Source organism: Nycticebus coucang, chromosome 20 (genome assembly GCF_027406575.1).
Source record: "Nycticebus coucang isolate mNycCou1 chromosome 20, mNycCou1.pri, whole genome shotgun sequence".
Taxonomy (NCBI): domain Eukaryota; kingdom Metazoa; phylum Chordata; class Mammalia; order Primates; family Lorisidae; genus Nycticebus; species Nycticebus coucang.
This window is the reverse complement of record NC_069799.1, coordinates 51,961,590-52,105,768: the sequence shown is the minus strand read 5'-3', so window position 1 is coordinate 52,105,768 and position 144,179 is coordinate 51,961,590. Positions and strand designations below refer to the sequence as shown.

The 144,179-nt window shown below is 38.3% G+C and overlaps 3 protein-coding genes across 7 annotated transcripts; all 3 read left to right on the top strand.

Moving 5' to 3' along the window:
- Positions 1–32,344: 32,344 nt before the first annotated feature.
- Positions 32,345–36,336, top strand: COMMD3 (COMM domain containing 3). Of its 2 annotated transcripts, none has more exons than XM_053572333.1 (8): positions 32,345–32,624; positions 34,028–34,085; positions 34,186–34,249; positions 34,339–34,373; positions 34,730–34,790; positions 34,879–34,935; positions 35,028–35,087; positions 35,979–36,336. In XM_053572333.1, exons 1-8 carry the CDS (start codon positions 32,486–32,488, stop codon positions 36,036–36,038), a joined length of 534 nt encoding a protein of 177 aa, XP_053428308.1. In that variant the 5' UTR covers positions 32,345–32,485; the 3' UTR covers positions 36,039–36,336. The 2 variants fall into 2 exon arrangements, with proteins under 2 accessions (XP_053428308.1, XP_053428306.1); XM_053572331.1 differs by having other exon boundaries at positions 33,974–34,085.
- Positions 36,337–37,111: 775 nt separating this feature from the next.
- Positions 37,112–47,487, top strand: BMI1 (BMI1 proto-oncogene, polycomb ring finger). 2 transcript variants are annotated; one of them, XM_053572330.1, is made up of 11 exons: positions 37,224–37,732; positions 42,439–42,569; positions 42,906–43,002; positions 43,550–43,605; positions 43,700–43,750; positions 43,912–44,020; positions 44,099–44,144; positions 44,542–44,640; positions 45,055–45,135; positions 45,226–45,364; positions 45,447–47,487. In XM_053572330.1, the coding sequence occupies exons 2-11, from the start codon at positions 42,458–42,460 to the stop codon at positions 45,452–45,454; spliced, it is 798 nt and encodes a 265-aa protein (XP_053428305.1). In that variant the 5' UTR covers positions 37,224–37,732; positions 42,439–42,457; the 3' UTR covers positions 45,455–47,487. The 2 variants fall into 2 exon arrangements, with proteins under 2 accessions (XP_053428304.1, XP_053428305.1); XM_053572329.1 differs by having other exon boundaries at positions 37,112–37,732; positions 45,226–47,487.
- A 13,930-nt stretch (positions 47,488–61,417) lies between these two features.
- Positions 61,418–127,579, top strand: SPAG6 (sperm associated antigen 6). Of its 3 annotated transcripts, XM_053572326.1 has the most exons (11): positions 61,418–61,559; positions 61,651–61,746; positions 78,585–78,751; positions 82,978–83,161; positions 100,556–100,761; positions 101,610–101,783; positions 103,192–103,344; positions 105,822–106,013; positions 114,023–114,139; positions 118,616–118,761; positions 126,611–127,579. In XM_053572326.1, exons 1-11 carry the CDS (start codon positions 61,535–61,537, stop codon positions 126,678–126,680), a joined length of 1,530 nt encoding a protein of 509 aa, XP_053428301.1. In that variant the 5' UTR covers positions 61,418–61,534; the 3' UTR covers positions 126,681–127,579. The 3 variants fall into 3 exon arrangements, with proteins under 3 accessions (XP_053428301.1, XP_053428302.1, XP_053428303.1); XM_053572327.1 differs by lacking the exons at positions 114,023–114,139; positions 118,616–118,761; positions 126,611–127,579 and adding an exon at positions 107,995–108,426 and having other exon boundaries at positions 61,441–61,559; XM_053572328.1 differs by lacking the exons at positions 61,418–61,559; positions 78,585–78,751 and having other exon boundaries at positions 61,655–61,746.
- Positions 127,580–144,179: the final 16,600 nt, after the last annotated feature.

Below are 144,179 nucleotides of genomic sequence, written 5' to 3'. Positions count from 1 at the left end.
CCCTAATTTTCCTTTCACTTCCTCTTGCTCTTTAAGTTCTCGTGCCTGTGGACTAAGGGTTACAGGACCAGAAGGGTGAGAAGGTTGAAGAGCAAAAAAGGGATGAAAGAAAGGAGGACCGAGTGATAAGAAAAAAAGAAAGATAAAGAAAGGAGAGGGGGTGGGTATAAGGAATATTGACAAAAAGAAGAGAGGCACAGAAAGAGGGAGACAGGGCAATATAGGTGTACAGCAGGGTACTTTGACACAACCTTAAAAAATCCCACCTTCTGGGGGTGCCCAGTTGGGTGGTTCCCTTGAGGTCAGCAGCTCTTTGCTAACCTGATCAGACACAGTACCCCACCTCCACCAAGTAGAGAGGAAAGACAAAAATGCTATAAATCAAACCAAAACAAGCAAACAGAAAACTTCACGGGGATAAAATTTGGTGAAAAACCAAATGATAGCGGTAGAAACACTAGCAAAAATGAAGTTGTAGTTATTAAAAAAGGCAGCAATGGGAAATTATAATTAAACTAGAAAAATTGAGAAAGAAAAAGGGATCTGTATGGAAAAGATTGAAATTAAAAAACAAAAGAACATCAACAACGTCAAAATAAACAAAAAAAAAACAAACAAAGAAAAAATACACAACCAAAAACAAAGCAGTTTGTATATGTTATTGAATATTGTCTGGGCAACACGTGGTCTTCTGGGGTATGAGATGTTAATCACAGTTCTGATATGACTGGAGGCTGCTGATTTCTCAAACCCCAGCAGGTAGACACCCTAAATCTCTCTTCAGCCCACTGAAAAGGCACTTTGAACTTGTAAACTTGCTGAGCAGAAGCTTTCCCAGCTTTCTCGCTGGAATCACTGCTGAAGTGGCTATCCCCTTACCCAGTGTGCCAAAACCGGTCTCACTCTGCCCCTGAGGGTTAGGGCTATAAGGCGGCTCAGACCCCACCCTTAGGCTACTTGGTTGCTGGGTTACCAGCTCCCACCCGTTTCTAGCTCTGCAACCCCGAGTGCGGAGCTTGCCCGGGCAGATCACTGACAATGGTTCCGTGTGACCCACCGCCAAACACTATTAGCTCCGTCTGGCTCAGCGGCTCAGACTGGGGCCCTAGACAACGGCCAAAGTTCTCCGCACTCCCGCTCAGGCCCTCCCCAAGGCAGTTCAACTCAGTGCCAAGTCCAAGGACACCAAAATAGTTCAAGGTAAGGCCTTTCTGGTTTGCAGTCTCGCTGCTACTGAACTTACAGTTGTGGGCGGGTTTAGACGGATTGAACACACGCGACCACTTGCCGGTTTTCCACTGTTTTAGTCCTCCTCTTGGGGTCCAGAAGTCTCTCACTGACTCCCTGTAGCCTCATAGGAGTGATGATAGGCAGATCCCACCAGCCAGAGATGCCTGGAGTCCTATCTCCCCAGACTCACGGTGCCCAGATGCAAGGAAGCTGTTACTCGGCCGCCATCTTGCTCTGCCTCCCAACTTTTGGCCTTTTAAAGGGAGGGGAAAGACATGTTTGCAAGAGGGACTTTACCTAACAATTGCAATCAGTGTAACCTGGCTTATTGTACCCTCAATGAATCCCCAAAAATAAAAAAATTAAAAAATAAAGGGAGGAGAATAATTTAAAAGAGCAAATATAGTCTTTCGTGGTTCATCTCCGAAAGAGGTGATTTTTTTTCCTCTGATCTCCATGCTTTCCAAGGTAGCTGCCCCAGGGATTTTAATTCACAGGTTTTAGGGAAGCTTACTGCCTTCCCCGTCTTCTCCCCAGCCTCCATTGTTGTTTTCTACATTTCGTGTGATCCCATCAAGGAAAGCACCCGGCTCCAGCTCCAGTGGACACCGTGTCTCCTCAACACAGAGTAGAGAATACACTACATCATCCTACAGGCTGCTGGTGTAAACTGCTATTCCCTGGCACCTACATACTAGGGCAGCCATCCAAATGTGCGTGGGCGGCAAGCCATGCCAACAGATGGGCACAGGCATGACAGCCAAGGGACTATGTATGTGCATCAAATATAGGTGTTCAGAACATGAATTCCAACTGAGAAGATCAAAATGACTCTCTCAAGCTTATGCCTAAGAGCTTGTCAATTCATGCCTTGCTTGATACAGATGGACTGGAATTCAAGAGAATTGACTGATTTTGACAAAATCTTAAATTTAGTATTCATAAAAATATAAAGGTAACATAGACATTTACAGTAAATGATTTGGTGGCATTTTCTGAGCAGGAAATGTTTCACCTTTTCCATAAAGTATCATGATTTTTAAAGCTCTCCTTAAAGAAATATACAATTGCACCTCTTAATAGAATTAGCTCATTAGTTTTTCATTTGTTATTAAACTTCTTCAGTGCATTCAACTCTATTATTTCAATGTCACCTATAATTCCAAAGGAAATTTGTCCTAAGAGATCAATTAAATTGAATTTCCTAACTTAATCTGTTAATGCCTGAGATCTGTTTTGTATTCTTTTTAATCTAGGAAAGATAAGCCAGAGGGGTGATTGATTAGTGTTTTAAATTTTTCTTTCTAACAGTAATTTCAAAACCTCATATCCTAAAATCATATGGTTTGAATCCTAAACAGAAAGAAGGGCAGTCAGGAATGAGATTTAGACTCCCTTAAAATCACTAGTATGAACAGAGGAGGGAATATATGGCTTATTTTATTATTTTATTTAACATCTCATATTACTTAATAGTACTGCTTGTATGCCCTATGTGATATGATGTTATACTTACACTATTTCTTTGCACCCTTTTTTCCTAATTAGTAAAATTAAAGAATTGGAGTAGGCTACCTCTGAGATTCTCTCCAGCTACAAATTCTGTATTTTTTATTTTTTAAACAGACTCTCACTCTGTAGGCCTGGGTAAAGTGCCATGGTGTCATAGCTCACAGCAACCTGAAACTCAGGCTCAAGTAATCCCTTATCTCAGCCTCCTGAGTAGCCGGGACTACAGGTGACCACAACACCTGACTATTTTTAAAGACTGGGTGTCGCTCTTTCTCAGGCTAGTCTCCAACTCCTGAGCTCAAGCAATCCACCCACCTTGGCCTCCCAGAGTGTTAGGGTTATAGGCACAAGTCACCATGCTCAGTCCAAATTCTGTATTTCTTTTTTTATTCTTTTTTGAGACAGAGCCTCAAGCTGTCACCCTGGGTAGAGTGCCGTGGCATCACAGTTCACAGCAACCTCCAACTCCTGGGCTCAAGCGATTCTACTGCCTCCGCCTCCCAAGTAGCTGGGACTACAGGCACCCATCACAATAGCACAGCTATTTTTTGGTTGCAGCCATCATTGTTGTTTGGCGGGCCCAGGCTGGATTCAAACCCACCAGCTCAGGTGTATGTAGCTGGCGCCTTAGCCACTTGATCCACAGGCACCGAGCCCAAATTCTGTATTTCTAATGTCAACAAATGAAATGACACTCTCCTTTCAAAATGGGATCAAAATCCTGAGTGGAATTCTCCCTGTGGCTATTATAACCTCAAAAGAAAAAATTATGTTTTTTTCTTGAGCTTGACCCATATTGTTACGTATAGTTTTAGAATGTTCATTTTTATTTCATTGCTGTAGTATTTCATTTGTTTATCTGTTCTGCTGTGGATGGGCATTTAGCTAGTTTCCAGATTTGGGCTATTACAAACAGCATTCCTATAAACATTCTAGTACATGTCTTTTAATGCACCTATGTATACATTTCTTTGGTATATGTTCCACAGAATAGATTTCCTGAGCCATAGAGTATGCATATAGCTCAGCTCCAGCAAATACCGCCAATTTTCCCAAGTACCCTGTTTCCCCGAAAATAAGACGTCCCCTGAAAATAAGACCTAGCGCATCTTTGGGAGCACACCTTAAAAATAAGACACTGTCTTATTTTCGTGGAAACAGGGTAATTGTAACATGTCCATACATTTGTGAAAGCTGTTGTTCTGCTTCCCTGCCAACACTTGGTGTGTTTTTTTTTTTTTTTTTTTAGCTCTTTTTCTTCTGGTTTCCCAATATGAGTTTTTTGTTTTTGTTTACAAATTTTTTTTATTATTGAGGTAAAAGTCAGATAATATAAAATTAACCTTTTAGAACTGAAAAATTCAGTATCAGTTAGGACATTCACAATGTTGTAAAATCACCACCTCTAGCTAGCTCCAAAACATTTCATCACCTCAAACAAAGCTCAGTTCCGGTGAGGTAATTACTCATTTCCTGCCTCTGACCCAACTGTTCCTTGGCAACCACCAATCTGCATTCATCTCTGTGGTTTACCTATCGTGAATACTTCATATAAATAAAATCATACAACATGTGGCCTTTTGCATGTGACATCTTTCTCTTAGCATGACATTTTAGAGGTTCATTCATGCTGTAGCACATGTCAGTAGTTCATTCTTTCCATAGCTGAAGAGTATTTCTCTGTGTGTATATGCTACATTTGGTTTATCCATGAATCCTTTGATGGACATTTGGGCTATTTCCATCTTTTCCTATATGAATAGTGGTGCTACGAATATGTGTGTGCGTGTATTTGGTTGGGTACTTCTTTTCAGCTCTTTCAGGTATGTATTTAGGAGAGGAATGCTTGAGTATTGGAGTAATTCCATATTTAACTTATTGAGGAATTGCCATACTGTTTTCCACAGTGGCTGAACCATTTTACCTTCTCACCAGCGGTGTACCAGAGTTCCAATTTCTCTACATCCTTGGCAAAACATAACACTTGTTATTTTCAAATTGTTTTTGTTTGCTAACTTGCTTTGTAAATAGCTAGCGCCATCCTAGTGGGAATGAACTGATATCTCATTATAGTTTTGATTTGCATTTCTCTAATAACTAATGATGTTGAGCATCTTTCCATGTTCTCATTGACCATTTGTGTATCTTCTTTACAGAAATGTCTGTTCAAGTCCTTTGTCATCTTTTAAATTGGATTATTTGCCTTTTTGTTGTTGAGTTGTAAGAGTTCTGATATTTTGAATATATCAGATATATAATTATTTGGCCTGGAGTAGTGGCATATGCATGTAATCCTAGCACTCTGGCAAGCCAAGGTGGGTGGATTACTTGAGCTCAGGAGTTGGAGGCCAGCCTGAGCAAGAGCTAGACCTTGTCCCTACTCAAAAATTAGCCAGGCATTATGGCAGCTCCTGTAGCTAATTGGGAGGCTAAGGCAAGAGGATTGCTTGAGCCAAAGAGTTTCAAGTTGCCAGGGGCTACGATGACTCCATGACACTCTATCCAGGGCCACAGAGGGAGACTCTGTTTAAAAAAAAAATTATATATATATATATATATATATATATATATATATGATTATTTGTAAACATCATCTCCCATTCCCATAGGGAGTCTTTTCCCTTTCTTGATAATGTCCTTGACATTTGCACATAAGTTTTTAATTTTGATGAAGTCCAATTTATCTATTTTGCTGTTGTGGTGTGGTTGCTTATCCTTTGGGTGTCATAGCTAAGAACCCATTGCCAAATCCAAGGTCACAAAGATTTACCCCTGTTTTCTTTTAAAAGCTTTTGTTTTGTTTTGTTTTGTAGCCCTGGGTAGTGACATAGCTCACAGCAACCTCAAACTTGGGCTCAAGAGATCCTTTTGCCTCAATTTTTCTATTTTTAGTAGAGTCTGGACAGAGGTTCTCAAACTTTTTAAACAGGGGCCAGTTCACTGTCCCTCAGACCGTTAGAGGGCTGGACTATAGTTTAAAAAAAACTATGAACAAATTCCTATGCACACTGCACATATCTTATTTTGAAGTAAAAAAACAAAATGGGAACAAATACAATCACATTGCCTCATGTGGCCCGCGGGCCGTAGTTTGAGGACCCTGGGGGTGGGGGGGCGGTCTTGGTTTTGCTCAGGCTGGTCTCAAACTCCTGAGGTCAAGCAATCCACTCTCCTCGGCCTCCCAGAGTGCTAGGATTACAGGCATGAGCCACTATGCCTGGCCTTTCTTTTAAATTTATGATTTCAGCTTTTATATTTAGATAGTTGAACCCTTTTTTAGTTAATTTTTGTGCATGACATGAAGTAGGTGTCTAATTTCATTATTTACATGCATATATCCAGCACCATCTCCCCATTGATTGGTCTTGGCACCCTTGTCAAAAATCGGTTGGTGGTGAGTATACAGGATTATTTCTGGACACTCCCTTCTTTTACAATGTATGTTTATCTTGTGTCAGTACCACATAGTTTTTATTACTGCAGCTTTATAGTAAGTTTTGAAATTGGGACGTATGAATCCAAAAACCTTTGTTCTTCCTCAGGGTTTTTTGGCTATTGAGGGTCCTTTGCAATCCATTTGATTTTGAGACAAGGACTTTCCATTTCTGCAAAAATTGTTATTAGAATGTTGGTTCAATTCCCTTGCCCATCTTTTAAATTGGATGATTGGGATAGCATTGAATCTGTAGATCAGTTGGGGTAGTATTGCCATCTTAACAAGACAAAGTTTTCTCTTCCATGAACAGAAAATGTCTTCTCATTTATTTTGATCTTTAAGTTTTTTTCAGTAATGTTTTATAGTTTTTAGTGTACAAGTTTTTTCACCACCTTGTTTAAATTTATTCCTAGACATTTTATTCTTTTGGATTCTACTAAAAATGGAATTTTTAGTATCCTTATAGGATATATAGAATCCTTTAGTATTCCTTAATATCCTTATTGGTTTGTTTGTTGTTGGTATGTAGAAAAACAACTGGATTTTTGTGTGTGTGTGTCTGTTGATCTTGTACTTTGCAACTTTGCTGAATTTTTTTATTAATGCTAGTAGTGAATTTTTTTTTTTTTTTGAGAGGAGAGTCTTACTATATCACCCTTGGTAGCATGCCATGGCATCATAGCTCACAGCAACCTCAAACTCTTGGGCTTAAGTGATTCACTTGCTTCAGCCTCCCAAGTAGCTTGGACTCCTGGCGCTGGCCACAACGCTTGACTATTTTTTGGTTGCAGTTGTCGTTGTTTAGCAGGCCCAGGCTGGGCTCGAATTCGCCAGCCTTGGTATATGTGGCTGGCACCCTACTCACTGAGCTACGGGCACTAAGCCTTTTTTTTTGGGGGGGGGCGTTTTTTTGGCCGGGGCTGTGTTTGAACTCACCACCTCCGGCACATGGGGCCAGTGCCCTACTCCTTTGAGCCACAGGTGCCGCCCCCAATTTTTATTTATTTATTTATTTATTTATTTTTGCAGTTTTCGGCCAAGGCTGGGTTTGAACCCGCCATGTCTGGCATATGGGGCTGGTGCCCTACTCTGTTGAGCCACAGGCCCCACCCAAGCCTTTTTTTTTTTTTTGAAACACAGTCTCAAGTTTTCGCCCTGAGTACAGAGTGCCCTGGGTAGAGTGCTGTAACGTCATAGCTCCAGCAACCTCCAATTCTTGGGCTCAAGTAATTCTCTCGCCTCAATTTTTTCTTTTCTTTCTTTTTTTTTTTTTTCTTTTGGTAGAACTGAGGTCTCACTTTTGCTCAGGCTGGTCTCAAAATTGTGAGCTCAGGCAATCCACCCGCCTCTGCCTCCCAGAGTGCTAGGATTACACAGGTGTGAGCCACCTCACCCAACCTGAAATATTTTTTTGAATCTTTGGTCTTTTAGAGTCTTTAAGAATTTCTACATATAGGATCATATCTTCTGCAAATATAGTTTTACTTCTTCCTTTCCAATCTGGATACCCGTTATTTCTTACCTAATTGCTCTGGTTAGAACTTATAATACACTGTCAAACAGTAGTAATTGAAATAAGCATCTTTGTCTTGTTACTAATCTTAGGGGAAAGTTGTCAGTCTTTCACCATTGAGTATGATGTTAGCATGGATTTTCCATGAATGCCTTTAATCACATTGAAGAATTCCCTTTTATTCTTAATTTTCTGAGAGTTTTCATCATGAAATGGTGTTGGATTCTGTCAAATGTCTTCCTTGGATTGATGGAGGTGACCATGTGATTTTTTTCTTCATCCTGTAATATGGTGTATTACATTGATTGATTTTTATTATGTTGAACCACCCTTGCATTCTTGATTTAAACCCCATTTCATCGTAGTGTTTTATTTTTTTGATACGCTGTTTGATTTGATTTGGTAGTATTTTATTGAAGATTTTGGGGTCTATATTCATAAGTAATAATGGTCTATAGTTTTCTTTCTTTCTTTTTTTTTTGTGGTATCTTTGGTGTTTGTATCAGAATAACCCTGGCCTCATGGAATGGGTTAGTGTTTCCTCCTCCTCTTCTATTTTTCAGAATAGTTTGGGAAGGATTAGTTTTTGTTTAGATGTTTGTTAGAATCAATATGATTTTAATTTGCATTTCCATATTCTGTAATGAAGTTGAGCCTCTCAGGTTTCTCAAGTTTGTTGGCCACTTTTACATTATCATTTGCAAAAGTCTGTCCAAGTTTTTTTTTTTTTTTTCTCAGTTTTGGCTGGGACCGGGTTTGAACCCACCACTTCCGGTATATGGGGTTGGCGCCATATTCCTTGAGCCCCAGGCGCCCTACTCCTTGAGCCACAGGCCCCGCCCTATCCAAGTTTTTGTTCATTTGCCTATTTGCATTCTATCTTTTTCTTGATTTGCAGAAGTTTTTACATATTCTGGGTGAGTTCTTTGTCAGATGTATGTAGGATTATATCTTCTCATTTTTATTCTCTTAAAGATGTCTTTTGATGAATAAAGTTCTTAATTTTAATACAGTATTATTATATAATTTTTTCTTTTGTGGATAGCCCTATTTGTGTTGTTTGTGGATAGCCCTATTTGTGTTGTATGTGCCATCTTTGCCTACTCTAATGTGTTTCCTCTAAAAAAGCACTATAGTTTTACTTTTGAAATGCAATCTACCTGGAACTTATTTTAGTGAAGATGTATTTTTTTGCATATAGTTATCCAGATGACCCAGCACCAATATTTTCTTCATTGCCCCACAGAGTGATCTTTCCCATAAAGCAGGTAATAATATATACATGGGTCTGTTTCTGGCTTCTTTGTTCTGTATGGCAGGTGGTCTAGCTACGCATGAATAGCATAATGTCCTAATTACTATAGTTTTATATTTATACTGTAAGTCGTAGTATCTGACAATAAAAGTCCTCCAACCTTGTTTGTCAAGGTGGTGCTGGATATTCTTCACCTTTCTATATTAATTCCATATTAATGGAATTCCATATTAATTCCACATTTCCATATTAATTTTAGAATCAGCTTCTCAATTTCTACAAAAGATAAAAAGAAATCCACTGGGATTTTGATTTGGAGTGTGCTGTTGCATAGGGCTTTGGAAACTAACTAATTAACTAACTAACTAAATAAATAAATAAATAAAGGCTACTTCTAGAATTGGGAGGCAAGAAGCATTATTTATTCAATAAATATTTCTTTGGTGTCTGATTTTTGCCCTGTCCTCTATGAGGTGTGGTAGTCTAAAGGGATACAGTGATAAACAAGAAACTCACTTGAGGACTCAAGGAGAAGTTTGATTTATTCTGACTTTGACACTGAGAATTTCCATAGACTTGATGCAGTCTATGGGTTGCTTTTTAATCATGACAGTTTTATAATGTGTGAGATTAGACACCTGCTGAGGTGTTTTATGATCATTTGTAAATGTCTTCCTGATGAGAGGGAGTGCTTTCCAAATCCTCATGAGGTTTCACTTAGAAATAAAAGCTTAGTGATTATTGAGTTCTTAAGATGTGCAACCGAGCACTTCACAGATTATTTTATTTAATACCATGACAACCTTACCCCACAAGGAAATAAATATTATTATCTGCAGTTTTACAGATTAGGAACCTAAGGCTTAAACAGATTGAGTATTTTGGCTTAGATTACACAACAAATAGTTATGGATCTGGAATTTGAACCCAAATCTTCCTGATTCTAAAGCCAGTGCTCTTAACCACTGCAAATCATAATATAAATAACACATCTCTTATCTCTATGATTTAATTACATGCAAAGCATCTGCATGTCTGTCATCTTAACAAAAGGACCATGATATGGAGTCTTAGAAAAAGATAGACCCTAATAACACTTTAGCTCTAGAATTACACTGAGACTTAAAAAAACATGGAAACAAAAGATACACACATTAGAGTTTGTTGGTGTTTCTGCTGTACTCCATAGAGGATGGTGGTGGTGAGATAAAATATGCAAAGTCTAGATGGGACTTCACCATTATATAGCACTGTTAGCTACGTTGTCATTAAGAAACAGCATGAAAGGCATGAGGAATTCAAAAACTAGGGGGCGAGGTTGATGCTTCTAAAGGTATCAGCAGCTTAAGGAAGGAGAATGGCTAGGCTCCGTGCCTGTAGCTCAGTGGCTAGGGCGCCAGCCACATACACCGGAGCTGGCAGTTCGAACCCAACCTGGGCCTGCCAAACAATGACAATTACAACAAAAAATAGCCAGGTGTTCTGGTGGATGCCTGTAGTCCCAGCTACTAGAGAGGCCGAGACAAGAGAATCCGTTAAGCCCAAGAGTTGGAGGTTGCTATGAGCTGTGACGTTACAGCACTCTACCAAGGGCAACATAGTGAGACTATGTCTCAAAAAAAAAAAAAAAAAAAAAAAGAGAGAGAGAATGGCCAGACTCAAAATCTCAAGCAGCTGGAAATGGTTCTAATGGTTATACATATTTCTATAGTTGAATGTGCCTGTGTATTAATAGTTATATATAATAACTATATATATACATAATCTCTGTGTTTTTTCTTTCCTTAAGCTGTTTTTATTACCCTCAAGGTATTAAGACAAGTACAAAATAAGCTTGTAATTAAGATACTGTATCAGTCAAAAAAAAATGCTCTAAGCTTATGTCAAGGAACTAAAACCCAGGTATTTTCATGATTATTCTTAAAGAATGTCCTATCTATTGTGCAGCAGGGCTGATAGACCCTCCAAATCAGTGCTGAGATTGTTGAAAATTAAACAACTTAAATCCTGTGGGTTGTCTAATCTCAGTATTAGTTGAAGAACAAGCCTCCCCAGGTTCTTCATGTTCAAGTGAGGGCACTGAATGGGAAAATGCAGACCCCTGAGGATTAGAGTATTCATGTACGGGAAAACTGGAAAAGTTTGGAATATAGGAGGCCTCCCACCCTCCTTGAGGGTCCCCTGCCAACTGGAGTTAAGACTTTTCTTGTCTTGCTCAAGGACTCAGTAAAGATGGAATGAGAATTATTTTCTTTGTGCCATACCTCCTCCATCCTTTGTTATGTCTGTCTATATAGCTCTAGAATACATCAAGCTATCACCTGGTTATAGTTATACATATTTATATAGTTCCATGTGCCTGTGTATTAATAGTTATATATAATAACTATATAAACATAATCTCTATGTGTGCATATTTTAGCATTCCCTGTGGGAAACAGGCTCTAAAAATAAAATCAAAGAAGAGAGATACCATCAGAAGAATTGTATTGTAGGATTCACATCTAAAGAATTATAGGATTATGTTAATTCTTCGTGATAAACTTTGGAAATAAACTGTGAAGACATTAAACCAAAGACAATGGGACATAATTTGGGGGTCAGGCTGAATTTATTAGGTGTGTTGACTCAAGCAGCTGGAGATGGTTCTAATGGTTTTCCCAGTTGGGTGACTGAAACCTGTCTAAACAAAATTGAGATACAAAAATTCCTTGAGGCCTATGCACAGTGACTCATGCCTGTAATCCTAGCACTTTGGGAGGCCAATGTGGGAAGACTGCTTGATGCCAGGAGTTTGAGAGTAGTGTGAGCAAGGGCGAGACCTTGTCTCTACAAAATAAGAAAAATGAATCGGGCATTATGGCAGTAACTTGTAGCGACCTGTGAGGCTGAGGCAGTAGGATCCCTTAAGCCCAGGAGTTTGAGGTTGCAGCAAGCCATGCTGACCCTACTGGACCTACTGGACTCTAGCATGGGCAACAGAGTGATACCCTATCTCAAAAACAAAGCAAAACAAAAATCCCTTGATATAATCTCAAGAAAGAACTCCAAATAGTAGAATGGTAAAAATGGTACAGTGGATTGATCATGTATAGGCTGCAACTCATCTGTGTCCCCTGGGTGCAGAAGACACTCACTCCCTGGTGAGGGGGATGCCAGCACTGAAAACAAATGAATGAACATTGTCCTGGCTATTCTACATAGCCTAGGGATGTGTTAGGTGCATAAGCTCCTGATTTCATTCTCCAATGGACTCACAAAGGGAACGCCAAGGTCCCAGGGTAGTAGTATCACCAGGGCAAGGTGTGGATAGCAATAAGGTGGGATTGGTAAGCTGACTGAGCCCTCCAAGGATCTTTGTTAGAGGCTATTTGAGTACTTGGTCCCTAGAATGAAAATAGGTGGTCAGCCCATTAAGAGTGTACTTGATCTAAATAACCCAAAACTAAATCGGTGAACAGAAACTTGCGCTGAGCTTGATGATAAATATTCAGGGCCACTTGCTTGATTCCTGAGCCTTAGTTGTTGCCATGACCCAGAGTTCCTTCCCTGAAAAGGAGGGTAGGCGCCGTGGGAGAAGGACCCTGCAACAACACAAGTATGTGCTCTGTGCATCTTCCTTCTGGGCATTCCCAAGGACACCTGCTGTCATTGATCAGGATAAGTGCAGCCTGTACAGGCAAATTCCTAGCTGTTTAGGGAGGACTGTTGAAAACTGACTCTAAACCCTAATTTCTGAATGAAATGTGTTTTAGATGACAGAACAGAATCATTCTCTTACTTCCTTTAGTCTTAGCTCCCATGTTACCATTCCAAAAAGGCCTTCCCTGACCATTGTATTTATAAGTGCAAACACCTCCCCATCCAGAACTCTCCATCCTCCTTCCTAGATTCGTTTTTTATACTATAGAATATGTTGCCTTCTGATGTAGCATATGATTTCTTTATTGATTTCATTTATTGTCTGTTTCCCTTCTTTTGGAACGTAAGTCCCACATGGGCAGAAATTTTTATCTGTCTTGTTCATTCCTATATCCCAAGTAGCTAGGACAATGCCTTACATGTGGTTGGCCCTTAAAAAATATTTATTGAATAAATAAAAGAAAGATTTAATCTGAGTTTTCCTTGCTCATGCCCAATGGGGCACTAAGCCCATACTGTATTAGTTCCTTGTGGCCTAAAAGCATAAAGGGATAGAAAAATTTAGGCACTGAAAAAAAACTCCATACATAACTCTTTGCTGTAGCAAGAGCTATTACAGCAGGAGGAACATTCAGAGTCCTTGGAGCACTTTCTCTGTCCTCCTGTGTACCAACAAGTTATACAAAGGCAATATTCCATCCCTGAGGGAACACAGAGGTTAAGAATCATCATAACAAACTTCAAGATGCAGGAATAATGGTTCTTTTCACATGGCTGTTTAAGTCACCTGTATAGTCAGTGAAGCTGACGGATGTCTTGAAAAAGATAAAATGTCATGAAAATTTAATTCACTTTCAGGAGAAGCAGCAAGAGAGTGAGCCTGCACCCATGAGATTCAGTTGTTACATATATGTTACTCAGATAAGGTAGCTGGCCTTATAGAATGGTGGGGTGCTCTGTTGAAGACTAAATGATACATGCGTTTGGTAGATTGGTATACTGGCTTATACGATGCAGCAACTATTCTTAGCTAACAACCCACAGCTAGAATAGATGGATTTGGGAACCAAGAGGTGGAAGTGAGAGTGGACATTTTCACTACTACTCCTGATGATTCACTGCAAAATGTTTACTTTCTATCCCAGCCACACTGGGCTCTGGCATAGAGGTCTAAGTACCCAGAGGAGGAAGGCTTTCACTAGAGGTCAAACATTGGTTTTGCACAATTATAAGCTGAAAACGTCTCATGGCCAATCCAGGCTTCTCATGCTGCTGGGTAACAGTTCAGAAAGTTATTACATTATTTTCTGTAGTGAATACTCACAACTACTAAGGGAAAGTAAGGTTGAAACTAAATAAAGGGGAAGGAAAGGGTATGCACTAGTTCTTGAGTGATGAAAATTATAGAAACCCCTATATAATGAAGAACCATTTGAGAGCTCACATCTTTCAGGGCTGACAGTTTGAGTTGTCCCTCTGGGTTAAGAATCCCAGTAGTGCTAGGTGAAGACAAAGAATACAGAACATATAATAGGAGGAGAAAAATCATAACATCTACCTGGTCTGGTGATTCACAATATAAATAAGGATTATTTTCTCCTTTCCTGAGTCAGGTAACAACCATACATTTTAACTAATTTCCCTTTTCTTCTCAATTCTCTTTTCCCCACTATTTAATATAGCCTCTTATATTAATCTGGGAATTAATTTTAAAGCTTGGTCCACAGATAACTGAAGGGATTGAGATGGGATGATGATGATGAAACTAGAAGAGAAATTCACATCATACTGAGATCTTGACTTGGGACTCAATGCAATTATGGATGAGACTTTGGATTGACCCATTTGGGGAAGGATGTGAACACATTTTCCATTGTACTGGAGCTTACTTTTCATGCCAGTTAGAATCTTATTTCCTTCTAAGAGTCTTTTTCTGTCTCTCTCTCCAAACCTCCTCCTCCTTTTTCTTTCTTCTATTTTTTATTTCTTCCTTTCATTTTTGGAAATTTGAGTATGAGAAGAAGATTGCATGCTGATACTGAGCAATTGAAGTGTTTCATGAAATACAGAACTGGAAAGACACTTGTAATTTTTTTTTTTTTTTTTTGCCACTTACTATCTGAACTCTTTTTCTATATTTGGAGAACCTTTCTCATTGTGAGGCAGGGCCTACTACTTACTTAGCTGAAAATATAAAACACTTTTTTTTTTTCAGATTCCACATACCTATCTGAGAGCTGTCAAATCAGATGCATCTCCCAAATGAAAGTTTTGGAAACTAGCAACACAAAGACACAAGGTCATGGTGTTCTGTGACAGATACCAACTATGGCACTTCCCTAAAGCAGGAAGGGCATTAGTGCTAGTGGTACACTCCTGTACCCAGAGTCAATGTCAGTGGTAGGGTTGGTGTCAGTGTTGTTTTCTGGCTAGTTATCCCCAAAGCAGCAGTATACTAGAGCCAGCTGAATCAACTTGTAGCTGACTGTTAAATTTTCAGAAACGTTTGAACTAGTTTTTAAAGGTAATACTATTAAATTAAAAGTACATTATATAAACTTACAATTAAATAAATTAAAACTTTTTTTTTATCTTCACCTATACACGTGTTCATCAGGCTTTCACTTCTTGCCTTCAGAAAATTAAAAAGGCTTAAACTTTAACAACAATAACAATGTTTAAGATAGGGACCAGAATCAAAAATCTTGCAAAGAACCAACGAAGACAAATACATTCAGAAAAGAAATCAGATGATTGCTGCAACAAAGTATTAAGCAATAATAATAATAGTAATGCAAAGAAAGTAACATTCACATAAATTAAAACTATTAAACTTCATTATTTCCTATTTTACTGTTATCTACGAATGTGACATATTATTGTTCCTTTATGGTGCTTCTCTTCCCAAATCCATGTTCAGTGGCATCACATTGGGAGCTTGAGATTGGCTATGGTGGGAGTATTTACACCACAGAAATTGAAAAACACCACAAATCAGGGCTTTATTTATTATTCTTTGGATTGTCTGGAGTTTAAGTGATGAAGAAATCTTAATAATCTCAAACCTAAATGTGTGTCATGTCTACAACCATTATGCATAAATAACACAAAAATTAAGAAAACACAGGCTGGGCATTGTGGCTCATACCTATAATCCCAGCACTTAGGAGGCCAAGGTGGGTGGATTGCCTGAGCTCATGGGTTCGAGACCAACCTGAGAAAGAGCGAGACCCTGTCTCTAAAAAATAGCCGGGCACTGTGGCAGGTGCCTATAGTTCCAGCTACCTGGGAGGCTGAGGCAAAGAATCACTTGAACCCAAGAGTTTGAGGTAGCTATGAGCTAAGATGCCATGGGTGACCAAGTGAAACTCTGTCTCAAAAAACGAAACACATTTTTCCTCGAGAGCTAGTGTCACTGCCTGAAAGCCTCATTCTTGGCTCTTTTCAGAGATTCTAAAAGCAATATATTATCCTTTAAAAAAATCTTTTTCTCTTGATTAACCTATAAAAATTTAAAAATTTTTTCTGAATAAATCAGTAGAGTATGTTTCTAAGGACTGAGAAAACTGGTAGATGTACTACTTCATTTGTAGTAGGACAGGTATCTTTTCAGTTGTATGTGATGAAATTAGTCTTAGGACAAAATTCTGTCTTTCATTCAAAAGCTTAGCTTGTAACAAGTAACAAGCACAGTCAATCAGTGGTCTAATTCTTGTTTAAACATTTTGATCTTGCAACTTGGCACCCGTAGCACAGTGGTTATGGTGCTGGCCACATGCACCGAGGCTGGCGGGTTTGAACCTGGCCGGAGCAAGCTAAATAATAACGACAACTACAACAAAAAAATAGCCGGGTGTTGTGGTGGGTACCTATAGTCCCAGCTACTTGGGAGGCTGAGGCAAAAGAATCACTTAAGCCCAAGAGTTTGAGGTTGCTGTGACCTGTGACGCCACAGCACTCTACCGAGGGTAACATAGTGAAACTGTCTCAAAAAAAAAAAAAAAACACTTTTTTTGATCTTGCTATATATCTTGACTGCAACATCTCTTCCACATATTATGACACAACCTAGTATTGTGAAATTAAGTTTATATTTTAATGTGGGACTGATGTGTACTTTTGAAGAATTAAGCTACTGATTTTAAAAGCAACAAGCTTTTTGCATTTTTGGGCAAAAATCTGCAAAAGACTATGGCAATAAGAGACTGCCCTCTTAGCCTTAGTTTCCCCTTTTGTGAAAAAGGCATAATATTGGGAGGTTGTGAGGATGCATATCTTAAGGCATTGCTCATAGTAACTAGTACATAGTCTATAATATTATTTATCCCATGAAACAAATCAAACTCTTTAATACCAGTTTTATGGTATTTCCTCTATTATTCAAAGTATCCTCTTTTGATAAAGTTATGATTTGTTGTTTTTAAAATAATTCACATTTAATTTTCTCAAAATATATATACATATTTTGAAATATATATATTTTTTATTTTGAAATATATTTTTTATTAAATCATAGCTGTGTACATTAATGTAATCATGGGGTACAATGTGCTGGTTTTATATACAATTTGAAATATTTTCATCAAACTGGTTAACATAGCCTTTATGGCATTTTCTTAGTTATTGTGTTAAGACATTTATATTCTACATGCAGTAAGTTTCACATGTACCCTTGTAAGATGCACCGTAGGTGTGGTCCCACCAATTACCCTCCCTTCCCCCATCACACCCCCTATTTTATTTCTAAAAATAGAAATATATTTTTAATGCTATGTTTACTGTGTCATTTCCTTGGAGGATATTGATTTTCAAAATTATTCAGAGAGAAATGTAAATGCAGCCATTATTTGCATTTGTGGCCCTACAATGAGCATATGATTTGGATAATAAGAGTTCTCTTCTGTCAACAGACTGGTTCTCAACTTATACTGACTAGAATTTTTAAATTACTTCAAAAATTCTGTAATCTTCTATCATGATACTTTCTCTTCCTTTGAGGCTCTGGTGACTGACAGTCACACAAAAAAATCATAATTCTCAGATCCCAGAATTGCCATAAGTAACAATAAAAATATAGGTTGCCCAGTTAAATTTGAATTTAAGATAAACAATTTTTCATATAAGTATGTCAAATGTAATATTTAGGACATTCTTATCTTAAAAATCATTTCTTTTTCTTTGGAAATTCTAATTCAACTAGGCAGTCTATTTTCTATGGCAATTCTACATAATTCTTTTTTCCTTCTATGGCACCCTGGCCTCATTAATTCAGGAATCTCTTTTATTGTCATCCTTCTAATACAATTTTTGCTAGCAGTTCCCACAGCAACTCAATATTCAATATATCCCAACTTGAAGCAAAACCTTGACCTTTTTAATGGCTACCTTTCTATACCATTCTTCCCATCTCTCCAAAGAGAAGCTCAGGGTCATTCCTGAGTGCTCCTATCCATCTCTCCATCTTTACCCATTTCCCGTTGCTAAGTCTTGTCAACTCCCTCTTTAAAGTGACTTCCAAGTGCTCACTTTCCTCATTTTTGGTTCCTCCACCTCTACCATGACCCTTACCTGCTGAATAGTCTTCTTAACTCCATTCTGCTTCTTTGATCCTGTCTGAACTCTACTCATCTTCCTGAAACACAAGTGTTTCACTGTACTGTGCTGCTTAAGAACTTACAATTATCAGCTATTGTCTATTGTATTAAGTACTACCCTAGTGTAAAATTTTTTGCTCTTTGAATAACACTGTTAAAGAAATAGACAAGTGGCAATTCTCTCAAGAAAAAAATAGGTGACCTGAGTTGTACTATCTTCACTTTAAAAATAAATTCAAAAATTCACAGCCCTTAGAACAAAGAAAACTGCAGGCCCAGATGACTTCCTCAGTGAATTCTACTAAATATTTCTGGAAGAAATAGTACCAATTCTACAAAAACTCTTCCAAAAAATAAAAGAGAAGGAAGGTCAGCATTACCCCAATACCAAACAATGAAAAAGAGATGAGAAGAAAAGAAAACTACAGACCAGAATGACTCTTGAACACACATACACACACACACTCACTTACACACACATATACACACACACCCTCTCAACAGAATGTTAGCAAATCACATCCAGCAATATAAAAAAAAAGATAAAACATCAAAATTAAGTGAGCTTTATCCTGGGAATGTAAGTTAGTTTCAAAATTTAAAAATTAATCAATGCAATTCACCATATCAACATGTATCATCTCAATAGAAAGGGTCTGATAAAATTCAACATTTATTTATAATTTAAAAAAACCTCCCAGCATACCAAGAACATAAGAAATGTTCCTATGTTGTTCAATCTAAGAAAAGGCATCCTTTAAAAACCTACAAGTAATATCATACTTAATGATGAAAGACCAAATTGTTTTCCTGAAGATGAGGAACAAAGCAAGAATGTTCACTTTCAGCATTCCTATTCAGCATTGTACTGGAGATCCTAGCCAGTGTAATAAGGCATGAAAAGTAAATAAAAGACACAGATTAGAAAGGAAAAATGTAAAACTATCTCTATTTACAGAAGACAAAATTGTCTGCACAGAAATTTCCAACAAGGCTGTAAAGGAGTTTAAACAAGGTTGTAGGATATAAGGTCAAAATAAAAAATCACCTGTACTTTTTACACAAAGAAGAAATTTAAATTAAAAATTCCAAAGTATCATTTTAAATAGCACCAACAAGCATAAAATATTAGATATAAATCTAACAATGGTGCAAGGCTTGTGTGGAGTCCAAAGGTTCTTCTGTGGATTCTGGTGGGGTTGCCACACTGCCTGCCTGCTGGAAAATTAAGCTCCCCAAATTCCAGACAACATGGAAGATTGGCTTCTGGGTGTCTACCACTCTGCCACCGATAGGAATGATTTTTGGAGAAACTTGCACCTCAATTTGGGACTCCTTGGCTAGGAACTTGAGTGGCATTGACCACATGGCACCTCACCCATGGAGGGTAGCCGAAGTAGACAGATGGAATCCTATACTACACCCCAACCTTCCAAAGACAGACCCTACAATGTGTGATTACTAAAAGATATGCCTTAATGGCACCTTCCTCTTCCCTGCCTGGTTTACTTTTGTTCTTGAGTCCATGTAGAACTTCATTCTGTGGTCAGCAGTCAGCCTTTAGTTAAAGTGTTGCCTCTATTCTGTAAAGCTCTGTACGTAGTTCCTAAGTTTCTTCTAGGGGTGATCTTTGCTCTTGTCCTGAGGAATAACAATGGTGTTTTAACAAATATTTAAAATAAAAACTGCACAAAGAAAAACAAAGCAAAATCTAAAAATGTAAGTATGAGATATGCATACTCAACTATAAAACATTGATGACAGAAACTAAAGAAGACATAAATAAAAATAGAAGTATACCAGAATACATAAAAGATTTTTAAAACCCAATAATAAGGAAAAAATAACCCCATAAAAAGGGGCAGAATTAAATGAAATTTGCATAGTTGACCAACTCCCTACATGGACCACCTCCTTAAGTTGAACTAATTTGCATAGACCAGACATGTATCACTTGCAATAGGTGCAGTAGGCCTAGTTCTGTGTGTTGATCACCTCCGTATGTTGACCAGTTTGCTACAGTCCTTTGGGTGGTCAACTTACAGAGGTTCTACTGCATTTGAATAGACACTTCACTAATAAAGATATATGGATGGCAAGGAGGTACATGAAAAGATGTTCAACATATTAGTCATGAGGCATATGCAAATTAAAACCATGATAACATATCATTATATACCTATTAAAATGTCTAAAATAAAAATAACCCATAATACCTCTTATAGAAGAGGATGTAAAGCAACTGAAACTTACACACAATGCTGGTGGGAATGCAGTATGATACAGCTACTGTGGAAAACACTTTGGCAACTTCTTGTAAAATTAAACTATGTCATATAACCCAGCAATCCCACACCTTGGAATTTATTCAAGAGAAATAAAGACATACATTTACCCAAAATCAGCATACAATCTTTATAGAGGCTTTATTCATAATTTACCCCCACCCCCAAAAACCTGGAAACAATTCACGTGTCTATCAACTGAGGAATGGAACAACAAACTGTGGGTGTATTCGTACAATGGAGTACTATTTAAAATTAAGAAGAACTGCTGATAACACCAATCAGAGTGAGTATTGAAAATGCTATGCTTGGTAAAAGAAACCAGAAACAAAATACTCCACACTGCTTAATTCCATTTGTATGATGTTCTGGAAGAGGCAAAACTATGGTGACACAAAGTGGATCAGTAGGTTTCCTGAGACTGGGGGTAGCAAGCATGATGACTGCAAAGAGGAACAGGAAAATTCATTGGGATTATAGCAAAATTCTGTATATGGAGTGGAGTGTGATTACACAACTGCATACATTTGCCAAAACTCATTGAACTCTTCAATATTTTGGAATTGTAGAGTTTAAACCTCTACTTTCCAAATTATGTGTCCTCCATTCCATGGTAAATGAGAGATTTACTGGTTTTAAATTTGCTCCATCTTCTCAATGTCTTACCAAGCATGTGCTTCTTTGTAGAATATGTCTCAAGGAGAGTCAAAAGGACCACAAGTTATGGGTCACTCTGACTAGAGTCTGAGATAGCAACTCTCTGAAATCAGACAAGGGATGTCCCAGAGGAGATATGAAGGCATCTTGTATTGCCCCCTGAGACTTTCTAAAGAGCTGTTTACCAAAGGAAATTATTTAAGAAAAACTAAGGTAAGAACTGGTGAAAAAAGACAGAATGCAATGGCCCAGTAGGCCTATTTAGAGAGAGGTGTTTATAGGTAGGCTGACCATAATGGACATTGATGAAATCCTGGGGCATGAGGCATAATATTGTCATCAAGACCTTTGAGGATATTATGTGACTACCATTATTATAAGAACTCTGTAAGATTCACTTTAGAGTCCCTGAAAGTGAAAAAGTGCCCAGCAGCCCAGAAGGTTTTTATTTTAATTTTCTAAATAGTGGTTTATTTGCTTGGGGTCTTCAGTTCGTTACATCACATGCACAACAGCTATCAATTTATTTATTTATTTATTTTTACCAAGTGCACAGAACTTTATTATTATTTTTTACATATATATGTGTTTATTTGGTTTCCAGTTTTTGCCTTCACAAAATTAAGAAGGCTTAAAATTTAATAACAATAACAATGTTTAAGATAAGGACTAGAAACAAAAACCTCATAAAGAATGAATGAAGATAAATACATTCAGAAAAGAAATCAGACAATTGCTACAATGAAATATTAAGCAATAATAATGATAATAATGCAAAAAAGGTAACATTCCCATTGTCAAACAAGAGTATGTCTATTATAGAATGCTTTGACTCTGAGGTTCAGTATGGAGTCATCAGTTATTAATGACAATTAATGACATAGTGGGGAATGGGGGATGGAGAGAGCAGACAGAGAAAGAGGAAGGGGGTGAGGAAAAGAAAAAGAAAGAAAATAGTGACTAATTCTCACATAAATTGGATTTAATTTTGACCAAAGCACATTCCTTAAACATTAGTTTTTAATTCAACTTGTTAATATGTTGTTTAGGATATTGGATCCTCATTTATAAGTGAAATATGTTTGTAATTTCCCTTTATAATAACATATTTTTTTTTTCTTTTCTTTTCTTTTTTTTTTTTTGTAGAGACAGAATCTCACTTTTATGGCCCTCAGTAGAGTGCCGTGGCATCACACAGCTCACAGTAACATCTAACTCCTGGGCTTAAGCGATTCTCTTGCCTCAGCCTCCCAAGTAGCTGGGACTACAGGCGCCCGCCACAACGCCCAGCTATTTTTTGGTTGCAGTTCAGCCAGGGCCGGGTTTGAACCCGCCACCCTTGGTATATGGGGCCGGCGCCTTACTGACTGAGCCACAGGCGCCGCCCATTTTTTCTAATTTTAGTATCAGGTATATCCAGATGAAGTAGAATGATTTTGAAATATTTCTTCTTTTTCTATTGTCTATAAGATTGGGCATAATCTGTTTTTTGAAATTATCTTTTATTTTTATTTATAAATATTAGTTGTCTATTTTTTGAGACTTGGGGAAAAATAAGAAGAACAGCTGTCAATTTAAATGGAAAAAAAACCTACACCAGTAAAATAATTTACAATTATAGAATTACATTATTTGGTTAGGACTGCAGGCATGGAGCATATGTCTTAGCTCTGAATGCTTTTTAAGAGTCCTATGAAAGAGCTGCCATTATTATTTCCATTGTACACTTGGGGAAAATGAGACTTAGGGAAAATAAATCTTTAGTCCAAGGTCATAGAACTGGCAGCAGGTATGATAGGAGTGAGAAGCCGGTTTTCTCTACCGCATGCACTATATGACTTTTCTTCATTCAACAAATATTCTCGATTATCTATTATGTATCAGTTACTTGTCTACCACAAGGACTCTTTATAACAGCAAAGTAAAAAAGTAAAGTAACAAACTATGTTATCTTTATATAACCCATAATATAAATACTATGAACTTTAGCATACTTCAAGAAGGCTTTGTAACTAATTTATATAACTTTATAAAAATCCTTAGTTATTAAAATGAAAATAAACTTGTTAAGCAAAGTCATGGCAATCTCTTCCTTAAAAAAATAGAATACATTGCCCTCCAATGATTTTTTTGGTATTTCTTTTTAATAAGTCTTGTTATAAATGAGTATGCTATTGGAAAAATCAATATACCTCCTGAAACTAAAGATCAACTCTGGTATTTAAACATGCCACTTAAACTCCTATATTTTCCAAAATAATTATTGAAATATCTTAAAGAAAAAAGAATATTTTGGGTCAGTGCCTGTGGCTCAAAGGAGTAGGGTGCGGCCCCATATACAGGAGATGGCGGGTTCAAACCCGGACCCAGCCAAAAACTCCAAAAGAAAAAAATAAAAAGGAATTTTTTTTTTTTTTTCAAAGAATGGGGCAGGCAGGTTGGGTGGGGTGGTTCATGCCTGTAATCCTAGCACTCTGGGAGGCTGAGGCAGGTGGATTGCCTGAGTTCAGGAGTTCGAGACCAGACTGAGCAACAGCAAGACCCCACCTCTAAAAAAAAAGTAGTGGAGCATTGTGGTGGGCATTTGTAGTCACAGCTACTCGGGAGGCTGAGGAAGGAGGATTGCTTGAGCCCAAGAGACTGAGGTTGCTGTGAACTATGATGCCACAACACTCTACCTAGAGAGACAAAGTGAGACTCTGTCTCAATAAAAACAAAACAACCAAAGTATGGGGTGATATTATTGCAATATACAAAGAAGTATTTAGCTACTCTTCTTTTGCTATATCTAGCCGAAATGTGAGAATCGCTTGAGTCCAGGAGTTTGAGAAGAGCCTGGGCAACATAGCAAGACCTTCCCTCTTTTAAAAAAAGGTAAAAGAAAATTTATTGTGTGTAGCATATAACTATGTGTGAGATTCTGATGGCATTTCTATGTAAAGTTATATTTTTAAAACCATCTTAGGAATCGTACTGAATATGTTCAAATCTAATCAAATCTTTATACTTTTCTAAAACTGTAATAAAATAAAAGCTAAGAGAAAAGGCATATAAACAATTGGACTGTCTTTATACTATTTATGGAAATGGACATATGCTTTCGGCTTAGCTAAAGATTTAAGTGTGTTTCTTTATGACATATTCTTCCCCATCCCCCATTACATGGCAGGATGTTTGCTTGTAAAATGACTACTCTCCTATATTCACTCTTGATTTTAATATAACAGACTATTATTATGACTCAATTGAACATTAGTCATTGGATGTGATGGCTCACTCCTGTAATCCTAGCACTCTGGGAGGCCAAGGCAGGAGATCACTTGAACTCAGAAGTTCAAGACCAGCCTGAGAAAGAATGAGACCCTATCTCTACAAAAAAATTAGCCGGGTGTTGTGGTGGGTGAATGTAGTCACAGCTACTCGAGAGGCTGAGGCAGGAGGATTGCTTAAACCCAGGAGTCTGCGATAGCTGTGACCTCGGCTGAAGCTGTGGCACTCAAACCTGGGCAACAGAGTGAGACTCTGTTTAAAAAAAAACAACAAACCAACCCCGCCCCAGAACATTAGTCATCATAGAATGTCACAGTTTCTATAAACAGATCAATATTAATCATAGCATCATAGCAACTTTCAGAAACAGAATAAAAGCAAAATGAAATTAAAATTAATTTTAAAGTATTAGTTTAAAAATGCTCTTAGGGGGCAGCGCCTGTGGCTTAGTCGGTAGGGCGCCGGTCCCATATTCAAGCCCGGCCCCGGCCAAACTGCAACCAAAAAATAAATAAATAAATAAATAAATAAATAAATAAATAAAAATGCTCTTAGATGTCTAAAAACACTTTGATCATTGGTTAAAATATCTCACAGATATTTGTATTTTATATTTTATTGAAGTCCATCTTGTTATGAAAATATTTAAGGCAACCTTCAAAACTACATTAAAAATGTATATGTAAGAATACTTTCCTTTTATTAAAACTGATGCATGCAATATAAATATTTGCCAATATTTCCAGTATATACTGTTGGAAGAGTTCTTTGTATGAACTCTTTGTAACAAGAGTTCTTTGTAACAAAAATGCATATTTTTTATAAAAATTTATAAAATATGCATGTCTTTATTGATACCCTGATCTTTAAAGCTATTCTTCATTTAAATCCACAAAGATTTTAATTAAATTATTTTAGCATATGTGCTGCCGAAGTGAACACAATTAAATTATTTTAGCAAAAATAAAATTTTTTTTAGATCTCTGTTGACTACTCAATCTATATATCATAGTTAGCCCCCATTTAAAATTTTCTGTCACTCTCAAATTTTAAGAAAAGCATCTGAAATTCAGAGTTTTCTTAGCCTTCACTTGTCCACATATTTCTGTCTACATCATTATTTTTGCCAAATTTTCCTCATTTTTTGACCTATGATTTATAGATTACTACAGGTCAAATACAAGTTACTAATTATCTTATTAGTTTTGATTTAGAATACTATTGCTCTAAATGATGCAGGTCTATTTTCTTTAGCATTAAAAAAAGAAAAAAGACAGAAAGAAAAGAAAGTTGAGTAATTATCTAGATACTAGTAACTCAGTTCCAAGTGTCTAATTACATGGACCAAATTGACTGTACAAATACAATTTTCCCTTTCACCTGTTGCTAGCCATTATTTTCTTGGCATTTTATTACACTAAAAAGATTTTATAAAACTTCCCCATTCCTTTTTCACAAAATACAGATTAAAATGTATACACAAAGAAATCTTAGTTTGAAAATGACATGTGAAAGAGAACAACAGTATGTTTTAATCTTAATAAAATAATCAAACAAAAGCTGAGAGAAAAAGCTAAATCTATGGGGAGAAACACAGTGGAAAATTTTTATCCATTTTTTAGGTGCTTGTTTTCTCAAAATTCTGTAAATTACTTTAAGATTTATCATGGTGTAAAAATAGGTTTATACATACGATTCAAAGTATTTTTGGAATAGCTTTATCTGTGTAAGAAATGTAATTGAGAAAATTGAACATAATGATTCAGCTAAGGTTTTTTTAAAAAAGTATTTTTAAACTGAATTATCTGTAAAATTGCTTCAAGTCCATATTTCATTTTGACAAGGGGATAAAGTATGTATGCTGTTGAAAATAACATTTTTACAACAATCATAATTAAAGTGTTAAATTCTTAACCAGTATTGTTTTAAATATTTTATATATTTTGCCATATTAAGCACTTTTATCTAGGCCTTTCTTTTCCATGAAAGAAAGTAAGTTCTTTTAAGATAATTTTGTTTTAAATGTTTACCTTAAATGACTTAAAAGTACACTTAATTATATAGTCTTCTTGAGTATTTATAATGTATTTAATGCAAACCATCCCTTCTTGTATATATAAAATTTGCATTCTAAAATGCTCTATTTAATAAGTTAAAATTTTCAGTTTATAAGCAAGTACAGATTACTGCTGAGTTTTAATATATAAAATACTTCTTTTATCTTTTGTTTCCATTTTTTCTTTGTAAAATTATATACAGATAAAATAAATATAGGTATTAGTACATTATTTAACTTTCAAATCTTAACATGTAAAAAGCATGGTCTCCTACAAACTTTAAAAATTTTTTGGCTTTTGACAATATTCCATAGCATAGGCTCATTTTTTTCAATTTTTTGCTGGAATTCATTGATCTGGCCAAAACTCCAATTCTGAGGTTTAAGAAAATACAGTGTTAGAATAGAGATTCTAAATCCACAACCAAAAAAAAACGGGAATCTGTTAGATACTCTAAAAGTAGGACATCTTGACACTGATTAGATTCTGGACATGACGGATGATCATGTAGTGTATTTCAAGCATTACTAACAGAGCTCCGTTGAGTTCAATGTAGCTAAAAGAATCCTGCTGTAATGGATTGTGTCAGAGAAAATAAACAGTAAATAAACTTTTGTGGTACTTCTCATTGAGGGAAAACTCAGCCCACCTTCTTCACTTCCTACCTCTTCTTTTTTCCCCTACTCTTTCTCTCTCTCCCTTCCTTCCACCTTTCCTCTCTTCTCTTCTTAAAAATATACAAACACTCTGGGAGGCAGAGGCGGGTGGATTGCCTGAGGTCAGGAGTTCCAGAACAGCCTGAGCAAGAGTGAGTCCCCCGTCCCTAAAAATAGCCAGGTGTTGTGGTGGGCATGTGAAGTACCAGCTACTTGGGAGGCTGAAGCAAGAGAATCGCTTGAGCCCAAGAGTTTGAGGTTGCTGTGAGCTGTGATGCCAGACCACTCGATTAAGGGTGACATAGTGTGACTCTGTCTCAATAAATAAATAAATACACAAACAATTTAAAGGACCGTGTGCACATGTGTGGAAGAATTAGCTACATTAACAAAAGCAAACTTGTTTCTAGATATGCTTCATTTTTATTCTCTCATAGCTAAGCTGATATGGCTGATACCAGATCAATTATGTAGGAAACCAGTGATGATCTTTATAATAAAAAAGTACAGAAAAACAAAGCAAAAAAAAAAAATTGACCAGTCATTGAAGGGGTTACTGTGCTTATTATCTAAATTGTATATTTAACAGAATTTATTTGATTGGCCAACTCCTAATTTTCATATAACTAGGGAAATGTAAGTTATGTGATTTAAGAGGTAAACTTGCTTTTGATAATCTATACAAAAGATAAGTGAGTCACTTACTGAATTTAAAGGCAAATTGTTCTTTTTTGTCTGTGTAGTGAAATCCTAAAACACATAGTTCAACCTGTTCTTTTCTCATTAAATGTTACATGAAATATGATTGTTTTATTTCATCTCTTCTTAATTTTCTTAACTTTAGATTAAAATTTGCCTTTATCTTTTGTCAGGGAACATGTTTCTTTTCTTTTTTTTTTTTTTCTGAGACAGAGTCTCACTGTGTCGCCCTTGGTAGAGTGATGTGACCTCACAGTTCACAGCAACCTCAAACTCTTGGGCTTAAGCGATTCTCTTGTCTCAACCTCCCAAGTAACTGGGACTACAGGCACCTGCCACAACACCCGGCTGTTTTTTGTTGCAGTTGTCATTGTTGTTTAGCTGGCCCAGGCCAGGTTCGAACTGCCACCCTCCGTGCATGTGACTAGCGCCATAACCACTGTGCTGCGGGCACCGAGCCTATTTTCATTTCTTTTTTATAAATCAATTCCTCATTTCTTCTTAAATAAGGATTTCACAATGTTGGTCTGTAGGACTCAGATATTTCCATGTAAATTAATTGTTTTGCTTAAAAATAAGGGATCAAACTTCCTAAAGGACATTTCAGTATGTTACAGTGAAATCCTAATTGGTATACACGATTTGTCTAACATGCATGAAACCTTTTAAAAACTGTAAGATAGACTGTTAGATATAAAAATTTGACATTAAAAATTGTAACTTGATTCTTAGTATGTTCCTTTAATTTTACAGAGTTATCTTATTCTGAATCAAGTGTCTAAGAAAACCATGGCATGGTACCATTGACAATAGCTCTCAAGTTTTATTTCAGAAATTCCAGAGTATTTTCCTTGCCAAAATCTTGACTATAGAATTTCCTGTTTGCAGTTTAACAAAATTATAGTTTTCAAACTTCAGGAAATGCTTTGGGATTTATCATTATAAAAAATTCAATGTTTTAGTAGCATGACAATTTGATCCTTTAAAACTCAGATGTAAAATATTTAATTTTTCTTATTGTCATATTTTAAAGTTTTGTATTTCCAGATACTATATCATAAATGAAAAACTTTAAACAGTACTAAATAATGAAAATATTAAATAGAAACTGTACTATTTACTATCTATGTTTTCAATGTTTCAATATTCAGAAAAATCCAAAATACCTGTGCAAAACAATAAGAATGAATTTTGTAAGAATTTTAGAGAACATTGTATCATTGATTTTCATTCGTGTGGTTAGTTTTTTTAATTTAATTAACATTTCAATTTCCCTCACATATTAAGGTACTAACTCCATTGAAATTAATTTGATTTTTATTTTAAAATCTACACATACCAATTAGGCTATGCGAGAAAAAAGATATTTGCCTGTATTAATAATTGCAGCAATGACCACTTACAAATTATCACCATTTGGATATGTTTAATTTGAAAATAAAAGCTTTATCGTTCCCTCTGAATACTCAATATGGTGTTCGACAGCACAGGTGATCTAAGATGCAATTGGAGATCACTGAAGTCTGTGATTATAAATGTATAAAAACTTGATCATTCAAATTCCAAGTCCCCATCTATGCCTTACCAAATTAAGATATTTAACAAACTAAAAGAATGTAGATAGGTTTTATAAACCTCACTGAAATGGTTTTTGACCTATACTCTCAAATATCATATAACTCAGTTAAATCCTCTTCCCAACTGTCTATTGGTGGTTAAAATAGCTTAAAAACAGAAAATACTATTTTCAATAATAAGTATCTTAAAGTTTGAAGATAACCATTTAAAAAACAGTATTAGAGACTGAAAGAGGATGGTTTCCTGGATATGGGTAGTTTTTAAGTGTTTTTAACTTTTTTCTCTAGAAAATGAGCAGGTATTTCATTTTCAGCAGTTTCACACTTTCAGGACATGCTCATAATTCACACTAGAACATGAGTAAGTCAGTTAAACTTTCTGGGTGTCTCATTGACATTAAACTATTAAGATTTTTTTTTTACTCTCCATGGATGTTCCACAAACTTTTCAATCTAAAGGCATACCATCCTTCAGAGTTCTTAGCATGAAAATAAAAGTACTTATACAATCTAAAAATGGTAGGATTTTAATTCAAAAATCCAACAAATGTAACAATGAGGCCTGTGGGAAAAGCTGGCCACATAGATCCCAGCCATTTTAATTGTAATCATGATCCAGGGGTCAACATAAAGTTGTTTTCTAAACAACTTAATTAAACAGTCCAAAGGATACAATGTATTTTGAAACTCTAAAACATTGTTCAAAACAATAGTTCTTCAAATGATTTCTAGATTCTCAAAAAGAAAAAAATTATCAGCATTGCCTACCTTCTAAACTATCTTTGCAGTTTAGTAGGCAAGATATTATTAATATGGAGGTGTTAGGATTATCTATTTGGTTATTTTCAACTGCAACATAATTGCTATTTTAAATGTTTCTTTGAGGCCAAATTTATTCAGTAGAATAAATTTATTCAATAGAATTGGCTTAGAAGCTGCAGAATTCTTAAAGGTTTTGTGAAAGTTCCCATGCTGTTTTCATTGATTAAGGGAACTTTTTAAATAGCAGTTTCACACTTTCAGGACATGTTCATACATAGTTTTTCTAATATAAAATGATTGATTTACCAAAGAGTCTAAGTAATCATGCCTTTTAACGATCATCATACTTCTATATATTTCAATGGCTTGTCAAAGGTATATGTTCAACATTTAAACGAATACTCTATCCTGTGCCTCCTTCAAAGAGAGTTGAAATAAATGTACCTAAGCAGGAAAATTTCACTTTTCTATCATCAGAAAACATTATGGTTAAAATTTTTGTGGAAGCTGAAAATGTACCCATCACTTAGGCCTAACACATGGCATGTTGAGGTAGAAGAAAACAAACATTCTGTAAGAGAAGGTATTTACATGTGGCAAGAGAGTAACATGGCAGCTATTATGGAAATAATCTTTGTGGATTTCCTAATTTTTATGCTCACAAACTCACAACTACTTGTTTTCCTCTTTTTAAAGAACATTTGAAAACCTATGTTCATGCAGTATTTTTTGCCACTAAATTGAATATAATTGGAGTTATCAACTCAAATTCTATTAGAACATTAATCAATGTTATGTTAGGTCATAAAGTATGTGTCATAGACGTAATGAGTTTGGGTGTTGTTAAAATTGAAGTTACACAACTCTGCTCTGTAAAATACTCCCTACGTAAATCTTGAAAATTTTGGAATGCTATTTTACTACTGATAAGAAACAAATTAGAAAGAAAGGGGAGATGAAAAGAAAAGATGAATATGATTAATAGGTATTTGTTTCAGAAGGACCGTAGGGAGACTTTTAAATCCTTCACTGGTACTGCCTTTCAAGGCTTTCAAAGGAGTGCTGAGTAGAGTTATTCAAACTGTTACTGATGCCAAATTAGTCCATTTGCATCCTGTTGTGAAATGAGATAGTCTTTATATATATTGGCACAAGGTTAAAATATTGGCTGAATTCATTTTTTGTTCAAATAGGCACCTAAATTAACCCAAAGAAAAGAATGTTTCACATCTAACTTTGCAAATAATCGCTCCTGAAGACTAAAACACCTTTCTTGTCTTATGCATTTTTTTTACTTTTCACGTTCTTTTGATCAATAATGCCTAGTCTACTTTGTTTCACGTTTTATTTTTTAAAGAATTACTCTTATTTTCTAAATAGAGGGGAAGTTAAACTTTACAGTATTTGAATCTCTAAAGTTATGGACATCCGAAACAGTGATTCACTTTTAATAAAAAGCTTGCCATTACTACCTATACTAAGATAACCATAAAAATAATGTATTTATTAAGATCCTACTGAGTAATCAAAACTGGACCCATGCGTGTGGTGAGTATAGTAGCACAAAACTTGTATCACAGCTTGCTTTTGAAAGGTATTTATTTGCAGCGGCGAGTAAAATTTTAATAATCCTGTCAAATACGTTCATGAATAATTTATTAATCCCCCAATTGTTGGAAGTACAGAACGCGCACACAGGCGCTAACACACACACCCTACTCAGGAAGAAATCTATTGCTGTATTCCAGAAACGACAAAGAAAAAATAAAAACAAGCAAGAATTATATAATTAGATGTCTTACAGTCTCATTCATAAAAGGGCAGTGGTGTGAGGCTAAGCTGGTGAGTTAAAACACACACACACACACACACACACACACACAAAAACAAACAAAAACCAGTTGCCTTAGATCGGAGCTTCCCGCAGTATTTCGAGCAGACCCAGGAGCGAGGAGGGCACAGTTTGCGAGGAGGTGGGGGCCGGGATCTGGCCGCCGAGCACCTCCTCCCCCGGGTCTTGCAGGGAACCGAGCTGGTGGCTGTCTTAGGTGGGCGCGGAGCAGAGGAGAAAGCTCCCAGCACGACCACAAAGCGCTCAGGGCCGCCCCTCTCGCTCGGGCTCCGCAGCTCCAGCTGCCAGCGAGGAAGAAGGAAAGGCCAGAAGGGAGCGAAGGCTGGGAACCCGGGGGCGCGGCGGGGGCGGGGAGGCCGGCGAGGAGGTCCGCAGTCCGTCACGCCGCCCGTCCCGCCGCCCCGAGCCGCGGGCGCGCGCAGCTGCATCAACCGAGCGCGCGGCGCGTGTCACGTGGTGCGCGTGTCGAAGGTCACGGCGCGCTCACAATGGAGCTCTCGGAGTATGTGCAGAAAGGCTTCCAGATGCTGGCAGATCCTGGCTCCTTCGACTCCAACGCCTTCACGCTTCTCCTCCGGGCGGCTTTCCAGAGCCTGCTGGACGCCCAGGCGGACGAGGCCGTGTTAGGTAAGCCGCTCGGCTCTGAGCTCAATCGGCCGGGGTGGAGGGGCGCTCGGAGAAGAGGAGCCAGACTGAGCAAGAGGGAGAAAGCCCCGGGAAGAGGAAGTCTCCGGGCTTTGCCCTTCGCTCCGGACGGAGTGTGGGAAGAGACGTGGCTCTGCCAGGACCCAGTGCAGCCCCTGAGCATTGTTCTGTCCCCACTTGGCACCTACATATAACCAGCTACACGTTCCTGGCCTGCTTTCCCTCTCAGTCTTTGTTCCTTTGTAAAGCCTGTCTGTGTTCAAGTCTTGTTTGTGGCCTAAACAGCTAAGGTTTTTAGCCTTCTCTGAGGCTGTGGCTGTTTTGACACTTGGACTTCATCAGGGGAGCTCCTTGCAGTTCAAACTTGAGGGCCAGGCTGGCAAAGATTTAAAGGAGTCTATTTCCGAAGTAATTACTAGGACATTTTCCAACTTAGAGAATACATTAGAGAATACCTATAATCACTACAGCACTCGAGTTCAGTATGTTTTACACACCTTCTACGTCTAAAGCCTTAAAATATGATGCACAATACTTTGTTATGCGCCAGTTACCAAGGAGGCGAGTCCCTTTTAAATGGTGCTGTGATTGCGGAGTGCAGTGTTAGTATGGACTGAAGGCATATTTTAAGACAGGTCGCTTTTAGATAATTTTCTTAAATATAAATATGCCAACAATTCAAATTTTTGTGGTCTTTTTAGCTTCATGAACTAAACACTTGTGCAAAAAGTATGAAAGTGGAAGTTCTTCAAACGAAAATAGTAACAACCACCTGGGTTAATCTCAAAAAAAAAAGGATGGCTGTCAGAACCTCAAAATACTAATATAATTGTGAAATTTATATTTTATATTCCGCATTCACATCCTCCCTTCCATCCCCTGATGTATTAATGTCCACGGAACCAGTTGCCCTAAATTCATCGTTTTTAGGGTGAAAGTTCATCCATTCAAAAAATTTACACCAAGTAAAATTTTTATCTTCTTGTTTTTCCTTTGAAAGTCCTCCATCCAGTGTTAGAATGGCTATTGTACTGTTTTGTTTTTTTTTTTCCCTTTAGGGCTATAATTTTTCTTAAGTAGTAAAAATAAGAAGACAAGATAAAAGAAGTTAATTGAAAGCAAATAACAGAACTATTGATGTGTTCTCTTTATTGTTTTGCAATTGACCTTATAGCTCATATCATTTACTTATAGTTGACAGGCCTTATAGTTGAATTATTTTGGTTATCTTGTTAGAAGGTTTTTTTTAATCCAAATTAAAATACCTTTTTGGGAACATGACTATAAAGAATTTGTTATCACAGGCATTATTGACAATTAATTCGTTTTAGATCACCCAGACTTGAAACATATCGACCCAGTGGTTTTAAAACATTGTCATACAGCAGCTGCAACTTACATACTGGAGGCGGGAAAGCACCGTGTAGACAAATCAACTCTGAGGTACAGGATTTATTTAAATACCCATTTATTTTCAAATACTACCTTGTGATTTCAATTTCAGGGTTAAAAATGGAAAACTAAATTTTGTTTTGTTTTCTAGCACTTATCTAGAAGACTGTAAATTTGACCAAGAGCGGATAGAACTGTTTTGCACAGAATATCAGGTTATTTACTTTCAATTTTAAATTAACAGTTAATAATTTTTTTCTCTGTTTGCAAAGATTTGTTTTCCTTCTTTCTTTTTCTTCCCCAGAATAATAAGAATTCCCTAGAAATCCTACTGGGAAGGTAAGTACTGTGTAAGGTGTCAAGCTGAGGCACTTTTTACTTGCAGGTATGAATGAAGAGTGCTGGTATGAAACAAAACAGGGCAAAAAACCCAGGGATCTAGATCCACAGAAAAAGGGCCAAAGGGCAAGTTAAATGATTGAAGTTAAGCTAATATTTTTAAAGATAAAGTTTATTGAGATCATTTTAAAAATGCTTTTAGCATTCAGAATTTGAAAATAAAGTTTAACAATGTTTTAAATTCAGAATGGATTGAAATGGGGGTGAGGGTGAAAAGCAAACACAATTCTTAGTAAATATAAATACTGAAGTTTTTCTGTAGCTATTATGTACAAAATTATCATTGTATCTTTCAGTATAGGCAGATCTCTCCCTCATATAACTGATGTTTCCTGGAGGTTGGAATATCAGATAAAGGTAAAGTTTAACAAACTTCTCAAGCGGGATTTAGAGAACTCAAAAAAATAGTTAAAGGCTGATGTATGTATGTGTTATGTTGTTTTAGACCAATCAACTTCATAAGATGTACAGACCTGCATATTTGGTGACCTTAAACGTGGAGGTATTTATAGATAAGCCCCTGTTAAAAAACTAAATGTATAATGACATTTGAAGTTTCCTTGATTTAAATAAACAGCACTTTTTCTTTCCTAGAATGCAGATTCCCAAACCTACCCAAAGATTAGTTTTAGTTGCAACATGGAACAATTACAGGTACAGTATTTGGACCTGTAAATATGCCTATCTTTTCATAAATGTTAATTAGAATTATGCTCTTGGAAAGTCCAAAAGACAATATAATTATTTCTGTCAGCAGATAATAAAGGGTGTTTAAGGATTTAATGGGAAGGGGGCTTCAAAAGTACTGTGTTAACATAGACTTCACTTTTGAGAATTGCTGTACACTTGCTGTTCCCTCATATTTTAAATAAACTTTTAAAAGTGTAGTGTTTAGTGTACATTTCTTCTAATCATGATGAGTTTGATCCAATAAGGCAAAATTAAGAGCATGGCTTTGAAAATGTCTTTGCTTTTAGAAATTGAATTAAACTTTAAAAGTTAGATTTTCAAACAGCAGTTTTAAATGGCTTTTTATAAATGGAGATTTATAATATTCTAAAACCTTATATTGCCAATGTAAGACTGAGTAAATTCAAAACTACATTGATTAATGGATATGACAATGAATTAATTTCTTACCACTTTTAAAAAATGAACATTACTGGAAATTTAGATGAAGTTGAATTTTTCAAAATTCATCTCCTACAGAGTCATTTTAATGTACTATTAATCAAACTTTGAACTTTCACAAAATGTGTATACAGCATAACCTTTGTTAGATAACTTCGTAAGTTTAACTTAGTTATCCCTTGCCTGTAAAGAGGATTCCGTTAGAAATCATGTTTCCATCTGAGGGCTAATAGCCAATCTAAAGATGAGCTATTTTAGAGGAAAAGTTTCTTTAGACTGATAGTTTGTCAAAGACTGAAATCCTATTGAATTTCAAAGTTGTTTAGAAAGTAGCTTTTTGGTCTTTGAATTTTTCTTGAATTTGGATTCTTCTTCGTTTTATCCTAAAAACGTGGCATTGTATACGTCTTTTAGGACTTGGTGGGGAAACTTAAAGATGCTTCGAAAAGCCTGGAAAGAGCAACTCAGTTGTAACTGGGGAAAGTAACGATCCACCGGAGAGTGTAGAGGAAAACCAGAAACGCCTTGCCTTCAGCGAACCATCATTTCTGACGGCTGGATGTCCTCCTTTCCAGCAGAAAGGATTTTTCCTTTTAAATTTATGCCATTCATCAGTTCTGACACTTTTTTACACGTGTAAAGGTTAAGAGGGAAATGCTGCCTATTTGAGTCCTCTTTTGTACCTGTGCATTATCCTATGTTGATCTTTTTCAACTATGAAAGGAAGTAGACAGTGTTACACCGTGAATAAATAAGGAGTTGTTTCCACAGAGACAGTGGTGATATTTTGTTTGGATTTGAGTTGTGTGTTAATTATTACTTTGTGTGAAGACTTAGATCGCCTTTTCTCTGGATGAAAGTTAAACACGGAGAGAAAGGATGCGATGTCCGGGGTTTGTGAAGATCCCAGTTTCAGGACTCGGGGAGCGGGCACTGACGCCCCGCGGCGGAAACCCGCTCGGCCCGTTACCTGCGCGGGAGGGTTCGCCCGCACCCGACCCTCGGCCGCTGGCCCGGGCGCGGAGCCCCTGCCCCGAGCGAGCCGCTGCCCGCGCGCGCCCCTCCTCGGCCGCCCGCGGGCTGGGAAGGGGCCGGCGCGGCCGCGGGAAGACAGGGGCGGGCGTTGTTGTTTCCGCGAGCCCAACTCGGGTGCAGGTTCCGCGTCGCCGCGCTAAGTCTGGGCCGCGGCCCGTGGGGCCGGGGTGTGAGCGGCGGGCGGAGGAGGCGGCGGCAGAAAGAAAGAAATAACGGGGGGGTGGGGGGTGGGCTGCGCGGCGTGCGGGGCCGGAGTGATGCCCACGCCGAGAGCAGGGTGGCGCGTGTGGCGCTGTGGAGAAATGTTTCCGCGGCCCCGCCACCGCCGCGGCGCAGAGCGAGGGGGAGGGGGTCGGGGCGCGCGGAGCCGAGGGGAGGGGGCGGCCAAGGGCCCGACTACACCGACACTAATTCCCAGGCCGCCCTTAAGGAATGAGGGGAGCACGTGACCTGATGGGGGGGCAGCGGGGGGAGGGGGCGGGCGGACTCCGAGCCATTTTGGAGCCGGTGTCAGTTTCCACTCTGCCTTCAGCGGTGCATTTTTTTCCACCCTCCCCTCCCCCCCTCCGTCCTTCCTCCCCTCCCCCCGCCTCTCCGCACGCACACACACGGCGCCCCCCACCAGCCCCGCTGCCCCCCCTCCACGGCAACTATGAAATAATCGTAGTATTAAAGGCAGAGATCCGGGCGAGACAATGGGGATGTTGGCGAGGGAGCCCCGATCCGGATTAGAAACACCTCCCAGCCCCGCAGAATAATACCGATCGCGCCCCCTCCGCGCGCTCCCTCCCCCGAGCGCGGAGCGGGAGGAGGCGGCGGCGGCCGAGGAGGAGGAGGAGGAGGCGTTGGAGGCCGAGGCGGAGGCGGAGGAGGAGGCCGAGGCGTTGGAGGAGGCCGAGGCGCAGGCGGAGGAGGAGGCCGAGGCGCAGGCGGAGGAGGAGGCCGGCGGGGCGGCAGCATGAGCTGAGCGGCGGCCGTGGCTCTCTCGCTGCGCTCGTTGCCCATTGACAGCGGCGTCTGCAGCTCGCTTCAAGATGGCCGCTTGGCTCACATTCATTTTCTGCTGAACGACTTTTAACTTTCATTGTCTTTTCCGCCCGCTTCGATCGCCTCTCACCAGCTGCTTTTTCCGGGTACGTAGGAGGCGAAGCGCCTCCGGGACGGGGCCGGGGGCCGGCGGGGGCCGCGCGGGGCTCCGGCCGGCCGCGGGTGGAAGGGGAGCGGCCCCCCCCGCGCCCGGCCCGCGCCGCCGGGAGGGCGCTGACAGCGTGGGCGCTCAGCCCCGCGCCGCCCCGCGCCCGCCGCCCGCGCCCGCGCCCGCGCGCCCCCGTCGCCCGCCGGCTCCCGCGGCGCCAGGACCGACCCGCAGCCCGCGCCGCGCAGCCGCCGCCAGCCGGGCTCGGCGCCGCTCCAGCCGCCGCCGCCCGCTCGGCTCGGACGCGCCGCGCGCGGCCCCACGTTTTAGTTCCTTTCTCCCCCGAGCGCCCCTCTGCACCCTCGCGACGCACATGGCCCGCGAGGGGAACGCTTGTGTTCCCAGCCTCTGCGGCTCTCCGGGTCGCAGCGCCCTTTGTTGAGAGGTAGATTTTGATGAAACCGGGATGGGTTCCTGAAATCGGGAGCTGCTTGGGTCAAGTGGCTTCCCTCCTCTCCCGAAGAAAGGGCTTTTGAGGGGTTTAAACTTCCAGAGAACGCCCCCATTTTATAGGGACAGGTTACTTGGGGGGCAGCGATCCCGCCTGCGTGGGTGTTAGGCTGGAGAGAGCCCCTGCGAAAATGTTATTAACTTAAGTTGGAGGGACACTTGTGTGAAATTGGATGGCTTGTAAGATGGCGGTTCTCAGTTGCTTCTAAGGTCTCCTGCATTTGTGTTGAAAATGGTAAAGTTTTCAAGGTGGTATTTGTTGGGAGTCTTGGTTCAGTGGTCTAGACACTACTTGGGAAGTGCTCCCTGGAAACTGGGCATTTCAAATTTGGAGCTTTTTTTAGAGTGAAGGTGATGACTGGACGTTAGTCTTGCTGGAGGTTTCCTTTCTCTCTACTTTTCCCCCCTCTTTTCTTTTTTCCCTCTCGGAGACTACAACTTTTCTCTCAATCTCTACTATGGGATGCGCTCGGAATCATGACTCAAGTCTACGTTTTATAGATTTTGCTAAATGTCAACATAGGTCATTTGGCAAAAGGATGCTTTGGGAAGATGGCACTAAAAAGTTGATTGCTTGTGTTTACGCAGTCATTTAGGCTTGACAGCAATACAGCATGATCCTTTCCCAGAGATTTACAGTTAATAATTGGAAGTAAACAAGTAGAGAGACTTTGATCATTCTCAATTGCAATAAAAGGATTTAGTGGGCTTAGTGGTCACGGTTCAATATTTGAAAGACAAGCATGTATTAAACCCTTCCCTTAAAATAGGCAAAATTCCGAGCATATTTACCCAAATGCAAGTGTAGGTTGCTGGTATGTAGAATATTATGGGTAGTTCAACCTATATTTCATAGGCACCTTAACCCCCAAATTCTGGAAACACATTATAAACTACACTAAAGACTTGGTACTTAAAGATGCAAATTGTTGACAGAACATACAAAGTTATGATGCTGTGTTAACGTTTGAGTTTTTAGTAGACTGATCAGAAATCCCTCTGAAGTTAATTTTATGAGCAAAATTATACGTTTTTTATACTGTAGTTCATTCGCACACATCTGCAATGTGCAATCAGAGGTGTTTGAGATAACCTACTTTTGTAAATTATACAACTAGTAACATTATTTTTAAAGCTATATAAAAGTCGCTGTGTATGCATGTGTGTACAGACACACACAAGCTATTGTGAGAAAATTAAGCATTTAATTTTATCTGTTAAATCCATTAATACTACGTTCTTGGATGTACGTTAAGTGCCCAAATAGGCAAAATTCTTCCCAGGAGTCAAGTTAACCTCAACTTTACCCATACTTGTATTGAGCTGTGAGCCTGAACTGGGGTTATAGAGTTCATTTGCATTTCTTAGATTGCAGTAGGCGAGCTGATTGTTAACATAAGCACTTGCTTCTGTTTTCCTTCATTTTGACATTACTGGTGTTAGGCCTCCAACTAAAAACTGACAGCCCCCAACTGAATATGTTTTCATGGGAAGTTTTAACTGTTGTTTTTTTGTTTTGTTTTTTTTAACCATTGTTATGTTTGGGTTATTTTTGCTTGTTTAACCTGAAGTTTCTCTGTTGGAACCTATAAGATTTTCATTTCTAAGTTGCAAGAAGACATTGTTTCTCAAATCTTACCAAGCATGTCAAACATTTTAGAAGTCTTCATTAGGTTACTAGTGCTTTTCAATGGCATCAAAAGATCAAGAACTGATTTTTTATACATTATAAAGTGATACATATTAGCATTATAAATGGTAGCAGGACTGTGGCCAAATTCTTCTGAACTGAGGTAGAGGAGTTGTCTGAATTAAGGCTTAAGATGAATTCGGAAGAGTTTTGGTCAAGTACATGTGACTTAAATGTTCAGAGCCAATCAGTCCATTACCCTTCACTGAGGTTGGATTGTTCTTGTTAATATCTGTGTTCATGTGGTGTTGGTATTCTGTAAGGTAGAGGAGAATAAGGCAGCTGTTTTTATGGGAGCCCCTTCATTAACTTTGTGATCAGTTGCTTTAATTTAATATACTTTCATAGGCCAACAGAAATATCATCTTGGGAATTATCTTTCTTAGAAAGATCCTGTGATTTCACAAGGAGAACTGTCTAAGCATCAAGAAGGCTGGTTTTTGTTCACCAAGTATAATTAGATTTAAATAGTACTACTCTTTGGGGACAGTACTCTACCTCTATGACCCCACTTAGGTTTATGTCAACAATTGTTGACAGTATTCTTTTAAACAAGTAATCCAAAGATAACTGAGGAGTCTACACAGAAGTTTTCTGGTTGGGGTTACTGGTTGCCACTGTGGCCATGTTCATAATAGAGGCTTTTTTTTTAACATCATTTTTTAAAACTCAGCTCTTAATTTCAGCCATTGAGGTATGTTGATTGGTATTTCTCTCTTATGCATTAAAATTCCTTAAGAATTAAAACCTCAGATGCATCTTACTGCAGGTTTCACAAGTTCCTAGATTCCATTCAAGGCAGCTTTGAGAATGTACTTCAGTCAGGTCTAGAAGCTTAGTCTTATTTCAGGTTCTGAAATGAATGAAGGGTGGGGGGGGATAAGAAGTGTATTTTTCAAGAATACTTCACGAAGTAATTGATTTCCCTGATCGTCGGCTGATGTATTGTTGCTGACAGTTCCCTACCGTGATATGGTATCTATTGGGAATATCATTTCACCGTGTGGAGGTTTGTATAGGAGTTAGGCTAAGAAAATGACATTTGTTTTTCTCTCCTATAGTTGTTCAGGGTTGACAAGGTGTTGATTTAGCGTTGGGAATGGGCTGGTCACATGGTTCCTACATATTGTCACTAACGTACAATTGAAGTAGTTTTGCTTGCCTCCAGCATAGTTTGTTCAAATAAAACAGTGCTTTGCCCTCCTCCTCTTGTGAAACAGATTTCAGTTCTCAGCCTTCCCAAAACTTGTATCGCTCATCTAATCTACAGGAGAGCGTCATACTAGAGAAGGAAGCTTTAAAGAGGTTCGGTTCAATAAACAACTATGCAATTTGAGCCCTGACGGTTTCGGGCTAAGTGCACACTTGGCAATTCTCAAAAGATCCCCTCGTGAAATTTTTGAGCTAGTGATTGCTAGCAGGACAGACCTAAAGAATCAAGATCTGAAACCAGCCCTTCGCCCTGAGTCTACGTTGAAAGAGGCCCCCAAGAATGTCCGAAATGGCCGAGAGTGCGGTCTGCATTTTCCTTCCGCAGGCGCTGCCGAAGGCTCGGGTGTCCCCGGGGCTGCCTGTCGGGTTCCCGCCGCCCAGGATCCCGGTGCCCTGCGCCGCGGGCCTCGCCAGGATCGCCCCACCCCCGCGCCGGCGGCGCCCGCACCCCACCCGTCCCCGCCCCGCCCCCGCGGCGCGCCGGCCCCTCCCCCGCGCCCGCCGCCGCCGGGCCGCCCCGCAAGTCCGCAGTCTCGGGGCTCCGGCCGGCTCCGCGCGGAGTTGTAGCGGTGGCCGGATGCCAAGTGTAAGTGTAAGTTGCTATGGAAACCCTGACTGAGGCGAGTTCCGAATCCGGAGCGAGACGGAGCCCCGGGCGCCGCCGGATCCGCCCCTCGCATCCCGGCCCCCGGGCGTCCGCCGCGCTCAGGCCCCAGCCCGAGGCCGGCTGGAGGTGCCGCGGCCGCCTCAGCACCCAGCTCCGGAAATGCCAGGGTTGCAGATAGAGCAGAATTGTTTTCCCTGTGTATCGCGTAGAAACATGCCAGGTTCTGGTTGCTGGAACCGTCCAACACAACAAGAACCCTCGGGATTTTCGTTCGAAGATTTGTAAGGAAGTTTTACAAAAACATCAGAGACCTAGAACAAGCCCTAGTGGTTGGTAAATATCTGCGGGGACTGTGGCGTTTGCAGCAGCCTTGGGGCTGCTAGGCTGGAGGACTAATGGAAGAAAGAGACCCGAATGCGCTTAGTTCCCAGCCCCCACCGCAGACCTTTTCTTCTCTCTCCTGGAATGACCTGAGACACCAGGCTAGTAAGGCTAGTTGGATCCCTTTTCACCAATTATGTGGAATTGATTCAGGTCTGATCAGTAAACTCTGTAGAAAACGTTGGGCACTCCAGCTGTTCAGTGTTAAACGAGTTTTATGAACTCGTTTCCGACTGTAAAACTACTAAGAGATAATCTCCATTCTCATTCTGTGAATTATGGCCAATATTTCTGTCTCTTGCAGGATCTTTTATCAAGCAGAAATGCATCGAACAACCAGAATCAAGATCACTGAGCTAAATCCCCACCTAATGTGTGTGCTTTGTGGAGGGTACTTCATTGATGCCACAACCATAATAGAATGTCTACATTCCTGTAAGTACCACACGTTAGCTCTCTTTTGTGTCATGTGTATTTCACAGTTTGTCCTGAAAGTTGAAAACTATTAACAATTTCTGCAATTTTGGGAATGTTGGTGCATAGTGGTAATGTGCTTCTTTTGCATTTAATGACTTTTTGATATGTATTTTATTACAAGCCTGCAATGTATGTGTGTTCTCAGGATATTCATTAAATTAGTTTATTTAATTGGAAGCACCTTTGGCATTTACTATCTTGCTTCTCTACTAGTTTTTGGTTTCTGACACTAATTTTACTGCTTTAGTCTCTAATTTCTAAACTTACAAAAACTTCATCTGTTTCTTCTTCTAGTCTGTAAAACGTGTATTGTTCGTTACCTGGAGACCAGCAAGTATTGTCCCATTTGTGATGTCCAAGTTCACAAAACAAGACCACTGCTGAATATAAGGTAGGAAATTATTTGAATTCTTTGTATTTGTTATTGAAGTTGCATAATATACTGTAGGCTACCTTCTTTATGTCTTGACTGAAAATTTACCCTGGAGTATGCCTTTAACTTCTTGCCACCTTAGTGACCAAGTTTAGGCAAAGTTCAATAATGTTCAAGTGATGGTATGATTTTTTTCCCTAACATTCCTTTAAAAGTGAAATTAATTTTCCATTTTTGCGTTGCTTTATGGACTTCATGACATGCAAGAAATGTTCAAAGGGATTCCTTTCTCTCCTTTTTATTTTCTATTCATATTAGCTAATTTAGTAACTTGAAAGGCACACTTCTTTTGAATGAGTGAATGTGAAGAGTGTATTAATGAATATAAAATAAATATTTTCCTACTGATTAAAGGAGTGCTGTACATTTTTATTCTCATACTTTTTAGTTTGTTATAATTTTCAATAGTGTCACAATCAAGTAAAAAATGAATCTGTAAAAACTTACGAACATTTTTAGTTTTTGCCATATTCGTTAATAGTTTACTATTTTAATTATTTTTCAGGTCAGATAAAACTCTTCAAGATATTGTATACAAATTAGTTCCAGGGCTTTTCAAAAGTGAGTAACTTGCTTTAAAAATGAACTTAAAGAGATTATTCATTTCTTTATTCTGCTTTGCCAAATATTTACATTTTTTTTAATTTCCCTTCAGATGAAATGAAGAGAAGAAGAGATTTTTATGCAGCTCATCCTTCAGCTGATGGTAAACTTTGGGGGGGGGGTTAGGGTGCTTTTGGGGGAGTGGGAACTTACACATTCATTGAAATTTATCAAAATTGAATTTAAAGTACCATTTCCATTCTCTTATACATAAAATATTTTAATGTTTAATTTTTTAAATTGAATTTTAAAATGTCTTTTTAGCTGCCAATGGCTCTAATGAAGATAGAGGAGAGGTTGCAGATGAAGATAAGAGAATTATAACTGATGATGAGATAATTAGCTTATCCATTGAATTTTTTGACCAGAACAGGTAAATTCTCTAGGAAATCTATTTTATGCTAATATGTTTACTAGATACATTTTTTCACTAATAACTTCTGTTTCTTAGATTGGATCGGAAAGTAAACAAAGATAAAGAGAAATCTAAGGAGGAGGTATGTTCCATGTTTCAGAAACAATACGGAAGAAACATTGTTTGAATTCTAGATTTTATCAGGGGTTATATTTCCCTTAAATAGAAAAAAAATATTGTATTTGATGTTTGAGTGATCTACATGTGATATTTAATAATTAGAATTTGTTTTATATATGCTTGCTATTCTTATATTTTAAATGGCTAGTATGTAATATTTTGGTATTCTTAAAATTTCCTTATTAGGAATCTGTTCATTTAGTATTTGTAACAATAGTAAACTCAAAGCATAATTATGAATTTAGTCATATCCAGTATTGTTTGTTATTAGTACCTTTTCTCATATTCAGGTAATCAAATTGAAATTTTTCTTTAAGTTAGGAATCGGAGAAAAATTACTTTTCTAAATGTACTCTTAGGTGAACGATAAAAGGTATTTACGATGCCCAGCAGCAATGACTGTGATGCACTTAAGAAAATTTCTCAGAAGTAAAATGGACATACCTAATACTTTCCAGGTATTTACTTTTATAGTCTTCATGTATTTTATAAATATTTTTAAAATTTAATTTATTTTTGGATTCTGAGCCCAAAAAAAGCAATAGAAAAAAATTAAATTTAACATTAACATTGAAATATCTCTAAAAACATTTGGTATGGATTTCTTTTATGCTATTAACAGATCCCTTAACAATTTCTAGAAATACAGAGTGGCCATAAAGTTTCTGTACAATTTAAAATAGTGAAATTGCACACAAACTTTATGGCCACCCTGTATTTTTTCTCATTGGAAGTCTTAAGAAGGGGTCTTTCTTTGTTGAAATGTTTGGAGAATATGCTTTTAAAAGCACTTTTGGATTATTTCAGATGACAAAAAATGTAGTTTTGCTTTTGTTCTGATCTACTTAATAATTGAAATATTTTTTCAATAGATTGATGTCATGTATGAAGAGGAACCTTTAAAGGATTACTATACACTAATGGATATTGCCTACATTTATACTTGGAGAAGGGTAAGTAACATCTACTGTTAGATTATGGTGGCAAACTATAGTTAAAAGAGTTAGAGTGATTTTTTTTTTTTTTTCCTTTTAACTTTGTAGAATGGTCCCCTTCCTTTGAAATACAGAGTTCGACCTACTTGTAAAAGAATGAAGATCAGTCACCAGAGAGATGGACTGACAAATGCTGGAGAACTGGAAAGTGACTCTGGGAGTGACAAGGCCAACAGCCCAGCAGGAGGTATCCCCTCCACCTCTTCTTGTTTGCCCAGCCCCAGTACTCCAGTGCAGTCTCCTCACCCACAGTTTCCTCACATTTCCAGTACTATGAATGGAACCAGCAACAGCCCCAGCGGTAACCACCAATCTTCCTTTGCCAATAGACCTCGAAAATCATCCGTAAATGGGTCATCAGCAACTTCTTCTGGTTGATACCTGAGACTGTTAAGGAAATACATTTTAAACTCCTGATTTATATAGATATCTTCATGCCATTACAGCTTTATAGATGCTAATACATGTGACTCTTGTCCAATTTGCTTTCTTATGTAGTGACATTAAATTTGGCTATAAGAGATGGACTAGATGTGATACTCATGGACGTTAACTGAAAAGAAAGATTGTTGCTATAAAGAATTGGTTTCTGGGAAGGCAGGCAAGATTTTTTTCTGTGTGTTAGGAAAGATGTGAAATGGTTTCTGTAACCATTGTTTGGATTTGGAAATAATTCTGCATTGGATGTAAGCATTGGGCCATAGTTTGTTAAACTCAACTAACTCCTACATTACCTTCTTCATTGTTCCTTCTTGTTATTATGCTGTTTTGTGAACCTGTAGAAAACAAGTGCTTTTTATCTTGAAATTCAACAAACTGAAAGAAATGCATAGAATAATGCATTCTATGTAGCCATGTCACTGTGAATAACAATTTCTTGCATATTTAGGCATTTTGATTCCTGTTTGATTTTTACTTCTCTGTTGCTACCCAAAACCGATCAAAGGAAAGTAAACTTCAGTTTTACATTCTGTATGCTTAAAAGCGGGTACTACCGTTTATTTTACTGACTTGTTTAAATGATTCGCTTTTGTAAGAATCAGATGGCATTATGCTTGTTGTACAATGCCATATTGGTATATGACATAACAGGAAACAGTATTGTATGATATATTTATAAATACTATAAAGAAAATATTGTGTTTCATGCATTCAGAAATGATTGTTAAAATTCTCCCAACTGGTTCGACCTTTGCAGATACTGATAACCTAATGTTGAACCTTGCTTACCAGCATAGAATATTTTTAATGTGGATATCTAATTCTAAATTCTATTCCATTGGAAGCAATTGGCACATCATTGCAATACTGACTTTTTTCCCAGTTACACACGTTTACTTTTAAAATTTATTGCAGTAAAGAAAAATTATAACTAAGAAATATGGAAATAGCATCTTAACTTTCCATTGGTTCTGAGGGATTAATGTATTTTTAAAATGCATATTGATCACTAATTCTAAAACAAATTTTTTAATAAACCAAATTTCTGAAAGAAGGCATTTTATAGTTATTTTAATATGTGGCATAGCAGTAATTTCAAATTTAAGAGTTGCTTTAATCACTAACAATGGAATAATGCCTTCTTTGTAATGTCCTGAAATAGAAGCAATTTATGATGAGCTTCTACAGGTTTATTTTTAGATAAAGCCAACCAAGCATGTTGAATTTAAAATATGAATAATCCCAATTTTCAGTTTCTGTTTTGCGTTGGTCGAACTTGGTGTATGTTTGTTCATCACCCGTCAGTTATTTGTGAGGGTGTTTATTCTATATGAATATTGTTTCATGTTTTTACGGGAAAATTGTAGCTAAACATTTCATTGTCCCCAGTCGCAAAAGAAGCACAATTCTATTGCTTTGTCTTGCTTATAGTCATTAAATCATTACTTTTACATATATTGCTGTTATTTCTGCTTTCTTTAAAAATACAGTAAAGGATGTTTTATGAAGCCACAAAATACATATATTTTTATTTTGACCTAAATTTGTACAGTCCCATTGTAAGTGTTGTTTCTAATTATAGATGTAAAATGAAATTTCATTTGTAATTGGAAAAATCCAATAAAAAGATATTCATTTAGAAAACAGCTAAGATGTTTAATAAAAATTTGATATGAAAAGCACAATGTGCAGAAGTTTTGGAAACCCTATAGTGGATTACAACAGGTAAAAGCTAAAGAGAATACATTGCTGTCTTATAGTGATGTTGCTAAGAAGTACATGCTTTGTTGTATAATTGCTTGAAAGCTCGTTGAAAGATGTATCTGTTTATTTACAACCTTTGAAGTAAAAGTTACCAATGTTTGCCAATGTTGGTGAATTTAACTCCTTTTTCTAGGCTTTTCTTAAGTTTTTCATGATGTTTAGAACAAAAGTTAATGGAGGTTTCAAGTGATATTTTTTACTTTGGATGATCATTTGTATGAAAAATGAAAAAATTTTCAAAGGTGAAATACTTTAAATGCTAATGGACTGTCATTTGACTTACACAAAACCAAGTTATAAGATGAACATGGAACTTGAAGATATTACATCTCAACTTCATGATGGACTTTTGAAATTACTTATTAAAAAATAAGATAACGCATTTATGTATGGCTTACTTAGCACTCTATCATCACGTTTCCATTTATTTTACTTGAAAAGCTTTTTCCTCATTTGAATACTATTTAAGCTTAAAAGGATATTTCAACTAAAATTTCTTCTTTTTTTTTAACAAAACAGGAAAGATTATGTTTTACATTCTTAAGTAACCAGCTATTACAGTTCTGCCAATTAAGATTTAAACTTTTGCTCAAGAACCACTTTTAGAAATTTCAACCTAACGAAAGCCCATGGCAAAGCTCCTAATTTTGTAGCTTTTATAAAGTAGGGTACATGAAAAGTCGGCCTTAAGTTTGACTTCTGTTTCTGAAAATATTCTAGGATCCTACAACACAAACTTAGTGTTAATAAAATACTTAACAGAGAATGGCTAAATTGATTTCACAGATTTTTAGCTTAAATGTAAAAAAAGAAAAATGAGACTGATTGCTGTTGTGTAAATAGTAATCTATCTTCCTTTACACATGCAAACCACATTAAAAGTACTTTTTTGCTTTTAAAATTGCCTGCCCTTAATTGCTAGGAATTAGAGGAAAAAGTTGCTCTTCAGTAGACTTAACCTGCCAACCTGATTGCTTCATTTCCATATCCATATGTGCAAATGTTAGGAACTCTGGAGGTAAAATGCTACAGGCAGAAAAAGTTGGTAGGAATTTTTCCTTCATTCTTTCCTCTTTCTCCAGTTTTTGGGTTGGAAATTATTTGTAAAGCCTCTCCGTATGCTGACTGTATAGGCCTATCAAAAGAAAGTTTTGTTATGAAAACTTAATAAGAACTGAAAATAACCCTGTAAAATGCTACTTGGATTGACCAACATGAAATGAAGACTTTTGGTCTTTTAAAATAGCTTATGGTATCTTTGAGGGGTATCTTAATTTTAGAAACAATGTGCACGTGGAACCCAGACTCTCTTAAAATCCTGGAGTTAAGCAAGTATTCATTTTTTAATTTCTTTTTATATTTTAAGTGTTTAATATATGTCTCAATCTTTTTCTTCCCATTGCACCAGGAATAACAGTTGAAAATTCTGATTTAGTTTAGTACTTACATAAAATGGAGGCTCCATAGTATTTTTAAAAATACTATGGCTGCTTTCCTCACACAGTCTTCCTCGGATTTTATCCCAAACAAAAAGGTCTTGATCAAATTAAATTAAAAATGACTAGTCTTGTACTATTTTAGATGTGCTTCTTATAGTATACTAACGCCATTGAGACATCTAATGTGGCCCAAAAAGGAGTAAGCCCCGCTGCAATATAAATAGCTCTTGGGTTAGATACGTTCTTCCACTTGAGGATGTTTCTTCACGTATGAAATTAACACTACAACAGGTGAAAATTTCTAAGGTCGCTCAAAAAGAAAAAAGAAAAAGAAAGCCCTTGAACTAAATTGGGACCCCAAAATTCAGAGAGACGGCTTCCTTACATGAAAGAGAGGAACTTAACACATTCCTGCCTTCCAGTAAATGAAACTTGGAAAATATCTCCGCCAAGACTTTGAGCCCATCTCCCGGTAAATCTAAAGATCGCCCAGTTTTGATTATGAAAGTCTGCGAAAATGTTTACACAGTTGAGTGTTTCCGGTTTCCGCAGTTAATTTTTTTTTAACGTTTTTTCTTCTTTTGGTTCTTGAAACGGATTTCCTTTATTTGCACCAGTTTCTTTTTCTTAGTGTGCAATTTCTAGAGGTCTCACATGAAGAATTTCAGGTCGACGATATCAAAAAGTTATCACTGGAAAAGCTACTCTAGGACCCTTCTGAAGAGGTTCAAGTGGAAAACTCACCCCAAAGTCCCGTTTAGCTCTCCAAATAAATATAGTAAACGCTCAATAAAAACTTCCAATGAATGAGTTAACTCACTCTCATTCTTCAGACTCATGCCTTGAGAATAACCCCTTCCAGACATTATCCTAATAACTTTAAACAATGGCAGGTGTTTCAATGCAAATATTTCAGTGAAATATTTTCTGTATTTCAATGAAAATATTTCTTCTAGCTCTGATTACTGGGTCATTATAAAATCCAAATTTCACTGTGAATGTGATTTCGAGATCTCCAACTCTCTGTCACTCCACATTAGGTAAAACCCAAATTGAGTGTAGACAATTGAAAGGCTGCAGACCCGGGTACTTGGGAAACGTGCCGAAAATTGGCATGGAAGAAATAAGGACATTACAGAGATGGAAAAAGAGGTTATTGCAGACAGAGAAGCCTGTCCAGGATACAGTCTTAGTTCTAAAACACCAAAAATGGAAGATATTCTACCAAAGCCAACGAGAGGAGCGCAGTGCGAGGCGTGGAAGATAAACCTAGGGGCGAGGGTGATTAGGATGGGAAACACCAAAACTTAAAAAAAAAAACAAAAAACAAGTTTCTTAGGTTCCAGGCCCCAGAGGAAAAAGCACAGGACACCAGCCTGGTGGAAATGATGTCGATTCTCCGCGCAGCGCTGCCTTCCTGGTGGGGTGGGGGCGCTGATGCCTTTTACCAAAGGTTGAGGTAAAGAGAAAATAGTCCTCTCTGCTTATTTTTCAACTAGCAGCTTTCCCAGAGCGCCCAGACCTGCAACTCGGACCTCCCCTCCGCACCGCGCCGCAGGACTGGGCCGGGTAGGTAGCGCGAGCCCAGGCCGTTGGGCAGGCGGAGGCCATTTTGCGCGTGCGCCGCTCGCCTCGCGCAACTCTCGGTTTGGTGTTCTCGGATCCCGCCAAATTTAAAAGCGAGGTTGTCAGGTCTTGCGGGGCGGGAGAGGCGGAGGGACGACGTCGTCCTCCCAAGTCGGACCCGGTGGCGATCGGCCACGCACCCCGGTGCCCCTCCTTCCTGCGTATGCGCCCCTGGCTCCGGGAGCAGGCAGGCGGGAGAGCAGCGGTCGCGAGGGCTGAGCCCACAGAAGCGCGTTTTAACCCGAGCGGGGCCCGATGGTCGCCTCTCTTTGTGATCCTCCCTCTTCAAACCCAGGGCCTTTTCTCCTCCAGTCAATAACCAGGTGCCCTGGTTATTGGAGTTTGATTTTTTGCGTGATGGATTTTAAACAAAGTTATTAACAAATAAAAGCTGCCGTCCAGAAGGTTCTCAAAGCTCTTCTGGGTGATATGGAAAGGCCTGGGGAGAGAGTCCTCCCGCTGAGTTGGTTTAATTGGAAGAGTGCGTTCCTGTCCTCTGGGCAGGAATCTTAACAGGGTGACTGTTGATTGAGGAAGGGGTGCCTGCGCGGGCAGGAACCTCAATATCTGGGCAAGGATCACACCTTGGGACACTGAGGCTACACCTAAATGCGTCCCGGGGAAAGGCGGCCCCTGGGAGGCCGGGCTCCCTCGCGCCCCGAGCCGGGTAGAGGAGCGGGCAGGGGGAGGCTGGGCCGTCGCCTCGGAAAGCTGACTCCCTGCGGGTCCTCAGGACATGGAGGCTTCTCCCGCCTGCGCCCTCAACGGGGAGAGGGAGGAATGACGTGGGGGAAGGGTCGAGGGAAGAGCGGAGAAATGAAAGAGGCCTGAAATGGGCGACGCCGGGCGAGTCCTCTATCAGTGCAGCAGGCTGCTAGAAGCCGCCATTTGGTGGCAGATTTCGGCATTTCAGTAGCACGTTGTGCTGAACGTCAGAACTGGCTTGTCTACGTGGCATACTCATTTTTTAACCGCGTCTTTACAAAATGCAAATATCCTACTCTCTTTCCTCTTCCGAGGGCACGGAAGCCCCGCTGCACGCACACATCGGTGGACTGCGGCCCCGGGGCACTGGACAACCCGTGCGGCGCCGCGACCCCGCGTGGGCCGGGTGCCCTGTCCTCGGGGCTCCCTGCACCGCCTCCACCGTGCCCAAAGGCTAGGATGGAGCCTGCTGGAAGCTGGTTCAGGCCTAAAGGGGCGTTTTCCACACCGTTTTCTTTTCAGGACTCGGCTGATTGTGAGCTCGCAGTTTTCACTCCCCAGTGTGGGGAATCTCGTTTCCTTGGGGTCGCAGCAGGCGTTGCCGCCTTTCGACCCCGCTGAGTCCCTGTCCCGGCCTCCCCCCTCAAGGCTCTTGTTTGTGAGGAGAGGACACTGAGAGAGGGTCGGAGGGAGGGAGCCGCCCAGACGGAAGAGGGCTTCACTGGGAGGTCGGGGTAGGATCATGTGTTCGCGCTCTAGCTGGGCCTGGACCCCACCCCCCACGAAGCCCCCGGGAACCCTAAAAGCTGTCACTTCTGTCGAACACTAGAGGGCTGGTGTTCCCACCACCAGTTGCCGAGTCTTCGAGGTTTTCCATGAATGCACCGAAGCGTGAGGTGAGGTGCTGCAGAGTGGAGAACAAAGGGCCGAGGGGCTAAGGCGAGGCAAGGCCGCGCGCGTGCCCTTGGCGCGGGGGTGGGGAGGCTCGGAGTCGGAGGCGCGGGCAAGGCTGAATCTCCGCCTGGAGACCCTACGCCTGCTACTCGGCGGAGTCCGCCTCCTGGCCCCGCAGGCGCAGCGACGGATCCCAGTCTTCAGCCCAAGCTGCCATGTTGCATTCACGGAGGGTGCCGGTTATTTGACGCTTTCGAGACAGCGACGTCCCCAACCCGAGCGCCCTTTGGCCTTTCGAGACTAACAGCTGAGGCCAAGGCCCCAGGGGACTGCCGGGCGCTGGCGGGAGAGGGAGTCCTGTGGTAGGAAGAACCCGCGGCGCCGCAGCCGCTTCCCTCTCCACCTTGGTTGCAGGGGCTGCGGGGCTGCGCGCTCGGCTCAGGCTCGGTTGCCAGTAGCAACCACACCACGGCGATTTGCAGCCAGGGCCGCCGCGGCGGGTACCGCTGCCTCCTGGTACACCTCGGGGTCGAGAGTATGAAGCCCTGGGGGCTGCCTTCAGTGACACCTCTCGCCCCTACCCTGGTCCTCATCCTCCAGCACCCTCAGCTCGGCTCAAGAGCGGGTGCCCTGGCTTGGCCCTGCCGGATGCAGACAATAGAGGCAGCGGGGGCGCACCTGAGCCCCCTAGACAGGGTCTCTGGGCTCAGACTTTGCCCCAGGTCCTCCCTTCCCTGACCAGCCTAGATGCTTTTTAAATGGCCAATCAGAAAGCTTTTCTTGACATCGGAAATAAGGATGGTGCCACAGGGAAAAAGTCATACGCCCACTCCCTTTCCAGTAGCACTGACACAAGATCTTATAGTTGTGTCTGCTCTTGGTAATAGTGGCTTTCCCCTGGGTGAGAGTCACAGGAACAAGCACACGCTACAATCTTTTCTTTGTCTACCATAAATATTTTACATAAAATTCAGAATGTAACCATTTGCGTTGGCTCAACTATTACCTCTACATATTTGTTATAAGTGGATGGGGCACTAATTTTTTCCCATTTCATTTGATGGGGAATCAAACCCCATCAGCCCTTGGCAGTGCAGACTGAAAAGTCTGATACACAAAGAAAATGACTAACATTAACTCTTAGGGATCTTTCTGCCTTTTTCTGTGGTTCTAGGATACTGATCTAACTTCATATAAAAATAGAAATTGTTAGTGTCTCAAACAAGTTTTACTGAAGGAAAAGTCTTCAAAGTATTCAGCTAAATCTTTTATTTAGCTACAAGGATAACTCGTGAAACATATGCATTGCCAAACATCTTTGCTCTTAATAGTTGTCCAGGCTTTAACTAGCCGTTGAGTTAGCTGAGAGTTCTTGATGAGTTGAAGTTTCATGTAAATCACAGATGTGCTGAAATTTCTACGTTTAAAGCTCCTTGAGGACAAGTACTTGTCTTATTTATATTTGTGTGCTCCAGAGTCCTTTTAACGTAACTCAACACATATTTGTTGGACTTGCAGAAGATTACAGAAGTCTCAACAATTCTTACTTAAAAACTTACTAATAACTAGTGCAAAGTTTGGATGTCTTTAATGAACTCAGTGAAAGGCTAAACATTTTCCAAACTAGTAACATCCATCAGATATCTTCATTCATATATCTTTTACCTAATTATATTTCAAATGTGATACCCTATATTAAATAAAATAGAACAGATGTTTTCATAACTCTAAGTAGAAAGACAAAGTGTACACAAGAACTTGTAACTTTGCTAACTTCTCATTAAAAGTGTCTGGAAAATTGGTTAAATAGCCATAAGTAAGGTGACATTTTAAAGTGACTTTCATACTTTCTTATAGCACAGACATATTAACTGTCTTTACAGTTCAATTGGAATGCTTAAGGAACTAGTGCTGGATATTGCAAATCTACTAAGACAATGCACCTTGAAATCTGCTATTTAATTTAAATAAGCTTTAAAGCATAGGGAAAATACTAATGTCTTAATCATAAATGCTGGGAAATTCAAAATAACAAACCTTCCTAAAATGATCCTTAGGTATATTATAAGAGGGGTTCACCTTTAAGCTTCACAAGATGTCAAGCTCACTAAATAAGACAGTTTGCCAGAAAGGAGAAAGTTAACATTACGTGGTTCCTAGAGGCTATATAACAACCTGTAGCTTGCCCAACCACCCCCACCCCCACCTTAAAAGTAGGAAAGCAAGGCTTTAGTGAAAAGTTCCTTTCTACGGTCTTTCAAGAAAGAAAAGCTCCAACAACTTGCTTTGGACCAAGTTAAAGAGATTATCTTCCTTTTTCAGTACGACTGTGTCTTTCAATGAATTGAAGGATAAGATCAAAGTGCATTCATATTCATGTGAATTATCGCTATTGACTTGAATAATGATGGATTTCATTGTTTTATTTAAACTGAAACCAGGAACGCTGCTGCTTTTGAGGCTATTCCCCTAAGGCTGTAGAATTTCTTCTATAAGGACTCAAAAGCCAAGCAATTAGGTCTGACAACCACATCATTTCCATAATGTACTTCCGTACAGAGGACTTTTTATTGGAATCGGTTACAATTCTATAGAACCTTAACACTCAATTTTTTGACTGCTTTCCAACCTGCTAAACAAAACTCCTAAGTTCAGCAAGTATACTTCCAAAATACTTATGAATAAATTGTACTGAAAGATACAATGATGTTTTGAAAACTGTTCATGAATCAGACAAGTTAGTGCTATCAGTAATTACCTCAGGAGAGTGTTTTTGCTTTGAACATGATTCATTACAGTTTGTTTTCTAGTGTAACTGAAGAACTCAGTCACAGTAGCTTGGGAAAATGTGTTTACCAGCTGTTTCTTTGTAAATATGCTTCATGACAATTTTCTTAAAATATTTTCACTGGGGTTTTCCTCAAACTGTCCCATAATTTTCTAAGGAGAAAGAGGTCAGATTCAATGGAGCTACTTCTGATATCCACTAAATAACTATCTTGCTCAAATAATTCACTTATTAAAATGCTTATCACACTGGAGAACACTTCTTAGGAAATTCATTACAATAAAGTAAGCTTACCATTGAATTCTGTAAGCAATCCTTAAAATACTTAGGAAAATGCATTTTCATGAACTTTCATATATCCCCTCCAAACTTAAAAGGAATCTCTAGTGCAACATATGTTTATTATATTATCATGTTCTACAATGGTTTCTGGAAATTTCCAAAAAGATAATTCATACCAATTTCTTGGTTTCCATCTTAAACTTTTGCCATATATTTATTCAGTTGGGCTACCAGAAGTCTATATTTTCACATTACCCATTATGTGATTTTAGTATCACAAGACACTTTTAAAGCCAGGAGTTTATCAGAACGTTGTTTATCTTTGGAATATGACCATAGGCATACTGAAATTATGTGTATACTTTCAACTTTACTTGTAAACTTTACCCTTGACTTATAAATAAAATGATAATCTATTGCATATAATTTTACCAAGACAAAAAATAAACCCCTCCTAGAATGAAAAGCATTTCTTTATAATTCATTTTCTTAAGACTCAATCTGTCTTACAAATAGGAAAGGTATTAGTATTTTCTACATATGGGTAGTTAATCTTCTATATTCTTCATATAAGAACCTCTATCCTTTACTCTAAAGAATAAATATGAGATTAAATTGGAGGAGGAGATAAATTAAATAATACAGCTTTGGCGTCAGATGTTTCCTGTGAAATATAAAAAATACAAGAGTGAAAATTCCAGTGTAACTATCTCCTTTGAAAGAATGAGATGGAATAACCACCATGTCCTCGAAATTAGCGGAGCTCGCTCTCTCTGATTTCCAAGACATCCGATTATCCCCTCGGACATGCAGACTGGATAAACAGGAGACACTTCTTTTGTTTTAAAGGTTTCAGAAATCTTGAAAACCTCTCTAATTTTTCAGTAATTTCCAGAAGTCAGAGCATACAGTTAATTGCTAATCAGAGTAACCAAAGCACAAGACATTTTAGCTTGGGGCTTGATACAGCGAAATGACGTCAAAATTAAAAAAAAAAAAAAAAAAAACTTGAGGTTTGCACATGCGCAGTGAGGTGCGGCTGCTTTTTATTTTTTTAATTTTTTTTTTTTTAAGTAGACTATTGGCTCCTCTCCCCGCCTCTGGGGTCCGGCCTGCGCCGCGGGCTCTTTGGGAGCTGGCTGCTGTGGGCTGTTATAGTGTTCCCAACTCCCCAGTCCCTCCAAAGACAGCAGCCCCCTTCCACACTTCCCCAGCCCAGGGCTCCCTTTAGAGGTCCCGGGAGCAGACCCGGCGCAGCAGGCCGGCCCGAGCAGCCGCCGCGACTTTTCTGGCTGCGCCAGTACGGCGGGGCCTCAGGTCCTGGGTTCAGTCCTCTGCTTGCTGCAGGCTCCCCCCTCCCACCGCGAGTCGGTAGCACCTTCCCCGAACCCGCGAATCGGCCGCACAGCCGAGAGGTTCGGGCCGGGACCTCCGGCCGAGCCCCCGCATGAGAGGCCCGGCCGGGAACCAAACCGCAGGGACAGAGGCCTTTTATCTTACAGCCGTCCCGCCGCGCCTTCCCAACGTATCCCCAGCGCTGCCAGAAAGCTGGAGAGTCGGACCCCAACCCTCAACCCCCTTCACAGCGGCCGCCGCGCCTGGCTTGGTCCCCAAAGGCCCCGCGGGAGGGAAGCCCGGGCCAGGCCTGCTAGGCGCTTCCGCACTTGGGCCCTCAGGCTGCGCACCTCCGCCCTTCTCCCAGCGCCCGAGGGGCCCCCGCCACGCTCAGGGCTAGCTCCCCAGAGCCGCCTGGCCGGCCTCTCCGCCGTCCACCGCCAGCCCCGCAGGCGGCCCCAAACTGCCTCCCGGTTCCCCTTTGGAAACTCCAGTCTCCGAGAGGTTGCTCGCTGGAGAAACTTTGTACTAATGGCAAAAGCCGGGGAAGCGGAGAGTATCACATTTTCCCTTTCCCCTCGTCCCGACACCCCTGTCAACTCTGGGCACAGCTGCCTGCCAGCAGGGTGGAACAGAGGACACTGGGCACAGCCCACTCGGGGACATGCCCGCGTCCAGCTTGGGCAGGGCAAACCAGCCACAGCGCAACCTTTACAGGACCAGCACCCGCGGGATACGTGGGCTGTGTCCCCCGCGGGCTTGGTGGACTCCAGGGGTCCTTTCTTAGGTGACACGGATGACCTTTTTCTCTTGTGTCGTGTGCTAATAGAAAGGTGGGACAAGAGACGTTCTCTTTAATAAATGTTGTTGGAAAAACTGGATATCCATAAGCAGAAGAGTGATGCTAGACTCCTACCTCTTGCCATCTACAAAAATCAAATCAAAATGGATTAAAGACTTAAATCTGAGACCTGAAACTCTGAAACTGCTAAAAGAAAATGTTTGGGGAAAGGTCGGAGAGGAATAGTACCTACCTTCTGTGACCCAAGTCTACCAACGCAAAGATTTTTAAAGGGGTCGGATGGCTGAGGGGGCGTGTTGAAAGGGAGAGAGGCTGGCGGAGTTTTGTGGCAAGGCGTTTGGGGTTTCCTGTCTGGTGATGTAGGCTGGGTACAATTTTTAATTAGGAGATCTTATGTAGGTAAAAAGATATCTTTATCACATGGTAAACTGCAATAATTTGGGTTTTGATGCATGCCATTGCCTTAGTGTTAGGGAGTATTCCAGACTTCAACATTAAAAAGATCAGTTTTTAGTATCATTCACGTTGCACTATATGGTGCCTTTTGGGGGGAAGTAGAACTATTCTTGTGTAGAAACCCCTAATTACGGATTTCTTTGGAAGAGTAGAAGATAGGATTAACCTCTGCATCTTCTGAATTACTGGTAAAGGAAGCCATGTACAGGTATGGGGGCCAAGTAAATCATTGCCATTTTAACATTCCATTGGCCTTAACACTATAAAAACAAAACAAAACTTTGAAGTTTAAAAGTAAAGAGTTGACATTAAAAGTTTGAAAACTCAAGAATATGAAATAAGACAAACACAAAACATGCATAGAAATGTTAATCTTCCCTTCCCAGATGAAAGTGTCCAACTCTCTTTGCTCCCTGATGAACTTGAGAACAGGACTGGATAATCTGCTCAGACCAAACTGTAAAATCCCGACTTTATTTCTCAAAAGAAGTGCAACATTTGAGATGTTTGCTTTCATCATTATAGATCAATTTTGGGTCTACTAACTTGATTATGGAGTATGTAATGCCTTTATTTTCAACTCAAGTATGTAAATATGGAGTTTTAGTCATTTTAGATTTGATGTTGGCAAATATCCTTGTGTTCCCCTAACTTAGACAATTACATGCAATTGAATATCTTTTAAAATGTGAACACATTATTTTTTGGGGAAAATCAACTTGGGGGAAAGGACGTTTCTAACTGCATAAAACTCAGATAGTGTTTATCAAAAATGAGAAGGATTTTATTATTTGAATGATGTTTTAGGTAGTCTCTCCCTTCACTTGCTTTTCTTTTAGTTCCTCATCTTTGCTCCCAAAACACTACTGGTGCTTAGAGCAGTCACAGCCCTTAAAACAGTGGCAGGCTGCAGTATATGCTTGTTGGATGAATTAATGCAGACTGGGGTAAGTATATGCTTGTAGAATGAATTAATGTCTATTTCTTACTAGACTTTATGTGCTAGAGGAAAGGCACATTCTCTTAATTAGCAGTGTTTAGCAGATATGGATATTTAATATATGTTTGGCTTGATTCACCTCAAGAACAGATTTTAAAATATGGATGTTAATACCTAATTGGTATATACATAAAGTTTTAACTTTTAAAATATAGCTAGGAGCAGAAGAAAAAAATACCTGGATGTTAAAATTAGCAAAGTTTCTTTTAGGCATGTATAGCAGATATTCCCATGATAATGGGATTTTCTGAATTCTCAGAGAAGATATGGAAAGGGAAATAAAAAAGGATTTTAAAACTTTTATCCTATTGTCTTTTTCAGTCTCCTTTTCATAAATAAAGAAGGAATTAAGTTTTAAAAATGATCTTAAAGTTACATATTATGATTGATTAGTTTTTTACAAAAGGAGCCAAAGGTTTCCAAAAAACCTTTCAACCTTTCATGGAAACACTTTTGCAAGTTGTTCAGATGTTTCAATCTCAATCAAATGTATAGTGTTATGTGTCAATTACATTATATACAGCTAAAGTCAGCTGGTACTTTAAGAGCAGTACTCTTATTAACACTTTTTTAAAACTGAAGTTACCCCTTTGAGTAGTTTTCTTTTTCACTGTTTAATTGTTAATTTAGAGATTTCTGTAGTGTGTATGTGATCATGGGGAATTAACTTTATGCAACAGAATGATATTTTGATTTAAAGCTAGTAAGTTGAAAAATGGGTCAAAATCTAGATTGGTTTTCCTGTTAATAAAAGAAATCTGTTTCTCCTAATAGAAATCTAGAATTCATTTTATATTTGAATTACGAGCAATTTTATTTATATGCATATTATGATCATACTGTGCTGTATTTCTCCATTTAATTTTTAAAGACTTTAAAAAGAAAGCTAGAGTAAAGAGCAAAGATCTAGTTTATTTGTTATGTCCGATTTTAGGTAGAAAGTAGGCATCATTTATTATGTCTAATCAGAAACAATACTATTTAACTCAAAGATTCAAAGGTAGATATTTAGACTTTAGAGTTTAAAATTATTTACCTACCCCTTGGCCTTATGTTTTCAAAGAACTTTGTAGAAGTCCTATAAGTACACTGTGTTAAGTTTGTAGGTTTGGACATTTTTTTTTCACTATTGAGCTCTTAACACTTGAAATAGAAAACAAATAATAAAGCAGTTGCTATAAGTGGCAGCTATAGGAGTTTAGAGGTTTGAATTGTTTGTGGAAGGAGTGAAACTAAATATGGGACCTTTTAGTTTTAGGGGGATTTTTAAAAACAATGCAACAAGGAACTGAAAATAAAATTACAAACAGTTAATTTGTGACTTAATTATTTGCTCAGTGTTTTTCCCCAACATCTCTAAATGGGAATGCACAACAACTTTAATTTCAAAAGACCTGTTCCCTTAGGGAAATGTAAGATCATTATAAAATTTATGCCTTATAGTTAAGTAAAAATATTGTGGATATCACTGGCTTCTGAAACAGCAAAAGGGAAAGACAGGTACTAGTTCTGGGGCATCAGGGACTTGATTAAACACAGTTCCTCTCTCTGGTTGCTGGTCCATTCCCCTATTTGGAACTCCACTTCTGACTTCATCAGAGAGCTCAGGTCAGGGTGAGGTCTTACAGATTATTATAGAGGATTCACTCCAAATATGAGAACCAGCTGAAGTCTGCATTCTTGTTTTCATAGAAGAAGAACTATCAAGGGGTTTCCTGCTGACATTACTCAGCAGCAGCTGTGACTATCTACACACACCTAATGAAATTGTAGTTCCTGGTGGAGAAACATATAAAGTTGACACCTATCATTGGAACATTTGGTATATGATTTTCAAAGACAAGCTAGAAACTGATGATAGATTAAGTACTTCAATTTTGTTAAAAGACACTGGGTAAAGGGTTCAAGTTATGTAAACTAGGGAAGTCTGGTTTTCCAGGTAAAGGTTCTTATTCATTCTCTCTCCCTGTCTCTCAGAAATGTCATTCAGCATGAAGCTTAAATTGAAGAGACAAAGACAAAATGTTTAAAAATGACATAAATGTGAGGAAACAGGAAAATTAGTAGTAATTAGGAGAAAACCACAGGAGACAAGACATTTATCATATTCTTTCCTCATCTGATTTTCTGACTGAATCTGAGTTCTCATTAAATGCTTTCAATAGAGTGTAATTACGTGTATGAACATGGTCCTCCAGGAATCTTGAGAACAGAAATGCCAGGTAGATAACAGGTGAATTAAAGAGGGGAACACTGATTTAGGGCAGCACTGACACTAATGTCTTTGTCAGATTACACGATACCACGCGTGAGATTTCTCTTGGCTGTCGATGTTCAAAGACAGCTTCAGGGCTGCTGTCCACTTGTCCCGCCGCACTTGGACCGAGGTCCCTGGGCTGGTGGGACTCTCCCCGCGCCTGTCCCGGCCCGCGCGGCCGGGAAACCACGTCGGTCTGGGGTCGGTTTGCGAAGATCCCCAAGCTCTGGAGGGCGCTGGGCGCCCGCCAGGCAGGGTGGTGACACTGGACGGGGGACGATCCCCGGGGCGTTTGGGTGACTTCGGCATCCGGGGGGAGCCCCTGCAGGCGGAGTTCCCCCTGGGGTGGCCGCCGTGGCATAGCCTTCCCCGGCGCGGGACGCCCGGGTACCGCGGCCGTGACGTCACGGCCGGGCCTGGCGGTTGCCGCGAGACGGCCGCGTCCGGTTCCGGTCGGTTGCCCGGGCGACGCGGGTACACAGAGGAGCGGATCCCGTCGGAGGCCGAGCGGTCGCCCCCTCGGCGGACTCGCTATCCGGTTGTTGGTCGGGGCTGGCGAACGGGCACCATGAGTCAGCGGCAGGTGCTGCAAGGTAGGGCCCGGGGCTGGCCTGCGCCCCGACGGCGGGCGGCGGGGCCGACGGGGGCGAGCGCGAGGCTCCACCGAGTCTCTCTCTCCGGCAGTGTTCGAGCAGTACCAGAAGGCCCGGACCCAGTTCGTGCAGATGGTGGCGGAGCTGGCGACCAGACCCCAAAACATCGAGACGCTGCAGAATGCGGGTGAGCTCTCCCCACGGCCCCCGAATCCGTGAACCGGCGTAGTTATCTGCTGCTGACCTCGCGCGTCCCTGCGGCCTGATCCCCCCTCCCCCGCTGCGCTCTTGGCCCTGCCTTGCCTCTCCCGGGTATCTCCAGCCTCTCGTTGCCCGGCGCCCCGGCCTTGCCTAGCCCCTGGTCCCCCACGCTCGGCCAGGCAGCTGAGCGCTGGGGAAGCGGCGGGATGGCGACAGGAGGACGAAGGGCTGTGAAGGGCTGTGGAAGCACCCCATCTCTTTAACTGGTCTTTGAGGAGGAGGCTGAGAGAAAGGGAAGCTTCTACATTGGTGTGGCAGGGGCTTGGAAGTCCTCATTTTCATTTTCTTTGCAGTCAGATAAATGTCAGGTTGAAAGTCAAGGCCATACGAATTGCCTGGAAGTCATTTTACAGCAATGGGCATCTACCCTAATCAGGCCCATTGCGGTTGCATGTCACCCTACCGTCGGACACTTTCTGATTCCTCACAGCAAAGGAATATTCCAGAGTAGTTTACACGTTATTTCTAGACTTGGCTTAGTGACAGAAGAATATGTTTGACTCTGCTGTAAGAGATTCAAAGTAGGTAAAGACCAGACTTTGTGAAATTCTTTTTTTTTCCTTTTCTTTTCTGTTTTATCCCAAAATTCTTATGTGCTTTCATTCTAACTCTCAGTCCAAACGAACTCTTCATTCTTCCAGGGAAGGGGAGAGAGAGAGATCTTCAGTTTATAGGATGTGATCTTTAAAACTAACTTAAATTAAAGCACATAGAGGAAAATTGAGAACATATTGACAGAGTATTTAGACATAGACTTACTCTGGGTTTCTTCGAGGGGGATTACTGCTGCACCTGTGTGGTAATTTCCTTTGTTATTGGGATTTTGGTGTTTATTCCTCATGTATTTCTCTTGGGGGCTATGTATTTAGAATGGAGAAAGTGTGTTTTATAATCACGCATAAGACTTTTTAGTTTGAAATAATTATAGGTTCATTCACATGCAATTGATCACAATGCAGAGAAATCCTGGTTGTTGACATTGATAAAAATCCATTGATACTATTCAGGTTTCCCCTAATTTTATTTGTGCTTATTTGTGTATGTATGTGTGTATTTTATGCTATATAATTTTGTCCGAGGTGTACCCACTAACCACCACCACCACAGCCAAGATACAGAAGACTTTGATCATCACAAGGATCTTTTGTGTTGCCCTTTTATAACTACACTCACCTCCTGCTGTTCCTAACTCTGACAACCACTAATCTGTTCTCCATTTCTAAAAGTTTGTCATTTCAAAATTGATCATCTTTTGTTATACAGTTTAATATGGATTAATTTTCTTCTGTGTGTATATATGTTTGTACCTGTAGTCCTCAAAGTATCCAGAACAAAACTGGGCACACAGTGTTTTATAGGTACAAAGTGAAGTTTTTTAGAGCATATTACATTTTTTTTAAATGCAGTTACTTTTTTTCCCCTTTCAGTCTTATCCAATGGCTTTTGTGAATGGGCACTTACTATTTACAGATGGTTTACTTTCTGGACAATATGTGTGCAGGCAAATGTTATTTTTAAAACTGGGAAATAATTGATGCTAATTTAAAATTTAATACTGAAATATTGAAGTCATACGTAACACTTAAGATATGGAGTATCACCTTTTAGTGAGTAGGAGCAGGTTACCTCTTCCCATAAGAGTACAATGTAGAGAACATTATGGCATTTAATCTAAACCGGCAGGCTAAGTGATCACTAGAGTATAACTGGCTTAGATATGAGAGTCTACACTTGTGCTCTGGCTTATGAAATGATAGAATATGAAAGGGATATGAGTTAATGTTCTAAAATCCTCTGTGCTTGACTAATATCTGGATAGCATGCTAAGATTTTTCATTTCCTAAGGAACTTATTTTAACATTTTGTGTTATGAAGATTCAATCTAAGCATTCCTTTAGTATTAATAATTTTAAATAGAGACAGATCATACATATTTCAACATAGTTACTTTTTAATTAAAAATAACCTATAACCTTGTTATGAAAAATTTTTTTCTTAATAATTTACTTGGCCATTCAGATGGTTTATTTTTTTTTTAAATCACCATGCATTTGAAAATGCTTTTGAATGAGCCACAATATATGTGTATCAGACACATATTATATAATGATCAAGCTTTTTTTCAGTGAAATGCCTTCATTTTGGTAGCATAAGATGACTGCATTTTACTCCTTTGACAAAGGACTTGGACTCTGACAAACTGTCCACATATTTGGAAAATTTTTTATCTTGGTTTTTTATTTCCCCACCTCAATATCCTGTTTAGGTAAATATATATCATAGATCCAAAATAATGTGAAAAATATTTTTCATGAAGGCACCATGATCAAACCAGTTACCCTTGTTAAAATTTTTTCAATTCATTCCATATGAAGGGAATATTTAAGGTGAATATTGACAGACTTTTAGTTCATTTTAAATCTCTGACTTTTTTGTTTTTGATGTTCTAATTAAGAGAAATTACCTTATTAAATACATCCAAAGTAATTACCTAAGCAGACAAAGTGTTAGAAGATCTCTTCTCCAGAGTATTTGGAAAAGAATGAATTTGATTTCTAATCAAAATTGTTACTAGAAAGAACTGTGTACAAAGTATTTATCTGTGAGGGTTTTGTTTTCTCTTGGGGGTTTTATTCCTTCTCTAAATCAAAAGAAAATATATGGAAATTAAACAGTTTATAAGATTTATTGTAAGATTTCCTTATGTACTTTCTATTACATTTTGCAGCTATTTAAACATGTATTTTGATACTTTCCTTCTCTGAGTAATCTGTAACACATGAAGAGTGGAGATGATACATTGTTACTTGCACCAGTCATAAAATTTCAGCAATTAAAGGTGGGTTGGTTAGTTAAAAAATAGAACAAACATGTTTTGTGGCATGATGGAATACCAGGCCACTGTTAGATCAGTTTGGGAGGTCTTCTGAAATAAGGTAATAAAAGCTTCTAGAGAATTGTTTTTAAACTGTGTAGCTATATAAATAAACCTCTTTTGAACCAGTTATTTATATAAGATTGGGGAATAATTTTACATATAACCTGTAGTAAAACACTAAAACATGGTAAATCAGTACTTACATTTTCAGAAGAATAGGAATAATAAATTTATACGTAACACTTTATATATGGATATGTATGAAGCTAATTTACAGGTTGAGACAATTTAATAGGTTCAGAATTTAAGAAAACAAATAATATATGTTGTTGACATAATATGATTTTAGATTACATATGTCTGGAGCAAGGTGAAAATCTTATAGTTTAACTATTTAGTACTTCAATATGCTATGAGAAGGAAAAGCTTCTAGTAAGCATGTATAGTATATTTAAAACATGGTACATGTGCCACAATCCTCTTATCAAAACTGCTTATCTAAACTGAAAAGAAAATTAGCAGACTGACTTCAAAAAAATTGACCCATCATGCTATTTAGGTTTGAGATATTTTGTCTATACAAAAGAAATCTCTGTGAATGTGAAAGATAATTAACTCAAAGCACTGACTTCTTTTTTTTTTTTTTTTTTTAAGATAGGGATAGAGAAGTGGAAAGTAAGCCAGGGACTATAGAAATTCTGAACTTGTGGGTGACGCCTGTGGCTCAAGGAGTAGGGCGCAGTCCCATATGCCAGAGGTGGCAGGTTCAAACCCAGCCCTGGCCAAAAACCACAAAAAAAAAAAAAAAAAGAAATTCTGAACTTGTATGTACCTAACACTATGTCCTAAAAACAAAAACTCATTCAGAATATTATTCTGTGCTTCAAACAACTGTTTGTACATGGACATTTATCTGTTTTGTTATCTAAGCATTGGTACAGAGTGGAAAATAATAGAGAAGGATTAGGCTCTTACTGTTTAGTTTGGACAAATAAAAAAAAGCATCCAAGCTATCCACAAGCCTGTAAGAGGGTGGAGCTTAGAGATGGCAAATTTTATGGGTAAAATTTTAATGTTACAGTTTAAATTTTAAATTTTTTTCAAAGGTTTTGAAAAGTCATTTAACTTTGTATTTGGATGTTGCTTCAGGGCCTTTGCATTTCTGCCTGGAGTCTTTTCTTATACTTCTTTATCAAACTGATTTCTACTTATTCTTTATGGTTCCATTTTGATGTTGATTCCTCAGGAAAACCTTCCCTGAGCCCTATAGTAAATTAAGTCTTGATGTATGCTACCCATGCACCTAGTATTTCCCTTTCATAGTATTTATCAGAGTTGTAATTATCTAGTTTCTGTTTTCTCCACTAACTATAAATTCCAGGTACAACATACTGCTTAGCAGAGAGTAGAAGTTCAAAATGTTTAAATAGGAAGGAGTAATTGAATGAAGGAGAAAAGTTTTTTGAATTTTTTTCTTTTGCAGTTTTTTTGGCCAGGGCTGGGTTTGAACCTGCCACCTCTGGCATACGGAGCCCGTGCCCTACTCCTTTGAGCCACAGGCACTGCCCTTGAATTTGTTTTTTGAAGGAGTAGTTTTTTTCATATATCTTAAAAAATATATTTTCTTACAATAGTTCAGGTTAGTGGAATAGTGTGAATACTTTAGCCCAAAGCAGGCTGGATAATTGCCTTCGTCACAAAGTGAGTTAGTGGTCAGTGTCCCATTTCTTAATTGCTGCCTAGTCTTGTGCTCTTTTCAGTTTCACCTTATAAGTATTAAAAAATTATTTTCAGATGGTTCTAGGAATTCCTAGATATTAAAAATTGAAGTAAGTGTTCTGTTTAGGTCTTTGGGTACTCAGGGCTGTCCAGTAATTGTGAAACAAGGTGGCTGATGAGGGTTTTTTGAGGCCCATCATGAGAATCTGAGTGGTGGCCAGATAAGAAGGACCAACTTTAATTGCTAAATACCTAGAGGTTTGAGGAAGTGAAAGTGTTATTTAGGATTTAAACTGGTCTCAGAGCTCTAGAAGACCTTTAGACTTCCTCAGGCTCCTAAGAAGAATCTTATCAACCCAGGAGCTCTTTGAAAGTACCTGGGGTAAAGTGTAACCCACTGGACTAGAAGTTGAGTACCAACAACATAGCACTTCAGAGAGTTGTTGGACTGAGAACCTGCAAAAGTCTAGAGACTTATTCAGAGTCCCAGGCTGTCAGCTGCCCTGTGATTTACTGCCTGCTCTTGGGGCTTTTGAGAACATATGAGGTAGAGTACAATGAAGAGGGAACTGCTTGATATTTGTCAGTTAATTGATGTGAGTATATACTTCTTCCCCTTTTTAATCATGCTTCTGTGTGAAGTACTTATCCTTATTCATTGAGGGCAAAACTTTGAGATTTCTTTCGAGTATTTGTACTGGCCCTTAGAGAAATCTAGGGCTAGATCTTGAAAAAAATTCTGGCCTTGTCTTGTAGTGGGTGGGATGGCTCATGTGAATACAGATTAGACTTTTCTTATTTTCATAGTGATACATTAATTTTTCCATACTTTCCATGCTTTCTATCACATGGATGGCTCAATTTAAAATTTATTGTTCATTCAGGCTTTGTTAAAAATCTTGCTGATCTGGGAGGCTGAAGCTGGTGAATTGCTTGAGCTCAGGAGTTTGAGACCAGCCTGAGAAAGAGCAAGAGCAAGACGCTGTCTCCACGAAAAACAAAAAATGAGCCAGGCATCATGATGGGTGCCTGTAGTCTCAGATACTAGGGAGGCTGAGGCAAGAGGATCACGTTAGCTCAAGAGTTTGAGGTTGCTGTGAGCTATGACACCAAGGCACAGTGAGACTCTGTCTCAAAAAAAAAAAAAAAAAGCTTGCTGAAAACAAGTGATATTTATGTGTGTGTGTGTGTGTGAGTGCTCACGCACATGTACCTGGGTATCTCGAAAGGAAATAATCTCTATTCATTTTTTAAAAATATTTAAGTTCTGTACCTGTCAAATTAGAAGTGTAATAAAGTATTTACGCATACTAGATTATATTAGTTTTCCATAGAAATGTCTTTGTAGACTTAGTTTAATAACACACCACTTAAAAAAAAAAGTAAGGGCTGGCTCAGTGCCTGTAGCTCAAGCGGCTAGGGCGCCAGCCACATACACTGGAGCTGATGGGTTTGAATCCAGCCCAGGGCTGCCAAACAACAATGACAATTGCAACAAAAAAAATAGCCGGGTGTTGTGGTGGGCACCTGTAGTCCCAGCTATTTGGGAGGCTGAGGCAAGAGAATCGCTTAAGCCCAAGAGTTTGAGGTTGCTGTGAGCTGTGATGCTGGCACTCTACCCAGGGCCACAGCTTGAGACTCTGTCTCAAAAAAAAAAAAAAAAGTAAGGCCTTATTTAAAAATAACACTTAGATTTTTCCATAGCTTCTTTAAGTCTATCACTGGAGACATCGCCTACTGGTTGTCAAATTTTTTTTTTTTACTTTTATCTTTTATTTTATTTTATTTTTAAGGAGAAGGCCTTGTTTTGTCACCCAGGCTATAGTACAGTGGTGCTGTCATAGCTTACTACAACTTCAAACTCGTGGACGCAAGTGATTCTCCTGCCTCAGCCTCCCAAGTAGCTGGGACTGCAGATGTTCACCACTATACCTGGCTAATTTTTCTTATGTTTTGTAGAGATGAGGTCTCGTTGTGTTGTCTAGGCTTGAACTCTTAGCCTCAAGTGATTGGCCTCCCAAAGTGCTGGAGTTATAGCTACTGAGCCCAGAAATTTTTTTTTTTTGTTTTTTTTTGTAGAGACAGAATCTCACTATACTGCCCTCGGGTAGAGTGCCGTGGCGTCACACGGCTCACAGCAACCTCTAACTCTTGGGCTTACACGATTCTCTTGCCTCAGCCTCCCAAGCAGCTGGGACTACAGGTGCCCGCCACAACACCCGGCTATTTTTTGTTGCAGTTTGGCCGGGGCTGGGTTTGAACCCGCCACCCTCAGCATATGGGGCCAGCGCCCTACTCACTGAGCCACAGGCGCCGCCCCCAGAAATTTTTTTTAATATAAACATAAATTTGGATATTTAACATATTTATGAATGCTTATATGGCAAGCTAAGTGCTAGATAGGAAATTTCAGGAAAAATCTTGTTCTTGCTCCCTTTTATTTTATGTTTCTTTTCCTTTTAGTTTTCCTGCCAGGAAACTCAGTGCCTATAGGTTCAGAGCTCAGTTGCAGCAATTCCTTAACCAATATTTCTGATAAAATTATCAGTCCTCTCTACTTACTACATGGGAAGGCCTGTATATATCCTGTATATGTATCTTTTAAACTATTTCAAAATGTTTAAAACAATGACATATGAACAAAATAAATAATTAATTCTAACCAAAGATAGATTTTGAACTGTCTTCTAAATATTTTCTTTAAATGTTACTCAGGAAACCTCTTGGAACAGATAATCCTTTTTATCCTGTCCTATTTACTCTCTGGGCTGCCCCATTCCTGCTTCCAGTCTTCTGCAGACAGATGGATATAATAGGTATTTACTGTAAAAGAGAAACACATTAGTAAAAGAAGATAGGACTAATTCAAAATTAGCAGCTCTCTAAAAGACTTTCAAATGAAAATTGAATTTTGCCTTTTTGGTGTGATTTTAGGTGAGGGAATAGTTTAAATGACCCATTTGAGTTCCTTAAAGCATTATGAATCTAAGTCATGTCTTGACTTCTTGTACGTAAAAATAAAATAACTATGAGCATAATATTACCCATATTGTTTTTAATTTGCCTAAAATTTACCTGAAGGGAGAGCATTGTACATTAATTTTCACAGTTGGTTCATTCATTGTTCAATGAACACATATTGAGTGTCTGAGTGCCAGATGGATGATTAGATGCTGGTCATGCAAAAATAAAAGGCATAGTCTGTGTGCTTATAGTGCTTATTTACTAATGGAAAGACACAAAAATAAATTACTGCTTATTTGAAGGGTACCTCACTCAAAATTTGGGAATGAGTGGTGTTGTTCAATGAGATATCTGTGCTGAATTTTCTAGGAGTTAGCCAGATAAAACTTCATTCAGGGAACATTATGTGTGTGGTACTGGATGGAAAAGGCCAGACCTTGAGTATGGCTGGAGCTTGAGGTAATTGGGCAAGGAGAGGAGAGTTGGTTTTGTCGGGAGAGGAAAACAGGCCTAATTATGAAGGACCTTGTATGAACTTAGGATTTCTCCTGAAATTGGTAGAAAGCCATTGAAGGGCTTTAATTGGAAGGGTGATGGCATCCATTTTGTGTTTTAGAAAGATAATTTTAGCAGTAGTGTACACAATTGATTGGTGGTGGTTAAAACAGGATCAGGAAGACCAGGTGACTATTTTTGTTGTAGCCATCATGTTGAATAAGAAACGTTAAAGGGCTAAAATCTGCAGGATTTAGTGACTTCAGAGGAGACAGGGTCAGGTGAGGAGATGAGTTCAGCATGATTTCCAGGGCTTCTGGTTGCTTAGATACATTAGAGCCATTCATTTATAGAATGAATGGAAAAAAGCAGAGGGAAAGGGTGATTTCACTCTCTAACAATGGGAAGGTGAGGTGATGTGTGTTGGGATACACACACGTTGGTGACTGTGGTAAATATTTTGGATGTAGGGGGTAGAGCTCAGGAGAGAGAGAGCTGGAAAAGGTTTGGATGTATGTTCATTTGAAAACCACATTAGAAGCCCGTTTTATATTTCCTCATGTAATTATAAACATGTAAATTCCAATCATTTTATCTAGAGTATAATGTAAAATTGAATTTTCCATGTCTTTTTCTGTTGTACATCTCACTCACTTGAAAATCTTACAAATGGGCTCAGTGCCCGTAGCACAGTGGTTACGTTGCTGGCCACTGAGGTTGGTGGGTTTGAACTGGCCCTGGCCAGCTAAACAGCAATGACAACTGCAACAAAAAATAGCTGGGCATTGTGGCAGGTGTCTGTACTCCCAGCTACGGCGGAGGCTGAGGCAAGAGAATCACTTAAGCCCAGGAGTTTGAGTTTGCTGTGAGCTGTGACGCCCCAGCACTTTACTGAGGGCGACATAGTGAGACTGTCTCAAAAAAAAAAAAAAACAGCGAAGGAAAGAGAACATGTTATACAAAATTTATCAGTGTTGTGAAACTTGCTTCAGTAAAAATATAGTCATATCAATGTAATACTTTATTATAGAAATAAAAATTTTAAATTTCTTAAAGTTGATAGAGTTATACTACAATAGGAAAATATAAAATGGTTAGAGTAGTAAAATTGTAGTAGATGGTAGTTTCTAGAGTCAAGACCCCAAGTGTTTAAATAAGGACTACCTGTATGTTTAGACTATGTTAGGTAATTTGAGTAATAGAAAAGAAGTTTAAAACATAAGCTGTGCTCTACATATGTTTATTATTTTACTGACACATAAAACAAGTCAGATAGCCATGTAATATGCTATGTCATGGATGACTGCAGTGTTTTGCACCTCTTCATGGGTGCCATTTACATCATAATCTATGTGAATGGCATCCCCTGTACTTGTGCAGTGTACAGCCTGCATCGCTATATACCTGGAATATGTGAGAATTATTCAGTTTTCATTTTCCCTTATTTACTTTCCTGAGAGTTAAGTGTGGCAAAGCGTAAAGCTCCCCAGTGGCTGTCCGTTCTCCTTAAAATAAGTCAGAAAATCTCAATTTGGTATACAGAAACAAATTTGATCTGTCCCCAACCAACTTGACCTCTTGCCCGTTCAATTCTCCTACTTTATGTTTTAGGCCATTGTGAATTTATTGAGGCTTCTTCAACTGTCTAGAACAAACATGCATTCTTGTCCATACCAGGAACTCAGAAGTATCACCAATTCCTCTCTCTTCACAATTATCAGTTTGTCTTCTAAATATCTCTTTAGATATTTCACTTTTCTTCCTTTTTCCTTTCTTTCTTTTTTCTTTTTTTTGCCATTGCTATTTTTCAGGCTGTTTTCATGTTTAGTTCTTACAGTACCTTCCTTCGTATAGTCCAGCTTCCCATCTTGTCCCTTCTTCACAAACTGCAAATTTGATCTTGTCACTGCATTGACGTTAATGTTAAAGTAAAATTCAAAATAATTCAAAAATAGCTTATTGGACATGTCAGGACTTTTGTCTCCATTTGTCTCTTAGCCTTTTCTCCAGCCTTATGTCTCTTGCACTATAGTTGTACTGCATTCTCTGTTTTGTCAATCTTTCAGACTTGTTTTTTCTTTTTTTTTTCTGTCAAACTTTTTTTTGGTTGTACACCTTGTTTATATAGTTCTTTGAGGTTGCAATATTCTGCAATCTTTGTCCTCTCTGCCTCTTCTCACGTTCTCAGCACCAATCTTCCTGAGGGCCTTCAGATCTTAACCTCCATGTCACTTTCCCCCTGGGTGACTTGCCCATGTCCATCAAAGCCTGGATTAGATGCTCTGTTTTGTGTTCTCAGTATACCCTCTACTTCCCCTGTAGTTATAATTATCTCTCACAACCCCTTTATAAGTTTTTTGAGATCAAGGACAGCTATTTTTCAACACTTTGTGTAATTGTAATATTTCTTGAATTAATTACTCATTCCATAGTAATTCTAAAATGTATAGTAAAAGAGGTTCAATCTATGGGGTTATGGAACCAATATTTCTTCATTAAATGGAAGGTATTAGTTTTTTGTTGTTGTTGGGGTTTTTTGCAGTTTTTAGCCAGGGCTGGGTTTGAACCTGCCACCTCCGGCATATGGGGCCGGCGCCCTACTCCTTTGAGCCACAGGCGCCACTCTGGAAGGTATTAGTTAATTAATGAGTTATTAAGTAATAATAATGTTGATGAAAAATATAATCATGTTAGGGAACTGAATTTCTTTAGCACTTTTATTGATCAAGCACTTGATGGTGTTTATTTTGTCCCAGTTAATCTTTTTTAGATATTAGAATATAATACATGAATTATTTTTAATATTAGATATTAGATAGTACATGTTGGGTCCTTCTGTGGAAACCCCAATGATGTCTTGAAGACTTTACTGGAGGCCTTATTTGCCAGCTGTGTAGCAACTACTCAGACTGCTGTAATTTATGGACGCTAAATTTTCATAGTTTCATTATCCTTGGATCTTTGGATGCTTACTGGACAGGAAGGTAAGGAAAATTTCTGTTTATATGTTTATATGTGCTGCTTCCATTCCTACCTACTTTCCTACCTTTTTTCATTGAGTTATTATTTTTATGCAGTTCCTCTTGCACCTTTATCTGTATTTTTAGGACAAATCTATAATTAGAATAACAAGGTCTTCATGTTAATCTATATAAGAGATAAAAACATGTCCCTGTAGAGAAGAAAAGTACTTGGGAACTGATAATTATGTAGCACTAAGAGACAATTCAAGGACTAAACATTTGGGGCAATATTTTTGAGGATTTATTTTCTTCTCCAATAAAAATGACCTCTTCAGTGTCATTTACTGAATAAGTTTATTCAAACGAAGATAAACTGACACTTTAGCTTTACTTTTCTAAGTTTGGAGATTTTGAAATTTTTCAAAATTCTCATTGAGCTCTTGTCTGAACTAAGGAATATGGAAAAATCATGATAGAGCAGAAGCATCAATATACAAGCCTGACTTTGATATCGGATATAGGAATAGAAGGAAAAGAATTGTGAGTCATTTTATTGTCCTTATATTTCATGAGCAAAATGGACAAAATATGTAAAGAAGAGAATTCTTTTGAGTATATAGAGTAGTTAGATACCTTTTGAGGTGGTGCTAAAATATTTTACTTCTAGATTGCAGACTAAAATTTTCCAAAATGGGGAGATTTGTGGTAGGTTAGCTAAATACTATTACTAATCATAAACAGTTATAATTAAACATTATAACTCCAGATAAGTTAATTTAATCTTCAAATTATTAACATAAAAGTTTAAAGTTCTTTGGATTGAATTTAAAATATAATTCAGTATGAAAACTCAGTATGGATTGTTTTCCCAATTATATTTCTAAAGGCAATAAACAACTGCCTTTGCATAAATACATCTAGCGGACAAAGAAGGGGAAATAGCAAAATCATCAGGAAAAAAATAACATGAAACATGACTATGATTCTTTTAAAGCTATTCTAAGCATACTTTATTTTATTTTATTTTTTTGTAGGTAGGGTATCACTTTGTTGCCCAGGCTGGAGTGCCATGGCACAATCATAGCTCTTTGAGCATACTTCGTATTTTTTTTTTGCTTTATTAATGCATTTATTATGAAACTTTAAATATATGTTAACAAATTTAACTTTTCTTTTTTAGAGTATTGACTTATTTTAATTAAAATAGTATACATTCATTATAACAACTTGATTTATACTCCACAATAATGACAACAAAAACAACCCAATTCAAAAATGGGCAAGACTTGAATATACATTTCTCAGAAGGTATACATGTGGCCAATAAGCACAAGAAAAAGACACTAAACAGGGCAGCGCCTGTGGCTCAGTGAGCAGGGCGCCGGCCCCATATGCCGAGGGTGGCGGGTTCAAACCCAGCCCCAGCCAAGCTGCAACAAAAAAATAGCCGGGTGTTGTGGTGGGTGCCTGTAGTCCCAGCTACTCGGAAGGCTGAGGCAGGAGAATCGCCTAAGCCCAGGAGTTGGATGTTGCTGTGAGCTGTGTGACGCCACGGCACTCTACCGAGGGCAATAAAGTGAAACTCTGTCTCTACAAAAAAAAAAAAAAAGAAAGAAAAAGACACTAAACAGCATTAGAGCTAGGGAAATGCAAATCAAAACCTCAGTGAGATACCACGTTACATCCATTAGGATGATTATTATTTTTAAAAAACAGAAAATAACAAACGGTGAAGATGTAAAAAATTGGAACTCTTGTACTTTGCTGGTGGGAATGTGAAATTTTGCGACTGCTGTGGAAGATTTGGCAGTTCTTAGTGGTAATAGTTGCACAACATTGTGAATTTGCTTAAAGCCACTGAATGTACACTTAAAAATGATTAAAATGGTAATTTTTATGTTTATATTTTACCACAGTAAAAAAAAAATTGATGGGCGGCGCCTGTGGCTCAGTGAGTAGGGCGCCGGCCCCATATGCCGATGGTGGCGGGTTCAAGCCCAGCCCCGGCCAAACTGCAACAACAACAAAAATAGCCGGGTGTTGTGGCGGGCGCCTGTAGTCCCAGCTGCTCGGGAGGCTGAGGCAGAAGAATAGCGTAAGCCCAAGAGTTAGAGGTTGCTGTGAGCTGTGTGACGCCATGGCACTCTACCTGAGGGTGGTGCAGTGAGACTCTGTCTCTACAAAAAAAAAAAAAAAAAAAAATTGATGACAACAAAAAAAATCAAGGAATAAAGTAAACTACAAAGAAGAGATATAGTTGTTTTAAATCCAACTTTCCTAAAATAACCTGTGTTGACATTTGTAGTTATTCTAATATTTATTCTGTACTTTAAACTTTTTGTTTTGAGGTATTTCAGAAATTATGCCTATCAAAAAGTGTAGATAATCATATACGCAATACCCATCACTACTGATTTGTTTAACATGAACTATGACCCAAGCTATAACCCAAACATGAGCAGGAGCCCTCTTGCCTGCAGAGCCAATCAGCCAGCCTGTGTGAGACTCACACTTGGAACTGTGGCCTGATAGAAGATGATCTAACCTAGCCAACTTGAGCATAAAAACGATGACTGAGTGAAACTAGAAACTTGGTAGTCACAGGTCACATCATTAAATGTCTGTGACAAGCATCATTGTTCTCTGCTTATGTTATTGGTAGGATTCTGTCTCTTATTTTGGTCTAATCCTAAGTATCATTGTAATCAGATCTAGGCCTTTTGTCTGAGATCGGGTGTCTAAGTGTTATTTATTTATTTTTTATTTTTATTTTTTGAGACAGAACCTCAAGCTGTCGTCCTGGGTAGAGTGCTGTGGCGTCACAGCTCACAGCAAACTCAACTCTTGGGCTTAAGTGATTCTCTTGCCTCAGCCTCCCAAGTAGCTGGTGCTGGCCACAACACCCGGCTATTTTTTTGGTGTAGTAGTCATTGTTGTTTAGCAGGCACAGCTGGGTTCGAACCTGCCGGCCCCAGTGTATGTGGCTGGCACCATAACCACTGAGCTACGGGCATCAAGCCTAAATGGCTTCTTTTTATTCTATTTCAAATATTTCTGGATATAACACTGTAAGAGAATATTGGTAATATTTGCTTTTATGTATCACTGGAATATGTATTTATTTTATTTTTTGAGACAGAGCCTTAAGTTCTCACCTTGGGTAGCGTGCCATGGCGTCACAGCTCACAGCAATTTCCAACTCCTGAGCTTAAGTGATTCTCTTGCCTTAGTTTCCCAAGTAGCTGGGACCACAGGTGCCCACCACAATGCCTGGCTATTTTTTGGTTGTAGTTGTCATTGTTTGGCAGACCCGGGCTGGATTCGAACCCACCACCTCTGGTGTATGTGGCTGGCGCCTTAGCTGCTTGAGCTATAGGCGCCGAGGCAGGAATATGTTTTTGAAGAAAAGGTGTAATGACATCAAATTGAATAGCCTGGTGTAAATTAAGTTCAGACAGTTAAGGTGTACTTTGGGTTTTTTTTTTGTTTTGTTTGCTTGTTTTGGGGTTTTTTTTGGGGACACAGTCTTACTTTATTTTTTTTATAGGCAGGGTATGGGGAGAGTGCCATGGTGTCATAGCTCACAGCAACCTCCAACTCTTGAGCTCAAGTGATTCTCTAGCCTCATCCTCCCGAGTAGCTGGGACTGTAGGTGCCTGCCACAACATCTGGCTATTCTTTTTAGAGACAGGGTGTCACTCTTGCTCAGGCTGGTCTTGAACTGGTGAGCTCAGGCAATCCACCTGTCTCAGCCTCCCAGAGTACTAGGATTACGGCATGAGCCATCACACCCAGCCTTAGGGTGCTTTGTTTTAGTTTGAATTCTGTCATTACCTTTCTTGTAACCTTAGATTAAAAATGCGTCTCTACAAAAAAAAAAAAAAAAATGCATCATTAAAGCAGAAATAGTGGTTGACTCTTTTAAAGATTTTATATTAAGGCAAAGTTAATATGAAGAATTAAAATATCTAGTAAAATGACCCAAATGCAGTTGTTATTGGTCCTTCTTTCCCCATCTCTTCAATTTTCAATATGTATTATTTCTTTAACAATTATCGATAAAGAACTCTGAATTCTAACCTTGCTGTACCATTCACTAGTTGTGTGACAATTAACTTTTCTCAGCCTCAATTCCCTCATCTGAAAAATAGACATAATAATAAGCCCTGTTTCATAGTTTTATAAGTTAAGTGAATTAATACGGCAAAAAAGTCCTTAGAACAATGTTTGCATATACTAAGTGCCTGATATATATAAGTTATTTTGTGATTATTGCTGTTATAGTGATGATGAAGATGATATACCTACTATGTATTCAACCTGAGGGTGAATAGTATGAGAGCTAGTAATGCCTTTTACTTCCTTATCTCAAGGAATTTATTTCGAGATAATACTCATGCAGCCTTTCATAAATGTGAGGCCCTGCAATGAGCCTTGAAAGATGGGATTTGCAAAGCCTGAGGCAAAACCAAGATCTTGTTTTTCCTTTGTCTACCATGTGCTAGGAATTATATTGTATACTGTATAGCCTTTCTCTGCATCCCTCGTGACAGCCCTATCAGGTCATATAGCTAATACTTGTTGAATTAGGGACTTAAACTCTTTTTTTTGAGACAGAGCCTCAGGCTGTTGCCCTGGGTACAGTGCCATGGCATCACAGCTCACAGCAATCTCCAACTCCTGGGCTTAAGCAATTCTATTGCCTCAGCCCCCCAAATAGCTGGGACTACAGGCGCCCGCCTCAATGTCCAGCTATTTTTTGGTTGTAGTTGTCTTGTTGTTTGGCAGGCCCGGGCTGGATTCAAACCCACCAGCTATGGTGTATATGCCTGGTGCCTTAGCCATTTGAGCTACAGGCGTGGAGCCAGGACTTAAAGTCTTAACTAAATTCAAACCCATGCTATACTGCTTTTTTTTTTTTTTTAATAATTAGAGCTTGTATTATTCTATGTCTTCGACAGTTTAGGTACTTCCTTTTTTTTTTTTTGAGACACAGTCTCACTCTGTCGCCCTCCATAGAATACTGTGGTGTCACAGTTCACAGCAACCTCAAACTCTAGGGCTTAAGCGATTCTCTTGCCTCAGCCTCCCAAGTAGCTGGGACTACAGGCACCCGCCACAACACTCGGCTATAGTTTAGGTACTTCTAAATATCCCATTAGCTCTTAGTGGATAGTTTGTGTTTTTTTGTTTTTGTTTTTTTAGTTTTTTTTAATTTGGGATTCATTGAGGGTACAAAGAATTAGGTTACACTGATTGCATTTGTTAGATAAAGTCTCTCTTATAATTGTGTCCTGCCCCAGGACGTGTGCCATACACCATGATTTATTGTTGTTGTTATTTGATACAAGGTCTTGCTCTGTTATCCAGGCTAGAGTACAGTGGCGACATCATAGCTTACTGTAACTTCAAACTCCTAGGCTCAAGCAATTGTCTTACCTCAGCCTTCCAAGAAGCTGGGACTATAGGCACTGCCATTATGCCCAACTAATTTTTTTTTTACTTTTTGTAGAGATAGGGTCTTGCAGTATTGCCCAGGCTGGTATCAAACGCCTGGCTTCATGCAAGCCTCATGCCTCAGACTCCAAAAGTGGTAGGATTAAAGACATGAGCTGCTGCACTTAGGTTTTTTTTTTTTTGCTGATTTTTTTCCCTTAATTTTTTTTGTCTGTGTATGTGCTAAATTGTATATTTGCTTTTTAATTTAAATTTTGCTGATTTGTGTTCTTTCAAACTTTAACTCAGGTGTTATGTCTTTGCTGCGGCCTCTTCTTCTGGATGTGGTTCCAACAATTCAACAGACTGCTGCTTTGGCTCTTGGGAGACTGGCCAATTATAATGATGACCTAGCAGAAGCAGTTGTGAAGGGTGATATTCTTCCACAGCTTGTTTATTCATTGGCAGAACAGAATGTAAGAATTTAAAAAGAATAAGTTATATGTTTTTGTTTTAAATTTTTAAAAATTTTATAGTTTGGGTATAGTTACAAGTTTGTAGGCATTAGAATTTCTAGGGTGTTAATACATGTACAACCTTTAATTCTCTGAACTGCCCATAATAATATCTCTAGGATATTTTGCTTTGGGACTGATATTTGGCATTTGGCCATTATTGTAAATGCAAGGAGAAAATAATTTTTTAAGGGAATTATTCATAAAGCAGTGTTCTGTATATGGGATTTTTAAACAGAACTATTGGATCTGTCTTAGGGAGGTATGTAGGGCCCTGGGCAAATAGCTACTTACAGCAATCCTTCCGGCACATGAAGTCTCCTTAATGGAAACACCAAGAGGCAGCCTGAAAGCAAGGGGTAGAGAAGCAATCAAAAGGAAGGACAGAATGTATGTAGTGTATATTTAATAAAGCATTTTTACCACTTATACAGGCATACCACCTCTTTTAAGCGTCTAAAACTCCTTTTATGTATGCCATTCTCTATCTCCATACAGGACTGCCTGTTCAGTTTCCCCAATAGTCAAGGACCAGCTGTGGGTAGAATCTTGGACTATTCGTTCCATCCTATTAGTTTATCATAACTTAGGGATAGCTCTTTCTTGACATGTCTTTAAGATTAAATTCTTGTTTGGGTAACAAAATGACAAACAACCCAATTGAAAAATGGGCAAAGGACTTGAATAGATATTTCTACAAAGAATATCTACAAGTAGACAATAGGCATATGAAAAGGTACTCAAGAGCATTAATCATTTGGAAATACAAATCAAAACTATAATGAGGTATTCTATTGTTTAAAAAAAAAGGAAGACAATATGTATTGGTGATGATATGGAGAAACTGGAACCCTCATACACTGCTGGTAGAAATATAAAATAGCACAGCTGCTAGTTTGGCAGGTCCACAATTCCATGATAAGTTAACAAGTGTTACTATATGATTGAGCAATTCTATTCCTAGTTATATATCCTAAAGAATTGAAAACAGATGCTCAAACAAAACCTGTACACAAATATTCACAGCAGCATTCTTCCTGATAGCCAAAATGTGAACACAGTCCGAGTCCATACACAGATGAATGTGTAAACAAAATGTTGCACGTACAATGGATTACACTTCAGTCCTTAAAAGGAATTAAGGCTGGACATGTGTCAGGTGTGGTGGCTCACACCTGTAATCCTACCACTAGGTAGGCCAAGGTGGGTGGATTGTCTGAGCTCACAGGTTCGAGACCAGCCTGAGCCAGAGCGAGACCTTGTCGCTAAAAAAATAGCTGGGCAGGCGCTGTGTAGTCCCAGCTACTTGGGAGGCTGAAGCAAGAGAATCACTTAAGCCCAAGAGTTGAAGGTTGCTGAGCTGTGATGCCACAGCACTCTCTGAGGGTGACAAAGTGAGGCTCTGTCTCAAAAAAAAAAAAAAAGGCTGGATGTGGTAGCTCACTCTGGGAGGCTGAGGTAGGCAGATCCCTTGAACTCAGGAGTTTGAGACCAGTGTGAGAAAGAGTGAGACCTGTTCTCTAAAAAATAGAAAAAAGTAGCCAAGTATTGTGGGAGGCACCTGTAGTCCCAGCTACTTGGGAGGCTGAGGCAGGAGGATCCCTTGAACCCAGGACTCTGAGGTTGCGGGGAACTAGGTTGATGCCATAGCACTCTAGTCTGGTGACAGAGTGAGGCTCTGTCTCAGAAATAAAATTGGAATAAAGGAAAAAAGGAATGAATGAATTAGGGTTCATTCAAGGACAACGTGAACCTTAAAAATCTGATGCTAAGTGAAAGAAACAAGATAAAAAAAGCCACACATTGTAGGATTCCATTTATATGCAACATCTAGAATATGCAGATCCATAGAGACAAAAGCAGATGAGTGATTGCCATGGCCTGGAGAAAGAAGGGAATGGGAAGTGGCTGCTTAACTTGTAAGGGATTTCTTGTTGGGGTGCTGAAAATATTCTGAAACTAGACAGTGGTGATGGTTGTACAACATCATGAATGCACTAAATGCTACAGAATTGCACAATTTAAAATGGTAAATTTCATACTGTGTGTGTTTTACCAGAAATGAATAATCCTAACACTAGGTAGGCCGAAGTGGGTGGATTGCCTGAGCTCACAGGTTTGAGACCAGCCTGAGCCAGAGCGAGACCTTGTTGCTAAAAAAATAGCTGGGCGGGCGCTGTGTAGTCTGAGCGATTTATTTTATTTTATTATAATAAATTTATAATAAAATAAAATAAATCCTAATTGTGAAGAAATTTACCTATTTTTATATATTGGAATGTTATTTACTAATACCTGATATACCCCTACAAGGAGTCTCAGGAATTTTATTGTTCATATGTTCCTTCTGTCATCAAATACTGTTAGATTTTCTTCCTCTTACACCCTCTACTCCTTCCTTTGAAAGCAGGGTTTAGGTCTATAGAAGTTTCAAAGGATGAATGAATATCCACTAACTTTAATGAGACAAGAAGACTCTAGGGCAGATAAGTAAGGATCATTTTGCTTGAGCTTCTGGTCCCATCACCTATCTACCTTTGAGGTATTTCTCATGGAGATGTAATCTCCTCTTTATGAGATACAAAGTCCTGTGGTTTTGCCTTTACTTTTTTTTTTTTTTTAAGTGAGGAACAGGAGAGAAGTGTGTTAGGAATTTGGAGAAGTGAAAATTAGGAAAAAGAGAGAATGAGATCTGTAAGTGTGAATTATAGGTATGGTAACTAGTAGTGATTATTGATACCTGAATGCTGTCTGTAAATTTGACAATTCTGTATAAAAGGTAAAATTACCTTAAGGTAATGAAAAACAAGTTCACTATTATTTTTCCACAATTATGAGAATATAATCTATGGAAAGCTACTTAAAACTCTACCATAATTTTTGTTAAGTTAGTAGAAATGTGTTTACCTATATGATTTAAGAAACTAAAGAAAATATATCAGTTCAAACCATCAGTACTAACATAGTCTATTTCTTAGATTAGCAACAAAATCAATTTTTTAGATAGACTGTTAAAAATATATTTGATGTTTTCTCCCTCCCCTATAATTTGTTGTATCAATATTGTGGCTTAAGTAAATAGAATGATTTGAATAGGTGAAGTAGTCACCTAGACACTTTTTAGTAGAAACTGTATGAAACTCAAAATGTAAAATAGGGAATTAATTGGATTTATTAGTAATCAGGAAGAGTTAGTAAACCACCACTGTGTCATTATGCTAACCATAAAACACTGAGTGTTATAGTCAAATATTTCCTATACATTTAATTTTTTTTAGTAATACGAAGAGAAACATGTTAGTCTTATGTTTGTTTCATTTTCTCATTCTTTAATCAGATAAAATTTATACATAGGAAATATGAATATGAAACAGTTTTTACAGTTCACAAATGATAAGTAATTTGCTTTAATCTTTTAAAAAAAACATTTTTAAAGGAGGAAGATAACCTATATCCCATTGTTTAGCTGATTTATTTGCCAGGAAAAGTTTAAAACTATATCATAAATATTTTACTTTTATGTTTATTTGATGACTGTTATATCAAGATAACTCGAAACACCAGAAAGATTAGTTGAAGTCATGAAAGATCTACTGATCTACCATGTTTAGAGGTAGAGGGCAAGCAAAGGAAATGAATTAGTCTATTGACAGAGAGCTTAGTTGCATATGCTAACAATCTGTGATCTCCCATGGATCAAACAGTACCTTTCAGTGTAATGCAAATACATAAAATCTCATTATTTTATGGGTTTGTGGAAAGTATATTTATATATATATATATATATATATATATATTTATTTATTTTTTTTTATTTTTTTTTAATTTGGCCGGGGCTGGGTTTGAACCCGCCACCTCCAGCATATGGGACCGGCGCCCTACCCGCTGAGCCACAGGCGCCGCCCAAGAAAGTATATTTATATTTTATTTTATAAATTTCTGAATACATTCAGAGTAAAACATTTGCAATGTAATTTAAAATTTACCTGGTTTTCAGTTTAATTAACAGAACAAAAGTGATGAGGGAACATCAAATAATCAAAGTGATTTTGCAAGATGTTTTTCATCTTTTGTATTCAAAAGATTTTGAGCTTTATGTACAATAATGTCATTTTTATGTTGGTCTTGGTCTATTTTAGATTTTGATCATCGACTCATTTTGACTTTTGTCTATTTTACCCTTACAGCGTTTTTATAAGAAAGCAGCTGCCTTTGTGTTACGAGCAGTTGGTAAACATTCTCCTCAGCTAGCTCAGGCAATAGTTGATTGTGGAGCGCTGGATACACTGGTGATATGCTTGGAAGATTTTGACCCAGGAGTCAAAGAGGCTGCAGTCTGGGCACTTGGATATATAGCAAGACATAATGCAGGTAATAGAGCATATTATAGAATAATTTATAAAACTGAAATAAAGTTTAGATTTATTAGGTAAATCCAGTTTTGTTTAGTAAACTATAGATGAGTTTTAATGAAGTTTCTGTACGTTATGAGAGATATATTTGAATAATGGCCAAGTTGTTGAGATCACATATTCAGACACACAAAAAAACCCTATACATTTTAGTCTTTATTTTAGCAGAAGAGAAGTTAGAAGAGGGAGAGAAAAGGAAAGAGGGTTGGCAGGGGGTGGAAGAGTGGAATTGATTTCCAAAGGCCTTGGTAAATGGATTCAATTAAAAAGGTTCTTTTTGTGTTTCATACCTCGAGGGGTCATTGTGTCTTCATTCTTACTCATGATAGTTTGTTCCACACCATCCAAGAGTCATATCATAAATGAATGATGTTGAAAAGATATGGACAAAACTTTCTAGAAAAAATTGGTATTCTGCTCTTACCAGGTAGGAAGGAGGAGAAAGAGAAGAAGGAACACCTCCTATAAACTGACAGATCAGAGAAGCCATCAATAAGGACCTGGACCCACTGTGAGAAGGCTGTGCTGACTCACCAATTGGGAAAAAACATATAGGGAACAGAATTGCCCCCACCACTTTACAGAAGTTGCTTATGAACAAATAATATAAAAGGAAAATAACAGTTTTAAAACACAATTAAGCTGGCGAAGTCATCCTAGAAAGAAGGCCACAAACCTCAGTGCTGAATTATCACTACAGTCAAGGAGGGGGAAACGTTGAAGGTGAATGTATTGATATTCAGCAATGAGGTATGTAGCTTTTTTTCCCTAGGATGAGTTTGCTAACTTAATTTTCAGACCTGGTATGATAACAGCTCTGCTGGACACTCTAGAAATAGAATTCCAAAATTGCTTTGAAGGGTAGACTAGGCATTGGCATTGGTGTATAGTTCCATAAGGGGAGAAACTCAAAGGTGATTGTAGAAATACGCAGCAATGAGGAATGTAGCACTTCTTCTAGGATGAATTCACAAACTTAATTGTTTGACTTTGTATGTGAAAATGATCAGCTTTGATAGTAATCAATATTAGCCAAGTGGTTAGGAACAGTGGCATTAGACAGGATCTGAATTTGAATTTTAAGTACTACTGTTTAGTTGCTGTGTGATGTTAGGTATGACTTTTAAACTTTCTAAACCTTAACTTTCTCAACTGCAGAAGGGGATAATTACAGGGTAATTTAGAGTCGTTCCTTCAGAGATTGGATATGAAGATGAGTTTTCAGTGTGTGTGTGTGTGTATCTAAAATAATAGCTATTGTGTATTGAGTAATTGCTGTGTGCTTCAGAGATCTTTTGATTGCAGCTACCTTTGGATAGCTATTATTTTCCCAGTTAAATGGAGAAAGGAAACCTGAAGTCAATAGAATTGGAATTTGAGTATAAATCTGACTACAATACTATACAGTTTCTCTAAATACTTCCTAAAAGAGTATTGAAAAAAAGAACTTCAAAGAAGAAACAAAGTGTCTCTCTTATGGTTATGTTTAATTTGGTTCTTAAAATGCTGACATTATTAGAGACAAAATAGAAATAAAACGGTATAAAAGTAAGTTGAGAAAAGAAACTATTGTCATGCTTAGAATGATTCAGAATTAATATATCACAATTCTTTATTTTTTTCTCAATTTCAATGGATACAATTCTTTCTTTAAATCTAGATTTCCGTTTTCCAAATAGGTTCACCTTGACACTATTATCTAGTACATGTTGATTAAGAAAACTAAGGCATTGTGCTGGTTATTTTGGGAAACTACATGAGCATATTTAGTAAGTTTTTCATATGTTAGCAGGACATATTTTATAGATTATAATATGAGTTTTTCAAAGAGTGATGCAAATGAGCCTTGAGGGCCACTGAACAGATACGCTCTGAGGCATGAGCCCTGATATAGCAGTTCTGTCCCTTCCTTTGTTGAGTCTGGACAAAATTATTATAGTTCATAAATAGGATCTGTCTGAGGGATCCCATTCCAATTTCTTGCTATAATCTAACTCCCACATGGAATCCTGCTGTAATTTCAGTATTTCACAGTAGGTAGGAGCCTGGAACTCAAGAGCTCCCAGAAGAGATTACTGCATAGATTTCTCAGAAGGAAACGAATTGTTACCTAGTAAGCAATAAAAGTCATCATTCACATCCAAATCAGTGAAAATAGAGGATTTACGTCTAAATAACCTGATTTGTTAATGACTTCTTAAAAGTGGAATATATTGAGATTAATGGGAGAATACTTATGCAGGTGGTTTAAGACATATAAACCTTAGAGGAGGCGCCTGTGGCTCAGTGAGTAGGGCGCCAGCCCCATATGCCGAGGGTGGCGGGTTCAAACCCAGCCCCGGCCAAACTGCAACCAAAAAATAGCCAGGCGTTGTGGCGGGCGCCTGTAGTCCCAGCTGCTCGGGAGGCTGAGGCAAGAGAATCGCGTAAGCCCAAGAGTTAGAGGTTGCTGTGAGCCGTGTGACGTTATGGCACTCTACCCGAGGGCAGTACAGTGAGACTCTGTCTCTACAAAAAAAAAAAAGAAATATAAACCTTAAACAGAGATACAAAGAGATAAATTATACCTTTAAGGGCAATAGATGGAAACAGTTTTGCCTATAGGAAACAAAAATAAATTGTGAACATACAATAGAGAATGAGAGAAGCCAATGGGCATTATTTGACTTTTTATTATACAGTGTCTAGAAGTTATGTCCATGTATATATTTTGAAGCATTTTATAGACAACCAAAGGGAAGTGGAGGTTGACAACCATGGATAGTGTTTTGGGGTTTTTTTCCCCTTAGCTTTGTACAAATCATGTAGTTAAATTTTTATGATTTGAGAAAACTAGGGCAGTGTTTTAAATCGGAAGTTGGTTTTCATGAGAAACTACGTGAGCATATTTAGTAAGTTTTTTATGTGTTGGAAAGACATTATGGATAGTAACATGAGTTTTTCAGAGTGTTGACTACACATAATATTTACCTCTCATTTTGCAGATAAGAAAGTTATTTTTCAGTATTTTTCCTGCTCCTTAGTGAAGCCTGAGGTAGATTCTTCTCAGACTAGTTGTGTCTCTTCTTCCTTCTTGCTAACCTTTTCCATTCTGCAGAATTATTCTGTTAAGGTCAAATATCTCACTGTTTCCAAGAAGGAGTCTTGTTTTTGGAGATGACAAGGTATCTGAGGAGCCTGAGGAGGGAAGTAGAAGGGACAGTGAGATTTTGTAGCCACAGAGCTTCTTCAGGACCACAGAGAAGGAAGGAAGCTAAAGGACCTAGCTCCCCTCTGGTAGCCTCTCTCTCTCTTTCTCTTGTATCTGTAGCCCTTCAGCAATATGGAAGAGCTCTTCCAATGACCTGTGGTGAGTGTGGCATTAATAAGAGTCCTTCGAACTTTGGTGAGAGCAGTGGCCTGGCTGGAAGTGTGAGGAAGGAGGAACCATCGAGGAAAGAGGAACCATCCAAGTGTTTTGTGTATTGGTCTTCTACATGTGGGCTCAAAAATGAGTTTTAGATGTTTATGTGTTGGGAGCTTCAGGTAAAAAAATGCTGTCTCTTGGTAGTAAACTTTGGCTTTTTCTAAGCCTGGCAAAAAAGAATACATTTGATTAGGTATTCTACAATATTTAAATTATCGATATACTTGTCATATTATACATGAGGAAACTGAAGTAGTGAGGTTAAAAGATCGCTTCTGGCCACATAGCAATTTATGGTGAAAGTAATTGGCAACTACTCAAAACTTGTCAGAGGGCCTTCCATTTTATACTGTGAGAAAGGAAAGTGTATAGATGTCATCATTCTTTTTAAGGTCTTTTTAGTATCTGAAAATCTCGCCAGATACTTCTGTTTTTAATCCCCAATGGCTGGTTTCTACATGTGACACTTTCCTTTAAAGACCTGACTTATATCCAGCTCAGAGCAGTTAAGAGATTAGTTTTCTGTGGCCAGATTTGAACAGTGCTCACGGGAATTGGCTGATGTGGACACTACAAAAATATTTAGTAGATAACATCCCATTTACTAAATATATAATGTAAGGAAGGACTCAAGACAGAGCTGGCCAGCCTGATTGTTTTCTAACTTACATAGAAAGATGAGATGGTAAACTGAGAATTTTAAAATTCAGAATTTTTGTAAATAATTCTTTTCATGTCATCTATGTGTAAATATCAGTAGCCTAAATAGTGTAAAACAGGCTTAGGAAGCAGTAACTTTTTAAAAAACCTCACATATTTATTTGTGGTGAGAATACCAAACTTACTTTTTTAGAAGTTATCAAAGTAATTTTTTAGAAACCCAAATGTTAGTGATTAATATCAGAGATAAGGGCTGGGGACCATGTACCACATGTCTTAGAGTGATAATGTATGGGTATAAGGGTACTAGAATTAAATTATTTATTTGTAGATAAAGAAATAAATGCTTGTGCTTTCACCCTGCCTGAAGTGCAGTGTGATGATAATAGCTCACTGCAGCCTCCAACTCCTGGGTTCAAACAATTTCCCACTTCAGCTTCTCCAGTAGCCGGGACTATAGACACACTCCACCACACCTGGCTAATTTTTTTTTGTTGTTGTTAGAGACAGGGCCTCACTATGTTGCCCAAGCTGATTTAAAACTCCTGGGCTCAGTGAATCCTTCCACCTCAGCCTCCCAAAGGGCTGTGATTACTGGCATGTGGGCCAGCAAAATATTTTAGTGGACAACTGTCTTTACTGATGCCTGTAGATAATAATGTTCGTTTTACTAACATCTTTTGCTTATCTTTCTTTTATAACTTTTCATCTCAGCAGGATTGAGGAATGCAAATATAGAGGCAAATGAGATATATGGGATTATGCATATTACCTATCACATCTATTTTGATCCTAACACTTATCTTTATGCCTACCTGTTTATTTAGATGATAGTGAAAAATGTATAAAATGAAAATAAATGTCTCTTCTGCGTTCTTTGGGCATAGAGGACAAATGTGCTGAACAAAAGCATATATTTTAATTACAATCTTGCTTCATTCTGATTATTCAGTTTGTCATTTTCAGGGTTCAGTTTGTGTGCTGTTTTTTTATGTTGTGATTTTTTTTTTTTTTTGAGACAGAGTCTCATTTTGTCACCCTTGATAGAGTGCTATGGCATCATAGCTCACAGCAACCTCCAATTCTTGGGCTCAAGCAATTCTCTTGCCTCAGCCTCCTGAATAGCTGAGACTACAGGCGCTTGCCACAATGCCCAGCTATTTATAGAGATGAGGTCTCACACTTGCTCAGGCTGTTCTTGAACCTGTGAGCTCAGGCGATCTACCTGCCTCAGCCTCCCAAAGTGCTAGGATTACAGGTGTGAGCCACCGCACCTGGCCTTGTTTTTATTTGTTTTGTTTTGTTTTTTTGAGATAGAGTCTATTTTGCCCTCGGTAGAGTGCCGTGGCATTACAGCTCATAGCAACCTCCAACTCTTGGGATTAAGTGATTCTCCTGCCGCAGCCTCCCAGGTAGCTGGGACTACAGGCCCCCACTTACAACGCCCAGCTATTTTTTTGTTGCAGTTGTTTAGCTGGCCCAGGCCGGGTTCAAACTTGCCACCCTTGGTGGATGTAGCTGGCGCTGTAACCACTGTGCTACGGGCGCTGAGCCATTTTTTTTTTTTTTTTATTTTATTTTTTTTTGTAGAGACCGAGTCTCACTGTACTGCCCTCGGGTAGAGTGCCGTGGCGTCACACGGCTCACAGCAACCTCTAACTCTTGGGCTTACGCGATTCTCTTGCCTCAGCCTCCCGAGCAGCTGGGACTACAGGCGCCCTCCGCAACGCCCGGCTATTTTTTGGTTGCAGTTTGGCCAGGGCTGGGTTTGAACCCGCCACCCTCGGCATATGGGGCCGGTGCCCTCCTCACTGAGCCACAGGCGCACCTGGCCTTGTTTTTATTTGTTTTGTTTTGTTTTTTTGAGATAGAGTCTATTTTGCCCTCGGTAGAGTGCCGTGGCATTACAGCTCATAGCAACCTCCAACTCTTGGGATTAAGTGATTCTCCTGCCGCAGCCTCCCAGGTAGCTGGGACTACAGGCCCCCACTTACAACGCCCAGCTATTTTTTTGTTGCAGTTGTTTATCTGGCCCAGGCCGGGTTCAAACCTGCCACCCTTGGTGGATGTAGCTGGCGCTGTAACCACTGTGCTACGGGCGCTGAGCCATTTTTTTTTTTTTTAATTGAGACAGAGTCTCACTCTGTCACCCTGGGTAGAGTGCCATGGCATCATCATAGTTCACAGCAACCTCAAAGTTTTAGCCTTAAGTGATCCTCTTGCCTCAGCCTTCAGAGTGGCTGGGACTATAGGTGTCCACCCAGACACCCAGCTAATTTTTCTATTTTTAGTAGAGATGGGGGTTTCACTCTTGCTCAGGCTGGTCTTGAACTTCTGAGCTCAGAGTCTCAGCCATCTGCCTCGGCCTCCCAGAGTGCTAGGATTATAGGTATGAGCCACTGTGCCTGTCTTATTATGATTATTTTATGTTTTTATTTCTTGTGATTTTTTTTTTTTTTTTTTAGTTAGGAACTGTTGGTTAATAAACATCTTTTGAGTTTTTTGTTTTGTTCTTCTGTAGAATGTAATCATATAGCCTCAGGTTCCTAAGTCACTCAAGCCTCTAACTTTATAAATAAAGCTGGTGATCAATTTCTTTAACATTATCATCATGTAATTACCAAAAAGAATTTAAGGCACTTATGTATATGTTGCTGCACCTTTCTTACTCTATGAAGTAAAATAAATTGGCTAAGATCTCACCTCTAGGACTTTACAATCTAAGGTAGAAAAATGGATACAGATGAGCATGAAAGTCATCCAGAGAGCCAGGCATTCTCTAGACACAAATGTAAAATACTGTATTAAAAAGTATACATCGTGTACTGGGTGATTATACATGGATTAAGCAGAAGATGATTCATGAATTATGTTTTTGTACAGTGGCGAAAGGGGAATCTGTACTTTCTTCTTAAGAACTTTGTTTCATCTAGATAATCACTGAACAGACTTTGGGCATAGAAATACAGGAGTGACAGATGTATGAAAACTCTTTGCCTCCCAAAATACCTCCTCTACCTGACAGGACCTAAAATTCTTTTGATTTAAGGATTTGTTTTTGGCTTTGTGAAAATACCTTTGGAGAAATATCACTAAATGTGTGTATGCTGAGTGGATAAAGGGAAAAGTATTTTTTGTACCAGTGGTTTAGAAATAAATCATCATGACGTGTTTATTGAGTTTGAACAAAATTGTTCCTGGAACTTGGTTTATTTTCCAGTGACTAGTATGTAAGTCTGCCTAACACCTTTTAGATAATGAGGGGGAAAACACTTTTTTTTTTTTTTTTTGAGACTGAGTCTCATTCTGTCACTCTGGGTACAATGCTATGGCATCATCATAGCTCACAGCAACCTCAAACTCTTGGGTTCAAGTGATCCTCTTGCCTTAGCCTCCCCAGTAGCTGGGACTATAGGCATGCACTACCATGCCTGGCTAGTTTTTTAATTTTAGTAGAGACAGGGTCTCTTGCTTAGGCTGGTCTTGAACTCCTGAGCTCAAGCAATCTACTGGTCTGAGACTTCCAGAGTGCTAGGATTACAGGCATGAGCCTCCATGCGCAGCCAGGAAAAACACTTATTTACATTGAATTTCTTGAAGTATGTTAGACATAATGTACTTGACTGAAATTTGTTAAGTACTCTAATTGAGCATTTCATAAACATCTATAAGAGAGCTTAGCTATCAGAAGCTCAGGATTTGGTTAGTGTAAGAATTGTACCTCATCTTATCTTACCACAGTTTTTCAAATCCATAGTCTACAAGAAAATAGGAGCTGTATTATTACCATAGTAGCTGATTGATTTTGCACAATTAATTTTTTGGTCTGAATTTGCTCTTATTTGTGGTTTTAGATGAATAAACCAGCTTGCTTTAAAAGTGTAGAATAAGTTGATTGCATCAAAGGATTTTACTCAAGATAGAACTTCTGGCTTTGAAAAGGTATTAATTGTAGCTATTTAACCATTGTGTCATGGTGCCATAATTAGCCATATATCACTTCTCCATGTCTCTTCTGATCCCACACTACAGTTTTACCAATATGGTGGTCACATATTACTGTTGCACACTTGAACTGTGGCTAGTGCACTTGAGGAACTAAGCCAAAAACCATCTGCTATGTTGCTCCCAGATTCTGCACCCACAGAAACTGAAATAATAAGTGATAAGTGATGTTTTAAGCGGCTAAGTTTTGGGTAATTTGTTACATAAGTAACTGATACGTAATCTGAATGCAAAAGAAGTCCATTATAGTATGTAACAGTAAGCAATAAGACCAAGCCAAACCAAAAACTAATTAAATGTCCTAAAGTGGGAGGCTGGTTAAGTAAATTGTGGCACATTTACTTAGAGGGATATTAGACAACTGTTAAAAACCTTGGCTTAGGCTCAGTGCCTGTGGCTCAAGCAGCTAAGGCGCCAGCCACAAACACCTGAGCTGGCGGGTTCGAATCTAGCCCGGGCCCGCCAAACAACAATGACTGCAACCAAAAATAGCCCGGCGTTGTGGCAGGTGCCTGTAGTCCCAGCTACTTGGGAGGCGGAGGCAGGAGAATCTCTTGAGCCCAGGAGTTGGAGGTTGCTGTGAGCTGTGATGCCATGGCCCTCTACTCAGGGTGACAGCTTGAGGCTCTGTCTCAAAAACAAACAAACAAAAAACCTTGGCTTAGCTCCAGCCTCAGGAATAAAAATAGAAGGCCATGAGGGGCTTCAAAGAACCACTAGAGGGGAGCCACATCAAGAGCAGCAACTTCTTATCTAGCATGAGGCTGGAGCAAAAAATGAATACATTGAAGTCTATATTGTGTTTTGTTTTAAAGCAGAATGCAAAATTTTAGGTAGAGTGAAAGCACAATTGTGGTTACAATGCTATCTAAAGCAAGTGGAAAACAGAAGTATTTCGTAATGATATAAGTCCAATTATTTTACTCTGTTATCTTCTTTGTTAAAGGGCAGATCATCTCTGTAGTTTTGCCTTATTCGAGTCAGTTTAATCTCAGCTGTTAAAAATCAAATGCTAAATTGGTAGTGGGGGACTTTAAATTTCCAATAGTCTTCCAAGGCCATACCCAAAGTCTTTACCTTTTCCCACTTTGTCCATCTCTGGTCATCTCCACTTCTTGGCATTTCCTTACCGTGTTTTCTAGTTGCTTTTCATACTTGAGCCCTGTAGGAGCTCTGCATCCATCCTGGCTGATTGTACATTCTTACTAAAGCCCCATTAACTCCAGATTAAAGGCTTACTTGACTTACTTGACATTTCTTTTTTTTTTTTTTTTTTTTTGAGACAGTCTCACTATGTCACTCTTGGTAGTGTGCTGTGACGTCACAGCTCACAGCAAACTCAAACTCGTGGGCTTAAGCGATTCTCTTGCCTCAGCCTCCCAGGTAGCTGGGACTATAGGTGCCCACCACAATGCCTGGCTATTTTTTTTGTTGTTGTTGCAGTTGTCATTGTTGTTTAGTTAGCCCTGGCCAGGTTCGAACCCACAACTCACAGTGTATGTGACTGGCGCTGTAACCATTGTGCTATGAGCATGGAGCCGACTCACTTTTTAAAGGAGCCAGAATTATTTCACATTGAAAGGAAATCTATGTATGGATGTTAACCCTTTGAACTTTCAAACACTCAACCCATGTGTTAGGATTAAATCAATGGTCCTAAAGATTGGGTGGAGAAGAGCAGGGTAGACAGGATAAGTGACATCTGTATGTGTGTTGGGGATAGGAGGGAGAACTAAGAATCACATATGAGACCTTTTCATAACAATATGCAAATTCCCTCTTCATGCTTATCTTACTTCCTTACTTCTACCTGCAACTGGTGATGCCAGTCCTTCAGGTCAGAATTATAGCTAAAGTGAGTCATTTTATCTGTGGGGAAATGTTGCCACTGTTAGTACTTCCAAAGTTAGATCATAAAAGACTGAAGCTTTTGTCATGGGTCCCTCTTTTTGATCCCCCACTTTGGCAGAAGCCTCATCATGAGCAGCCTGTGAAGAGGCCCACATATTAACGTTCTAAAAACTCCTCCTAATACTCCAAGTGTGCTCAGCAGCAAATTCTTGGGTGACTGCACCCAACACCTAGATTGTAGCCCAGTGAGAAGCCCTGAGCCTGGACCATCCAGCTAAGCCACTTCCAGATTCCTGACTTGCAGAAATTGTGAGATGAATGTTTGCTGTTCAAAGTGTTTGAGATCAGCCTGAGCAAGAGTGAGACCTCATATCTACAAATTGCCAGGCGTTGTTGTGGTGGGCACCTGTAATCCCAGCTACTTGGGAGGCTGAAGCAAAAGGATCACTTGAGCCTAAGAATTTGAGGTTGCTGTGAGCTAAAAAAAAAAAAAAAAAGCTGCTCATTTGGTGTGATTTGTTACATAGCATTACTTGTAAACAGCTGGATTAGACTGAAAACTGAACCAATTTACTTTGGAAAGTACTATTACTAAAACCATTCTGGAATATAGCCAGTAAATAACCAGCTTTGGCAATTACTGTACCATATTTTCTTTTAGTATAATTTCATCCTATAATGAAAAATTTGGCTGATGGATTAATCATATATAAGATTAATACTACCTATCATAAGTGGCAGCCAATTTAAAACGTTTAAAAGTTTTTTAAAAACTTATTTCAAAAAGGTTTTGAAGTGATATAGGTATATATTTTTATGGCCAGATGCAAAACCTAGCCAATCTTTGAACTGATAATAGTGCCGCTTAATTGCAAAGAAATGATTGATTTGTGATTTTCTTGTATTTATTAATGAAACAAATAAAATATAACTTTTATAGAACTTAGAAACAGAGTTAAAAGCAATGTTTGAAAAAAAATAAGTTAAAAAGCTGCAAATTTGAAAGTAATTAGAGTTCCAAAGGTGTTTTTGAATTAGTATGCTGGACAGGAAGTTTTTTTTTTTCTCCTCTCTCTTCCTATATTCTTTTTGGAGAATGTCTTCATTTTGATTATTTTTATGAGTTCGCATGGTCACTTAAGTTTACTCAAATTCTTCTCTCCTACATCTCTGTTATTAGCTGAAAAATTAGTTGAGTATCATGTTTAGATTAATCCTTTTTTCTGTGAGCCAGTTTTTTGGATTTCATCAATTTCTGAGAATTCTCTGAATTTTCTTATGTAATTATAATGGTTCATTCTTTCTGACCCCAAAAATGACTTCATAATTAAAAGTAGAGAGAACATCGACTTTCCATATCCAGAAAGCACCCCCCCACCCCCAAGGTCAATTTAGAGAGTATAAGATTTAAGCCTGGGGATGTCAAATGGTGGTTCAGGCTGCCACAGGCCCACAGATGGATGTGTTTTATTTGGCCATCACTATGTTGTCTCACACAGTGTCCTTTAAAAATAAAGTTGCCAACACTTAAAAACCAGACAATTTCACGTTAAAAAAGGTTTTAATAACAGTAGGCGTATATTCCTACAAGGACATTGGGCTAAAGCCAAATAACTGCTGCCCCTTGCAGATGGGGCCTAGACTTTTCCACTTCACTACTGCTCCCTCACTCCCTTTTTTTTGAAACAGAATCTCAAGCTGTCGCCCTGGGTAGAGTGCCGTTGCGTCACAGCTCACAGCAGCCTCAAACTCTTGGGCTTAAGTGATTTTCTTGCCTCAGCCTCCCAAGTAGCTGGGACTACAGGCACCCACCACGATGGCTGGCTATTTTTTTGTTGTAGTTGTCATTGTTGTTTTAGCAGGCCCAGGCCAGGTTTGAACCTGCCAGCCTTGGTGTATGTGGCCAGCGTCCTACCCACTGAGCTACTTGTTAATGTATTTAATAATTCTTCAAGGAAGTTTAATTATATACTTTTTTCCTAATATTTTATATAAGGAGGCATACATTCTACCATTTTTAAAATAAGCTTTCTTCTATGTTGAGAAATAAGCTAAAATTTTTATATGTGTAATGTTAGTACAATTAGTCCAGCAGTATTTCCGTGTATGGACAAGAGCCATGTATATACATATTTTCTTATTTAAAAAAAATCAAAGAAGAAAATTTGGCAAATGAAGAAAAATATAGCACCAATAGTATATATAACATCAACCTAGTATAAATGCTATTAGTATATTGGCATAACATGTAGACCTTTTTCATTGCCTTTTGTTTTGTTTTGTTTTGTTTTATTTTATTTTTTGTCTATCTCTTGGGCTAGAAAACAGTGGCATCATAGCTCACTGCAACCTCAAACTCCTGGGCTCAAGCAGTCCTCCTGCCTTAGCCTTCCCAGTAACTGAGACCACAGGCAGGCACCACCATGTCAATTTTTCTTTTCTTTCTTTTTTAATAGAGATAGGGTCTCTCCCTTGCTCAGACTGGTCTCAAACTCTTTTTTTTTTTGTAGAGACAGAGTCTCACTTTATGGCCCTTGGTAGAGTGCCATGGCCTCACACAGTTCACAGCAACCTCCAACTCCTGGGCTTAAGCGATTCTCTTGCCTCAGCCTCCCGAGTAGCTGGGACTACAGGTGCCCACCACAGCGCCCAGCTAGTTTTTTTTGGTTGCAGTTTGGCCGGGGCTGGGTTTGAACCCGCCACCCTCGGTATATGGGGCCGGCGCCTTACCGACTGAGCCACAGGCGCCACCCTGGTCTCAAACTCTTGACCTCAAGGAATCCTCCTGCCTTGGCATCCCAAAGTATAGGATTACAGGCTTGAGCCACTGCTCCTGGCCCTCTTTGCATTTTTAAACACAATTATAACCACTTTTTAAAACTTGCTTGTTATCTCAGAGTATATGATTTTGTCACATTATTGTATAACTGAAGATATATTTTTTAAAAATTTAGAACATTCTCTTAAAATTTAGGATGAAGCAATGTTATTTTCAGGTACTGAAGATAACTTTCTTGGTTCACTGCTTTTTTTGGTCAACCTTTCATGAGCATCTAAGCCTGAGCATATCAGTCTTTGATTTTATAAGTGTGATAATTAATTGAACAACTGAAAATTCATTTCCAAATTAGAGTTTAAAAACGAACTCAGAGGCCAGACATGGTGGCTCATGCCTGTAATCCTAGCACTCTGGGAAGCTGAGACACATGGATTGCCCTGAGCTCAGAGGTTCAAGACCAGCCTGAGCCAGAGTGAGATGCTGTCTCTACAAAAAAGCTGGGCGTTGTGGCAGGCGCCTGTAGTCCCAGCTACTTGGGAGGCTGAGGCAAGAGAATCACTTCAGCCCAAGAGTTGGAGGTTGCTGTGAGCTTTGATGCCACTGCACTCTACTGAGGGCCACACAGTGAGACTCTGTCTCAATAAAAAATAAATAAATAAATAAAAGGAATAAAAAGAAAATTAAAAAAACAAACTTCAAACTAAGGCAATTGAAAGCAAAATTTAAAAAAATGTACTAATTTCTCCTATGTGAAGCAATTTTTAGATATGCAAAATGTTGTATGTTTTTTGGTTACTACTGCTTTTTCTTAGTGTAGAAAAGTATAGGAAGGAAAGAGAAGCAATTTGGGAACCACTTCCTGAAAGAACACCCCTGTAATACCTTTTCCCAGGACACTCTGCAGACTTGACTCCTGGTTCTGCTCTGTACAGTTTTTTCCTTTCTTAAAATGTGTATACATTTTTTTGGCACCCTCTGTGTGTACATACAGTAGGCACAAGAAAGGAAAGACTTATATCAGGATGTTTTTATCCACAAGTTATAGAATATCAACTACAAGCGGCTTAAACAATAAAGAAATTTTTTATTTCACATGACACAAAGTTCAGAGTCAGAGCAATTCCAGAGTTGGTCATGCAGCTGAATAGTGTCATGGAGGACCCAGATGTTTTGCATTTTTGTTCTCAGCCTCCTCAGCATATTGGTGATTTCTACTATTATAGTTGCAAGATGGATGTAGGAGTTCCAGGCATTATTTGCAAACAGAACCATGTCCAACGAAGAATAGGTGCTGTTTTCTCCTGTGTTTCTGTTTATTACAGAGAAAAACCCTTCACAGTTGGTTCCAGTTCACTTCCACTCAGGTCCCTTTGGCTAGGATTGGTTTACAAGCCCATGCCCTAGCTGACAAAGGATATTGAATACACAACAACAGTGACCTGGCACAAAAACACCAGAGGAAGCAATAGGGAAAAGGAGAAAGATACGTCATAGAAAAAAGAACAATGATAGAGGTAGGATAATGTAGTATGTGGACTGTAGTATGGTGTGCATTTTTTAGGCTTATTGTCTTCTCATCTATATGTATACTCTCATGTAGCTAACATGTGTATGATGCCAGTATCCCTTATTAATATTAACATATTAAATATTATTTCTAAGCAACAATGCATGCTACTCTAGAACATCCTGGTTTTGTAGGACCATATACATTTGGAGATGTAAAGTAAATGAAATTGCAAGTACAAAATTGCTAGGCCCAGGTTAGGCCCTTGGAAACTTCATTCCTGTCACAGCAAATTTCTTCTCCAATGTCATCCCTAGCCTTCCCTCACTACTCTAGAGAGAACAGAAAACAGCTTAGGATATGATTGGGTAACAAGTCAGAATAGAATTTGCTTTATTATTAACGTATATAATATTCTGGGGAAGGAAGATATGACACTCTAACAATTATTCAAGAAAAAGTTCAAATGTATGGGAATTATAAAGATAGATAACAGATGCTTTTACAAGAGAACTTGAATTTTTGTTAATAGCATTTTTAAACTGTAGTTTACTGCATATTCTTTACACTTAGAAACTGCGTATAAAAGTGAAAAATGTATGAGTAGATGAACTAATCCTTGCAGTCTCTTGGAAAAAAATGTCCAGTCCAATACGTATATGAGGTCAGATAATTAAGTTTGCAAGCTCATCCTAGAAAAAGTCTACATACCTCATTGCTGAATATCACTACAGTCACCTCTGAGGTACTCCCCTTGGGAAGCTATGCACTAATGTCACCTCCTAGCCCATCCACCAAAGCAATTTGTTTTGAGACAGAGTCCCACTATGTCTACCCTCAGTAGGGTGCCATGGTGTCATCATAGCTCACAGCAACCTCCAACTCTTGGGCTTAAGCAATTCTCTTGCCTCAGCCTCCCGAGTAGCTGGGACTACAGGCACCCACACACAATGCCCGGCTATTTTTTTGTTGCAGTTGTCGTTGTTTAGCTGGCCTGGGCTAGGTTCGAACCCACCAGCCTCGGTGCATGTGGCCAGCACTGTAACTCTGTGCTATGGGTATTGAGCCATCATCAAAGCACTTTTTTTGTTTGTTCGTTTGTTTTTTGAGATAGAGCCTCAAGCTATCGCCCTGGGTAGAGTGCTGTGGTGTCACAGCTCACAGCAACCTCGAACTCCAGGGCTTAAGTGATACTCTTTCCTCAGCCTCCCGAGTAGCTGGGACTATAGGCACCTGCCACCAAGCCCAACTATTTTTTGGTTGTGGTTGTCATTGTTTGGCAAGCCCTGGTCGATGGAATCTGCCAACTCTGTTGTATGTGGCTGGCTCCTTAGCTGCTAGTGCTGCAGGAGCTGAGCCTCAAAGCACTTTTTATAGGATTAGTTTGGCAACTTATTTGCCAACCCTCATACAATGATAGCTCTGATGGCCATTCCAGAAAGAGTTCCAAAATCGCTTTGAAGGCTGGACTGCATGCTGGTTTGGGTGCATAGCTTCCCAAGAGGAGTACCTCAAAGGTGACCATAGTGATATTCAGCAATGAGGTATGAGGGTGAGTTTGCAAACTTAATGTGTAACCTAATATAGTTTAGGTGTGCTTAAACAGGTACATATATATTATAGGTGTGCTTAAACAGGTACATATAAAGTTGTTAACTTACGACACCTGTATAATTTGGATCAAATTGAATTCTGAATATGTTAATAATAGAAAATATGAGTATATTTAGAAATTACATGTAGCACTTTATACTTCCCATTTCCTTTGAGTCAGTGAGGAGGTAGAGTACAGGCAGAGAAACAGATCACTTGTTTCACCTGCTGTCTTACTGGTCTTCAGGCTATTGCAGTAGCATTCCAGAGACTTCTGAGGAACTTATTATATAAAAAAGCCATTCTTGAGATTACATATGAATTTCCCATTGCATACCACATGTCACACTAGGTCTTGAAAATTGAAATGTACATTTGCTAATGAATGTAGTGTTAATTTGCAGAAGTGTGTCATCAGCACCAGAATTGAATGAACCTGGTACATGATAGCCTTCTATTAATATTGTTTAATGAAGGAATGAATGACTGGTTTATATAAAATTGGGACTTCTAGGATAATTATAATTTAAGGGAAAAAATGGACTCTAACTTGTACTTGCTAGCATTTTCCTTTAGAAAACATATTATCACTATTTTGAAAAATTAAAGTAGTATTTTTGTTAAAGACTAAGTGATTTTTAAAAGCAATCTATGTAACCAAAAGCATTTGTACTCCATTAATATTTTGAATTTTTAAAACAGACTAAGCGATATGCTGAATAGGTGTCTTAGCTTGACAATTAAGACATTTATATTTTGCTAAGGTACTACAAATTTGGGGAAATAAGAACATAAATTGAAAGGAAGAGATTATAGAAATGGGTGTATGTGATTCAGTAAGAGAGCTAGGGAGCACCATGTTTTATGTATTCAAAAGATATTTACTTGATTTCTCTCATGTAACATGGTTAAAATAAACTTACTCCTTTTCCTAAACATTAACGCTTATGTGTAAAAGTATTGATGAGTTGTAGATTTCATTTCAAAAGTGTTTTATGTATATATGGTGAAAATGCAGCTTTTTATTTTGTGTAAAGTTTTTAAAAAATATTTTTAAAGTATTTACAAGATTAAAGGAATTTAAAAATCAACATTATTGGCACAAGATTCATGTTAATGTTTACTCACGTAAATAGCACAAAATACTGCCTAATTAGTGCGGTTGGTAAATTTTTGGTACTTTAATTTTCTCTGTTATTGTAAACCATGCATAAAATGCTTGCCTATTGAGAAGTGCAGAATTGTCAGAGCTTAAACAGCTGACATCTGCTTACTCTCTTAAAAAAAAAAAAAAAGAATAACAAGCCATTTCAGCCTAATCTACCTCAAATGTGTTCATGTAAATGGGGGTCCGTCTATTGACCTGTGTTCTTTTCAGCTCAGGATTGGTCCACATGGTTTATGAAACCAGGAAGGCTGATTTGAAATGCAGATGTCGAGAGAGTGAAGTACACCCTCCCCTTTTTTCTTTGCTGTATCTGTCAGGGTGAAAAATGGCTTGCACAAGGGTCAGTCACCCATACTCACTTAATTACTTTTCTTGGACCCACAGAACTGTCACAAGCTGTGGTGGATGCGGGCGCTGTTCCTCTTTTAGTACTCTGTATCCAGGAGCCAGAAATTGCTTTGAAAAGGATTGCTGCTTCGGCCCTCAGTGACATTTCAAAGCATTCTCCAGAGTTAGCACAGACAGTAGTGGATGCAGGGGCTATTGCTCATTTAGCCCAGATGATCCTCAACCCTGATGCTAAATTGAAGGTATTTAAAAGTAAGGTTAAAAAAAAAAAAAAAAAAAGAAGAAGAAACAATCTAGCCTTCTTACAATGTGAGAAAATGGAAATGTATGTAGATTAATATTATACATCTAAAAACAATTAGTAATTATTATTTAAAAAGATCTAAGTATATTATTTATTTAGTGTTTTAATATGTGAAAATAATGCTGTAAGGATTAACCAATAAAGATGTGATTGGGGAAATTGTGCAGTCTTGAAGATTAGAAGTAACACCAGTGTTAACATTAATAATTAAAACAAGGAATAACAATGATCAAATCTCAGGCTAGGAAGGGAACTAAATGTTTTCTAACCTACCACTGTAATATTTAAGTTTCTTGTGAAAATTGCCATGTTTATGTTAGTCTTTTTCACAACTTTCTAAAATCTCATTTGCAGTTAATAATCACTAGTTATACTTTTATGTTTTATAAAGTTTTAAAATTGTTCATGTTAACTAAGCAATGAAAAGTTCTTTGAAATGATAACACTATCATGCTAAAAAATATTAGTTCTGCTTGATCATTTTTATAATAAATTATCACATGTATTACAAATTAACAATTTAAGTATTGCATCATTAAGAAATGGTATTAATCCAAAGGTCATATTATTTAATTATCTGCAATAGAATTTTAAAAGTCAGTAGAGAACTAATTTGGGAATGTTAAAACATTGAATAAGACTAGGATGTGAATGTCTTAAGATTTAGAAATCTTGTTAGATATGTAGTTCTTTAAATGAATTTGAGTACATATAAAAGTGTTTAAATTATATCTGAGCTCTGTAGTGGACTCTACATTATGTTTTGTTTTGTTTTTTGCTTAACAGCGTCAGGTTCTTTCTGCTCTCAGTCAGGTTGCAAAACATTCTGTGGATTTGGCAGAAATGGTCGTTGAAGCAGAGATTTTTCCAGTTGTACTTACCTGTCTGAAGGACAAAGATGAATACGTGAAGAAAAACGCTTCGACTTTAATTAGAGAGGTTGCAAAACATACACCTGAGGTGAAAATAAAACACTTCAAGATACAGTAACATGTAGTAGTTAGTTTTAGTTTTTAAATAAAATATCAGTTTGTTTATAGAGTTCAGGGTTTGTGCCACTTGATCTAGTTAGGTTGGAGATTCTTATCCTCACCACTATTGACATTTTGGACTAGGTATTTCTTCATTGTTGTGAGCTATCTTGTACATTGTAGGAATAGATGTTTAGCAGCACCCCTAGCCTCTGTCCACTAGATGCCAATAGCATCCCTCTCCCCCAGGTGGTGACAATAAACACATTTCTGTACACTGTCAAATGTTCCCCAGGAAGCACAATAGCCCCCACTTGGGAACCACCATTATATTAATGGAGTTTAAGTTTGAAATCTCAGTTTCTAAACATTTTCAGCTTTCCCCTTCTAGAATATGGGGACTGTGGCCTTTGCCATCCTTACCATTTTATGTCAACTGAGAGTAGTGAGAATGATATTATAGTTCCAGGTTGGGAAGACCAGAAAGATCCCATGGCCTAGTATGACCACTCTTGCAATAGCTGCTTTAGTTCTTAAATGGGAAAGAAATAGAGACAAAACAAACCTGTGTTGATTCTGAAGTTGTATCTCTTTTCTGTGTACAAGACTAATCAATTTTCATTCCATTCAAGTCCTCATTCTTTACTTCACCTAGTATCTTTATTTGGTTGAAATTTTTCAAAATTGAAGTACACTCAGCTAGTGATCATTACTAGTAAAGGGGGAATAATTATTTAGGACTATTTCAAGTCAGACATTGTCTTTCAACATTCAGTGATTAATCTGCATTATACTTGGGGTTTCAGTAGTTAGCTAGTTATGAACTAGCCTTAGGCTTAGTGTCTAGGAGAGGAATTTTGACATCCATTATAATAGGGATAAAAGTTGTGCCATCAATGCATCAAAAATTGAGCCAGGTGGCGCCTGTGGCTCAGTGAGTAGGGCGCCGGCCCCATATACCGAGGGTGGTGGGTTCAAACCCAGCCCCAGCCAAACTGCAACCAAAAAATAGCCGGGCATTGTGGCGGGCGCCTGTAGTCCCAGCTACTCGGGAGGCTGAGGCAAGAGAATCATGTAAGCCCAAGAGCTGGAGGTTGCTGTGAGCCGTGTGACGCCATGGCACTCTACCGAGGGTGGTAAAGTGAGACTCTGTCTCTACAAAAAAAAAAAAGAAAAATTGAGCCAGAGTAAAGCCCTTCACAGTATATTTTTGCATTTAAAGTAGAAGGATTATTATAGTAGTATATTTCTTTGATAAATGTAATAATTTCACCAACTGATATTTTAATTTTACCGGTTATTTTTAGGTTCTAAGTAAAGTGAGACAATGCTAAACTAACATTGAAAGGTCATCTTATGCTTGATGGTCCTGATTAGCTCTCATTCTTTTCTCTTAGCTTTCACAGCTGATAGTTAACGCAGGAGGAGTTGCTGCTGTGATTGATTGTATCGGGTCCTGCAAGGGGAATATAAGGTTGCCTGGCATCATGATGCTTGGTTACGTTGCAGCTCATTCTGAGAATCTAGCAATGGCAGTGATCATTTCCAAGGTTTGTTCTTGCTTCATTTTCTTCTAGTTATTGCAGGAAGATATTCCAAGACAGAACCACAGATTAATCTCTCCCACAGAATATAAAATATAACTGAGCATAGCAAAAAAATTACCTAAATTTTTTTTTATTATGTCAATGCTTATTTATAGGTTTTCACACAAAACAATCCTTGAAAAGTAAAGTTTAGGTTACAAGAAGTTTAAAGTTTTATTCAGTGTTTAATCAAAATATGCACTCTTTTGAGTATTATTTAATAGTATAGGGTGTCCATAAAGTTCGTGTGCAATTTTACATGGCTACACTGTATTATCTGTATTTACATATTATTTATATCATGAAGGATTAATTGTACATATTTATAAACATGTAAGACATACTTTGGTTAAAAACAACTGTTACAAATGACATGCCACGTAGTCATTTTCACTAAGCTCAGGTCTATACATTACCTCCTTTCTGGTCATTTGGGTAGGACATGACGATGGCTAAGACCATCCCTTTTTATCCATTTTCTCTCCTTCAGTTTTCACAAACTAATTTCTCTTCTTAGATGTATGAAATTCAGAACACACATCAGAAAGCAGTGTTTTTGTTTCCTTGCTCTAGGGATTTTGCCTTATCTCAATTCACAACTTCCTGTAAACCTATGACATAGTGCAGCCCTGACACATAGTAGGTGCTCACCAAATATATGTCCGTGAGTAAATCCTCATTTCCTGAAGAATGCTTCGAAGGCTGTGTATTTGGCGACCCTCTGGGGTCTGGGTTTCTTATCAGCATAGAAAACCTCCTGTTCATGTTAAACAGAAATGGGGAGTTTTTGAATCCCTTGCTGATCTTCAGAATAAAAAGGAGGCTCTGATCTTTATTTTCTTCCTATTCTATGATAATTCTTTGCTTCATTCCCTTTATCCTGCTCTTTTCCTTTGTTCTTCCATCATCATAGACTGTCATTGTGACTAAAGCAATAGTAGTACTTTCTGAAGGGCCACTGTAAGGGTGTTACCAGATTTTTGATCTGGAGTTATTTTGTGGATAGTCAGAAAGCTTATGAATAGGAAGAATGATGAAAGAAGAGATTCTTTTTTGCTCCCTCCGTTTCTTCCTCAGACTAACCACGAGGCTTTACCCTTCTTTGGTGCAAGGTTGCTACTGGCCTCTCCACTTGGTTTGTTTTTCAGAAAACTGGAAATCAAGGTTGCTGCAGAAGTTTGAGGCAAACCACACAGTACTGTAGCACTCTCTCCTTTTCCAATGTGGTATATGTAAAGAGCTAACAATAATGCCTTATGTTTAAATAATACTTTAGACTTTTGGAGGCACATTTACATTCTGTTTATGTTGGTATTCACAACAACTGAGGCCAGCAAGTCAGATTTCTGGGGATGAGGTGGAGGGGCTTGTCCAATCCTCCAGCTTCTTCATTCTTGTTACACCCTGGTCTTTCTGGAAAGTTGCTTATTCCGAAGACAGTTATGATCTTTTGTATTGGCAGACACACATTTCTAGTTGTAGGAAAAAAGCCAAGGAAGAAATATGGCAGCTCTCTTAAGGAATTCATCTTAATAATCAAATTAAAAGGTAGAGAAAGAAAGTATATATGATGACTTTAGCCTTTGCTAGTGCTGACATACTAAATTTAATGTGATTATTATAGTCTCAAATTAGTTGGAAAATTATGCCTATATAGTATCTAGAATTAGAATTTTAGTTATTTCTTTCTTCCTTGAGTATAGAAACATGATATATTGAGGCCTTTTAGTTAATCCTATTTTTATTATTTAGATTCAATTGAAGCCTAAAATGTAAAATGTAATCACATGCTATTTGTGTAACAAAAATAAAAAACAAACAAACAAAAAAACCCCCAAAATAATCATTCCTACTTTGACATTCAACCACATTAAAATGGCAAAACTATAGTTTAAAAGTTGACCAAAATTAATGGAATATTATGTGCTGTTTCAGGAAAGGAGTTTAGTGAATATATTTCATCAAAACACACACCTAGGATTCTTATTTGATTTTGAATCTGTAGTAGTTATTTTATTCTCAGACTTGTTATACTTCATGAAAAGATACTTTCTTAGAATAAATAAATTGACTTTTTAACACAGGAGAATAAAATATTTTAAAATCCTAAATATTTTTATTTTGTCACAGTAGAATCTGGCTTTGGCTGTTTCCTATTCTGTGACATCTGTTGTTTGGTTAAATGCCTTCTATTTGGGGGGCTAAAAGCTAGAAGATATCTTCTTTCTTTGGTTGGATTGTTACAGATAATTAAGGTAATTTAGTTCTAGTCATTTTATTGACTTAAGAAATGACAGCCCCTGTGATGCGTTCGTTTATTGAACCATTTAAGAGAAAAAGGATCAAGGCTGAAATGATTTCTTCTAATGTTTGAGAGACATGGAAGTCTCTTTAATCCTGGTCTAGATTCATAACACTTGCTCTTTTGATCAATGCTTCAGGGTGTACCCCAGTTGTCAATCTGCTTGTCAGAAGAACCAGAAGATCATATTAAGGCTGCTGCTGCTTGGGCCTTAGGACAGATTGGGAGACACACTCCTGAACATGCACGGGCTGTCGCCGTCACAAATACTTTACCAGTTCTGCTTTCTCTGTACATGTCAGCAGAAAGTTCTGAAGATCTTCAAATAAAAGTAAGTACTTAATTCCTGTTTTATGAAGATTTGTTAATTTTGACTTATTCTTTATATAATTTATTTGATTATGGACAATATTGTTGTTATAGGGCAAGAAATACAAACTTATAAGAAGAATTGAAGTCACTCTTCTTTGAAAATGGGCTTCCTTTGTCCCTAAAAATCTGTAATGTATTTAAAGAAAGTAATCTTTAGGCTTGGCGCCTGTGGCTCAAGCAGCTAAGGCGCCAGCCACATACACCTGAGCTGGTGGGTTCAAATCCAGCCCAGGCCTGCCAAACAACAATGATGCTGTAACCAAAAAATAGCCAGGCGTTATGGCGGGCGCCTGTAGTTCCAGCTACTTGGGAAGCAGAGGCAGGAGAATTGCTTGAGCCCAGGAGTTGGAGGTTGCTGTGAACTGTGATGCCACAGCACAGCTTAAGGCTCTGTCTCAAAAAAAAAAAAAAAAAAGAAAGAAAGTAATCTTTATAGGTGCAAAGTCGTTTTTTTTTTTTTTTTTTTTTTTTTTGTAGAGACAGTACCACATACCACCCTCAGGTAGAGTGCCGTGGCATCACACAGCTCACAGCAACCTCTAACTCTTGGGCTTACGCGATTCTCTTGCCTCGGCCTCCCGAGCAGCTGGGACTACAGGCGCCTGCCACAACGCCCGGCTATTTTTTGGTTGCAATTTGGCCGGGGCTGGGTTTGAACCCGCCACCCTCGGTATATGGGGCCGGCGCCCTACTCACTGAGCCACAGGCGCCGCCCAACAAAGTCATTTTAAAATGAATGTCTGGCTATTGTATTCTATATTCCTACTGACTTTTCTTATGGTATTGAAAAATAATAGAATTTATGAGCTGGAATTTTCTGGAGATACCTGTAGTCCATTTTACATTAAAAAATTGAGTCCAAAAGAATTTGAAGTATTTTTCAAAGGTATTATGTAACTAGCCAGAGGGTATTCCTGAAGCGCAATTCAGCTCCTTCAACACCAAGGCTGCCTGGTGTTGAATAATTATGTGTCTTGTATTTGTTCTTTTAATTATGTGTCTTGTATTTGTTCCCCCCAAACAATTGTTTCATAGTTTTTACTGGGAAATCATGTAGCTTTCTGGAAACAGCTTGTAGAATTGACTTGGATTGAGAAAAGTGCACAGAAAAGATAGTAATTCAAAATAAAATTAATAACAGTAAATGAAATTACATTTAAATTTTAATTAAAATGGTAAATTAACAAATAGGAAAGCACATTTGCTGAAACATAACTTTTAGGTGATATAATGTGGCAGGAAGTATACTTGAACTATATAGTAGTTGAAGAACTCTGAAAGTCGTGTATAATGAATCATTTATTTGCACTTATTTCATATCAAATAAAGGACCTGCCCGCACACCCCTCACAGTAATCTGGGCCAGGTTCTTGGCAGTGGCCTGGGGGTGTGAGCTCTGCTTTCTGGTTTCACTCCCTGGGTGACATATAAATTTTATGAAAATGAATTTATGTATGTTTGGTTACGTTTATATGTTTTTCCCTTTACAGATTCATTGAGAAAAGTTGATTTCTACCATGAACATTTCATTTTTTGTAAGACTTTCTAGCAAAGCAGAGATCGATTATAGATTTAGAGCACCACTCACATGTCTCCAGTGTTGAGTGCATTCCTTGGCAGTGCTTAGAGAGATTGACAGTGTGCTCTCTAAAGCCTTTTCTCATTTAACAGGTCTCTGATTTTTTTTACTTTCTGGTGAAAAATCAAAACTGTTTCCAGTTTTGAGTTGCTCAAGTATAGCTGATTTACATATAGTATACATGTGTATACTAAAAAAAGTATACACATTTTAATACAGGAAAAACTGTATTAAATTTGTAATACTTAAGTCACATTTAACTTCTACAATTGTAAGAAGTGCTCAGTGAACATGACTTGTTTTCATCTATCATTTGTTATTGGTATATATTGAGTATTACATTTTTTTTTTTTTTTTGCAGTTTCTGGCCGGGACTGGGTTTGAACCCGCCACCTCCAGCATATGGGGCCAGTGCCCTACCCCTTTGAGCCACAGGTGCTGCCCTGAGTATTACAATTTTAATAGTGTTTTCCTTTCTTAAAATGCGTATACATTTTTGGCACCCTCTTTATATAACTTTAACTTATGAATTCCTCTTTTGACCTCATATTTCCTTAATCCATTATCATTGCCATCTTTCTTTTCCTCTTTCCTCTCTGCCCAGCCTCCTGCGCTTTCTCTCCTTCTTTTTGTCCCCTCCTCATTTCCCATCCCCTTCCTGTTTCCAGTGATCCCATGGCTCTCTGTCTTCTCTGTAGGCACAAGCTATGTCTAGGTTATAATAATAACTCTGTTCAATTTGGAGATTACTGACATTATCAATTCTTAAAACAATCGCTATCCAGATTTCTATCTTTAGCAACTTCTATTTTTAAGTATTAGAAATAAAGTAATGCATGAGCTAGAGCCTGAATATTAATAGTGGACTTATTAGTAATTACAGCTTGATTAACTCTTGCAAATAGTTCCTTAGGTAGCACTATATACTTTATATACTACTAAGTTATGTAACTTGTTTTTTTATGACTTACTATGTTATCTTGTATACATATCAGTAGATTAAAATAAATTTGAAAACTTTGAAGATAACTTTTATTGTGTTTTAGTTTTTTAAAATTGTTTCAGTTTCACAAAGGTGATTCTATTAGGTTAACTAATACAAATTAAGTTTCTTCTGCCTAGATTTGAAATAGCATTTGCTTTTAGGAAACACATTGAATAGTAAATTAAAGATCTCACTTTTTATCAATCATTATCCTATCAGCAGTCTTTTCAAGGCTTTACGTCAATCCAGATATTTTCTTATTGTAGGGACTTGATCATTCTTTTTTCTTCCACAAGGTCTCTTGAATTCTATCAATTTTTGTTGGTTTAAAGACTTTAGAATGGAAATTCATTCAAACCTATTTGATTTGACACTATCTTAGTAGGGGAAAGTGTACCCAAGGGTATCAAGAACTATCTAATGGTATTTCTCACTTGTTACTCTGTGACAGCTTTCAAATTATAAGGCCATGTTGAAGTTCATTTTGTCCCAAAGTCATGTCAGCTTCTATAAGCATCCTCTAATCGGTTCCCATCTGGGAGAACCACTGGGCAGCCTCTTGGAATTTCTTTCATGTTTTCTCTGGAGAGATGTCTATTCAGACCCTTTGCTTATTTTAAACTAGGTAATTTACTTTTTTATTGAGTTGTAAGAGTTTTTTGTATACTCTGGATATAGATTCTTGACAGATATGATTGTATTTTTTTTCTGTTCTATGGATTGTCTTACTCTTTGCTCCTATGTTATTTAATACCTTAATAAGGACTAAAAAAAAATCTAATAAGCTTACCTACATATACAGAGGTGCCAAAAATGTATACAAATTTTAAGAAAGAAAATAAATTTATTAAAACTATAATATTATATACTCATAGCAAAAGATGAATACAAATTATGCTGGACACCTCTTATAATTGCAGAAGTCAAATGTGACTTGAGTATTATAAAAATTCTCAGGAATTCACATACACACATATCAGGACTAATAAGAGTTCAACCAAGTCATAAGAGACAAGATTAATATACCAAAATCAATTGTATTTCCGTATATTAGTAATAAACACTTCAAATTGAGAAGTGTTTATAACTAAAATGAAATTAAGAAAACAGTTTTATTCATGTTACATCAAAAAGAATTAAACACATAGAAGTAAAAGTACAGAAGAAGTGTAAGGGCTCGGCACCGGTAGCTCAAGTGGCTAGGGCATCAGCCACATACAGCGGAGCTGGCAGTTCAAATCCAGCCCAGGCCTCCCAAACAACAATGACAACTACAACCAAAAAATAGGCAGGTGTTGTGGTGGGCGTCTATAGTCTCAGCTACTTGGTAGGTTGAGGCAAGAGGATCGCTTAAGCCCAAGAGTTTGAGGTTGCTGTGAGCTGTGACTCCATGGTACTCTACCCAGGGTGACAGCTTGAAACACTGTCTCAAAAAAAAAAAAAAAAAAAGTGTAAGACTTATATAATGAAAAACCTAAAACATTGCAAAAAAAATTAAAAACATAGGAATAAATGAAGAGGCTTTCCATGTTCGTGGATAGGAAGACGGAATATTGTTAAGATGTTAATACTTCAAATTTGTCTATACATTCAACAGAATCTTTATCAATATCATAGCTGGATTCCACCACCACCACCCACCCACCCCCTGCAGAAATTGAGAAGGTCATTGTAAAGTTCATTTGAAAATGAAAAGCAATCTTTTTTTTTTTTTTTATTGGGGATTCATTGAGGGTACAATAAGCCAGGTTACACTGATTGCAATTGTTAGGTAAAGTCCCTCTTGCAATCATGTCTTGCCCCATAAAGTGTGACACAGACGAAGGCCCCACCCCCCTCCCTCCATCTATGAAAAGCAATCTTGAAAAAGGACTTACCCTGCCCAATTTCAAAACATACCACAAAGTCACAGTATCAAAATAATGCGGTACTCATTTACAGAAAGACACACATATCAATGGAATTGAGAATCTGAAATAAACCCTTTTATGCTCAATTGATTTTTCATCAAGATGCCATGGCAATTTAATGTGGAAAGAACAGTCTTTGAACAAATGGCGATTTAATGTGGAAAGAACAGTCTTTGAACAAATGGTACTGAGACAATTGTATCGTGAGGCAAAAATATTTGGACCCTTATCTTATGCCATACACAAGAGTTAAATAAAAATTGAACATAGATCTAAATATAAATTCTAAGAGTATAAACTATTAGAAAAACATAGGAGTCAATGTTTGTGACCTTGGACCAGCCAATGATTTCCTAGATATTACATGTAAAGCACAGGTGATTAAAAAATTGACACATTAAGCTTCATCAAAATTACAAACTTTTTCTTTTTTGGAGACAGAGCCTCAAGCTATTGCCCTGGGTAGGGTGCCGTGGCATCACAGTTCGTAGCAAACTCAAACTCCTGGGCTTAAGCTATTCTCTTGCCTCAGCCTCCCAAGTAGCTGGGACTATAGGCACCCACCACAACGCCCAGCTATTTTTTGGTTGTAGTTGTCATTGTTGTTTGGCAGGCCTGGGCCGGATTCAAACCCGCCAGCTCTGGTGTATGTGGCTGGCACCTTAGCCAGTTGAGCTACAGGCACCACCACAAAATTAAAAACTTTTATGCTTCAAAAGATACCATTAAGAAAATGAAAAGACAAGCCATACATACTTGGAGAAAATATTTATAAATCGTATGTTCAAGAGAAGATTTATATCTAAAATATAAAGAACTCTTATAATTCAATAATAGGAAGAAAACCCAATTAAACAATGAAAAAATTTTGAATAGATATTTCACCAATAAAGACATTCAAAAGGCCTGTTAGCAGAGGAAAGACATTCAACATAATCATTACACTTTGTATACAGGTATTAAAATAGCACATGTACCAAAAAAACATGCACGACAGTTACATGTCAAGAAAAAATAAATTTTAAGAAGGGAAAAAAAGATAAGAAATTATTGGTGACTAGGGAAATGCAAATTAAAGACACAATGAAAAAGAAAAAACAGACAACACAATGAGATATTACTTTACATCCAGAAGATATTAATAAATCAGAAAATAACTAGTATTGACCACTGCATTAAGAACCTTGAATCCTCTAACATTGCTGGCAGGAACTTAAGATGCTGTAGTCGTGTTGAAAAACAATTTAGCAGTTTCTCAAAATATTAAACAAATTTTTCATTATTCAACAACTCCACTCCTATTTACTCAAGAGCAATGAAGCAATTACACACAAAAACATGTATGTGAATCTTCATAGAGTTATTACTCACAGTAGCCCAAAGTGGAAATAACCTAAATGTCCATCAACTGATGAATGAAAAAATGTGACCAATCTGTATAATGGAATACCACTTGACAACAAAAAGGAACAAAAGAACTGATAAATTTTGATAAAAGGACTGATAAATGTTACAACATGAATGAACCTCACAAACATTGTACTAGGCCAAAAGATCACATATTGTGTGGTTTCATTTATATGGATTGTCCAGAAAAATCAAGAAAATGACATTTAGAAATATTAAGTAGATTAGTAGTTGCCTAGAGCTGGTAGGGCTAAGTGGACAGAGGGAATAGAGAGTGACTTCAAATGGGCATGAGGTTTCCTTTAAGTATGATGAAAATGTTCTGAAATTAGATTGTGGAGATGGTTGTACAATACTATAAATTTATTAAAAATCATTGAATTGTGTACTTGAATGAATTTATGGTATGTAAATTATAAAATAATTCTAACAAGATTTTTAGAAAAATCTTAAGCTCAGAATTACACATGTGAACAAAATTTTAACCAATATTTCTATCATGTTGGATAGTATAGCTAATTATTAAATGTGACGTATATTCTGTCTAGAAGAATATAGTTATAAGTTGAGAATATTTCTTCCAAATAATGTGGTTGTAAAGCTCAGTGACTCTAGTGTCATTAGATTCCTTTTTAGAGTCTTTGATTAATAATTTGACAATACATCATTAACTTGGAATTATTAGAATTAGAGTAAGGCTATCTGCATGCCTCAGTGAATGTGATCTCTGCTATATTGTTCATAGACCTTATAATTGATTGTGGTTAAATTTAATTTGTTGGCTTGCTAAGGTCTCCATGATCTTAAGATGGTTCACAAAAATATAACCAATTATGTTGGTAATCAACATACTAGATGTGGAAAAAAATCAACATACTAGATATTTTACATTACATGTTTTATTTAATCTAATTTTTAAAACAATGTTTGAGGACAAATATGTCAAGAAATAAGAGGTTATACATGATTGCTTAGCCTGGGTCTCTGGGAATCCTTAAATTCAAGATAGCACACATGTGATAAAAGTTTTAGACGAATCCACTTAACTAATTATGAAATTCTTGATGTGAAAATAAAAATGTGCCTTGACATTTCGAGTGCATTCTTAAACATTCAATGTAAAATAAAATTATAATCCTAAAAGTCTGGGTTGGCTACGGCCTCTGAGAAAGAATAAGTGAAAAGAGAAAAGACTTATGAGGATGTGCTGTGGCACCAAACCATGGACCTGCAGATGTGGCCTTATAGGTGAATATAGCTGTAGACAAACCAATTGATGTGAAGTTTTCCAAAGTGAAAGAGTTCAAACAAACAGAATCACAGCCAGCCAGATCTAAGAGCTGGCTGCAGTGATGTGCTGCTGTCATGTTAGGGCCCTTCTCTAGCTACACTGTGGCAAGAGTCAGCACCATGTGATGTCACGTTAAAATATATGGGAAGGGTATGTGTGATGCCTGTTCTTTTGTTTATGGTTGATACACTCCATATTCTTGAGTAGAGATTTTCTCTGAAGTTAAGTAGGTCTTGGGTGCTTTGCTTCTGTCTATAAATGGGGGAGTGTCTATCCGTGACCCGTAGCAGCAGATAGGCAAATGCTCATTGACTAATGCACACTGGAGACATTTCTGACTGCTTATGTATAAGTCATGAAATTATTTGGTGAATATAACCTGATAATGAAATTCTATAGAAAAACAATTATTTTCTCATATTTGTTGATTGGAAGAAATAGGATGTACTAATTATCTCAGTTTCATATGTACAAATTTTTACACTAATAAAATATATTACATATTAATTTGTACTTTGTAACTTTATGTTTAGACTTCTAATTTTCTTATAGGTATTTTAAGAACTCAGTCATTAATAATTATGCATTTTAAGGTTTAAAACGAAGACAGCTTGTAGGATACTCTGTGATAAAACCAACGGAGTTTTTCAGACAACTATTTTTTAAAAAATGAAACTGTAAGTTAGATCAGGAAATTGATTCTATTTTCAAATTCCAGTAATGTGAGATATGAATTTTTGTCAAATCTTTGATTGATTACTTACTTTTGTATGCATTTTGCTTTGTATTTTAATAGAGTAAAAAAGCCATAAAGAATATCCTTCAAAAATGCACCTACCTACCAGCCCTTGAACCGTTTCTGTATGATGCTCCTCCTAACATTCTAAAGCATGTGGTTGGACAGTTTAGTAAGGTAAGAAATGCTCTCTTAACCGGTAAGGGGAGGAAGAAAGTTAAAATGACTTAATAACTTATTTTTTCTGTTGGGTCAGTGTGTGTGTGTTTTATTTTTATTTATTTATTTATTTATTTTGCAGTTTTTGGCCGGGGCTGGGTATGAACCTGCCACCTCTGGCATATGGGGCCAGAGTCCTACTCTGTTGAGCCACAGGCGCTGCCCATGTTTGTTTTATTTTATTTTACTTTTTTTCCGTAAGATGGGGTCAGAGCTCGCTGATTTGTACTGACAGGAAAGGTAACATAGGTTAACAAAACTTACATAGAAACAAAACACTTCCTCCCTCTTCACATTTTCCCCACAGCCTCTGTAGTATCCTTTACTGTGTTTTCAGGATGTAAATATTTCCTAATATAGATACTGTATATTACTACTACTATATTAATTACTATAAGTAACTTTTAGTAATTTTCTCAGTGTCTTTTAGTGTCACTCACCTAGGAACACTGAACAAATCTTATAAAGAAAAGGAAAAAGGCTACTGAAATACTTTTCAAAGTCCATGCACTTTACTGAAGATGCTCACAGGTAGTCATTTGGAGCATATTAACTTACTTTATTAACAGCTTTAACAAGTATAGCTGTCATATTTGTTAGATCATTGCAGATTAAATAATAGTAAGGTAATAATATTGATAGATTAATTGATAGTAAGGTAGAATGGTCGAGCTGACAGAAGTGGCACAGGCAGCTGATTACTGATAGAAAAGGATGAAAGAGAATGAATGCATTACCACTGAGAGTCAGGATCGTGACCCTATGCTGTCAAGAGCTGGTGAAGTTATGCACAGTGTATTTGACTTTAGAAAATGGGATCTGCACAAGTAGTATCCCATAGTGTTTGTGAGCTCGGGATCAGGAATTGTAGGACCTGGACTTCCCACGTACCAGCTCTTTAGCAAAATTTTACCTTTCTAAACCCTAGTTTGGCCACCAGTCAAATGGGAATAATAAGAGTACTTATTTCATAGGGTTGTTGAAAAGAGTAAATGAGATAGTTAATGTTAAGAATTGTAATTCAAAACTAGGCACATATATATTAAACAAACTAAAACAACCAAAGAGCTGTTTTTAAGAAATAAAAGATGTAAGTGGTGAGGCTAATTAAAAAGGTTTTTAAACTAAGAAAATGCCAGGAAGGCTATGTTATCCAGTTTGATGAAAATATTTCAAATTGTATATAAAACCAGTGCATGGTGCCCCATGATTGCATTAATATACACAGCTATGATTTAATAAAATAAATAAGGTTTTTAAAAAAATGAATAGGATGGGAAAATTCATTTTAATAGTTATAAAGCTATATAAATGAGAAGCTACTGTTTATATCTACATTTCTACAAATAATGAACAAAAACTATATATTTTTATAACTTTTAAAGGAGGCCATATAGTTAAATAGGTCTAGTTTTAGGTATTCATCTAAAAGATAGACTCTACTATAATAACCGCTTTTAGTTCTCAACTCTGTCACAGGAGCTTAACCGACCCTCAAGCACCATTGCTACTGGAAAGTTGAGGTTTTACATTGCTGAGGACACCTCGGGGTACAATTCTGTGTATCAAACACCTATGTCCTTACTTCCTCTTTATAAGAAAGTAATCAAACATTTTTCCTCTCTTAATTATATGAAATGTGGGAGATATAATGGCATGCACCCTGACCAAGCAACTAACTAGCTGAATAATGCAAAGAAAAAGCTAAATTACTATACGGGAAAAATTGATCCATTTGTTTAGTTTTCTGTATTTTTGGTTGCTACATAAGAAATTGGCCAGCTAATTTGGTCATCTAAGAGGGAGACTGGGTAAGGGACTGAGTGGATCATCTGTGGACAGGGTCACCAGCTCTTACAAATGGATAGTTGACATTATTTCTCAAAGTTTCATTTTATAGTTTAATCTTTTAGGCTATTGAGTGAGATAGATATTCTAGTTTTATTGAACTGGCTATGAAAATAAACACTAAGCTATGTTGAGTTCAAAATAATCAAAATCAATAGGATTTGTGAGTGTTAGCTAGCTAAAGTAAAATAAAGACAGTATCTCATATCATATGCTCTTTTAATGTGCCTTTGGTATCTTCTTAATCTAAGGATACCAAAACACTAACACGTGGTAAGAAAGTCAGGCAGAAGGTGCAAAGATATTAGTGTGGCTGGGGGTAGAGATAGGAAGTAAGGAAAATTCTCTAGGCCAAACTAATATTTAAAAGTGATTTATTCAAGTCCTAAAGAGAGGAAAGAAATAAAAAAAAAAAAAAAACTATCTATAGGCTACTGTCTTTTTTTAGAAATACATAATAATAGTGCTATCTTTTATTGTCTGATTGATTTATATTGCCATCTTATTAGCAAGATCCTTTTGTAGTTTTAATTATTTATTAAATGCCTACACTACCTGGGGCCCTCATGCTGATTTTGTGAGGACTTATGTTGCTTATCTGTGGCATTGGATATCATGAAAAGTATGCATGAACTTTTTTTTTTTTTTTTTGCTAATCATATTTTATTAGTGTTCATATATTTGAATGTGTGGCATAAGACAACTCTTATTCTTTCAATGTGTGGCAGAGAAGAAGAAAGGTTGGACACCCCTGGTAGGTTCCCAGTACTCTTAAGCATTGGGGAATAGACAAAAAAGAAAAAGACAAGTTGGATGTGGTGGCTCATGCTTGTAACTTTGGGATGATGAAGCAGGTGGAATGCTTGAGCTCAAGGGTTTGAGACCAGCCTGAGCAAGATTGAGACCCCATATCTAAAAATAGCTGGGTGTTATGGTAGGCCCCTATAGTCCCACATACATGGGAGGCTGAGGCAAGAGGATTGCTTGAGCCCAAGACTTTGTTCAGGGTTGCTGTGAGCTATGACGCCACAGCACTCTACCCAGCACACCAGAGTGAGACTCTGTCTCAAAAAGAAAAAAAAAGGAATAAGACAAAGTAGTTCTTCAAAGAAATTTATAATCTAGCTGAGGAGAGCAGACAAAACAGAAAACAGTTCAATGTGCAGGATTTTATGATAAAGTTTGTTTTTTTAGGAAGGAGTGGGTGAATCCAGTCTGAGGTATTCAGAAAAGGCTTTAGTGAAGGAAGTACAGATGAAAAGAGCTGGTTCTTGAAGAAAGAACAAAATGAAGGCCGGAGAAAGGGGTGTTTCTGTCAGAGGGAAAAGCAGCAGTGACCAAGGAAGAGAGCAGAAATTTCCATGTTGTGAGCCTATCCCCTCCCCCAGGACATTCCTAATCTGGTCATTGCTTTTTGTCTTGCATAATAAATTTCTTCATCTTCATTGGCTTTTTCCTCTCCACAAACATGCTCAAGTCTCCTTGATCCTAAGAAAATCTGAAACACCTGTAACCATTAGCTCTCTCCCAGCTCACTGATTGCCTCTCTCCTCTTTCTGAAACTAAATTTAAAGTTTGACTTGACTTGTCTTCTGATGTTTCCCTTAACTGCTGGCAATCTGACTTCAACTTCCCATCTATAGGCAACTAACTGCCTTTACATAATTCTTCAGTACTCTATTGTCAAGTTCAGTGATTTAAATTCTTGTTGGTTGCTTTTAAAAAAAAATCTTCCCTTGGATTTGTTGATTCCTTGCTTTCCCGATTCCTCTTCTGTATCTTTAACATCTTAATCTCCTCTCTGCCTACTCTATAGTATATACATTTGTTACACATTTGTCCAGTATCTGTTAGGCAGTAGGCAAGAGGGAATTGAGTGAATAGAATAGAATGTAGAGTTTCTGCTTTCAATGACATTTACATGTGACAGAAATATAAATGGATAACTAACATATTGTGGTAAGTGCATGATAGTGGTTTGACAGAAGGCTATGAGAGAAGAAAAGTACCAAAAATACTTAATCTTGGAAAGAAAAGATGAGGGATATCCCAGAAGAGGTTTCTTAAAGGAGGTAACACTTGAGCTAAGTCTTTAATAAATGACTAAGATAACCAAGCAAGAGGAGGAGTTTGTAGAGTGGAAAGACATGTTAGAAAGAGAAAACAGCATGGGCAGAGGCTAAAAATGGTACAGCATGTATATTTAGATGTTATTGTTGGGAGGGTGGGTAAGGTAGCTGGAGAGGTATTTAGGAGCTGGGTCCCAAAGGACTCTTTGTGCCTTGTTAAAGAGCTTGCCTTTCATTTTGTAGGGAGTGGAGACCTTGAATGGATGTGAGCTTTATGTTTTACATTTATGAATGGATCTCCATTACTTTTATTCCATCTTTACAATATAAAAAGTTAATACATTTCTAAAAAGAGTGCATTCCATTCAAATGACTAACAGATTTTGGCTCATTATGTTATAGGTATATTGGGCATAAATTCTCTTTTACATTTTCTCAGATGCATTATTGCTTTTCAATAGTAATAATCTAACTTGAAAAATAAAAGCTGACAATTTTATGTGCCTCACTTTTCAAGGTGCTGCCTCATGACAGCAAAGCTCGAAGACTCTTTGTGACAAGTGGTGGACTTAAAAAGGTTCAAGAGATAAAAGCAGATCCTGGCTCTCTCCTGCAAGAATATATCAACAGTATTAACAATTGTTACCCTGAGGAAATAGTAAGGTGAGGAAAATGGACTTGGAGGAGTTTAATGTTATAATGTAGGTTTTTTGTTTTCAATTCTGGATTTTATATCTACTGTGTCAAAATGTGGACTTTGAAGTGATACACGAAGGTAATGTGTATCTTTACTTCTCTCCTGATCTCTTGTGATACAATTATATTCTCAATGACATGCATTTTCAAATCAAATGTCGTTTAAGACATTTCTGTATTTTTTTTTTTTTTTTTTTTGTAGAGACAGAGTCTCACTTTATCACCCTAGGTAGAGTGCCATGGCATCACACAGCTCACAGCAACCTCTAACTCTTGGGCTTATGCGATTCTCTTGCCTCAGCCTCCCGAGCAACTGGGACCACAGGCGCCCGCCACAACGCCCGGCTATTTTTTTGTTGCAGTTTGGCCGGGGCTGGGCTTGAACCCACCACCCTCGGCATATGGGGCTGGCGCCTTACTCACTGAGCCACAGGCGCCGCCCAAGACATTTCTGTATTAATTTAACTATGCTTTACTAAGGTGTACCCCAAAACAGAACTCAGATTAAACTAATAGTTTTAAAATTGTGAATTCCTAATTTAGAAAAGGCCAAAGATTCCGATTTTCAGAGTTCCCTGCATATATTACTTTTCTGCCTTAAGCTCACATTTACATTAAAGAGAGTATTACAAGTAGAGATATTGAGTAATGAAAAAAAGTGACTAAATGCAAAAAAGAAAATTATACAACTAATGTTGTTTATGGTAGGCAGGTACCTCAGAGTAATGTAGCAAGATGCTGCTTTCAAGGTTAATATTTTTTTAATGAAGTTGATTTGCAGAGCATTAAACCTAAGCCTCAGTTCTTATAAGCCTAATAGAAATCTATGCCACTAAACCCAACTAAATAATAGTAAAGTTATCAAGTAAAGGTAGAATAATTTAAACAACTGAATTTCGAAAAATGCCCACAAAGAATGCAGAATGAAAGGCATTTTTATCTATTTTTCTAATCCTGCATTTATTTTCTTTAATTAATATTAGAAAAATATAAATTCCAATTTTTTTTTTTTTTTTTTTTTTTTTTGCGTTTTTTGGCTGGGGCTGGGTTTGAACCCGCCACCTCTGGCATATGGGGCCGGTGCCCTACCCCTTTGAGCCATAGGCGCCTCCCAAAATTCCAGTTTCTTAAATTTAACATATTGGCGGCACCTGTGGCTCAAAGGAGTAGTGCACCGACCCCATATGCCGGAGATGGCAGGTTCATACCCAGCCCTGGCCAAAAACTGTAAAAAAAAAAAAATAATAATAATAAATTTAACATATTATATTATGTGCTATAACTTAATGACTTTTAATATATATAGTAATACTGATTTAAAAGCTGAAAGCAATTTTAATATTAAAATTAGTTTTCTATTCATATATTCATCCAGTAAAGAACTCCTTGACCAAAAGAGTTAAGTCAAATTGAAAATATTAATGTATCTTGTAGTGGCTCACGCCTATAATCCTAGCACTTTGGGATGCTGAGGTAGGTAGATTGCATGAACTCAGGAGTTAGAGACCAGCCTGAGCAAGACCCCATCTCTACTAAAAATAGCAAAACCAATAGCAAAAGCCCATTGTGATGGGCCCCTATAGTCCCAACTACTTGGGAGGCTGAGACAAGATCACTTAAGCCCAAAAGTTTAATGTAGCTGTGATCTATGATGCTGCAGCTCTCTACCCAGGGCTACAAAGTGAGATTCTGTCTAAAAAAAAAAATTAATATATATGATATAGCAAAGGAATGGTATATCATAAAATGTATAAGTACTGTATATAATGCTCAAATTTATATTTTATTTAGTTATTTATTGAGACAGAGTCTTACTATGTTGTCCTGGGTAGAGTGCTGTGGTATCACAGCTCACAGCAACCTCAAACTCTTGGGCTTAAGTGATTCTCTTGCTACAGCCTCTTAAGTAGCTGGGACTATAGGCGCCTGCCACAACACCTGGCTATTTTTTGGTTGTAGTCATCATTGTTTGGCAGGCCCAGGCTGGATTCGAAACCGCCAGCTCCTGTGTATGTGGCTAGTGCCCTAGCCACTGAACTACAGCTGCTGAGCCTCAAATTTATATTTTAAAAGTATGAAACTACTAAATGGGGTGGTGCCTGTGGCTCAAAGGAGTAGGGCACTGGCCCCATGTGCTGGAGGTGGCAGGGTCAAACCCAGCCCCAGCCAAAAAAAGAAAATTACTTTTTAAAAATGAAACATACATTCCCTCAGGAAGAATGCTATTTTATATAAGTTTAAAGTAACTTTTTATGCAATTTTTTAAACAAAGAAAATTATAGAAAAGTGAATAAAAGTAAATGAAAGGGTCCCCCGCAGAGGAATGACCTGCTAGAATCAGCCTATGATAAGGCACTTTCTTGAATGGAAGTTCTCTGTTTTATTAAAGGCATATTTTAACTGAGCACCAAGTAGAAATTGAAAACTCTGTCACATTAGAATTTAATCTGGTGCTTTGTCAAAATACCATTGTAAACTTTTAACTTCTCACATTCTGTTGAGCTGAGATTTCATTTAAAAAAATGGCTAATTGGGTCACACCTGTGGCTCAAGGAGTAGGGCACTGGCCCTATATATGGGAGGTGGCAGGTTCAAACCTGGCCCCCAGCTAAAAACTCCAAAAAAGAAAAAAAAAAAAAAAGGCTGTTATGAAGAATTTTGGTTAGCTGACTAACAATGTTTTCAAAATTCCAATTATTTTTAAGCATTAAATTCTATAAAATTGTGGCTGTGGGGTTGTTTGTTTTGAGACAGAGTCCGACTCCAGCCTTCAGACTTAGCATGGCCTCAGCCTAGCCCACATCAACCTTAGAACTCCTCCGTTCAAGTGATCCTCCTGCCTCAGCCTCCCAAATAGCAGCAACTATAAGCACAGGCCACCACACCAAGCTAATTTTTCTATTTTTGTAGTAGAGATGGGAGTCTCTTGTTCAGTCTGGTCTCCAATTCCTGAGCTCAAGCAATCCTCTTGCCTCCACTTCCCTGAATACTAGGATTATAGGCATGAGCCACTGTGCCTAGCCTATAAAATCACGTTTTAATGAAATCCTTGAACTGTTTTCTATGAAAATAGACAAATAGAATTTCAAATGGTTTTATTTTTACAATTACATAATTTTCAAGAATCACTTGGAGACTACTATTTTAGAACCAGCAATAATTACTCTTTATAAGACAGATTACTGATATATTCTCTCATCTATTATTAGTCTAAATATTTATTTCATATCACCTAGTTTTAGTAATCTTTCAATATGTTTCATAAAGGTAGGCAGTATAAGAGGGAAAGAGCCTTGACTAGACATTAGAAGACCTAAGTTCAAGGCCTGGCTCACCCCACAGCCATAAAACGAACTCCTTCATCTTCTGAATCTCTGCCTAAACTGAGGATGGAGGGGAAGTGGTGTTTGAAAAAACATTTACTTTGGCTCAGTGCCTGTAGCACAGTGGTTACGGTGCCAGCCACATACCCCGAAGCTGGCAGGTTCGAACCCATCCAGGGCCAGCTAAAAAAACAACAATGACAACTATAACAAAAAAATAGCCAGATGTCTAACAGGCACCCGTAGTCCCAGCTACTTGGGAGGCTGAGGCAAGAGAATTGCTTAAGCCCAAGAGTTTGAGGTTGCTGTGAGCTGTGATGCCACAGCACTCCATCGAGGGCGACGTAGTAAGACTCTGTCTCAAAACAAAAACAAAACCAAAAACATTCACTTTGAGGAAGGAGATATATACATGTCTGCCATTCAGCAGATTCTAATACCATAATAATATAATAATAACTGTAATTCTACATGGGCCTAGGGTAAGGTTAATCCACTTACATTCTTAAAAGCCATTTGAAGGTAAGTTGCCATAGCAGTGGCTGACAGCCAAAGGGAAGGAAAGCCCTGTTCTATTTTGGAGGTTCATTTTGGTTCTTTCATGAGGAATATGGCTAAAAGCTCAGGCTGAGGTGTCTCACAGACCTAGATTCCTCTCTCAGTTCCAGTTGCTTATTATGTGATCTTGAAGGTGAAATTTAACCCTTTAAATCACAGTTTCTGCATCTGTAAAATATAGGTAATTTTCTTTACTTCATAGAGTTAGAGTTAAATGCGATAATAATGTGTAGCCAACAGGTTTTCCCATAAGAAGAACTTAATTCAGTAAATGTTTGTTACTATTCTTTTGGTATTCCATTCTCATTTTGCTTTCCGTGGAGATTAAATAACATTATTAGGTGAATCAAATTTAATTTTTTTTTTTTTTTTAGAGACAGAGTCTCACTATGTTGCCCTGGATAGAGTGCCATAACATCACAGCTCATAGCAACCTCAAACTTTTGGGTCCAAGCGACTCTCTTGCCTCAGCCTCCCAAGTAGCTGGGACCACAGGCACCCACCACAACACCCAGCTATTTTTTGGTTGTAGTTTTCATCGTTGTTTGGCAGACCAGGGCTGGATTTGAACCCACTAGCTCCAGTGTATGTGGCCATCGCCCTAGCCACTGAGCTACAGGCACCAAGCCCACATTTAATATCATTATAATATGGGAGAAACTATGTAGTAGCACTTGGCCACCTACTATTTTTTCAGTATTTGATGATAAATGCATATCAAGCAGATTTTTTATTTCTTGCAAAATGACACAAATAAAGGTCATTCTGGTTAGATGGTCTACAGTTGCTATTGAAGGGTTCCAAACCTTTTCCTGATGAGAAGCTACTTTTGAATTCCTGACTCTAGTTGGAATGGAGCTTTCTATAATAACAGTTAATGGATAGTTTGATGTATTTATTTATGGGTCTGTATACCAAGATACATAGGCAGTCTTTATGCATTTATGGGCAGGTAGGTAGTACTACATGTATGTACTCTTCTAATGAGGGTAAGAGGCGTCAGTGCTGAGGTATACGCTCTTACCCATGGGATTCCTGGAGACTAGGTGGTCTCTAAGGCAACTAGCTTGGAAATTAGCCAGGTAAAGCCTCAGGAATTATTAGTATATTCTAATTGATTTATTATGGACCTTATTTTAAAGCAACACTGTTCAATAGAAATATAATGTGAGCCACATAAAGTAATTTCAGATAGTCGGGTGGCCACATTTTAAAATGTAAAATGAAGTCTGAGTAATATAGCAAGACATTGTCTCTACAAAAAATAAAAATTAGCCAGATGTGATATCATGCACCACAACTCAGAAGCCTGAGGCAGAAAAATTGCTTGAGTTCAGAAGTTTGAGGTTGCAGTGAGCTATGACACCACTGTACTCTAGCCCAGGCAACAGAGATGGATACTGTCTAAAAGAAAAAAACAATAAAACAAACATGGTAAATTAAATTTTAATGACATTCTTATTAATGCAGTATATCCAAATATTATATTTTTAGCTTGTAGTCAATATGAACATCATTAATGAATTATTTTACATTTTTTATACTAATTTTTGAAATCTGGTGGTTATTTTTATCACTTCCCACAGCACTTTATCTTAGATGCTAAATTTTACTGGAAATACTTGATGTGTATTTAGAGTATATAAAATTTACAGTTGAAAAATTAGACTCCAGTTCTAAACAAACTTAAAAGATTTCCAAAAACTGAATCGTCCTTTTTTTTTTTTTTTTTTTTTGTAGAGACAGAGTCTTACTTTATGGCCCTCGGTAGAGTGCCATGGCCTCACACAGCTCACAGCAACCTCCAACTCCTGGGCTGAAGCGATTCTTTTGCCTCAGCCTCCCGAGTAGCTGGGACTACAGGCACCTGCCACAATGCCCGGCTATTTTTTGGTTGCAGTTTGGCTGGGGCTGGGTTTGAACCTGCCACCCTCGGTATATGGGGCTGGTGCCTTACCGACTGAGCCACAGGCGCCACCCTGAATTGTCCATTTTTAAATTTTAAATAAAATATTAAAAATTTAGTTCTTCAGACACACTAGCTCAATAGTCATATGTGCTAGTGGCTACCATATTAAACATGGTAATAATCACTAATTATTAATTGATATCTATAACATTAATAAATACCATATATATATATTTTTTTTTTTAGAGACAGAATCTCACTTTGTCACCCTTGGTAGAGTGCTGTAGCATCACAGCTCACAGCAACCTTCAGCTCTTGGGCTTAGGCGATTCTCTTGCTGCAGCTTCCCGAGTAGCTGGGACCACAGGCGCCTGCCACAATACCTGGCTATTTTTTTGTTGCAGTTTGGCTGAGACCAGGTTCAAACTCGCCATCCTTGGTATGTGAGGCTGGCGCCCTACTCACTGAGCCACAGGTGCCACTCTATTTATATTTTAACGTGGCAAATTAAACATTTGTCACATTAAATATATTACTAAACAGATTAATAAGTTAATAAAATATTAAAATTCTAAAGATTTTTTTAAAACCTACCTCTTACATTTATATAAAAGTACTTATCTGGTGTCTGTACATTTATAAGGCCTAGGAAGGTGAAGTCTGCTTTAAATTCTGTGACTTAGAAGAACAGCTGTGAATTGCTCAGTGTAAGACTATTTTGAAGAAACTGTTGGAGGACAATGTTTTCCAGGGTAGAAGAAACATTCTTTAGGTAGCATTTTGCTTATGTATGTATGTATCTGTTTAATTGTTACTGTCTATGAGTACACTATTGAGAAAATACAGCTCTGTTTTGCTCACTTTAACTTGATAGATTGTAGAAGAAATTCATGCAATATAAATGTTATGTTTTTAAGTCTAGCTTCTGGGGATAGATAAAGATGACCAACAACAAAAGGATAAAGTGAGTCTTTAATGTTAGGTTTTATCTGGAGAAAGTGCCTTCAGAGGCCTAATTTCAATTTTGAGTATTTTGGGAATTTTAAAATATTACTTCCATAGATTTTAAGATCCATTTATTCAAGAAAAACTGCCAAATTTTATTTGATATTTATATGCATGTAAATTCCATGGCATATTAAGCATCTACAATGCATTAATCAATATACTTAATACTTTTATACTCAATCTTTTATAGTTGATTTATAATATAAATTTATAGTCCTTTATATAGATGCCCAAGAACCAACAAAAAATAATGAATTTTCTAGGTGTGTGTGATATTTGTAATCCAGTTATTAAATAGTTTTAAATGTGAATTTTTTTTGAGGATGACCAGATCTGATTAACATACATGCCGAGAATGATTTTTTAGGCAATCAGTAATAGATTGATTAGTAATAATAGACTGTAGTCTAACCTTAGGAAAAAAAAGTAACATTAGGCACTTGATATGTAATAATAAAGTCTCTGTAATAAAATGTTGTGACTGAGTTAAAATCTTTTGCTTAGAAAACATCTGTTTTGTCATTACATTTATACACTTCAAGTAACACTGTGTTGTGAGTTGATATTTTCTTTTCTTTTTTTTTCTTTTTTTTTGTAGAGACAGAGTCTCACTTTATCGCCCTTGGTAGAGTGTTGTGGCATCACAGCTCACAGCAAACTCCGGCTCCTGGACTTAGGTGGTTCTCTTGCCTCAGCCTCCCCAGTAGCTGGGACTACAGGTGCCCACCACAACACCTGGCTATTTTTTGTTGCAGTTTGGCCGGGGCTGGGTCTGAACCCGCCACCCTCGGCATATGGGGTCAGCGCCCTATTCACTGAGCCACAGGCGCTGCCCGTGAGTTGATATTTTCTTGATAGTCTCTAACCTTATACACAAAGCCTTACTGGAGCATAATTATTCAGGGTGTATTTGAGGTTTCATTCATAATTATTTCAGATAAATTTCTTACATTGTTTCTTTAGTGCTTACTGTGTTGAATCTTTTCATAAGTATCTAATAACAAATTTTCTTTTTCAGGTATTATTCCCCTGGATATTCTGATACACTTCTGCAGAGAGTGGACAGCTATCAACCACTTATTAACTAAGCAAAGTTACAGTTTCATACTCAAATTCACAGCATAGTAGTTACGAATAACACTTGTTAAAGCTCTTTCTAAATATTTGAACTAAGTACATTCTAGATTTATTCAATGTGAAATATCTTTAGATAATATTGTCTACATTTATGTGATACTTTAAAAATCAGTAGCTTGACTATATGAGGAAGCATTCATGGTCATTTGGTAACACAGTATTTGCTCTAAAGGTAAATTAAAGAGACATTAATGTATTTTAAGGCATTTGTTATTGTTCTATTAAAACCCACACACAGCCTCCAGCTAGATGGTGTTCAGAAGCCCTCATATTGGCCAATTCCTCCTAGGCATGGACAAGGAAAACTGGCCTTGCAAATTACACAGTAAGATATAGTAGGAAAATTGTTGAAAGAGGAAACTGATGACAGGAATACAGAACACTTGGAAAGAAATTCTGATCTTGGTTACAAAGGCATTAACCTAACTCACAGACACTGTGGGAAACCTGTCAAGTGTTCTAAGAATTTAGGAAGTAGCTCTTCTTTATCACAAGTTTTCAAAACACTCTTTGCCACCCTATCTAAAGTTCCTTAACTTTCCTGGGACTGGAGAGGATGGAAGTCAGTACTGAGCTTTGCACCCCTGCAGTCAAGCTCTCCCTCTCATTGAAAGGTTTCTTAGTCTAGCTCTGCTCATGAATATACAAGGGAGTAGGAATGTATAATAAAATGAGTCCTCAGTATTTCCTTGTCCTAGCTTCACTTTCCCAGAAGTCACATTTTTAGGGACTTACCCAAATCATTTTAAAAGAATACCAACCATCAGCCTCAGGCTTTACATGATTTTCTCCTGGGGAGCTGTAAAGCAGTGAAAGGGGGGTTTCAATAAAATTTTAAGTAAAAACAGCATAGAATTGTCTTTTTCATTTTTTCTATCCAGTGTTTCTTACCTTGGGGAATATGTGATTTGATTTAGGCTCTTGGTTAGTTGATATATGTATCCTTTGAATCTGAAAGGATATTATTTCTAGTGCTTTCTCCTAGAGGACTAAGAGAAGGTGAAGATAACCCAGAGGGCCTGCAGGCCGCAGTGTTTCCAGTCTGGCTGTTTTCAGGTTTCTGTTGGACATTTTTTTTTCTTTTTTTAAATTCAAAAGGAGCCTCTCCGTTTATTTGTGGTATTTTCTGGATTCATTCTGTCATTGTTTCCCAACAGTGTGTAGCTTTGTGTGTATTTTAAAACTTCATCATACCCAAGATTTCCTCATCATTTCTTTTTGTCTTTTGTCAGGCTGTGATTTCTTTTTTTTAATATTTCCTTAACCTTGTTTTGTTTATTTGTAGTAGTTTCTTTGATTCATTGACTAAGGAAAATGTAACTTTTATTCCCAATTTTATTCTCTCATTCCTGCCTGCACAGCTTGTCTTATGAACGCAATCTGAGAAAGTAAAAGTTTTTAATCTTTCTTCATTAAAGCTATTTTCCTTAGATGACTGGGTTGGTAATGACAGAAACTAGTTTATCTGAGTAAAAATTGCCTCGTATTATTGGGATGGTAAATTTCCTACTACATTTTTTTTTGCCATTGTACTTTATAGCTGAAGTTTTTCACTTCATCGTTTCATACTTACCAAATAGTACTAAACTAAGACAGTAATAAACTATATAACAGTGTTCACATGGTGTCATAATTTGATCATATGCATTTGGGAAAATGTATGAAATGCTTGAAACACTTTAAGCAAAATGAAGCTTTCTTTAGTTTTTGAAAAAATCTGTTGTGAGATTAAAAAAAATAAAATCTTTTCCATTTTTTGCTAAAGGAAAAAATAGTGTCTCTCATTGATGATACCCTCTCTTGTTTTCACCCCTGGCTTGAATCTGTGAATTTCATTTCTCTGTGCAAATAAACCCCCATCCCACTGCTCCCTTCCCACATCTCAACTCCCCATCCTAGGAGTTTAAAATTCAGCTATCAGGTCAGGTGTGTTGGCTCACCCCTGTAGTCCTAGCACTTTGGGAGGCCAAGGTGGGCAGTTTGCTTAAGTTCATGAGTTCAAGACCAGCCTGAGCAAAAGCGAGACTCCATCTGTACTAAAAATGAAAACCTGAGGCAAGAGAATCACTTGAGCCCAAGAGTTTGAGATTGCTGCAAGCTATGATGCCACGGCACTCTACCCAGGTTGACAGAGGGAAACTCAAAAAAAAAAAAAAATAAAATAAAATTCAGCTATCGTTAGGACCTCTCAATTTATATGAACAATTATTTTTCAGACTTCAGTTTGGGAATAGAATTGTTTGAACCTTGTTATAGATTCAGTCAGTTTAGCAGTTGTGAAAATAGGTGAAATCAAGTGGCACCTAAAAAGATGTTGAAAATGTGGGCTCTAGTCACTATTCTGTTAAGTAGTTAGAGAAATGGATAATACTTGTTCATCTTACTCATAAGATGCTTATGAAAATAACCTGTAACGGTACATGTAACCATTTTGCAAAGGATTCCATTTTTTACCAACTGGACATGTAATTAATGGGAAATCTAATAGTCAATGACTACAAATTTCAATAGTGAATCAATGGCAATCATGTGATATCCCCCAGGCCCTGTACTCTTAGATAAATGGGGTTTAAACTGGAAGATTTGTGATTAAAAAATTACATTTCCTGCCCTCATGAAGTTTTCTAATATAAACACATATGCCCAGAAACAGGGAGTGGAATGGACACAAGACACTGAACACTAACCAGGCATTTTTAATATAGTATGTAAAAACAAATGACAACCCCGTATTTATAGGATATTGACCTGTTTCCCTAACCCTCTCCTCAAACCCTTTTTCTTAAAGAAAGGATAAAAAATTTGTTTCTAAACTTGACTTGAGGTCTTGCCTAACATAAACCCTGACCTTAAATTCCTGGGTACAGCCATCTTCAATCTTAGATGTCAAGTTCAGAAACTAACCTTGAAAGAATGAAGAATTTTTCTGTTGTGTTTTCAATAGCCAACCCTTTGATAAGATAGTTGCTAACAACAAATGTTGAGGCTTGTGTACACTGTGCTTATTTTGCACAAAATTCACTGTTTAGAAAATGTTGACTTGTAGCTTATTCTTCTGCTTTCAGAAATTAAAAGGATCAAATTATAGTCATCTATATTTTTGATCTAATTTTTAAAGTCAAGATGAATAGGCTATATAGGTTATTCCAAAACATAATAAGACTTTTGAGCTTTAAAATTAGATTTGTGGGGCAGCACCTGTGGCTCGAGGAGTAGGGCACCGACCCCATATACCAGGGGTGGTGGGTTCAAGCCTGTCCCCAGCCAAAAATGTGAAAAAAGAAGAAAAACTAGATTTGTCCTGCAATTTTTTTTTTAAGTGACATGAACACTTACCTTATTTTGTGTTTAAGAGGCCATAAAATTAGATACATTTTCAGTAATATTTGCTCTAAGAAATGGTGTTGTAAATGGTGTTATTGTTTTTGTAAATATCAATAAGTAATCTTTTTAAAAAATTAGGCAGTATATGAATTTATAAAAAAATCAAGAACAACACTCCAGATCTCACAACCCAGTATAGAATTGTCATTAACAAGTTAACATAAATATAAAAGCTCTAAAGTCTTTGTGAAGCTGGAAAAAAAAAATCTGGAGAAATGTACTCATGCCATACATGTTATTTTAAAATAAAAACTGGGAATTGCAGAAGTTTGGTTGTTTCATGGAAGATAGAGTATTCACTTTTAGTTCAGTGCGCTTTGAGAAAAGTATTTCCTCTCAGTGATCAAGTTAGTGATCAGTATAAAATACTTACAAATGGGCTTTTATTCATGATTGATATATTTTCTATGGATTTTAAGCGGAGTGCTAGATCAAGACTCTCTCACTGATAAATCATTATTTCAAGGTGGCTTGGTACATTAAAGCCTCTAAAATTTCCCATGTATATAGAATTTGTGGTCATATACTCTTGCTAAAATTTATACATTACTGATATTAAATGTTTATTCAAAGCATTTGGGACATAAAGTCCAACTCCTTGAGAACTATTACAATTTATAGAGTTGTTTTTCATATTTCTGTTGCATGTATAGTTTAAATCATGCAAATGTGATTAAAGTACCAAAGAGAATGTCATTGTTTTCCTGTAATTTCTTTGTGTAGCATGACTTTTTCCTTAAGTGAAATGTGCCCTGCTTTCACTTAGTGAAAGTCTGTGGTGAGCAGCACTGAGTCACTCAGCACCGTGGCGAGCACACAGTAGGACTGGTGGCTGGTTGGACTAAGAATCAGAGCTTCTAGCGCCTGTTAATTTAGGCCAGGACAGCTCTCTGACCACAGTCAAGTCTCTTCATGTCTCTAGGCCTTAGTTTTCATAGTGTAATGTGGAAGAGAATAAGTTCTGACCATTAAAGAGACCCACATTAGAACCTAAAAACTATTAAATACAAGACCCTGAGTCACTGGCCTTGGGCGAGTTTTTAATAGCACCCATTTCCTTAGATTCTGAGGATTTAATGAGGATGAGTGAAGGCAGGGCTTGGCATGGAGTAAGCAGTGACCCCATTAATCTATATGATATCTTACTATTATTTTTTTGCAGTTGTTTTGGCTGGGGCTGGGTTTGAACCCACCACCTCCGGCATATGGGGTCGGCGCCCTACTCCTTTGAGCCACAGGTGCCACCCTTATATGATATCTTTATGTAAATATAAGAGGAAAAGGTACCCAGTCCTTAAGATACTTTATTTCCATCTGGCAGAAATTATCGTAATATTCTTGTTAGAGCAACACACTTTACTGCCATCTACTGGAAAATTCTCTTTATAAATATGCAAATCCTTGATGTATAATATGTAAACTGGGGCGCCTAAGATGTGCTAGGGCCTTTGGGTAGTATAATCTGCACCACTATGCATGCAAGGGCTCAGTAAGTCAAATTTTGCTACTCTTCACTTTTACAAATGGGGATTTGGAAGATAATTCTAGATAAACAATGTTATTATATGAAGAAATTTCATTTTAAAAGGAGTCAAAGCTAATCTCATTAAAAAGAATCAGCATTTTGTTACAAAAACTGGAAACATTTGTGCTCACTCCTTTCCTCACTTCTCCCTTCCTGAACAGAAAAGTATGTCCTACAATAAAACCTACAATTTGTTAGGCAGAGATACTAATTAAGCCATTATTCTTGCATTTATAAACACTGGATATGAGACAAAATTAAGGGGACATTTTATTTGTGCAAAAGCAAACATGTTTTGGAATAACCCATATACGCTACTCATCTTGATTTTTAAAAATAGATCAAAAATACATCATTATTACAAGATGGCTGATCTCAAGAAAGCAACTCTGCTGGGCACCATTCACCTTTCTTCAGTTGAAAAACCTAGGGTGGGATGTAACAGATGACCCTCTGTTCTAAACAGATAGTCTTTATTAAAGATACGATTATATGTGCACACAAAAGGAAAGATTTGGCTCATTTTCCTTCCTAGAAGTTCAGTCATGGTGCAGACTGACCAAAGTTGGATAAGGGAGATTTTATTGATAATAGGAAAACTCAGGATACAGGAATTATCGCCCTGGCACGGGGTGCTAGCATGGCTCTTGGAAGCTTGGGGAAGACCCCACACACAGTAAGTGAAGTAAAATGTCACTACTGCCAGACTGGAAGAAGGTATCAAATGGCTCAGAGAGGTGGGCATGCTAGAGTGTATACTCTATGCAAGGATGGAAAACCCACCGGCTGTGTTCCAAGGGAAGCCCCAGAGGACACATTATTTACCAAAGTCATAAGGAATAATTATTAAGAGGATAACAGTCATGAGAATCTCAGTGGGGTTTCTCTTCTATATGACTGTGGAGGGGAGACACCACTAAAGAACTGGGCTGCTTAATAGAAATAAGGATATGATCCTGAAATAAGGAGGCCAGGGAGCAGTACTTAAGTGCCAGAAGCAAGGTGTGTGCAATTATTGTAATGAATGGCAAGGTCAGTGTGGCATCCCAGGGCTCAATCCACAGAGAGCTAAGATGGTTTATAGAACTCAATGTTTTAGAGGTGAGATAAATGGGCAGTAAACAGGGGTATCAATGTATAAAGTGAAAATACATCTGAGGTCAAGGGCAGCTGCCAGGCAAAAAGTTACAATCACTAGCTTAGTTTCTAGGTGTGAGTCAGTTCTCTGTCTGGGAGACCCCCTTGTCCGAAGGAGAAGCTGATCTCTGTGAGAACAGAGCCTGGAGCAAGTATGTTCTATTCTGTAGTTTTTGTCCCCAGCATTTTAGAGTATTGTTCCAACCTTTTAACCAAGTGATTGAGCTCTGCAGCAGATCCAGACATCAGTGCAAGGAACTCTGCCATATCCCTTAGTGGACCCTCAGAGTCTTAGAGGGATATGTGGTGGGAAAGGGTGCTGGGAGAGGTACTGGTAATCCCAAAAGGAGAACTGCAACATAGATTCTTAGGATTCTGGAGCAGGGAAATACCATCTGTAGTAAACAACTAAATACCATTGGAAAAGAAGTTATTGCAGACCACTTGACCCTGTATGAGATGAAGCATCGGACCATGGGACATCAAGTAACAAGGCAGACCGAGATAGCCAATCATGACCAGTTTTGTCAGACCCACCAAGTCCTAAGGTTGGGCAGGGGTGGAACAATCCATCACAGAAGTGGCAGATAGAGGAATGCGCGTGAACAGAGTGAGGGAAATTTACCTTAGACAGGTAAATTTCACCAGTTGTTGCCCCTGAGCTGCATGTTGCCCACTATTATTGCACTGGTCTTCTCTACTGCAGTGTTTACAACAATCTCAGCTCACAACTGCATAGGCTGTCCCTTATACTGAACTGATGGGGGAGGAAAAAGGCCTAATTTTATTCACAGATGGGTTGTTTAGCATAAGAGTATTGGGCTGGGGGTGGTGCTGCATGCTCAGTTGGGAGACTGAGGCAGGAGGATTGCTTGAGCCCAGGAATTTGAGACTAGCCTGAGCAACACAGTGAGATCCAATCTAGAAGGAATGGGAAAGAGGCAGCAAAGGAAAGAGGGAGCAAGAAAAAGGAAAAAAAAGAAAAGGGAAGGAGGAAGGGCAGGGGAAAGGGAAAAGAAAGAAAAGAAAAAGACAAAGGACAAAAGACAAAGAGTGCAAGCCAAAAGTGGATGCTGCACTAGAACCTATCTTAAGGTGACCTCGAAAAGAGTGGTGAAGGGGAAATCCTTCAAAGGGGCAAAGTTCCTGGTGATGCACCTGGTTATCCACTTTGTGTGGGAAGAGGAGTGGCTCAAAGTAAGAATATACACAGGCTCATGGGCATGGGCTCATAGGGACAGGCTCATGGGGAGGCAGTTTGGTCAGGAGCTGAAAAGGAGAAAGATTGGTATGGACACAAAGTGCAAAGACCTCTGTGTTGCATGTTAATGCTCATCAAAATATCTGCTACCAAAAGGCGCTGAACAACATTGGTGACTCTGTCACGTATGTTAGCCAGCCTCTCTCATTGGCTTCTGTAGTGCTAGCACAATAGGCACATGAGTGGAGTGGCCATGTGGCAGGGATGGTAGCTATGAATAGACCTATATGGACTTTTGTTCACCAAGGTTAATTGGGCTACTACTGCTGTATAACCTGTCAATAATAGAAACCCCAGTGGAGTACCATCTCTTAAAGAAACCAACCGACCATTTGGTGGTAAATTGACTTTGTTGGACTTCTTCCACCCTGAAGGGGCAAGAATTCATCTTGATTTGGATTGTTGTATCTGGGTATGAGTTTGCATTTCCTATCCAAAGGATCTCAGCCAGCATCACTACCCAAGGACTTAAGAATGTTTGATCTACTGACATAAGATCCCATATGATACTATTGTCTTATCACATACTGCACCATTCCTAAGCCACAGGCATAAATAACAGAATGGGGGAATGGCCTCTTAAAGACACAGCTGAAGCTCCAACTTGGAGATGATACACTACAATGTTGTGATAGCACCATACAATGGTCATTGATTTAGGGTAACATATCCCCAATAGGTAGAATACCTGGGTCCAGGAACTGTGGTAGGAAGGAGGGGAGGTAGGCATGGTCTATTCTTACTACTGTCATTCTCAGTGTTACATTTGAGGAATTTGTGCTTCCTATTCCCAAAATGTTAGATTTTATGTGTCAAGAGATCTTGGTTTCCACAGGGTTAATACTTCACCAGTAGACACAGAGTCCTATTGCATTTTACACTATAGCTGCCACTCAGTCACTTTAGTCTTCATATGCCCGGAGACCAGCAGGAAAGGAGTCTCTAAACTAGCAAGATCATTGATCTGGGTCACCAGTAGGAGGCAGGGCTCTGCTACACAGTACAGAAAATGTTTGGCATGAAGATAATCTGATGGGGTGTCTCTTGACGTACCCATGCCTACTTCTAAGAGTAAGCAGACAGGAAGAGAAGCAGCTATCTGGGATATGTACACATGGTGTCCAGAGACTAAGACTCTGGGAGAGGAGGGCTTGGGTCCCCCCACCAGGTGTCAGTTACTTCAGGCTTGAGATTCATTGCAACTGAGTGGCTATAGTTCTCTCACTAACCTTATAAATGTCCCCAGTAATAAAGGCTAAAGAGAATCCTGGAATTGATGGGTCCAGTGGGTGAACTTTAAGAAGCATGTGGATCTGAGTTACACAAGTAGTGAACTATAATTACTCAAGTGCTCCATCCATACTTCCTCTTCAGGGCCAAGGGCCAATGCATTCATCCTCCAGCTGCTGTGAATTTTGAGTCAGATATGAACTGAATCAAATCCTCAACCCACAGCCAGAAAGTCTTAATAATTTGCTAAATCTTAAAATTAACATCTGAATGTAAAATAAAAAAAATTTAAGAACACTCAGCAACTAGCTCAAATTGAAATCCAACCAAACCAGAACATCAACTTTTCTCACATTTAAACACAAACTAAAAGGTCCGGACACTGGGCATATAAACCCTGGGTAGACTCTCTGTGGCCTTAGTGCTTGCTAACAAGAAGCCCCTGGATTGCCTCTGTGAGCTTAGCTGCTAATCTTCCAAAGTATGTTCTCATCTGAGGCTATGGGAAATGGCTAGAGACAACTTGTGCTTAGTTCTCTATTTGGTTCAGAGGGTTAAAAAAAATTATTTTTTTCAAAAAAATAATTCCTTGCCCAACAACATCATACCCCCAAGTAACATCCTAAAAATAAGTGATATTTGGCTGTGGTTAAATGTGAAACCATTGGCTGGACTCAGTGACCCTTACCTGTTATCCTAGTATGCTGGGAGGCCAAGATGGGAGGATCCCTTGAGCTCAGAAATTTGAGAACAGCCTAAGCAAGAGTGAGGCCTCATCTCTACTCAAAACAGAAAAATTGGCCAGGCATTGTGACTGGTGCCTGTAGTGCCAGCTGCTCAGCAGGCTGAGGCAGGAAGATCACTTGAACCCAGGAGTTCGAGGTTGCTGTGAACTAGGCTGATGCCATGTTACTCTAGCCAGGGCAACAGAGTGAGGCTCTGTCTCAGAAAAAAAAAAAAAAAATTGTGAAGTCATGTCAGTTCTCATTTGATGCAGCATAATGAAGCCTGAGTATAAAGAATGAAATCTTAACCTCCTTAACAATGACATTGCTTCAGAGTTCAGACACAATTCTTAGGTTTCTCATCCAAGGGGCAGGGGATTAAAAAAGCAGTATTCCTGTGAAAAAGTATTCTTAGAAGCCCTTAAGATTGTTGCTTCACACAAGAGTCTAGGTTTACACACTGACTAGAGCTATATACTTGATTCATCCTTGTGTTCAGCACAACACTTAGCATAGTTGTCTGGTGCTGATGAAATTATTACTAAATGAACACATGAGAGGCTGCAGAGTTCTGAGGTTGCAGAGTTGGCAACCCAAGGGGAGTTTGGCCAAGAGATTTTAGAAGTGTAGCTTGTCCAAGTAAGAATGGTTTTTTCCAAGCTTTACTCTGTCAACCTCCTCTAATCAAATCAGGTGCCTGAACTGATTCTTCTTAGGACCTTAAAATGGTAGCAAACAGGAACAATTTAGAAAGCATGAACTGACACTCCAGGATGATTCTTAGAGTTTGAGCTTGAGCTTTGAATACATGCTCCACATGCATGTGCACACGTATCGGATTCTCTCAGAATTTTAGACTTGTACAGAGACACAATGATTGGGGCTTGGCAGCTGAGTCATTAATGGCATCCCTTTAAGAAACTAGTGGATTGCAGCCTCTAAGATCATGGGAACTGGTATGGGCTAAGTCTCTCTGAGAGAGTCTTCTCCTTAAGATTCTTCCTTCTAGTAAATTTACACTTTATGAAAGTTTTCTCCAGCTGGGTTCTGTTATTTGCAAATAGAAGAAAGGCCTTTGAAAGGAAACCGGTGGGGTGGATCTGAGCTGGGCTCTGGAAGGATGGTGGAGTTGCTGAGAGAAATGGCAGGGCTGGGGAAGAAGAGTTGAGTGGAGAGTTGTGGGGAGCCTCTAAAGACCACCCCCTTTCTGCGCAGTCATCTATGGGAGATGGGCGCCAAGCAGAGAGTTCACTGGTGCCCAGCAGAAGGCCTGCAAGGAACCACACACAGGCGGATTTCTAAATCCCCATTTCAAAAGCAGCAGAATGCTCTCTGATCCCTCCTCTCTCCTTAGGCACATCTCCTGCAGTTCTTGCTCCAACCACTTGAACTCCTTTGTTTGGTGTCACACTGTTGCCTGTTATCTTCTAAGGTGCCAACTAAAGACCAATAAGAAGGCCACACACAGGGTCTTCTCTTTGATTCTAGGATATTTCTGTGAATTAGTCTTTTTACTGAGCCCAAGGAAGCAGTTCAAATGATGACTTAATTCGTGCTCTCTCCCCCAAAGTTTTCCCTAGTATCCCAATGTGAGAATTTTGGAGATAAACCCTGCCTCTGGCTCAAGACATCTATTTAAAATTTTATTGGATGCCACTGGAACGGAAAGGCTAAAGAGAAAAGGGAAGAGAATTGTGAATTTAAGGAAACCTACACCACATCTGTGTGGGAGGAGGGAAGTAAAAGAGGAGGAATTTGGATCATTTATTTGCAGCATGTTTTACTGACAGTTAAATACAGTGGTTTGTTCTGTTTTCTGCCACTTGAGGGTTATTTAATTAAATTCATGACCTAGGATGCTAACCAGCCCCACATCTAAAATAATCGCTTCTCTGTTGGTGAGATGTAAAGCCGGGATTGATTTTCCCCTGGCCCATAGCTCTCCTTTCTGACTCATGAATTCATCTCCACTCCCCTCCCCATGTAATTTGATCTCTGTATTTGATCCCTATTTAGTAGTACACTTTGCCAAACAGATGTCTGAGTAATTAAAATCCCACATGGGCACACTTGTCAGTGAGTTACATCTATTTAATAGTCAACTTAGAACCTTTTCACCCTCTGCTTTTCTCCTATTCTGGTGTAATATGTCACCAGTCTTTACCAGGCTTTTAAATATTAAGAGTTCAAAATTACTATGTTTGTGTTTTCCTGCCTGCATTAGAGCCTTCCTTCATTTTCTGGCTGTACTTTCCTCACAAAGTCCCTGATCTCTTTCTCCTTCAACTCACCTGGATTTTCTATATGGTTTTACACGAGCATTCAAATTCTCATTGGATGAATCATCCTATATCTCATTCATGCCAGCACTGGCAATAAAAAAAAAATCAGAACAATGTTGTTATAACCATGGATTAAGAGTGCCTTTTATTTTTTTCCCCTGAAGCATAGCTAAAATATTTCAGTCTGAATATTTTTTTAAAAGCTATTTGAGATCAAATACTGGAAACCTGTTTGGTGGCTACAGGTCACCAAAAGATTTTGATGGCAAATAATTATAGAAAGAAAGAATGTGTGTTTGGAGCAGGCAAGTGAAGTTAGGAGGGGATTATTATAGGGAATTTTTCCACTTTTAGGGGAATATTTAGGTGGACACATTCATGAAAATGTTTATACCAAAAAGACAATGTTCTTATGATAAATCTTATGATACTGGTAAGACAATGCATAAAACTTTAGGATAATGCTATAATTTATAGCAGATAAAAGAATAACCCCAGCAGTTGGTGATTCACATCCATTTTAAATTCCAAAGAACATTTTGAAATAGTATAGAACATAAACATCTGTTATGATAGCTGTCAAATCAGACTGAAAGTTAGATAAATGAGTAGCTACAGTTATAGCAAAAGATTCTTTATTTCCCTACTTTATTTTAGTTTTTATTGTTATTTATTTAGTTATTTATTTTTAGAGGCAGAATTTCACTTTGTCACTCTCATCAGGGTGCTGTGGCGTCACAGCTCACAGCAACCTCCAGCTCTTGGGCTTAGGCAATTCTCTTGCCTCAGCATCCCAAGTAGCTGGGACTACAGGCACCCACCACAACGCCCGGCTATTTTTTTTTGGTGTTGCATTTTGGCTGGGGCTGGCACCCTCCTACCTGAGCCACAGGCACTGCCCTATTTTACTATTTTTTTTTTGTTTGTTTTTCTTTTGTAGAGAGAGTCTCACTGTACCGCCCTCGGGTAGAGTGCCATGGCGTCACACGGCTCACAGCAACCTCTAACTCTTGGGCTTCCGCGATTCTCCTGCCTCAGCCTCCCGAGCAGCTGGGACCACAGGCGCCCGCCACAACGCCCGACTATTTTTTTGTTGCAGTTTGGCTGGGGCTGGGTTTGAACCCGCCACCCTCGGCATATGGGGCCAGCGCCCTACTCACTGAGCCACAGGCGCCGCCCCCTATTTTACTATTTTAAATAGATGAAGTTATAGTGCAGTTAGCATGAATTATTTCATAAGTTTCTCAGAACATTCATGTTTCTTGTGACGTTCCTTTGTATTCATAACACATTGTATTTCAGAATAAAAAACTAATGTCATCAAAAAACTACCAAGAAGTTCAGAGGTTAAGTGACATAGTTTTAGTTCTATGAAAGCACATTCTGAAAGTATTTGTATAAACTTTATTACCATGGTTGTGTTTTTAAAAAGGATGATAATCCTATTTTTCAATGGGAACTTCATTTTGGTGGTTTTCTAGTCTTGTTACCTAAATTTACAAAGACCATATAAATAAACAGAGATATCAATTAGCAACAGGACTTTTAGCGACATGGGATAGGAGATGGTTTTTTAGAAAGGTAGACAGGTTTCCAATAATGTGAATGCTATGGATGTGATTTCTCTGTTTATTGTCCAACATCACTGTAACTCTGCTGACTCGTGAACTGCTGTGATTTTCATTCTTGCTGTACTCAGGATAACCTCCCTTGCCTATTCCCCAGTTCTCTTCCCTCCCGTGCAGCTTGTGTGCAAGGCGTTTCTTTCTCTGATCCAAGCTTTTTAAGTCTTGTTTTCCTTCCAGTCATTCCTTATCACATATCTATCCATTCTCTGGTGTCTGTTTCTTTCAGGTGATTAAAAAGAAAAGATTATCAATAACCCATCTCTGGGGTGGTGCCTCTGGCTCAAGGAGTAGGACGCTGGCCCCATATACCAGAGGTGGTGGGTTCAAACCCAGCCCCAGCCAAAAACTGCAAAATAATAATAATAACAACCCATCTCTGGCTTCCCATTGCCTTAGTGGAAACTGGGGAGAACATTTCCTGACCGTCTCACAAATAAGTTGTGTCAAGTGAGTTCCTGTGTATGAAAGGGCCACACGTGCAAAGCCCTCACTTGACACAACTTCTGTGGCCAAGGAGCTCCAGCTCCGGTGCCAGCATACCTGCCTGGGTCAAATACAGCTTCTATTATTTTATAGCTGTGCAAAGTTTAGCAAAGCTACTTAACTTTTCTGTGTTCAGTTTTGTAATGTGGATAATGAGGATCATAAGGGTTGTTTGGTTATGATTATATGAGATGATTCATGCATTTAGTGAGGTCAGAACATTCTTAGAACAGTTCCAGTTTTAAGCCTTCTAGTAAATGCTAGCACAAATGCAGGCATCAAATGGTGTTTCCCATTGAGGTCAGTGTACTTCCTCACAGACTCACATCTCTCCATTCCAAGGTCTCTGGGACCTGCCCTCATTGAATCACTGCTGAAAAGCAAGGCTATATCCCTTGCATGTAGTCTGTGACAGCCAAGGATGGGGCTGTGAAAGGCCCCTGGCTGAACACAAGTCTTTTGAGGATTGCCACGTACTTTTAACAGCTCTTTCTCTAAATAGTGTTCACTCAGCTTGGTTTCTCTTTTAAGGACTTTATTTAGAATTATTTATGTGGGTTTTTCAGTTTGCTCCCTGCTTGTGCTGACAAAAGCACATCCTTTCTAATCTGGAAAATGGGAATAGTAAGACTACCTACCCCCAGGGTTAAAATGAGATCAATAAATCAAACCTCTTCCAAAGGATACAGGAAAGCATAACATTCTAGAGGTGCTTATGAAAAAGAAACGGGAAACAAAGTATTTGTAATTCAAATGTCACCTTGTACAGAGGAAATGAGTTGGGAGCCAGTAAAATAAACTATACAAACAACAAAAGTCTCACATTCCATTGTATGGGATAAGTGATTCTTTTAACTGAAGTCTCTTCTCCAAAAAGTGGTTCCCTGAGTTTAAGCCAATACTATAATGACTTGGGCTGTTGTCCTAAAAGTTTACCATTTCTTCTTTCAAAAGGGATGTTAAGAACTGGATGCAAATACCAACTCTTCCATTGTGTGATATTTGTGACAAATATCTATTTTACAAATTACTTCACATTAATTTTAGATGTACTAAATTTGATGTTCTAATTTATTATGAAGATAAATCTATATGATTTCTTCCTTTGTTTTGTGGTTAGTTCTTTCCCACCCCCAAATCACTTCAATATCTATTTAGATGTTCTTTTAAGTTCTTTTCTAGTTTCATTGTCACAATTACCTCTTTAATCCATCTGGAATGTATTTCAGTATATAGTATAAAGTAAGCATTTAATCTAATTTCTTTTTTCTCCCAAAAGGTTGGCCAGTTTTCCTAGTACCAGTTATTAAATAATCCCCTGTCCTCCCCTTAGTGAGGCTTCATTTATTGGCACATTGAAGATTTTCTTTCAGGGATATCTGTTCTAAATTATTAATCTATCTGTCAATCTTTTCTCAGTTTTTCAATATCATTGTAATTGTTATGGCTATATAATATGTATTAACATCTGGTAGAGTAAGTCTCCACTTATTACTTTCTTTTAAAAGTATCCTGGCTGCTCTTTTTTTTCTTCCAGAAGGAAATTAATTTTTTCAACCTCTTAAAAAAAATTGGGATCTGGGGCGGTGCCTGTGGCTCAAAGTAGTGGGGCTTGGCCCCATATGCTGCAGGTTCAAACCTAGCCCCGGCCAAAAACTGCAAAAAAAAAAAAAAAATTGGGATTTTAGTTACAATTGCAAATAAAGAGAAAATATTTATCTAGGAATATAACATATTTCTCAATCTATTCAAATCATTTTGCTTTTAATTTTTTTTTTTTTTTGTATAGGTCCTTTCAGTTGTTACCAGTATTACTTACATGTGAATAGGATCTTTTAAAAAAATTGGTATTTGTGGCTAGGTGTGGTAGCTCACACACATAATCCTAGCACTCTAGGAGGCCAAGATGGAAAGACTGCTTGAGGTCAGGAGTTCAAGACCAGCCTGAGCAAGAGTGAGACTCCATTCTCTACCAAAAAATAGCAAAAATTATCCAGGCTCGGTGGTGTATGGCTATAGTCCCAGCTACTTGGGAGGCTGAGGCAGGAGGATTGCTTGAGCCCAGGTGTGTGAGGTTGTATTTAATTATGATTATGCCACTGTACTCTTCCCAGGCAACAGAGGAAGAACCTGTCTCAAAACAAAAATTATGGTTTATCTATTTTATTTATTTTTTCAAAAAACCAACTCCTTGTTTCATTAATTTTCTGAATGATTCTTTTGTTTTCAATTTCATTGATCTCTGATTTGATTTTGGATATTTCTTTTCTTCTACTGAGTTTAGGCTTAGATTGTTCTTCTTTTTCCAATTCCATAAGATCTCTTGTGAGATTGTTGATGTGCTCTCTTTCAGTTTTTCGAATGTAGGCATCTAAAGCGATGAATTTTCCTCTCAAAACTGCTTTTGCAGTATCCCACAGGTTTTGGTAGCTTGTGTCTTCATTGTTGTTATGCTCAAGGAAGTTAATGATTTCCTGTTTTATTTCTTCCTGCACCCATCTGTTATTCAACAGAAGATTGTTTAGTTTCCATGCCTTTGGGTGGGGTCGAGCATTTTTGTTAGAGTTGAGTTCCACCTTTAGTGCCTTATGGTCTGAGAAGATACAAGGTAAAATTTCAATTCTTTTGATTCTGTTGATATTTGTTTTGTGTCCCAGGATATGATCAATTTTGGAGAATGCATACCAGATTTTAGTCTGTACTACAAAGCCATAGTGCTCAAGACAGCATGGTACTGGCACAAAAACAGAGACATAGACACTTGGAATCGAATGGAAAACCAAGAAATGAAACTAACATCTTACAACCACCTAATCTTTGATAAACCAAACAAGAACATACCTTGGGGGAAAGACTCCCTATTCAATAAATGGTGTTGGGAGAACTGGATGTCTACATGTAAAAGACTGAAACTGGACCCACACCTTTCCCCACTCACAAAAATTGATTCAAGATGGATAAAGGACTTAAACTTAAGGCATGAAACAATAAAAACCCTCCAAGAAATCATAGGAAAAACACTGGAAGATATTGGCCTGGGGAAAGACTTCATGAAGAAGACTGCCATGGCAATTGCAACAACAACAAAAATAAACAAATGGGACTTCATTAAACTGAAAAGCTTCTGTACAGCTAAGGAGACAATAACCAAAGCAAAGAGACAACCTACACAATGGGAAAGGATATTTGCATATTTTCAATCAGACAAAAGCTTGATAACTAGGATCTATAGAGAACTCAAATTAATCCACATGAAAAAAGCCAACAATCCCTTATATCAATGGGCAAGAGACATGAATAGAACTTTCTCTAAAGACGACAGACGAATGGCTAACAAACACATGAAAAAATGTTCATCATCTCTATATATTAGAGAAATGCAAATCAAAACAACCCTGAGATATCATCTAACCCCAGTGAGAATGGCCCACATCACAAAATCTCAAAACTGCAGATGCTGGCGTGGATGTGGAGAGAAGGGAACACTTTTACACTGCTGGTGGGACTGCAAACTAGTACAACCTTTCTGGAAGGAAGTATGGAGAATCCTCAAAGCACTCAAGCTAGACCTCCCATTTGATCCTGCAATCCCATTACTGGGCATCTACCCAGAAGGAAAGAAATCCTTTTATCATAAGGACACTTGTACTAGACTGTTTATTGCAGCTCAATTTACAGTCGCCAAAATGTGGAAACAGCCTAAATGCCCACCAACCCAGGAATGGATTAACAAGCTGTGGTATATGTATACCATGGAATACTATTCAGCCATTAAAAAAAATGGAGACTTTACAT

Coding starts and splice junctions, on each gene's coding strand:
- COMMD3 (XM_053572331.1), top strand. CDS start 32,486: ATGGAGCTCTCGGAGTATGTGCAGAAAGGCTTCCAGATGCTGGCAGAT. Junction 34,250..34,338: donor TGTTTTGCACAGAATATCAG/GTTATTTACTTT, acceptor TTTCTTCCCCAG/AATAATAAGAATTCCCTAGA. Junction 34,936..35,027: donor TGGTGACCTTAAACGTGGAG/GTATTTATAGAT, acceptor TTTCTTTCCTAG/AATGCAGATTCCCAAACCTA.
- BMI1 (XM_053572329.1), top strand. CDS start 42,458: ATGCATCGAACAACCAGAATCAAGATCACTGAGCTAAATCCCCACCTA. Junction 43,751..43,911: donor AGCTCATCCTTCAGCTGATG/GTAAACTTTGGG, acceptor ATGTCTTTTTAG/CTGCCAATGGCTCTAATGAA. Junction 45,136..45,225: donor ACATTTATACTTGGAGAAGG/GTAAGTAACATC, acceptor TTAACTTTGTAG/AATGGTCCCCTTCCTTTGAA.
- SPAG6 (XM_053572326.1), top strand. CDS start 61,535: ATGAGTCAGCGGCAGGTGCTGCAAG. Junction 61,560..61,650: donor TCAGCGGCAGGTGCTGCAAG/GTAGGGCCCGGG, acceptor TCTCTCCGGCAG/TGTTCGAGCAGTACCAGAAG. Junction 114,140..118,615: donor TGGTTGGACAGTTTAGTAAG/GTAAGAAATGCT, acceptor TCACTTTTCAAG/GTGCTGCCTCATGACAGCAA.